Source organism: Molossus molossus, unplaced genomic scaffold, assembly GCF_014108415.1.
Source record: "Molossus molossus isolate mMolMol1 unplaced genomic scaffold, mMolMol1.p scaffold_m16_p_6, whole genome shotgun sequence".
NCBI classification, from domain to species: domain Eukaryota; kingdom Metazoa; phylum Chordata; class Mammalia; order Chiroptera; family Molossidae; genus Molossus; species Molossus molossus.
In genome coordinates, this window is record NW_023425399.1 from 750,225 (window position 1) to 856,112 (window position 105,888).

The window sequence follows — 105,888 nt, forward strand, 5'->3', positions numbered from 1 at the left end:
TGCCAAACCCCCACCGGGCTCAAGGGTCACCTCCTGTGGGAGCCCCCTGGGCACCCTGACCAGTCAGGCCCCACCTGCCCGGCTCCTTCCCAGCGCTGGTCATTTGCCAATGTGCTTCTGGTCACAGGAGGGCTCCTGCTGACCCTCGGGGCTGCCCTGAAGGCAGGGCAAACAGGGCAACAGAGGCTGGGTGGCTTGGCCTGTGAGCAGTGGCCACGCCCAGACCAGCTGGGGAGCCCCAGGGGGCATCACCTGACTCAGTCCATAGGCCCTATGCCCGAGGCTCTGCCAGGCCAAGGGCATACCCACCACAGGCCGAGGGGCAGCCACGCCAGGCAGAGGGGCAGCCACCACAGGCCAAGGGGCACCCACGCCAGGCAGAGGGGCAGCCACGCCAGGCCAAGCAGCACCCACGCCAGGCAGAAAGCCAGTGCTCAGATGCTGAGGGCTCTGCCTGTGTGACGGAGAAGCCCTTCCCGAGGGCCAGGCCCCCGACCCTGAGGATTGTGTGTTAGCAGATGCCACGCCGCTTTGGGGGGCCAGGCCCCATGGCAAATGCTGCCCCAGGCACTCACACCTCCCAGGGTTTTCCTGGCCCCCAGTCTGGATGGCAGACCAGGGACCGAAGCCCAGACTCCCGTCCAGTGCTCCCCCCTCCACCACGCAGCCCTAGACCTCCCACGGGCCACCACAAACACCTGCGTTTATGTCCTGGGCCCACATTCAGCCAGCACCCAGGATGTTCCCCACAGCCGTACGCCTGACAGTCTGAGGTTTCCCGTGAGGAAGGGTGAAGAGAGCAGGACGAGAAGGTGGGCTCACTGTCCCTTTGGTGGGAAGCCTGCACTTAACCGAGGGTGTAGCTGCTCATCTTCCCTCACGGCCGACCACGAAGTATGCATCTGTCCTCATCACGCCTCCGTGCGGAGCAGCTTCAGACCGTCCCCGCAGGGTCAGCACCCTCCAAGGAGAGAGCAGGGAGCTGCGGGGCAGGTGCGTCCAGACAGCCCACCCACAGGAGCTCAGGACACTGCCCCGGCCCTGTGAACATGTGTGGAGGACGGCATCTGCACACGTCCTGTGGCCCCGATGTCCAGCCCAGGCTGAGAAGTGGATGAGCAGGGGGAGAGGCTTGGCGGGGCAGGGCGGGTGTGCAGGTACATGTATGGGCCTGGGCCTGCGGGAGGAGACTAGAGATTCAAAAGGCTTGTGTGTGGGGGGGTGTGGGGGCGGGGGCTCTGGAGCGTTTGGAGAGTAACCAGAGACGGCAGAAATCATCACAAGCACGGGGTTCCCGCTCAGGTCTCCCTGTGAACACGGTGGAGACAGCCTCTCGTACTGGACAGGTCCCCCATCTACTGTGAGAATCAAGATTCATAAAGATGCAGAAGTCGTGTTTCAAAGGAGGGCACCTGCCCGGCTGGTGTGGCTCAGGGGTTGAGCATCGACCCCTGCACCGAGAGGTCGCTGGTTCGGTTCCCGGTCAGGGCACATGCCAGGTTGTCTGATCCCCAGTGGGGGGCATGCAGGAGGCAGCCAATTGATGTTCTCTCTCTTCGATGTTGCCATCTCTCTCTCCCTCTCCCTTCCTCTCTCTCTAAAATAATAAAGAAAAGAACTTAAAAGGAGGGCATCCCACCCCCAGGAATTGAACACAGAGCGGGTTGGGGAGCATGGTGTGTTTTCTGGTTGAGCAGGGCAGGTGACCATCGCGCCTCCCTCAGGGCCAGGGCCTGTCCCCCCACCCCAGGACGGTCTGGGAGAAGCCAGCTCAGGCCTGGCCCCTGAATTTGCACTGAGCTCTGCTGTCCCCACCCCGCACCTGGCAGGTGTCTGAGGCCCTTGGAAAGGGGTCCCCAGAGCACAGCCTTCATGGTGGCCTCCGCACAGGCCCAGGTCTGGTGCTCACTGGACTAGATCAGCCTGGATTCTTGTGGAAGCAGGAGGAGGTTCTGATGTCGGGGTGTCGATCCCTGGAGGGGTGGCAGTCACCAAACCACAAGGGCCAAGAGTGAAGAATGTGACTCAGGACAGAATTTCCAGGCCAAGAGAATGCAGATGCTGGGAGGGAAATGAGGTGCCTGCTTCCTCTGGGGGCACACCTCCCTGAGAGTAAATTCAGCACAGAACAAGGCAGAGCTGAGAGGTGAGAGCGAGCAAGTCGTCGTACCATCAGCCGGGCACCTAGATCCAGCTGTGCCTGAAGCCATCCTTGGTTCACAGAACAGAAAACTCTTGAGGTCCCTTTTCCTCTAAACCAGCTTGACTTAGTCAGGATTCCTTCCTTCGCAAGGGGTCCCAGCAGACAGTGGCTCGAAGGGAAGCTGGGCAGGTGCGCGGTTAGCACTGGGAAGCTGAGGTCACCACCGAGTCACCGCCCTGCACACAGATCTCTGGGCCCTGGTGCCCTCACCCTGCTCACTCTCTGCTGTTCAAACCTGCAGAAATGGAGGAGGGGCAGCGTGTCCTCTCAGAGACCCATCCCTGTGCTTGGGGGTCTGGCAGGAGAACCCCTCTGTCCGCCGGACCTCGATAAATAGCAAACACCCACTTATGGAAGAAGTGGGCCATCCGCCTCCCTGCCCCAGCAGGGGGGTCTCTCCTCCCGACTGACCCTCAAGACTCCAGCCAACAAACTGCTCCTAACCAGTGTCACTCCCGTCTTCTTAACAGGGCCACACGCCACTGTTTAGTGCCTGGGGTATCTCCTTTTTAAATTTTATGTGTATGAATATTTCACCTCAACCAAGTACAACATCATTTGTGCAAGAACGTGGGAGCCTAGGAAATAAGAACCAGTAACAGACAAGGTCCCATCAAGGCATCTCCCAGGCAGCCAGCAGGTGGCGGCATCTGACCAAAAAACGACGCGGCTCCCGCGGTTTCAGGAGCTGTGCCAGTTCCCCAACACGCCAGGTGGGCCTCACACATCCCACCCGCCGGACACTCACCCCTGCCTCCCGTCCTTCTCTGAACTGTTCTTGGTGACCTGGCCGTCCAGAGCCCCTGCTCGCTGTTGGGGAATTTAGACATTCCCATGGTAGGCCTGCCGGGCACTGACCACATGAGGATCTCTGGGCTGGGACCCAAACACTGGTTTAATTTAATCTCCCCAGATGCTGCGGACCTAGGACCACACCACGGCAGGCCAGGACTCTGCTCCAGGCTGTGTACTGAAAGCCAATCTCTTCATGCCTTTGGCTTCACCTGACCCCCACCTAACATTTCCACGTCCCCACAAATGGGGACACCTCCCTGGGTGGTTCAAATGCCCCACAATTTGTCCACAGCGTACCCTCCCCCTCAACCCTGGTCCCCCTGAGTCCCTGAGGTAGGTCATTGGTCCCCAGCTGGCCATCTGCCCCCAAGGCTCGTGTGGGCCTCAGGGTACCTGTGGAGTGGCCCCCTGGTTTCCATGTCCCCTTTCACCCCTGGAGGGACAGCCAAGAGGAAGCGCCCCCAGCCCCTGCCCACAGCATTGAAAATGCTCCCCCCAGCGACTGCAGCCCCAGCCGGCCCCTGGTACCTGGCCGTGCAGCACTGGGCGCCAAGGCTCGGGAGGTGGGCCCGCGGCTGCTCCGCACCGACTCCGCCTGGCGGCCCGGATGCCCTCGGTGTGCCGGGCGTTCCCGGCTAGACCCTTGCGCAATGCCAGAGGCGGCTCTTGCAAGAGAGGCCGAGGACCAGACGACTGAAGCGGGTGTCCACGTGGGACGACAGCACTTTGTGGTGGCGACCTCCGGGGTGGCAGGAAGCAGCAGCGGGGGACACAGCCGAGAAGCGGGGAATGCGATTGTGGGTCCCGCTGCCCCTACCCCATCTCCATTCAGACCTCCAGCCCCTCTGCCCCTGCGCTCCCCCTGCCTCTCTGCCTGTCTGAGCCGCTGGTGGAGCCGGGCTCGGTCACTAGGTGCGCTCTGATTGGACGACCGCGAAGTCCCAGCGGGCGCCTCCACACCTTAAAACCCGAGTGGGGCGAGTAGACGCTAGAGCCCGCCCCGGGCCCAGCCCTGCGCGCCACAGCGAGGAGGGGAGACGAGAGGAGGGAGAGGAGGGGGAGGAGCAGAAGGCGGGCCCGAGGCGGGCCAAAGAGGCCCCGAACGCGGAGGCTCAGGGACCGACAGCCAGCCAGACGGACGCGCGGAGCCCGGAGCATCACCGCGGCGGCGGCAGCGGCCGACTCTGGAGGGCTTCGGGGGCGGCGAGCCCTCGGGCCCCGGCGGCGCGGCCATGGCCGAGCTCAAGTCGCTGTCGGGGGACGCGTTCCTGGCGCTGAGCCACGGCTACGCAGCGGCGGCGGCTAGCCTCGCCCTCGGGGCGGTCCAGGGGTCCGAGGCCGGCCGCGGCTACAGCGCGCCGGACCTGGGCGGCGAACTCCCCGCGGCGCCCGCGCCCGGCACCCCCGCCGCAGCGGCCGAGAGCAGCGGCGAACAGAGTGGCGACGAGGACGACGCCTTCGAGCAGCGGCGGCGGCGGCGGGGTCCCGGGGTCCCGGCAGACGGGCGGCGGCGGCCCCGCGAGCAGCGCTCGCTGCGGCTCAGCATCAACGCGCGCGAGCGGCGGCGCATGCACGACCTGAACGACGCGCTGGACGGGCTGCGCGCCGTCATCCCCTACGCGCACAGCCCGTCGGTGCGCAAGCTCTCCAAGATCGCCACGCTGCTGCTCGCCAAGAACTACATCCTCATGCAGGCGCAGGCCCTGGACGAGATGCGGCGCCTCGTGGCCTACCTCAACCAGGGCCAGGGCCTGGCCGCGCCCGTGGCCGCCGCGCCCCTGGCGCCCTTCAGCCAGGCCACCGCGTACCCCTTCTCGGCGGGCGCCGCGCTGCCCTGCGCAGACAAGTGCGCCGTCTTCCCCGGGACTCCCTCGGCGCTTTGCAAACACTGTGACGAGAAGCTGTGAGGGCCCCGGGCTGCCCCCTGCTTCCGCAGACCCTCCATTTCACATTGCCCACGATGACGGCGTCACCCCCCCTTCCGGACCCCGCCCTCGCTTCCAGCCCGTGCGCGCTGAACAGCCTGGGGCCACGGGAAATGCAAAGCCCGTCGGACCCGGAGCTGAGCTTTGAGTGGGGCCCTGGAATCCACGCCGGAGAGTCTGCAGCATCCGTCGGGCACCTTCCCGACGCCCAGCCATGGAGCCCGGGGCCGCAGCGGAGGTGACCACCAGTGCTTTTCGAGGCGCCGCTGCTCACCCTCAGCCAGAAAACCAGGGCTGCAGGGGGAGCGGGAGGTGGCACCACCCGTTCTCAGCAACAGCCCGGGGCTCGCGGAGCACAGCGACCGAGGGTACCGCGCTTGGCGGGCATGGCCCTTGCCTTAGGGCGCATCCTCATTCTCCCATCGGCCCCTCTCGCCAAACTGCAGGACCGCGCTCTGGGTGGGCGTGATCGGGAAGAAGCAGGACGCCCGGCGCCTCTGCCGGCTCCACAACCCTGCGCCCCCGGCGACGCAAGAGGAGCCCGGCGTTTCGGCTTCCTCAAGTCTGAGTTTATGTTTATTTTCTTGCCAAACTAGAGGTGCTAACCTCTAGAGGTGGACGCCAAGGACCGCTGCCTCCAAGCGTAAGGAATTTGTCCCTTACACAGTCCCTGGACTCCCCAGGGTGTGGCCCTGGTGGAGTTGGATGGAGACTGCCCTTCACCCTCTGCTTCAAGGCAGCTGCGTGGAGGAGTTCGCCCCTGTGCCCCTACTTGGCCATGGGGTGTGAAGGGAGGACCCGGTCTAGCTCCAGGGCCTGGCAAAACCCCTTTCCCACTAACCCCCCTCTTCCCGCTCTTTGGGGGAAGGAGGCCTGGCCACCGGTGAGTATGCTGAGGGGGCCTTGTGAACGGTGGGGAGCGTCTGTGGGGAGCGTGTCTCCTTTCTGTCGGTGTGCAGCTCAGAATTCTGCCACCATGGGGTCCAGCTCCGCACACAGCCCTGCCGGCGCCCTGGGGGCTGAGCTGTGCGCCCAGTTTGTGCCGGAACCGCTCTGCTACAATATCTGGCTTTATTAACCCAATTTCCTCGGCTGTCGTTAATGCTATGCTAATGGGGAGAGGGCTGCCGCCCTACAAAGCGGCCTGTCTATAGCACTTATCTTTAATTAATACATTTCAAAGGCCCTTTTATATTTGCAAAATGAAATGTGTGGTTAAGTCTTACTCATAAAGACATATGCTTAATACCGGTTTCTGCTCATTTCCATTTTCATTTTTCATTGTCTTCCCCCCCCTCTCAACCGGCTAATTGATCAGTTTTGCAATGTAGAGCTGAGGGTTGGAAAGTGTTTGGAATCCCCTTCAGGTAACTGGGGACGGGACAGCTGCGAACTCAAGGTGGTTGGTGCGGGGGTGGGGTTGGGGTGGGGGTCATCTCTAAGTGATTCTGATCAACTTGGCAAGTTCCTTACAGTCTGAAACAGAGTTGCTCATTCTGATCAAGACCACCCATGTTTAGTACATAGTTCGTATTCAGAATAAAGTATTTCATGTCAACCTATTTGTTTAAATATGGTTACATTTTGATATCAAAGTAACACTGTTCATTTGTGACAGATCAGTTTCAGTTTTCAGATGTTGTGTCTGCTTGGGCCAGTGCTTTGGAATTGTCTGAGGTGTGGGCACTCATCTGTAAGCAACGGGTATGTGAAATGACCAGAAAAGGTGAAGGAAAAAAAATCTCTCTTGGGTGAAAAATAACAATTTTTAAGAGAACCATTTAACTGTTATAAACTCCTTTAGTAACTTCAGTAAGGTTAAATTAAATTAGAGCTTCTTTTTTGTTTTGTTTTTTGTTAATCCTCACCCGAGGATGTTTTTGCATTGATTTTTTTAGAGAGAGTGGAAAGGAGGGAGGGAGGGAGAGAGAGAAACACCAATGTGAGAGAGACACATCAGTTGGTAGCCTCCCACACACACCCCGACTGGGACCGGGGATCAAACCCAAAAGCCAGGTACATGCCCTTGACCAGGAATCGAACCTGAGACCCTTCGGCGTGAGAGCCAGCGCTCTAACCACTTAGCACACCAACCAGGGCTCAAATAAAAACTTTTAAAATTTCTAAGCTGTTTATCTACTGTCCCCCAATGTCAACATGCTTTTCACTGGGGTTGGGCGGGTTGTTTCTCAGTAGTGTCACTAAGCAAGCAAGCGGGTCCCTCAAAATATATATCATTTGGCATCCCCCAAATTTGTACCATAAACTCCCCATTCTAGGACGACCCAGACACCAGAGAACTTTCTCAGCACAGAAGCCTGGCCCTCCACGGTCCTTGTGCCCCAAATACAACCACCCGGAGGAGCGCGTTTCAAGCCGAGACCCTCTGGGAACATCGGCTCGGGGCTCTGTCTGCTCCAGGGCTGTGCTCCTTGCAGGGGTGGTGGCCACAGCTGTGAGTCAGCTTGAAGGGACCCGCCACTACCTGCCCACCTGAGCCCACACCTCTCCCTCCCGTCCGAGGAGTGACAGGGAGAGCTTCAGGTACGGTCCGGATTTGAAATGACCTTTGCATGACGCTCCTGCTTACATCCGACTTAGGTGGGACAGGTGCACCTGCTACAGTGAGGACACGTCCCCTGCCCTTTAAACCAGCGCTGTCCCTACAGACAGCACCTGCCACGTGTGGACTGTTACATTTTCTAGTGGTCAAGTAAATCGATGAATTAAGTAAAGTTTAAAACAATGAATTTCACCTACACATTTCAATGATACCTTGTCTTTGTCCCAACATGTCATCGGTATTATTACACTATTAATGAGATAATTTATTCTTTTCCCACGTGAGGTCTTCACAATCCAGAGTGTTTGCACATCAGAACCGGCCCATGGCAGGTGCCCCGTGGCCACAGGTGGCTCGTGGCCAGCTCAGTGGACATCGCAGCTCTAGCTTGAAAACGCAAATATATGAAGTGCCCATGTTTCCTTTGCTTTAATAAAAATTAACTGATTCAGGGACTAAATCCTAGAGCTGGGCAAACAGGAAAGGCCTATGCTTGTCACGCTTTAACCCTGGCTCACCAGGTCTAGCCGGGGCAGCCAGAGGAGCCACATCCCTTTCTGCCCAGCAGAGGTGGCCGAGTGCCCACCTGGCCCCTGGTTCCATGTGCCACCCAGCATCACAATGGCCAACCACACCCAAGCCTGGGGCCAGCGTAGGGCAACTCTGGGTCCTTCCACTCAGGCGAGGGGCTGTGTTGAAGCCAGCGAGGACTTCCTCCTTGACTAACCACCAGAACAGAGGGCCCCGCGGCTAGGCCAGCCTCACTCCAGCCCAGGCCACAAGCCCAGGAAGCCAAGACCATGGGTGCCTGGGGCAGGGGACTCCATCGGGGTCCCTTGCCAGGTCAGGAGAGGCCAGCGGCCCAGCCAGGCCCTGCACCCCATTTTCATGAACTGACAGGTGTGCCCGCTGGCCCCAGGGCACCCCCACTTGCCAGGTGGAAATAGAAGACGCATGACTGAACAAGGTAGCTATGGGAACGAGCGGCCGCCCTTCCTTCCTCCTTTAAAACAACCCCCTGCAGACGGGTTTCCCCCGTCCCCTGGGTTCGATGCCCTGTGGTCAGTGCGGCCCACAACCTGCTCCTCTGCCTGCACGAAACCAAACCGCTTGCCGAGAGTTTTCCACCTGCTGGGTGAGACTCGGTTCTCAGGTGCCCTGGATCCCGGACACTCCGAGGTCTGTTTCCCCAGGTGGGAAACATGCTCCCCTAAAACCACGCCCCTGCTTTTCTGTAATCAAATTTGGCACCAAGCTTAGGCCAGAACTCAGCCCCGATCTGCCTCTGCCCCCAGGGGCACCCCAGCATCACGTCATCCAACCAGCCCGCACGGGTTCGAGGCGGATTCACGGACCAGCCACACTGTCTCCGAGGGTTTGCTCCTGGTGACTTCTCCCCCGAGACAGGCTTGCTCTGGTCTCAGGCCGGCGTCAGCCTGCTCGGGGCGCCTGCCTTTGCTCACGAGGAAGCTGCTGAGCACCCCGTCTAGACCCCCGCTTTGCCAATCCATGTCCCCTTCCCTTGCAGGTGGGAACCTTGAAAGCAGAGGCACCTGCTGGTTCAGGACAAGCCCTGTTTTCCTAAAAGGACAGTGAGATGCCGCCTGGCCCCACCCTTGGCCGACGGAGGGGACAGCGGCCGGAGCCCAGCAGAGGCTCCTGAGCCCCGGTTAATCCGGCTGAGTGATTACAGCAATTTGTCATGTGAATTTGCTTGTGATATGTTTTTAGTCTTTAATCGCTTTTAGCATCCCATTTGAAGGGATGGAAGTAGAGGGATTTACAATGTATTAAATTATTTCTGCAACAATTACCTCTATGGACTCAGAGCTCTGGATATTATGTTACCGTTTCCCAGCGGAAGTCTGCTCAGTAAAGTCAGAAAGTTAATACACCTTTGCAGACTTAACCCCAAAGGGGCAAACCCCACGCGCCCACACATGCAGAAAGGCTCAACACGTTAGCAAAGCTAGCTTTGGTTCCAGGGTTTTTGCCTGTTTTAAAAAGTGGTTTGTGCTGGTCCCAGCCTGGGCGCCCGGGGCACGCGTCTTCATACATGTGTGTAAATGCTGCGGTGGGTGTGCTCTCTGAGTGGGAAGACGGCCAGGGTTGTTCTCAGGGTAACGAGCAGGGCAAGACGCTCTGAATGAACCGAGGCTTCTGTTCTCTCGTGGGCAGCTCTTGGTCAGGATGCACAAGTTCAGGGGCCTCCGCCTGCGTGTCCAGGGGGCACCATCATCACTGTGGGCCTGGCCGACGCCCTACGACACTCAGGGCCTCCTGGGGTGCCCCCGCCCGGCACTGCCCCGGGGACAGGAGCAGGATCCTAGCTGGAGGAGCTCACCTAGACTGCAGAACGAGCCTCCCCAGCCCGTGGTGTCTGAGCGATGAGTCCACAGTTGGCTGCTCTCTCAGGGGTCCTGATGCGGCCTGACGGGAGCCCGGTCTCCCCCATGCCACCTGGACGGCCCTCTCTAATGAGGCCGTGGCCAGTCTGGGAACTTGGCCTCAAACCCCGAGACAGCAATGGGATCGCGCCGCTCTCCGAGGGCCACAAGGCATCTGACAGGACGCATTTCTGCCGCCTGCATGCAGCCTGGCTGGCTCTCTGCGCCCCAAGCGGCATCCGCAGCCCGCCCGGCGCTCTCCTGCTATTTGACCCTAGTCAGCAGGAAATCTCAGAATCCCCGCGAGTGACGGGCCTCTGCCTCTCAAACAGGACACAGAGCCTTCCGTTCCGGCCCAGGGAACACTGGGCATGAGTCCAGGCTCTGCCCAGCCTGCCTCTGCCCAGGGGTTCCAACAGGGCCACAGCCACCAGACCAGTGGCTCAGGTGCTGGGCCTGCTGTTCGGGTGGGAGCCAGGTCTCTGCCCAGTCCCCCCGGGTCCCCAGAGGGTTTTGTGTAGAGCAAACTGGCAGGGGACCAGCTCAGGAGTGGAAACACCCACGAGTTTCAGTAGCGGGGTTGCAGGAACCCCACTATCTGTGAGTCTGCTGGTGCCACGGGGCCCGGGAACCCAAATGCCGATGGGAGAAACCAGCTGCTCAAGCATGTCGCCCACCAGCCCCGTTGGGCAGGACCAGATGCCCAGCGTCCCTCCTGGCTCTCAGCTGAGTGTGAACTCCACAAAGACAGCGCCTTCACTTCAAACATCACCAGCACGTGGGGAGATGTTCACGTTATACTCAGGAGTCCGGGTCTCCAGAGAACACGAAAAGCCGTGTGCCAACTGCCCAGACCCGAAAAGAACTGCTTGTCACTTCCCTCTGACTCGTCCCTCAGGGCGGGGTCGGCGCCCCGGTCAGAGTGAGCGGCTTCCTCCGGAGGGTTGTCAGCTCCTTCCGCCACCTCAGCAACTTCGGTGCCACATGGCCTGCACCCCGGCCCCCAGGGCACCCAGCGCACCTGTCTCCTCCTGCTCTCCGAACCTCTCTGCCTCCCACCCCGACCCGCAGCTTCTGTTGGGAAGAAAACATGTTGGCAGCCCTGCCCTCCCTGGGCGGCCCTCTCCCTGACCATCACACATGGCAGGTTGGGGTCCCCACATGGGGCTGTTGGGGTCTGGCTGAGGGCAGCCCGGCTGGTCTGCGAGGGGAGACTGATCAGGGGAGCCGCTGATGGGCACCTTCAGCCCAGCCGGAGCCAGGGGGACACCGGGCAAGAACAGGCTTGGCCACCACTCTGCCTGCCCGAGTGTCCCCTGGACACGTGTGTGAGCATGTGTGTATGTGTGCACACACGTGTGCATTTTCACACATGCATGCATGTCATGTTCTATATGCTTTCATCCCCCGAGCTGGTTCCCAGACCCTCAGCCACAGTGGGGACACGGCACAGCCCGGCACCCCCATAGCAGCCCCCAGTCTGAGCCCCCCTCTGTCCTCGGTCTGGCCTTGTCTGTTTGACCGGGGTTGGTGGGATGACTTGCCTCCATTTGGAGCCTGGACGGTCCTGGGAAAATGGCAGCCCTGGTCACCAGGGGTGAGGTCACAGACCCCTTCAGAAAACAGAAGGTGGGGTCAGAAGTATAATCACGGGTGGTGGGAGAGAGCAGAGAGGACGCAGTCCTGTCTCCCTGGGGACCCCCCCCCCCCAGTCCAAGGCCAAGCCCTGCCCATGACACAGGGCTCATTGCTGCCCGAGCGCCTGTTCAGGAGCCGGGGAGACCGCTCCAGGCAGGCACACCCCAGGGAGGGTCCCCTCTCCATCTCGGGGGTGCCTGCAGTGAGAGCCACGGGAAGCAAGGACAGCAAATGTGGCCACAGCTGGGAGTGACTGCAGAGAGGGGACATGAGTGGGACAGGAGGGGGAGGGTCTATTTTCTGAGCTGCGGTCACTTCCTGGCCCTCAATTTCCACCCCAAGATGCCTCTCCAGCCGGGCTGGCTCCGCGCCGAACCCGGAACCCACCTCTTGTTAAGGGGCAGAGAGAAGGCCCTTCCTGCAGGGGACACGTCTCCGGAAGACACGGGAGGACCGTCGGCTGCTAAGGGAGCATGTACGAACAGCGGTTCCGACGGGTCAGCACCCCTAATGAGCGCAGAGTCGGGTGATATTGCTCTCATTTTCTGCTTAATAAGGCTGGTTTAAAAGTAATTTTGAGGGCACATGCCTCCCCCACACCTGTTAGTTATCCTGACAGGTCTGTCTCCGCCACGGCAGGGGACACCGTGGTTAATTAATACTTGTTGGAAGTGCCGTGCTGACGGATGAGGGACATGGGCGGACTTTCAAGGGTACTGCCTTCATTAAGCAGCCTCATCACTGGCTGCGCAGCGCTAAGTGGGTCATTTAAAAGGGACCCTCGGCTTTCAGCCGCTCCCCCACCCACCCACCATGTAGTGAACGGAGAATGTTTCCAAAATAATCACACGTGGACAAACAAGGTCAGGGCACCCCCGGGCCCAGGGGGCCTTCCACGGAGTGCTGGGCTGGACGGGCGGTGGAGACCGCTCTGAGCAGTCCGGGGGCACCGCTTCCTCCGTCCGTGATGATGGGCACAACCGGCCTGCAGCCGCCGCCCAGATCAACGTAGACAATCTTGCCGTCACCCCCAAAGCCCTCCCCTGCTGCCTCACCCCATGACTGCAGATTTGCCCCGTATCTTTGCCTTTTCCAAAACGTCTTCTAGGGGATCGGTAGCGTGTGGAGCATCTCGGGGTGGGCCTCTCAGTTAGCGGTCCCCTGGGGACTCGGGCGAGGAACAACGGACGATGAACCCGTCATGAGAAGCCGTCCGAGAATCTTGAAGTCCAAAGGTGCCTCAGTCTTACCTTCTGTAAAGTGGGTGCTCATTTCGTCAGCACATGAGATGCGGGGGTGCCACAGGAGATGCTCCCCACCCTGAGTGGCACCCACCCCCACCGTGGGTGCCCGTGGACTTTCGAAGGTCGTTGACACCTTGACGTTTGCCGAAGTTGCCCTGCGTGGCCCTTGGGGACAACTCAAGCAATCCAAGCTTTCTCTTTCTGGAAAAACCCAATTGACAGGTATGAAAATTTCCAAAGACGGCCCTTGCCTGCAATTCCGGGCAAGGATGCCCGGAGATGCCACAGCACCGCAGCACCACACACCCTTGGACCCGTCCGACTGTCTCCTGTGTTTCTTCTGAGAACAGGGGCCTGACCGTGGATGCTGGCTTTTCTGGAAGGTGGGAGGCCGTGAGGGAGTGGGCGTGGCCAGTGGGCAAGCATGTCCTCCCTTAGGGGGCACCGGGACAGAGCTGCCGTGGGGTGTGCCCTTTAAGCGCCGAGTAAATAAAAATGACAGCAGAGCCCTGGCCGGTTTGGCTCAGCGGTTAGAGCGTCGGCCTGCGGTCCAGAGAGACCCGGGTTTGGTTCCCACTAAGGGCATGTACTTCGGTTGCAGTTTGTCCCCGGCCCTGGTTGGTCGTGCGGGTGGCAACCACTCGATGTGTCCCTTCATGTCGATGTTTCTCTCTCTCTCTCCCTTCCTCTCTCTCCCTCCCACTCTATCTGTACAAAGAATGGAAAAATATCCTTGGGTGAGGATTAAAAAAAAAAAAAAAAAATGACAGCAGAGGTCAGCGAGGGAGCCCTGGGGAGGTCCAGGTAGACAGGTGCCCCATGATGTCGCTTTTCCACCAGCTCAGAGCCCCGCGCAGCTGATCAGGGGCTTGTAGGTTGGTGTTCACCTGGGGACTTGGGCCGAGGGACTGCAGACAACAACCTTTGTGAGAAACCATCTGAGAACCTCGCAAGGAAACAGGAAATGCTCACGGCGGTCGAGAAAGGACTCGGAGCAGCGGAGCCGCCAGCCCGTAGCTGGGAGAGGAACGGCCCGGAGACGGTGTGCGGTCAGCGCTGCGTCTCCATGAACGTGAAATGCCGCAGAGCCTTTTCTCCTCGAATCTTGTCCCAACCTTTTCATCCTGTCTAGCTTCCTTTCTTTTTTTATCCTCACCTGAGGATATGCCCACTGAGTTTTAGAGAGGGGGAGGGAGAGAGAGAGAGAGGAACATTGATGCGAGAGAGAAACATTGATCCGTTGTCTCCCAGGTGTGCCCCGGCCGGGATCAAACCTGAAACCTTTCGGTATATGGGACGGCGAGCAGCCAGGCCAGGGCCTGTTCTGCTTTCTTTCTTTTTTTTTTTTTTATCCTCACCCGAGGATATTTTTCCATTTTTTGTACAGATAGAGTGGGAGGGAGAGAGAGGAAGGGAGAGAGATCGAGAAACATCGACGTGAAGGGACACATCGAGTGGCTGCCACCCGCACAACCAACCAGGGCCGGGGACAAACTGCAACCGAAGTACGTGCCCTTAGCGGGAACCGAACCCGGGTCTCTCCGGACCGCAGGCCGACGCTCTAACCGCTGAGCCAAACTGGCCAGGGCTGTTCTGCTTTCTTGATCAAAGAAGAGAACAGCGATGTCGTTAACAAGCGAAGTGAGTCTAAAAGCTGCCGTTGGGGAAGCCACCAATGCCACGGGCGCACGGCCAACGCATTTGCAACCTGAGTGCCCAGTGGGATCCCGGCCACGGCCTCCGCAGAGCCGGCTCCGTGACTGGGAGGTGTCCCTAATCCCCCAGGGGCAGCGCAGTGATCTGTCCGGTGCTGAGGGGACGTCATGGATGAGACTGTGATTACATTTTCCTTTGTGGAACGGCCCTGAGTAAATCTTTGCAATTTTCATTTTGCAGAGATTTAATAGAGATCGGTGTCCCATCGTTGGCTCCCACTTTAATCCCAAATCGCTCATTACGGGGAGACCAGCAGACGTCGGTGGGTGAGGCCTGTGGGCTGGACTGCAGACTGCCACCCCAGAGCTCGGTCCAGATGGACGGTGCTGGCCTCGTTCTCCGATGGGCGCTAATCTGAAACCTGACCTGCTTCTCTGCACATCACACATATTAAAGCCACCAAAATTGTGGGGATGGCAAGGCCCATGAACACTCTCCCCAGATGTTTCGGGACCTAGAACCTGCCTGGGGTGGACAAGGTGACCCCGACCCCTCATGTCTACTCCACACGGAGGCAGCCACTCCCGGGTCCTGGGGCCAACCTGGCAGTGCCCACGGACAAATCCTGCCTGGAAACCACTGGGCCTCCCCACCCGTCTGGCAGACACCCCCAGCTGATGTTGCCAGATTTTAAAAAATCAGCAAGTAATCTTTAGTATGGCTCTGCCCCAACTATTGCAAAGGACATACTTACACTGCAAATGTGTTTGTGGTTCGTCTGAAATTCAAATTTAACTCGGCATCCCGTGTGGCCATTGGCCGGCCACCATCCCCAATCCCTGAGCACTTAGCCCTCAGCCTCCTCGGGTCACGTTGACCAGGTCAGTCAGGGTGACCAGATCTCACCCTGGCAACCTTTCCTCTAAAGACCCAGTGGGTTTCCGGGGTACAGGGCTGACTATAGGACTTGCAGTCCCAACGCAAAATGAAAATATGGGTCCAAGTTCAAAATGACTAAGAATTGCAGGATGGTGACGGCACAGCATTAAACCGAGTGCAGGTCCCTGGGCACCGGCTTAGGTCACAGCCTGCGCAGCAGGGTAGGAGGGATGGGGCATAGCCTGTACCCCAACCAGGCTGCCCACCACAGGGGCTGGGGCAGATGGGAAACCACTGCAAATGTACCAGGGAACCTAAACTCGGTGGATACAAAGTGTCAAAGTGTAGCACCTGTCCTCTAAAAGTTCTCAACTTGGTGGACACAAAGTATCAAGGGCACCCACCCTCCTGTCCTGGCAGGTTCCCTTTCCCCTGTGGGCCTGTCTAGTCTTCTCTGTGAGTGCATTTTCCCAGAGGGACACAGGAGAGGGTCCCCTCGCAGACACCGAGCACAGGCCTGCAGGGAATGGCTTTCAGCGTCAGGCCCACCCAGGGGTCCTGGTTCCAGCTTCCTGGCACTGTGCTCAGGTGCTCTTGGCCCTGCATCGGAGAAATGCGGCCGCCTACGCATCCTCCCTGGCGACAGCAAGGCTACTTGGTCAGTGCAGAGAGCCTGGGGTCTAGCGACCAGTGAGGGTCCCATGCACCCGGGAGCTGGTCCGTGCAGGAGAGAGACTGTCCTGACCTCAGAGCAGCCCAAGCTTGGGATAGCAGTTCACACACTGGTTTCTGGGGACCTGACCCTGCACACACGGTCAAGGGACCCCCAAGGGGGTCATTTGTTGGAGGTGCCACCCCTTCCTGGGTATCTGCCCAGCCTAAAGGTGGCAGATGTTTGCATCTCTCGGAAGCAGAGACATAACACCCATTCCACAGACCAGGACACTGAGGCTTGGGCGGGTGGTGACTTGTCCAGGTCAGGGGCTGCCCCAATCTCCCAATCGGCCCTCCTCCTGTGAGCCAAGCGGAGGCCAGGCTCCAGGTCCAGGGTCCAAGTGTCTTTCCAGTTCCCAAGAGCCGATTGGGTGTGAGGCCCCAGCACCCCATAGAATGTTCTAGCACGACCTCTGCTTCATTTCAGAACGATGCAAACTTAACTACCTCAGAGGACATTTTATTATTGCAGTTTTTATATGGGACCCAGAATGGCCCCTCCTGTGATACAAAGTCTTACGGCTGTTAAACCCGCTCCGTTAATCTGCACGAAGATGGATTAGAGGTAATATCAGGGGACTGATAGTGCCCGAGGACCTCCACGTTCCCCTCGAGTCCTTGGGCAGGGCGTCGAGGATGGGGGCTCAGCGGGGATGACCAGGACCCTGTTGGGGACCCAGTGAGGTGCCCTGCTGAACACTGGGAAGGGCAGTCACATGCCTCTGACCTCCAGGCACGGCCCCAGCACTGAAGATGGAGCTAAGGGGATAGACGCAGCCCAGAGGGCAGAGCTCCCCGTCTTCGACGTCAGCCAGCAAGGCCCCGAGGCGGGGCCGATCTGCTCCTGGGAAGGAGGTTCCTGATACGGGCCCTTGTGCAGACACGATGGCTGATGGTCGAGACTGGAGGCTCGATGTCATGCGCAGAGACGAGCCTCTGAGGTTGGATTCAGCCCCTGTGATTGTGTGTGGGGACACTGTTACTGGTAGGAGGGGTATCTCCAGGTGGCTGTCTTTCTGGCCCTGCGAGCAAACCACCTAGAGTGGAGGTTTTGAATGTCACCGGGGCCAGCTCTCTGCTGGCGCTGACAGGTGTTCTGCCTGGCTGTTCTCGGCCCAGACCCCCACTCTCCAGCCCCACCCCGACTCCCTACCCCGTGGGGTAGGGGCGACCTCCCCTCTGCCCAGGAGAGGACTGTGGCCTCTGTGGGTCCCCGTCTGTCTCTCAGATGCGTCCGCAGCCTCAGGAGGCAGAGTTTGCCAGGAAGCAGATTCCAGCAACCGAAGCAAAGAGCCGAGGCGGCCGTCCGCTCTGAGAGCGGCCCACCGTGAATGTCCATGGCACTAGCTTTGTGAGGAGCCTCTGCCCAGCGCCCGCTGCAGAGCCGGCGGCTTTGTCGACTGAGGACGCAGGGCGGCGACAGATGGACGCTCGCCTTCAAACCTCCGCACCGCTGCCGCCCGCGCAGAGGAGCCAGGCTGGGTTCAGAGCTCACACTTGCCTCGGGGCGTCTGCTAAACCCGGTCCCCCCAGCGCTCTGGCTTGTTATCACTCAGTGCCGTGAGCACTTTGTCAACGTGGACATCTGGCCACACGTTTTCAGATGTTTTATTTGCTAAAATATTTAATAGCGTGGCGGGGTTTCGCTGGAGACTCGGGCACCCGCGGCACCGGCGGATGCCTGCCGCTCCCACCGAGCCCACCCTGGGCACTCACGGAGGCGGGAGCCCCCGCAGCCAGGAGCTGTCCCAGGAGGGCAGGTCTCCCCTGGTGAGGATCTAGAATCCCTCCGCTCCAGCCGGGTGAGCACTGCAGTCACCTCCCTGCACCGTGAGCCACCAAAGGCGGAGGGAGGGTCGGGTGGCTCCGAAGGCAGCACAGCTGGAAATGGGGACCCACAGTCTCAAGCGTGCTCTCCCAGTGACTCGGTACCACCCACTCTAAAAAACAGCCGAGCCCTGGCTGGTTTGGCTCAGCGGTTAGAGCGTCAGCCTGCAGACCAAAGAGTCGCAGATTCCATTCCGACCAAGGGCACGTACCTCGGTTGTGGTCGTCCCCTGCCCTGGTCGGGTCGTGTAGGAGGCAACCAATCGATGTGTCTCTCTCACGTTGATGTCCCCCCCCCCATCTGAGGATAAGTAGAAAAATATCCTCGGGTGAGGAGTAAAAAAGTATAAAACAAACAAACAAATGACTACATAAAAAGTAGCCAAAAGGTAGAATGGACCCCAAAGTCATCAGCTGATGATGGATCGGCAACTGGGGTCCATCCACACACTGAAATATTACTCGGCCATGAAAAGGAGTGAGGCACTGACCTTCTCCATGCTGTGGAGGAACCTTGAAAACATGATCAGAGAGCGTGTTCCCTGGTGTAGCTTCCCAGGTGACCCCACGGCAGGTTGGCTAGGGCACCTCTGCATCCCTGGGTCCATCCCCCACCCTCGTGCTGGGACATCCTGGGGAGCTGAAGGAGCGAGGGTAGGAGATTCTGGGCCGTTCACGCAGCCGACATACCCCAACAGTCGCCCCGAGCAGGTCCCCGGAGCCCGGACGCGAGACTCTCATCTGCAGCTCTGCACGCGCGGGCCTCACGCAGCTGGTCCCAGAGCCCCAAGTGCCCTTTGCCCATCTCTTCCTGTGTCGCCTGCCAGATCCCAGTCAGATGCCACCTCCTCCAGGAAGCCACCCTGACTCCCCCCGGCCCAGGCCAGCCCCATTGCTCCGTCCCACCGGCGATCAGGTCTGTTTCCAGAGCTGGACAGGACCAAGTCAGGGTGATGCCTAGAGTCAGCCCTCAGCAGGGTCCAGTGCCAGGACGCCCAGCACGGACATCAGAGGGGGTCCTGCAGTCATCACACCAACTCCTAGTGGAGAGGACGGCCAGACCTGACTTACCCGCCCCTGGAGAGGGTGGCCCCACTGGCCAGGCCAGAGGGAGAGGCAGGGAGGCCAGCCGGGAGTGCGGGCATCACAGCCAGGCCAGCCCAGGCCACCGGGCAAGACGCCACCTCGCCAGCTCTTCAAAGGGAACGGCTGTTTCCTCCCAAGGAGACCACGTTCCTTCCCCATCCTCGGCACGAGCCTCCGTGTCCCTACAGAGGCAGAGTCGACATGAAACACGCCACCTTCCCGCTCTCCTGTGGCTGTGTCTCAGGCTGACCCCGGTCACCTGCACCCCCCACCTGCCCTCCTGCCTCCGTGCCTGTGCCCCACCCCAGGGGACCCCCGGTGGTCTGGGCCCCAAGGCCCCCACCGCAGCCACGCCGGGACCCAAGCCGGCCGGTCTGGATTCTGCTGCTGTTCTAACCTTTAGATGTTCGGCAGCATGAATATTCTTCTTTTTTATTTAAAACTAATTTGAAGTTCTCGCTCTCTAAGGGGCTTCTAATCACCAAAAAGCGCCTACGGCAAGAGCTGATTGACAGGCCGACGTGGCCACTTCTGAAGAACAGATCGGCCATTGGCAGTGCCACAGACAAAGGGAAATGCCACGGCTGGTTGTTTATGAGCTATTAGGGAGATGCTGTTAGCATCTGCTTCCCACGTGGGCCCAAACACCTGTCACACATCAGGAGACGGCGGCACACACAGGTTCAATCGCTACTTTGTTTAAAAAGTCATTAAAATGGAACGTCAGCTCAAACTTAGGAAAACATTGATTCTTCAAACACCTTTTGAGTCTTGCTAGCGAGCATGAGACACGGCCGCTGTGCCCGGGACAAAGACGCGACTTTGGAAACAGGTTGGGGACGCCCCTGACAGTGAGGTGCAAGGGAGAGAGGGCACCGTCGGGGCTGGGGGGACCTGGCTGGCCTCGCCTGGGGGCAGCTGGGCTGGACAGGGCTTCACCGGGGCCCTCTCTCCACGCTCCATTTTTCTGCAAATAAACAGGATGCTCCCACTGAAACCCGGAGAGAAGCTGTCCTGGAGATTTGGTTGGGCTGGGCCAGCCGCACGCCGGCGGCGCACGAGGCCGCCCTCCGCCCAGGGCTGGACTTGCCGGAACCGCTGGGAAGCCGCCAATTAGAGCCCATTCTGGAGGCAGGTCCGTGATGGGAACCCACAGGCCAGATGGGGCCAGAGCAGGGTGCTCATTAGGGAGTCAGAGCGGGAACGGCCCCTCCGAGGGGTCACCTGCTGCCCAAGTCCCTCTGTTCGCAAACAATAGGCAGTCCCAGGGACAGAAATTAGCCCGAGGCCATGTGCTGCCCAATTTCCCGGCTCAGCGGGGACGGCATGCTGACGAGGAGGAGGATTCGCACTGGGTGGCGGCAGGAAGCCTCACTTTGGGCAGAAACATCACTCACCCCATGGATGGGGGGAGTATCGAGCTGTCCAGAGACACCCTCCCCCCAACCACCACCGGACGAAGGGGAAGGACAGGGCCAGGGTTTCACACTCAGGTCAGGCGCAGGTGGAAATCGGGGAGTCACATGGCTGTGTCCCTCTCAAACTGGTATGTGGACGCCCCAACCCCAGGACCTCAGAATGTATTGTACTTGGAAATAGGGCCTTTGCAGGGGCGACTGAGGTAAATGCGGCCAGTAGGGGGGGCCCTGATCCACTAGGACTGTGTCGTAGGAGAGGAGGTGAGGACATGGACAGGCACAGGGAGATGGCCACGCGAGGACACAGGGCGGACGTCCACGAGACCAGGAGAGCGGCCTCAGGAGGAACCGACTTGCCGACACCGTGACCTCAGGCTTCCAGTTGCCAGCCCGGGGAGAGAATCTCGTGCTGGTGTTTAAGCTGCCTGTGCCCAGCCGTCCGCCCGGCAACCGGGGGGCTGAGATGCCACCATTGGACCCCTCCTGACAGGGGTCCACCAGGTGCCTGATTCTGTTTAAAAGGCTCATGCGGCCGGCGAGAGAAAAGATGGGGAAGAGGGGACCAAAAACGACGCCGTGTCCCCACTGGGTGTGGCAGGCGTTGGGGGACAGCGTGCAGGCTCACACGTGGGGACCCCGCCCCAGGCCCCTGCTCCCGGTCTGGATGCTGACGGGGGTCCTCCCAGCCAGAGGAAGGGGGAGCCGCACCAGTTGCAGGCTGGGAGTTCATGCCGACACGTGGATGTTGGACGGGACAGATTGTGTTGCCTGCCGCGCGGCCCTGGCACGTCTGGTGGTGTCTCCGCTGGTGTGTCCTTGACGCTGTCCTGGCTCATTCCTAAAGGAGCTCCCAGTCCGGAGCACAGCTGGGCAAAGCACTGCATTTGGAGCGGGTAGGGAGTTGGTTTCAGAGAAATTCTCTCTGAGCTACAAGTGTGAGCCGGGAATGGACAGCAGGTGCAGAGTGATCAGGGACCCTCTGGAGGTGGCACTGACCGGAGGCGGGTGCTCAGGCTGGCGTGGGCGTCCCCGCTGCCCACACTCCATGCCAAGCGCCCTGCCACTGAGGGGCCCTGGCTGGAACATGCGCCCCAGCACCCACCCGGTCGGGACGCCCCTCTCGTTAAGCCCCTGTCTTTTCTCTCCGGTCCCTGTGTCCTCTCCACTGGTCTCTGCGGGCTGAGGGTGTGGGGAGCACGCCTCCGGTGGTTCTGTCTGGGGCCTCTCCCTGGCTTCGTGCACCCGGGCTCCCCGTGTCTCCCGTGGCTGGGCTCCCTCACAGCCTGGCATTGGGATGCCAAGAGCCAGTGTCCAGGACAGCCAGGTGGTCGCAGGCAGGGTCCAGGAGCAGGACAAGCATCCTCCCCACCGCTGGGCAAAGTTCTGGAGGAGAACCTGCCCGCTGAGGACAGGGAGGAGACTCGGGGTCCACGGGGTGGCGGGCTCAGGGACAACACCACCCTGTGGGGACTTCTGCCCTGCTCCCGCCTCCCACGCAGGACTCCACAGGCTGGGCTCCTAGGCCTCATGGGGCTCTGTGACCACGACCCCTCCTGTCTGCCTGTGACCCCACAGGACTCCCCCAGGCCTCTGGGCTCAGCCGACCATCAGCTAGACTCCAAGGAGGACCAGCAGGGCCCTTGGCCCCGGGAGGCCAGAGGGTCCCAAGGCGGAGGACATGGTGCCACCAGCTCCTTTGAAAGTGGGGAGCGTCTTCTGAATTCCAAAGGCCAGGGGCTGAGCCCGCCGGTAATGAAAATGCACGTCCTTTAATTAAAGGACGTCCCCTGAAATACGATGTATGACACACTCATTTTCCCACTGTTAATTACTAATTAATGAAGCTATTTCAATTAGCAGCCCTCCCCACCTGCCTGTGCGGCCCAGCGCTGGGTGGATCTGGGCCGCTGGCAGCCACCGCACTGAATATTCATGCCGCGACTTCGGCGCTTTTCAATTAAACACAATGAAGTGAGTCCTGGTCACAAGTACCCGGTGCACCGCCTGCGTCTCCCTGCACGGGAGCCAGAGGGGGACGGGGTGGACTCTGCTGCAGACCGTGGAGACGGACCATGTCCATGGTCCCGGGAGGAGCCCCAACCAAGGGCCTCTGCACCCCTAGATGGCCCCTGCGTGTCCTACTAGCTCTGGGGGATGGCTGCCCAAGGGGACAGATAAGTGGGAGTCCCCACGGGGCAGGTGGGGACCCCCAGGGCACTGCAGTCCCACAGCCAAAGGACAAAGCCAGAAATGGGGGCAGGGAGGGCAGCCCAGAGAGGTGGAGGGGCCATTAACATGCTAATTGCAAACATTAAGTGGTCATTAAAAATCCTGCTTTAAGGTGAGGATGGAAGTGTCACTTACAGCGACTAGGAGGGGACAGCCCTGCATGTGAGCAGGGGGTGGGGGCGGCCACCCCTGGAGGTCTGCCTGGGGCTGTGGGACTTGGGGACAGGACATCAGGGGAGCCTGGAAGGGGCACGGTCTGGTGCTGGAGGGGCAGCTCTGAGCACAGTCATGGCTTTCTGGCTGCCCACCTGCCCGGGTGGGGGCAGCCCCTCCCCTGAGGACCCACCCTGGGGAGGGGACAGAGGGGGCGACCCCAGGCCCCGCCCTTCCCCTGTCTCTCCTTACCTGGGTGTTCAGCCTCAAGCCCTCCCGCCTCCCAGGCCCTGGCAGTGACCCACCCCCCCATGGCCAGCATGGTGCCCTGAGCCCGAAATGCCTCCCACCTGCTCCCTTCCTGAGGGACATCAGCACCCACTGATACGGCAGCCCCCTTGGGTCCTGGGAGGAGTCTGGGGACAGGGGATAGGGCGAGAGTGGGCACAGCCCTGTTGGACGGCACCCTCTACCCACCAGCTGCAGGGCGACAGCCACCTTGCCCTCCTGGACACACACGCCCCTCCTTTGGGAGCCAAAGGACCGTCGCGGTTTGGGGTGGGACCCTGCTGCTCCATCCGATGTCGCCACCTACACTCAGGGTTCCTGTTGGCTGCTGGATCCCGCCAGGGCTGCCCGGAGGTGGGGACATGTCTGAGCCTGACTGCGCCAGCTAACACGTGGGCAGGCCGGGCGCCCCGCGCCCTCAGGGGCACCCCTGTTTCCAGGGCCTCACTGTTGGCAAACACCCCCCCACACACACACCACGGGGGCCCTGGCCCAGGTCCAACATCCGCCTGGGAACGCTAGGGAGACCACGCCCACCTCCAGGGGGCATTCTGGACCACAGCCAGCCTTGGGGGGAGGAGGCTGGGCCCTGCACCCCTCCAGGGCTCTGGGTTCAGGAGGGGGGGACGCTCTCCAACAGTTCACAGTTGTGGATTAAAACAAAGGTGCTAAGAGCACACCCAGGTCCACAGCTGCATTACCCGCAGCAGCCTAGAGGGGGCGCAGCCCTCGCGTCCACAGACGATGGATGAGCGCCCCGCGGTTCGCCCCACCGTGGGCTCGCAGCCTCGAAAGGAAGGACGTGTTGACTCGTGTGACAGCGTGGATGGGCCTCGAGGACACTATGCTCGGGGAATACGCCAGTCGCAAAGACAAATACCGTGCGGTTCCACACGTGAGGTGCTTGAGGTGTCAGTCAGAGGGTGGAATGGTGGGTGCGGGTCTGGGGGTGCTTCCTGGGGCCGGCTGTCAGTTTGGGGAGGCGGGGAGCACCAGGGGACGGTGATGACGGCCGCGCAGCGTGCGGATGCGCTGGGATTGCTGTGCTGCACCCCGTGTGGTCGCCTTGGTGGCCCCCATTCCTGTGTCCCAGGGAGTTCCCCGGGCTGGGCTCCCGCCAGGGCAGCAGGTCACAGAAGTCCTTTCTGGGAAGTTTCCGTCCTCAGTGCCCCTCCTCCAACAGGCCAGGCCCACCCGGGGCCAGACTCACCAAGAAAGTCTTTTTTTTCAGATTCTTTCTGATCAAAAGTGGGGAGACCGCAGGGGGAAGCCCCCGCACGCTGGGCCTGGGCAGTGACGGCCGGGTGGGGCCCGGGGCCTGTGGGAGCTACAGCAGTGCCCACTCCCACCCGCAGGCAGGCCCCCCTCGACGCCCCGCTGTCTGTCCGTCCCGGGGATTCTCCTTGGACCTGTCTGTGACACTTCACTGTTTCCTCGCGAGTGAGTTCAAGAAATCTTTAACAAGCATTTATTCTTTACAAATTGTGTTAGTAAAGTAACAGTCTTCTTTTTAAATAGATTAACAGTCATTATTTAAATAAGGCTTTGGCGTGGTTTTCCATATTTTTGTATTTCTTTTCTCTCCATAGACATCTGGCAACATTACTATTACTATTATTATTAATTCATGAGACGGCTCCTCTGTCCTGAATGGGAAGGGGGGTCGCCTGGCTCTGGGGAACGTGGTGGGCTGGGGGTGCCCAGGCTCCCCTCGCAGAGGTCACCAGGCGCTGGGAAGCAGAGTGCATTTCTGGTCTCCAGGGATCCATGCGAGGGGGATGCCAGGGGCTGGGTCCCCAAAACAACCCAAGGGCTGGAGCTCACTGCCCCCCCCGCCCCCCGCCCCCCAGCTTTCCTCTAGAGCTGTGGTCCTCACGGGGGCAGCTGCCCTGGGGACACTTGGTGATATCGGGAGACAGTGTTGGGGGCCAGGGACAGTGATGAACACCCCGCAGTGCATAGGACGGCCCACCACAGAGAACAGTCCCCACCCTGAGTGCTGAGAAATAAAGCAAAGCAGGTTTGGGGGGAACTGCAGTCCAGACTCACGTGACAGGCACGGCGCACGGGCAGGCGGGCGGCCGGGACACGTCTGACTCTACACTAACTCAGCTCACCCCTGACAGTTCCACCACTGGCCGAGGCCTGACCAGGGCCGGGCACCGGCGCCAGCCCCAACCCCCCACCCCACTGAGGCCTCCCTCCTCCGCCGCACATCTGGGGTCCAGAGCGAGAGGCCCTCAGACTGAGCCGCTCGCCCGCCCGGGGGCTGACGGAGTGGGTCCTCGGGGCTGTGGGCTGGGCAGCTAGAGGTCCTCACGGCCGGGACTCAGGTCCACCCGCTGGGCCTTGCCGAACATCAGGAAGGCGCACAGCCCCAGGCTGCTGATGGCGGCCACCAGGTTGAACACGGACGTCCAGGAGCCCGTGGTCTCGATCAGGTAGCCACCCAGGCCCACGCCCACAACACCTGCACTGGAGGAGAGGGACAGGCAGGCTGAGTGACAGGCAGTCCCCAGGGCAGGTGGGGGGGACTGGAAGAGAGGTCGGCGGGGGCCTGAGAGGGGAGCCGAATTTGGGGGTCCAAGGGCCAGCCTCAGTCTCAGAGGAGCAGAGACCTCACAGGCTGTGCAGGGACCCCCCCATGTCCCTCTGCGTCCCCCACAGGGGACAGGGCAGCAGGAGGGCCGGGTGGGGGGGTGAGGCCTGTCCTTGTCATCCAGGCACTGAAGCGTGGGGACCCTGGACCGTGGGGCTTGCACTCACATTTGTGGGTGGGGCTGGGGGGGAGGTGAGCATGCCGAAGGCAGCTCTGTTCTCTCCCTGGGCCAGAGTGGGTCTGTGTGCCCACCACACACACTCACTGGCCTGACACTGAGGATCCCTGAAGGGTCCCCCCCTCGGGAGCCAGGGGCGGTGGGCGGACACAGGGGTGGGAAGCCAGGAGGCACCTCAGCACCTCAGGCCGGGGACCCCAGCCCACCTCTCACCTGCCAAGGCCCCCGCTGTGTTGGCCACACCTGTGAACAGGGCAGAAAGGAGGATCAGTCAGAGGAGGCGCCCTGTGACCCTCCCTCGACAATCCACCTGGGAGCAGCCCCTGAGAGCTTGGGGAGGGGACGAGGTGGGCTGAGCATGCCCTGGTGGGGGGGGGGGCAGCGCTTCCTAGTCATACAGGGGCTGCAGTCCTCACCGAAGAGCACGCCAGCGCAGGACGGGGCCAGGTCCTGGATGTTAACAGAAATGCCACTGTGGGAAAGAGGGAAGGACATGGGCGAGTGACCCCAGGGCCGTTGGCCCCCCAAAACCAGTGTAGGTCCTCTGAGCAGCTGGAGCCAAAGAACATCAAGGGGGTGCTCGGGACCCTGCCCAGCTGGGATGCTCAGCCATGCTGGGATACTCAGCCATGCTGGGGTGCTCGGGACCCTGTCAAGCTGGGGTGCTCAGCCATGCCGGGGTACCAGACCATGCAAGGGTGCTCAGCCATGCCAGGGTGCTTGGGACCCAGCCCAGCCGAGGTGCTCAGCCATGCTGGGGTACCAGGTCATGCCAGGGTGCTCAGCCATGACGGGGTGCCCGGGACCCAGCCCAGCCGAGGTGCTCGCTCGGCCAGGCCAAGGTGCTCGGCCATCCCTGGGCCATCTGAGTCTCCCCACCCTGGCTCTCCCGTCTCAGTAGTGACACAGAGCAGGGACCCAGCCCCCGGATGCACAAACAGGAAGGCAAGCTTGCTCAAATGCACACTCCTTTGCTGTCCACGAATTTGAAAAATGACCTTTAATGGCCAGTTCCCAAAACAACTCCGCAGGAAGTTCCTCTGATTAGGCGGGGTTGACGCTGGGCACTGGGGAGGGCGGGGGCCGAGGACAGGAGCTGGCCCCTCACAGTAGAGGCACAAGCAGCAGCCTGGAGACTGGGGCTTCCTCGCCCAGCCCCCTCCGCACGGCATTCGTTCCTCCAGATGGCCCAGGTCCAGGCCGGCTGACAGCCAGACAGCCCTCTGCCTCCGTGGCTCACACGTGGAGATCTGCCACGTGCCGCCCTCCACATGGCCCTGAGCCAGATGGCTGCTCCCGAGCGCCCAGGACGGGTGGTGCCGGAGGTCCCCGAGGGCAGACGGGCGGCGCTGGTGGGCAGGGGGCGGCGCCCTCACCTGTGGTTGAAGGTCTGCAGGCCGATGGAGGCTGACGCAAAGAATACGGACTTGCAAAAGCTCGAGGTGTGACCCAAACACAGGGCGAAAACGCTGGACAGGCCCAGTCCCATCACCTGCGGACGAACCCTGGTGTCAGGCGGGGCTGGGGCACCCCCAGGGGACGTGTGGGACAAGCTCCATAGTAAGCCATCCCCACTGGGCAAAGCTAAAGTGGACACCCCACGGATGTGAGCAAACCCAGGCCCAGAAGCGGGCGCCGGGGCTCAGAGGGGCAGAGAGTGCCCACAGCCCTGAGAAGGGTGACCGAGCCGGCTCCCTACACTGCCCAGGGTGCCCTCCGACCGCCCTGTTACACCAGTTGCCTCTGGATCAGGTGGGTTGGGGATACGACCCTCAGGTCCCAGGACCACACAGGTGTCCATTCAGCCTCCCACAGCCTCCCTACCTGCATGAACTTCCGCACGGCGATGGTTCTGTAACCTGGACAGAGGGGAGACCAGGACACGTTCTCACTGGCCTGTTGGCATTGACAGCCCCCCACTCACACCCACAGGGCAACCCGGGCAGGGCTGCAGGAGGGAGCAGGGGGAGGCGAGCCGGGCTCAAGCCGCGGCATTGTCGCGGAGGGTGTGCCCGCATCCACTCTGGTTGGTCTGCACCCACCGGGGGCAGAGGTTGGGCAGGCACACAGGAGGGAGGCCACGCAGACACTTACAGATGTGCACTTGGGTCCTGGGCTCACACCTGACTGACCTCTGACCCCACCAGGTGCCCTTTCCACCTCGGAAGAGGATTGGGGGTGGCACCCAGCCCTTGGGAGGTGACTCCACAGTCACAGGGGGACTCGGATCCTCTCAGGGCATCCCAAGCCCACCCTTAATGGGGAAACTGAGGCCAGGGGAGTCACCTGCTGAGTCAGCCCGGGAGCCAGGCTCCCACGGGCCCACCCTGCGCTGGCTCTGAAGGGCCAGGGGTCTCGTCTCCCAGCTTGGTCCTCAGGGGCCATGGCCGTAGCTGCCTCCCAGGAGGGCGCCTCCCCGTCTCCCAAGGTGAGGCGGGGCCCTGGCTTGTGGCGCATCCGGTCCCCAGGGCTCACCCTGACTGATGAGATGGTCAGAGAGAAACCCGCTGAACAGACTGGCAGGAATGGCCACCAGCCAGGGCACCACATTGAAGACCCAGCCCTGCAAGGAGGGAAGAGGATCTCAGAGGCGGCCAGGATGGCAGCAGCCCCCACCCCCACCCCCACTCCCGGGGGCGGCCTCCCTAATGTAACCGTCCCCCAGTGCTGGGCCTCCAGCTGTCTCCCCTGCAGCTCAGTCTCCCAGGGCAAGAGGGGTGGAGGGCACACACTCCCGGCCCGGGAACGCACAGCTCGGGGTGTCCTGGCCGCTAGGCCCAGGAGGGTGGCCAGATGGCTGGGTGGAGCGAGCCGAGCTGACCGGCAGGTGACAGCCCTGTTCACATCGGGCCCCTGCCTGGCCCCTCCTCAGGAAGGACCATCCACAGATGGCCAGCCAGGCCCGGCCAGGGCTCCATTCAGGGTCACGGCCCTGGAGGTGAGGGCACCAGGGTGGGGTGGAGGCGCTGTGCCTTCCTGAGAGGCCAGGCCAGGTGCCGGCCCGGTGGGGGGTCGTCTCCGGGCCACAGGCCCTCGGGCATCAGGGCCGCAGGGGCCATCTGTACACCAGGGGTGGAGCCAGCCATGCGGTGCAGCCCCACCCTGTGGGACCCGGGCAGACCCACCTTGGAGCTGGGGAAAGTCTCCTTGAAGAAGGTCGGCAGCCAGGACAGCAGGATGAAGAAGGAGCAGGCCGCTGAGAGCTGAGAGAAGATGGCCGCCCTGCAGGGACAGTGCACTCGGGTCCACCAGTGCTGGGCGGCCGGAGGCCCTGGGAGACCCTGCTTGTGACCAGTCGGGGCTGGGACCGCAGTGTGCCCACCTCCGCCCCGCCCCACAAGGTGACCCGGCGGCCGGCTCACCAGACAGAAGGCTTCCGGAAGAGCTGTCTCCAGGGCACCCTGGGTTTCTTGGCCATCGGCAGGCCTTGCGCCAGAATGCCCAAGGCCAGGAAGAGATCTGGGGGAGCAAGGGGTGCCCGTGTGACATCTATTCAGGACCAGGAGCGAGAGCTGCCCTGAGCGCTGTGACTGGGGGCAGCTCCCTGAGACCCCCTCCCCGTGTCCAGGGCCTTGGAGGGTCCATGTTTGTGTTGGGTTTGAACAAACTTTTCTGGTCCTCCCTCTGCCCCCCAGCTCCGAGTCCTCCTGCTCCCTTTCCGCGGTCTGACTCTCGGCTCAGCGGACCACTCAGCGCTGAACGTGGGGGTAACTGTGACCCAGGGCCCAGAACGGGCATGTTTTCTGAGGACCCTGTCTGGGACGGAGCCGCAGCCCCTGGTCCCCTGAGTGGCTGTCCTGTGATTATCATGTTTGGTGGCAGCCTGAGAGGCCCGGCTCCAGGCCCTGGCCCCTCCTGGGTGGCCACATTCGCGGGCTGCGCCTACCTGGCCACAGTTACCTTGTTCGCTCAGCAGGTACCTGTACACGTAACACACCCACAGCAGGGTGAGGCCACCCGAGAGGTAGAAGACGCTCTGCCAGCCGTACCAGTCCAGGAGCAAGGAGCCCACCGCCCCTGTCACCAGCGTCCTGGAACAACGGAGGACCATGGCCATGACCTTGGCTTCACCCAGGAAAGGAGGCACCTGGACAAGCCCACCCCGTACGAGTTGAGTGCCTGGGCGTGTTCAGGAGACCCTGGCTGCCACATGGCCACAGTGCACTCAGGCACAGCTGCGTGGCCAAGACGTGGCACAGGGGCCCTGTCTTGCTCCCTGGCCTTCCAGGGGGCCTGCAATTGCAGTGTGGGTCCTTCTAAACGAAATCCCAAGTACCCCGGGGCCCTCGCCTCCTGCACATCACTGGACGGTCTGTTCGGGGGCTGCTTCTCCACTGTGCCCGTCTGCCAACGCTTGGCCAGGAGACATTAAAGGAGAAAACAACTGGGCCCTGGATTGAGGTCACTGGGTCTGTGGGGGTCGCTGCCTCTCTGAGCCCCCATTTCCCTGCCCCCGCCACGGGCCCAGGCCACCCGGGTGACGTGGAAATAAATCGGGAATGTTTCCTGGGCTCCGGTATTGCTTCTCCGAAAGTCACCTTGCCCTGCGTGCCCTGGGTTCTGATTTGGGCTGCTCCAGTCCACCCACGAGCACCCCTTGCCCCTCTGGATTCTTGCTTAGGTCTTGGAGCAGCGAAGTGAGGGCTCTGAGCCTGGGGTCACGCAGCCCCGTCAGGAAGGGAGACATCCAGACCGTGACACGCCCTGCAGGCTCAGTGCAGGCCCCGCCCCGTCGGACGCGCCCCGCCCCGTCGGAACGCCCCCGCCAATCCAGGGGCTCCACACTGATCGGAAGCGCGGCGGTCCTGGCCCACACGCTGGAGCCCAAGGCCCAGGGCACCTGCCCCCAGAACCTCTGCACAGTGATGGGAGCAGCCAGCGCCTCCCCAGAGCACAGAGCCAGCCAGACCCACATCACCCTGGGCTAAGATGTGCCCAGGTGGCCTGTCCCACCGCCTGTGGGGCTCTGCGGAGGCTTTGCCTCTCCTGGTCCCCGAGGCTGGGGCTTACCCGAACTGGGAGCCGGCCCCCACGGTGCTGTAGGTGAAGGCTCGCTCGCTCTCCCGGACCTTCTGGGACAGCAGGCTGGTCAGCGCAGGGAAGTACACCCCTGGAAGGAGCAGAGAATGCAGACTCGCGGGCGCGGGGTCCCAGGGAAGACTGCTCCCACTGTCGCCCGGCTTGCATAGCCACCAGCTCTACAGTCCTGGAACACGCGTGACGTGTCCACGTGCACACACACACACGCACAGTGCACATACTCGGTGAGACCCAAACGGCCCGTGCTGGGTCCTGATGTGATGCTGCCCTGTAGCTACTTGATGTCACCACAAGGAGGCAGGAGAGAGCACAGAACCTCCCGTAGATTTCTCTACAACTTCCTGTGAATCTGTAATTTTGTCATAATCTAATTTTTAAAAAACGGCACTGGGGACTTCAGCTCTTGCTGTGGCACCTCGGTTTTCTCCAAAAGCAGCCAGGTGGGGGATAAGAGGCTGGGGAATGGAACAGGACTTGGTCCCTGCCCACACAGAGTGCCAGTCACCCAGAGTGACAGCTGCCCCTGGAGGCCAGTCTGTCCCCCATAATGGGCCACAGACCAGCACACAGAGCAGTCCTTTGGTCTCTCAAGAGGGTGAGGAGAAACAGGCTGAGCTGCGGGTCACCCAGAGGGCGCCTCACAGCCCAGCCCTGGGACCTCCGTCAGCCGCAGAGAGCACCAGCCACGAGCCACATGGGGACCACGTGGGGTGGCTCACAGGAGCACAGGGACTGGTCCACCAGGACCACCCAGGGGCCTGACCTGGGAGGCTGGTCAGAAAATAGGCACAAGCCAATTCCAGGACAACTGGGCTCCCCAGGGCCCATGCCCTGTCCCAAGATGTGAGGGGGTCACCAGGGGCCGGCAGAGTTATGTGCTGAGGAAGGGCCCAGAATCCACGCACTGGGGTGGTACCCAGGAGACTGACGCTGTCAGATGCCTGGCTGGGGCAGGCGGGAGCTCAGAGGCATTGGGTCCCGGGAGTGGGGGCTGGGCACCACCTGTTCCCCTGGGCTAAGGGGGTCTTTGGGGCTGTCTCCAGGAGTCGGATGCGACCAGAGCCCGGGTGCCCCCACCATGTCCGTCAGCCTCTCAGCGTGGACAGTAGTCACACAGCAGTCCGGCTGCCACCGGGGTCCCTGAGTGGCCTTGCTGGCCTGGAGGATGTGTGATGTTCTAAACGGACACTGCTCAGATGCCCCGGCGTCATGAGGCCAGGCTGCCCACCTGCCCCACGCAGGCACACGCCGGAGCACACGTGCACGCTCTCCCCGTGACAGGGTCGAATGCCAGCAGCACGAGGGGAGCCCCTGCGGGGTGCCTACCTTGGAGCAAGCCCGTGAGGATGCGCGAGAAGGTCATGAAGACCAGGTGGGCGCTGCCCAGGTGCGCGAGCAGCGGGGTGGCGGCAGTGATGAGGCCCCAGGCAGAGGCTGACAGCAGGATGACCTTCTCACCCCCGACGCTGGAAGGGACAAGAGGGTGGTGACCAAGGGGCTGAGAGGCCGGGCTGAGCTGCAGGACCCGAGATCCTGCTGGGGAGACACCAGGGGTGGGAGCCCGGGCCACCCCTCCTCAGAGCTGCCCTCTGGGTCACGCTGTGCCACACCCCTCTGCGGAGGCGGCCGAGGGTGACAGCACCCGGTCCAGTCAGTCTGTCCATCCCCATCGCCCCCAGAGCTCTCACTAGGATGCACCCTCAAACCCCTGGACCTCGGGTCTCCCAGCTCCAGCCTCCTCTGGGGGCCTCTCCCCACAGGAATTCCTAGGAGGCCCTCCCCCAAGAGCTCTCCAGCCCAGTGAGGGGGGTGGGGCGGCAGTTACCGGTCCCCCAGGTGGCCGCCCACGATCTGAGTCAGGCAGTAGCCCCAGAAGAAGCTGCTGAGCACGATGCCAGCTTCCTTCTTGTTCCAGCCGAAGTCCTGGCTCATGGAGACGGTGCAGACGGGCATGGAGACACGGGCACAGTACAGCAGGCACGTGCCCAGCAGCAGCGTCCCCGTCCATGCCTGGCACTCGGGCCTGGGGGAGGGGAGGAGCGGTCAGGCCCAGAGGGGCAGAGTCCGATAGAAGCACATGGCACCTCCCAGACGTCTAAATGCTACCCGTCGACTCCCGGGAGAAGAGACAGACTCAAGGAATGTCGCTAACAGCAGAGGTTTGGAGCCGCCCACAGGGCTGGCTGTGGGGTGGCTTAAATAAACCACGGTTGGGGAGCTGCTGTCCAGGACCAAGGCAACCCGACCCAGGAAGGCAGCCAGGCGGGAGCTTATGGCTGGAGCCCACCAGGGGGCGGCATGCTGGGCAAGAGGACCCCAGTAGAGGCAGAGAGGGAGAGTCCCACAGCTGGGGTGGGACCAACCACAGGTTGGGGGCAGGACAGTGGGTCCTACAGGGTCCCCAGAAAAGCTGGGTCTGCCCAGCAGAGGACCTTGGGCAGGCGGTGCTAGGCGACTAGCGGGGGGACACGGTGCTGTGGGGCCTCTTGGAAGAACCTGGGCAGGGGTGCGGTAGCTGGCTGCTAGAAGGCCGCCTGACAAATGTCCACAGAGGGCGTGTCCACAGAGCTCCTGGCTGGCGTCCTCGACTGTCCGTCGCCAAAACCAAGGGCGGTCAGAGAGGGAGGCAGGAGGCGCCCAGGAGACCTGCCATGAGGACCTAGCGCCTGCGGGGGCCCATGAGCCCTGGGCCATGGGGCAGAGGCCTGGCACGCTGTGGACTTCGGTCTGCGACTGTGTGTCAACACCAGCTTACTGCCTGTGACAAACTGGGACTCTGACCTCAGGGGAGACCACGCTGCCTTCGTGGTTTCGTGACCCCCTCCACGAGACACAGCCTACTTTGCACAGGCGGGAGATGGCGGCGGGGAGTAGGCACCCCGCTGACTTTCCTGTCTTTGTGACATCCCTGAGAGTGGGGGTGGCTGGTCAGGACAGTGGCGAGGCCTTGAGCAGCCTGTGGGGGACTCAGGGTCCTGCCTGCACTTGGTCTTGCCCACAGGCATGAGCTTACTAAGGACACAGAGCCGGGCAGCCTGAGCTGCCATCCAAGTCAGGCTGGCCAGCCAGGCTGAGCCCACCTGTGGGAGCTGGCAAAGGACCCCGTGGATGGGCCTGCTCCTCGGCAGTGCCGTGACCCCCAATGCTCGTCTTGGGGGCCCCCCGGCCCTCGGTTTCCCTGTGCCCCTGCACACAGCCTCTGCAAGCCCATGCGTGGCGGTTTGGTCTTTCGCCACCCGGGTAGACCGGACAGCGGAGGGCGTAGGATCACGACCATCACTCCCCACAGACGGCCCGGCCCAGAGGTGCGTCTGAAAGGGGGCACTGGCCCTGGCCGGGTGGCTCAGTTCATTGCAGCAGCATCCCGTACACCAAAAGGTAGCAGGTTCGATTCTCAGTGAGGACACCTACGTTTCTCTCTCTCTCCCTTCCTTCCTCTCTCTAAAATTCAATGAAAACATATCCTTGGGTGAGCATGGAAAAAAAGAAAAATAAATAAAATGGGACTTTATTCCTTTAGGTGGTCAAAACAGTGAAGGGTCCCCTGCGTCCAGAGGGGACGGTGCCCCCAACTCGCCCTCCCTCAGGCACACCTTGAGAACGACCCTGAGAGCCTGGCTCTGTTTGCTCTCTGGGTGGAACTTCCAGTTAGAAACAGCAGAGACGAACTCTCTCTGGGAGGTCAGATCCAAGCTGCCCCCGGCCTCCTTCGGGCTACAGAGGTCAAGAAAGGCCCATCAGCTTCCAAACGAGTGGGCTCTGGGGTGAGGCGCTTGTACGGGCACTGCCCTGGGAGCCGCGTGGGGCAAGGTACTGCCTGCTTTCTCTCTGGGCCCTGGAGGCCCCCACAGGCCTGTTCCTAAGCTGGGGGGCTGTGTCAGCGAGGGGGGCAGAGGGACGCCCTTCACAGCTGCTGGGGACACAGTGAGGAAGTCTGGCGGCAGGAGGCGACGCGGACCCAGAAGGCCCAATCTTGCAGCAGGGCCGGGCAGGAGAGGCTGCCAGCTTCCTCTCGCCACGTGGCCTGGCCCTGGGCCTCAGGCCTGTGCCCCCAACTCTTGTGAAGCCACTGGAACGTCTGCTTCCTGAAACGGCCCGTGTGCAAGCCCGTCCACGGCCAAGCAAACAGGTGGTCACGTGGCCCCTTGATTCAGAAAAGGGAACTGTGTGGGCACCATGGGACTGGAGGACTGCGGACAAGAGGACAAGGCTGCCGGCCGCCCCCACACCTGGGAGGTGGCTGCACAGTGGCCCTGACTCCTGGGTTGCTGAGCACAGACGTGGCAGTCCAATGGCAGTCCCGGCAGAGGGCATGCAGAGCCGGGGGCAGTAGCTTTTACTATTATTATCATTATTATCACTCAGGGGTGTAAACAGCCTTCACCCCCCGCTGAGCACGACTCCCCGGGGGCCCCACAGACCCCTGCAGACGTCCTGGGACTCAGGTGCCGTTTTACAGTCACCAGAGGGAAGTAGTAACGGCAGAGCCAGCCCAGGCTATTAAACCATCACCTGGTTGAGAAGTTTGCAGAATATTCCATAGCCCTGAGCAATAACCTCTGCCCAGGGGGCCAGCTGCCTATCCAGCCTGCCACCTGGCTCAAGCTGAGAGCGTGGCCCCACCCTGATAACCAGCAGGGTGCAGGGGAAGGAAGTGAGGGAGAGGCTGGCCAAAAGCACCCCTGGTCCAGGCACACCCCTAACCGTCCCTAATCTAGCCTGGGAGAGGCCGGGGCTGTGGCTCGGGCTGTGTGGTCACCCTCTCGTTGAGCCGGCCTCCTCCCTGCTCCGTGCCCTGTCCACAGGGAGTCTCCTGGCTCTGGAAAGCTCCTTATGTGTTTTTGTTTTGAGTCCTCACCCAAGGATATTTTTCTATTTATCATCAGATAGAGTGGGAGGAAGGAAGAGAGAGGGAGAGGGAGAGAGAAACATCGATGTGAGAGGGACACATCGACTGGTTGCCTCCCATACGACCCCGACCAGAGCTGGGGACGAACCGCAACCCAGGTAGGTGCCCTTGACTGGAATCGAACCCGGGACTCATTGGTCTGCAGGCTGATGCTCTAACCGGAGTCAAACCAGGCAGGGCTGGAAGGCTTCTTATGAATGTCAGCCTCTCCACTCTCCCCAGTAGCTTTGCCTTTATCTGGGTCCCAACGCTGGGGGACTGTCCCATAGGGCCTCCCTGCAACCCCGTGCTGGGGGCACAGGGGCAGGAAGGTGCCAGTGTCCTGCCGCCAAATGCAACAGGGAGGCCCGAGAGCAGGTTCCCAGGGACTCAACGCTGGAGGTGGACAAGCCTTGGAATTTCAGAGCCTGACTCTGGGCCCAGGTCCCGCTGGCCTGTCCTCAGTCCACAGCTGAGCCTTGGTGGCCGGGGCTCCCGCCTCGTTCTCTGTCTACACACTGTAGTAGAAACGGATTCGAAAAGGAGCCGGCGACCTGCTTGGGCCCGTCCTCCCCCATTGCCGACTTCTCCCCCAGGGACCTCGTCCACATCACCTGGCCGGTGGTGGGGGCACTCAGCCGCCCAGCCTCGGGCTCCAGCGTGTGCCCGTGACCAGCCCCTGCCTGCCCCATGTGGTGACCGAACTGCTCCTCTGTGCTCTCAGGTGTGGTCCTACTGTGTGGCCGGACCGGCAAGGTCAGTAGCAGAATGTGAGACCAGGCGGGACACAGCCAGGAGGAGGCTCCCTACCCCAGGCAGGCCTCCCAGAGGGCCCCCTGCCTGTATGATCTGCAGGCCCCAGGAGCCCGGAGAGGGCCCGGGACTGGGTGAAAAGGAGGGACCCGACTGTGCACTCCTGCCCCCCAGGAGGAGCAGCGGGACGTCTCCGCACAGGGCCCTCCCCTGGCCACCCCCTGCGCAGGGCCCCTACCTGGACCACTGGGTGTCCTCCGCCGGGTCCCTGCGGGCTTCGTCCGGGGGCGGCTGCATCGGGCACTGATGGCCACAGCGCAGGGCGTCCGAGCCCGTCCCGCCGGCAGCGCCGCCCAAGTCCACGTGTCAGTCTTAGCAGCGCTTCCGTCCGGCCCTCCCAGGACGTGTCGCCCCGGAGGGCCACCGCGGTGCGGGGGAGGGGGCAGCAGGCGGAGCGCCCCTCTGGGTCCCGCCCTGCGGATGTCTGTCCCGGAGGCCGCGCCCGGTGCCTCTGCGGGTCAGGCGCTCCATCCACCCGGCTCCTGGGGCGCCCGCATCCGCTCCCCCACACCCCGCCCCTCCCCCCACCGGCGGCCGCTCGGGACTCCCCTGCAGCGCCCGGGGCAGATGGGGCTTTGGAGGCGCTGGGCCCGGGTGAGCGTGGGGAGGGGGCGGGGCTGCTGCCCCATTTGTAAATGGGGGTGGCTGGTCCCCACCTCGCCGGGCTGTGTGCCCATCAAATGGAACCCGGGGTGGTCTTATCCAGGTGAGGGGACAGTGAGACGCAGGTGTAAGCAACTTTCCAAATAGATCTTTGAGGGCCAGAGCTGGGGCCCCAGGGCCCTCATCTGCGAAGCCTCCGCAGCGGGTCTCATGCCCACTGGGGGGCTCCGCCAGAACGGAGAGGCCTGAAGGCTGGGGTGACCGGCAGGGACCAGCCTTCTGGCTGCTTCTCCCGGAGCTGCTACCTGCTCAGACACTCCACCCACCTCCATCTGCCCTCCACACAGGGCCCAGAGACTGGGCCCGGTCCTGCCACACCAGGCCCTCTAGAGGCATCTCCTGCACTTAGGAAGAGCCTAAAGCATCCCTGCACCGCAGAGTGGCCCTCCCTCCGTGTTTCTGGGCCTTGAACAGCGTGCCCACCGGCGGTCGTGCACCCTCTGCCCCAGGGCTTCACCGGCCTGGCTCCTTTCACACGTGCTGACCAGGGGGCTACTTTTCTGTCCAAAGGATCGTAGTGGAGAGAGGTTGATTTCCCCCAGGAGCCCGAGCCCACCGCTGAGAAGTTTGAGTGCTGCTGACCCATTCTTTGCCTGGGAGTTCACCTTCACCTGTTGCACCGGGCTCTCCGGTGGTCCTTTTCTTTTTCTTTTCTTTTTTTTATCATCCTTGCCCGAGGACATCTTTCCATTCTTTGTTCAGGTAGAGTGGGAGGGAGAGAGAGGAAGAGAGAGAGAAACATCGACGTGAAAGGGACACATCAAGTGGCTGCCACCCGCACGACCAACCAGGGCCGGGGACAAACTGCAACCGAGGTACGTGCCCTTAGCGGGAACCGAATTCGGTCTCTGTGGACCGCAGGCCGACGCTCTAACTGCTGAGCCAAACGGGCCAGGGCTGTGGTCGTTTTCTATGAAGAACCACACTGTCATGGACACTTGTTTTTTGTTTTATTTATTTTTTTCCCTTATTGATTTTAGAGAGAGAGAAAGTGAGAAGGGGAGCGAGACAGAAACAGCGATGAGAAAGAACATCGACTGGCCGCCTCCTGCATGCCCCATACTGGGGATCAGGCCCACAACCTGGGCCTGTGTCCTGACTGGGAATCGAACTGGCCACCTCTTGGTGCTGGGTCATGCTCAACCACTGCGCCACACGGCCAGACTGTCATGGACACTTGTTATTTGACTACACAAAGTCCCTTTCCTCCTGGAGCTAATGATCTGGGCGGGGAGAAACAACACAGGGAAGAATAAATAGAGAACGGCTATTTCTGCAAAAGGGCTGGGCTGGGCTGGGCGGCGTCCCTGAATAGATGTGCGAGAAGGCTGTCCGAGGGAAGGAGGGGGGGGGGCAACCCACTCAGGTGTGCAGGCCTGAAGGCGAGCTCCAGAGTCGCAGGGGCTGGTGGAGGCAAGAGCGGTGGGGGCAGCGCAGGCCCCAGGCTGGGAGGCCGCAGAGCTCACAAGGGGGTGAGGGTGGGAGCTGTCAGAGAGCACAGTTCACCTGGATAGCTCAGGGCGGCCAGGGTGGAGGCAGGGAGGACAAGGCCACTAGAGTACTGGGGGCTCTGGCCAGGGTGGAACAGGGGGCTGACAGGAGCTGTGGGTGCGCGAGGGTGGGCGAGGTGTGACCGAAAGTGGGCTCCCAAGCAAGCATCTGGCCCCTCCCTGTCCTGAGGCGGAAGGTTTGGGTGGCAGCCAGCATTGCTAGACAAACTGTCACATTCCAAAGGGAGCCTGGAAACACTTGGTGCTGGCAGTGACCAGGCTGGACACACACCGTTCAGGCTCCCAGCTGATCCTGGGAGCTGCCTCTGCCCAACCGTCCTGGAGGTTCAGGTGGGGAATGCCTGGGGGACATGTATGGAGAGAATTACAGTAGCCGGTTTGACACCTGGTGTGCAGGAGAAAGGCGGTCAGGGACTGAGCCTCCTCGCAGGGTGTTGGTTCCACCTCCGTTTTGGGGGCTCTTCCTTTACTTCCCGTGCTGCGGAGCCCAACCGTAAAGGTTTATGGTTAACTCACACCTTCTGCTCATGTCGCAGGTTTTGCAGGCTCCAGGGCCACACCCAGCACAGCTTTCTGTGAAATGCAGACCTCACACCCCTCCCACATGTCACCTCTGTCCCCTTTGCAGCCCGGCAGGCACAGTTCTTCCTGAAGATAACGACAGGTAAGAGTAAACAGTAAACAGTAAGGGCCCTGGCCGGTGTGGCTCAGCAGTTAGAGCTCCGGCCTGCGGACCAGAGTCCCAGGTTTGGTTCCTGCTAGGGGCACGTACCTCGGTTGCAGTTTGTCCTGGCCCTGGTTGGGTCGCGTGGGTGGCAGCCAGTCGATGTGTCTCTCTCACATCAATGTTTTTCTCTCACCTCCTCCCGCTGTATCTGAAGACAAATGCAAAAAAACATCTCCTCGGGTGAGGATTAAAAAAAAGGTAAACAGTAAGGAATCAACTCTGGACACAATTCACGTGAACCCATGCAGGGGGCACCCGCCTTTCAAGCCGAGACAATCAAGGACAGAACTGTGTACAACTGCCCGACCAGTGTGGCTCAGCTGGTTGGTCATCATCCTGTGCACCAAGAGGTCCCAATTCTATTCCCAGTCAGGGCACAAGCCCGGGTTTCAGCTCAATCCCCGGTAGGGGGCGTGCAGGAGGCAGCGGATCGATGTTTCTCTCTCATTGTTTCCATCTCTCTCTCTCCCTCTCCCTTCCTCTCTCTCTAAAAAAATAAATAAAACATAACTTGAAAAAAAAGAACGTACAACTTCCCGGGATGAAGTGCAACGCGGGTGCTGCAGGTGGGACCCCTGAAGGTCTGCAGCAGCTCGTGCTGAGCGCTGGTGAGTTGCTGCCTGCCTTCCGAGCGCTACTCGACATGTCTGTCTCGTTCCAAGAATACGACTGCAGTGGGAGACTGAAGACACGTGACTCCACGAACCTGTGGCTACCCGAGGACCTGCACCGTCCCTCACACTGCCTCCCTCCAGGCCCTCCCGCCCGGCAGGGGCATCCTCGCTGGCTCCCTTCACTTTCAAAAGCCAGTTGGGAAAACACGGTCAGGTGCCGTGGTCTGTGGGACAGAAAACCTGGCTTGCCTGAGCAAAGCCCGCCGATGTGTCTGTGGAGTGAGGCGTCACAGCCAGGCAGAGAACACTGTCACCTCTCGCTGGTGACTCGGCTCGCACACTCCCCCCCGGACCCCGGGGTACCCTGCACCTGGCAGCCATGGCAGGCCAGTGCACAGTGGCATCCTCGATGTCTTGCTGCGATGCGAGCTGTCCGTCCCCCACCCCGCAGCAGGGAGCCTGCACTCGGGGTCCACAGCTGGCAGGGGGCTCCGGCATGACCTGCCCCACACACTGCAGGCCTCAGCAAGGTCCACGCGGACAGGATGCACTCGTCCCCAGTTGGGAGCTCTTTGCTTGTCCTTCGGTTAGAGCTGGGTACAAACGAGCCTGGCAGACCTTCTTCCGAACCTGGTCAGACTGGGCCTGTGAGCCTGGCTGTCCGAACCCAGCAGGCAAAGTCACCCCCAGTGAACGTGTGCCTTTTCCAGAGCCTGGGAACCTTCATTCAAATGGCAAAACAAGTGAGTTCTCATTTGCGTTGCAATAACCCCTGTGCTTTGGAAAGGTTCCAGACTGGGGGTGGGTGGGGGGGATTCCTCGCACGACTTCTTGCCAGGGACACGGAGAACCACAACATTCTCCAACTCTACTTGTTTCAAGGCACCTCCCACAAGGAAGCGTGGAAGGAAGAACTAAACCACCTCCGGAAAGCACACCTTCATGAACACAACAGTGAGATCCCAGGAGACACAGCAGAAAGTCGCATGATGGACCCTTCCTCGTCATCACTCCAGATGGTCTAGCTGGGCGTGGAGACCACCAGAGGTGGCCAGCAGCAGTGACGGCACACTCTGGGACACGCTCCTGAAGGACGTCCCGTTCTGGGAGGTCATGGGAATAGACCTCTTAAAGGTGGAGAAAGCAAGACCACCTGAGTACGGAGTCTCCCCGCTGTCTGGCCCATGCGGGTCGGCAGCACTGGCCGATTAAGCTCCGTGCTTGATGAAATGGCAGCCTGCTGTCTTACGGCCACTCAATGGGATGTCATGCTCGTGACAACCCCACTCGGCCCAGGACGTCTCTGGGCGACTCCTGCGTTCAGGACTCCCAGCACCACCCACCTCAGACCCTCACACACGAAGTCCGTGCCAGATTCGCTTGTGCAGTCATCATGCAGGTGAACCGCCCACACACGCTGAGGAAAGGTGCTTAGGAACATGCGGAGTCACTGGTGCGTCTCTGGAAATGTGGCCTCATCTCCACCTCTCTCCTAACACCTGTCCTCTGGCTCTTGCTGCACTGATGTGTCAATGGCCTGAACGTGCAAGTCTGCCCCTCCAGCCTCAGAGGAAATGACCCTAAGGTCACATCTGAGCGGAAACCGTCACAGGTGGCATGAGGGCTGGGCAGAGGCTAGGACATCCACAGCCTACACGTCTGACCTCTGCATCTGTAAAGGACAGAATCCCCATCCACACTGCCCACTGCTCTACCCACTGGGGACCTTGGCCTCCCAGGGTGGCTGTTTGCTCCGAGTCGCAGTCACTCAGGTGTCACCAAGTGCACCGGCCGCCACTTCCGGGCTCCCCACCCCGGGCAGCAGGCAAACGTGAGCACAGATCAGGATGCTGGGTAAGGTGAGACCCTGAGGCGGAAGCGCACCCCCCGCCGAGGCCTCCACCACATCAGGGCACGGCACCCCAGCACAGCCCCGGACACGTGGTCCTCCAGCTGCGGGACCCAACGGTGGCACTGCCATCACCATGGGGACCTAAGCCCCGAAAACAAAAGGTTTGTTTGAGATGACAATTGAAACTTTTTAGAGGCCATTTCGATCATTCTTGAAATCAAAGTGAAACCTTTATTTTCAAAAGAACTGCCCAGAGAGAGGGCTCGCCGATTCACCAGGAAGGTCTCTGACCACACACAGCACCAAAATATATATTTGAAAAATTAAAAACACAGCCCACCACTCACACACGTCCCCCAAAGCCACACAGCTCAGACCGAAGGAAAACAAACCGAAGTCGATGCCCTCACACAAGAAGTCTCTGAGTTAGGATTTACAAATTTATAGTCTTTGCTATGAAAAACGAGCGGAAACCGGGGAAGGGCAGCCTGCACGCGGAGACGGGAGAAGGAAGGACGCGTGCCGTCTGCCCACAAGCTCTCAGCAAGCGGGACAATGACCAGTGCTTCTCGTAGACTGGGGGGCCGGGAGGGTCACTGGTGCCCCTCACAGGACAGCGCAGAGGCCAGGGAGCCCTTCAGGAGCAGGACACTGTGAGTGCCAGGCGCCACCACCACCTTCAGGACGCGCCGCGTGCGGCCAGCACCAGGCTTCCGGACAAGGTCTTTCACCGCAGGCTGTCCAGCACTTACAAGGGCCATTTTCCCTTTAAAAGAGGTGCCAGGTCCAAAAAAAAGTAAAGGGGGAAAAAGAGTCTCTACTGTAGTAAAAATTTCCCAGTCACAGCCGGACATTCCGGCGAGCCCTGTGCAGTGACATGCAGGGTCCCCGCACAGGTCTACTTGGGCTCCTCGATGACACCTTTGCTGAGGTCTGTCATTTTGGGGTACTTTACTTTCTTCTGGTCCAGCTCATTCTGAGCCCAAAGGAGTAGTTTCAGTAATTTTGCCAGCTTGGGTGTTGACTCACGATTCTCGTAATCTAGGACAGCCTGGTTCACTTCGCTCCATACCTAGAAGAACACACACCCAGTCAGGACAGCCCACAGGGGAGGGGAGGGGCGGGGCGCGGCAGGGCGGGGCTGTTGTGACTGCGCATCTCATCCTCCCAGAGCCCACCTGTGACACGTGAGGCCCCCACGGGATGCACACACACCTCTGCCACAGGGAGCGCAAAGTCTGGTTGGCAAATGGCACACCTGGCCGGGATGGCAGGTCAGTGCCATGAGCCAGGCTGGAGGGGACTACGAGAGAGGAAGGGGGAAGGCAAGCTCCATCCACGAAGCCTGAGGGGAACCTGCCATGGCCTGAAGGGCTGTGGAGGGACCGGAGGACAGGCTGCTTTGCCTGGGGAAGGGACCAGCGTCACGTTGGCTGGACCGCAGAACCAGCAGTGAGGACAGGAAGCTTCGGAACCAAGTCTGGTTCTGAATAAAAACCACTGAGGACACCTATTTCTCAGAGGTTCCAAGTACACAGGACTAAGGTTAAGAGAAATGAGAAAAACTGACAGAGGCTTGGGTACAGCTCACCCTTGACCACCCCCATACGTGGTTTTCACCTCCACCTTGGGATCTGTGGGTGTGGGGGCGGCTGCGTGCACCATCGCACCCCTTTACCTGGGGGACCTGAGGCTCTGTGGATTCTGGTTCCCACCGTGGGGGTCCTGAAGTGGGTACCAAGGATGGCTGTGCGGTAGTTAGGTTCTCGGGGAGTCAGCCATACATGGTGCCCAGACACTCCAAGTGGTAAAAGGGCCGCTGTACTGTTAGATGAAGCCGCAGGACCCGGAGCCCAGGCCCACACGATGGCGGGCGAGACAGCAGGAAGAGCTGGTGCTGCACACCAGGGTCTCATGCCGGACGCAGTCCACATTACGCTGCAGAGCCACCCCAGGCTGGTTCCTTACCTTCTGCCTCTGCATCATATTCAGAAGGTCTCCAAAGGGCGAGTCCTCGGGGTTGTCGAAGGCCAGCAGGGCCAGTGTGCGCTCCAACTCCGTCAGGCACTCCCTGCTCTCCTCCCCCTGCTCCGCCAGCTGCGTCTGCGCAAACTCCAGCGCCGCCTCCGTCTCCCGCTGGCGGATCAGCTCGATCAGGTGCTGTTGCTAGTCAGGGGCCAAGCGCACAGGCTGACACACGACCGGCCAGTGCCCCGGCGGCTGTGCTGCTCTCCAGTCAAAGGAGAGCCTACAGGATGCTTTTCGAGCATCTCTGAGTTACTCAATTTGCATTTTTAAAGCAAGAAATGACTTCTGAAATATAAGACACCAGCTAACTCAAATCCCTTCCCCACATAAATTACACGACGTCCCATCAACAGATTCAAAGGCCCTTCTGAACCACCCCGCCACCTAGTAAGGCCCCGGGGCAGATGCTCTCCCCTGAAACTCACCTGGAGGTGGAAGTACAGGTAGCGGTTGGTGTCCAGCAGCTCCGGGTGCAGGCTGTTGATCAAGGCGATCGCCTCCTGAATCTGCCCCTTCAGGATCATCTCACGGATTTTGATCCGCTCGTCGAGGGTTTCTAGGTCCACACTCGGCTCGATCCCAGACTCCATTCGAAACTTCTCTGCGGCTTCCTTAAAGCCCTCTGGAGAGGAGAACTGGCCTCACTGCTCGGAAAGTCAGCAGGACATGGACACAAAGCCCCAGCGCTCTAAGCCGTGTGCCTTAGTGATCCCATGTGAACCGACTTCCTTAGGGGCTGGGCATTAATCTTTGTGAATTCCTAGTCATGCCCTTGCAGTGCCGCAAATGAAGCCCGCAGGTTGGGTGGGCTCCACGAGGAGGCTGCAACCCCAGGTCTGGCTGCAGGGCAGCTGGAGGTCTGGGCCAGGTGAGGCACCACTCACAGCCTTAAGGACCTGGCCACACCCTCATCTCCGTGAGTCCACACACAGCCTGTTTGCCCTTCTACACACACACACACAGCCACAGGCTCACATTTCCTCCTACCTATTGAAAGAATCTCAACAGAGCCTCGTGGGGAGGGGGTACTCAGAACTAACATGAAGGGGACATAACTTTGGAACCCTCTGGGCTTCCTACCATGTGCAGAATCCCCTTTTCCTCTCCACTGTCACAGAGGACGGAGTCAGCTACAGACCACTTGTTTCCCTGTATGCTCTGCACTCGCCCTCCCGCTGTGAGCTCAGCACCTTCTAGAAAAAGTCCAGTGTGATTTACCAAACTGGCCAGGTCACCAACTCAGGGTTTAAGTGCATTTCAGAACATTCCTAATGATCCTAATTAATTGCAGAAATATCAAAAGCCAAGAAACCAATTTTTGCCTTAGGTAGGTCTCAGGGACGGGAACAATGACCTCGTCTCCAGGAGAGAACATCTTTGCCGTGGTGACCCACAGGTTTGGTAGGCTGGTGCTGCATTTACAATGCCAGGATAAATCGCCTGCACAGGGAAGCTCAGCGGTGAACTCTGAGTGTATTCACAGAAAGGGAGCACCTCTCGCATCCTGACTGCAGGCTGTTACCTGTGACCAGGTAGTTCATGATGAGGCGATTCATGTCTGCTCGCTGCACATGTAAGTTATTGAGTTTTTCCATCCACTCATCTTTCGTGATTTCATCGGGTTTTTCTGTGTAACTCATTCTGATTTTATTTCTACAAGACAAAAAATATTTTAGAGATTGGTGAAGGATTCTCTAACAATTGTGATCATTTCAGAAGTAAACACAGTGATGTGGTAAAAAGTAACGGAGAGTGGGAAGATACTTCAAATCTGGAGAACAGCATGTGCAAAAGGCATGTGACCCGAGTGAAGGGTTAGGGACCAGGCAGAAGACTTGGTGTTAGAAGGTAGGATGAATGCAAGAAAGAGCCAGGGGTCAAAGAAATAAGAGGTCAAGAGGTCATCTGAGGTCAGCAAGGCTGAGGATGGAGTTTAGATAGAATTACATGCTGTGACATTCGTGTTGAAAAGAAGCTTGCGATCAGCCACCAGACCAACAGAGACTGAGAAGTGACATCACCAGTGTCACAAAGACCCGAGAGGTCATGAGCTCTCACTGCCCGCAGAGCAGGCTGCACTGTGAAACACTCGGACCCCAGTGAGGCCGACCTCACAGGCACAGCCCCGCAACTCCACTCCCACCAGACCAGACCTCGGAAACGCACCACGTCACCAGACAAGCCTGTTCCCAGAAACGCTGTTCAGGACAACAGGAACACGGAAGCCACCCATCAGACGTCCACCCAGCAGCAGCGAGGACCAGGCCCACAGCCCTAAGCCCCAGACCCTTGGGCGGGTGTGTGTCAGGATCCAGAACCTTCCAGACCACACAAAGCCTAACACTGTGTGACCTGGCGTCCTCACGGGCCCGGGGCAGCACCCCACAATCAAACACTAATTCTTCTGTGAAATGGGTGAGACCATTCAACAGCCTCTGCCAGGTCAGGTTTCACCATCAAATAGGTTAAAAACAAAAACACTTGGTTTTCAGGGCTATTTGGATTTAGGTTGCTCAAACGGGACTGTGACCCGGTGTTCACATGGCAGAATTCACTGAAGCAGCTGAAATAAATGAGGACAGCCCTGTGGCCGCCTCTCAGGAACCAGCTGATGAACACGGGCTGCAGCAGAGGCCCACATGTGGCAGACAGTTTAGCAAAGAACAAAAACCAGTCCTGGCCGGTTTGGCTCAGCGGTTAGCGCGTCAGCCCGCAAACCAATGAGTCGCAGGTTCAATTCCGGTCAAGGGGACATACTTTGGTTGTAGTTCGTCCCTGGCCCTGGTGGGGTCATTTGGGAAGCAACCAGTGGAAGTGGCTCTATCACATCGACGTGTGTCTCTCTCTTTTTCTCCCTCTCACTCTATCTGATAATAAGTAGAAAAATATCCTCGGGTGAGGAATAAAAAAAGAAAGAAAGAAAACCAGGCAGACTACAAAATGTATTGCTTTAGCAGTAAGCACAGGTGAAACAGGAAACTGAGGAGGTGCTACCAAGGAAGGAGGGGCAGACAGGGGGCGACCCTGGGAGCACCCTGGGCTTCTGAGATGGGGCAAGCCCACCACCGACCACTTTGTTTTTACCCTTTGTCACTGACATATATGTAAGGGACACTACTTTACATATAACAAAGCACTCGTTCAATGCTTCAATACATTTTAAATAAAATTAAAAGACAGCAGCGAATGTGGGGTGGCGAGAGTTGAGCAGGAAGGCCAGTAAGGAGCCACCCAAACAAGAGGGACAGAGCGCGGACAGCTGGGGACACCATGGGCCTTGCTGCTGGACGGAAGGTGGAGGGATAAGGGGACAACTGGAGGGTTCAAGCGAGCCCTGGAAGGACGGGGCCCCAGACGAGGAGGCAGGACTGGGACAGGAACAGGTTTGGGGAGCAGGGCCAGTCTGGGCTGCCCGTCCGACTTGCAGTGGGGAGCTCCAGCAGGCCCCTGGATGACAGGTCCCAGCTCGGCGCTGGGAACACTAATTAGGGGAACATCCGCCAGAAAACGTGGACGGCCGACAGTCTGGCGCAGGTCACGCAGGGAGGCAGTGTGGGGAGAAACGCCAAGGGACGCAAGACAAAGTCCCGGCCCGTGGGAGACACCGACACCCAGCGGGCCGCCGAGACAAAACCGAGAGACGCTGCTCCTCGCACACACCCGTCCCTCCTGGCCGCTGCCCACCGCGTAACTGCGACCGCACAGGTCCCCGGACGGGACAGAAAGGCAGCTGCGCCGACCGCCACCGGCAGCCGCAGCGGCTGCACCCGGCAGTCAGCGCTCAGCGCCGCGCAGACCGGACCGGGGCACCCGCGTCCCCGGCGGCGGGGGCCGTCCCGCCAGGTCGGGGTCTGCAGGAAGCAGGTGCTGAGAGAAGCGAGCTCTCGGCAGACACGCGAGCCGCCTGTCCGGGCCCGGTTCCGGACGCCGGGCCGCCTCCGGCCGTGTCCTCCCGGGAGGGATGACGGCGCCCGGGCAGCTTCGGCCGGAGCAACGGGCAGCTCCACTTGCAAACTCAGGGGCGCCGCCGCCGCTGAGGACGAGCCCCGGCCTGACACCTGCTGGGACCGGCGACACCCTAAGACCCCGCGCGGGCCCGACCCCATCCCCGCCCCGCCGAGCTCCCGCTCCCGCTCCCGCGGGGACGCTCGGCCCGACCGCCTGGGCCCGCCGCGGCCATCTTACCGTGCGATCCCGCCTCCCGCGCTGCGCAGTCTCCGCGGCCGCTCGGAGGGCCGGGCCGGGCCGGGCGGCGAGGGGGCGGCGGCGCCGGGCAGGGGGAGGCGGAGGCGGGGGCCGCGACGGAGGCGGGGGCGGGGAACGGGAGGGCAGACGCACCGGCGGCCGCCCACTCAGCCTCTTCCCGCGAGATCGCGAGCCCGGGAGCCGGCAGCCAATCCAGGCCGGCTGCGGCGGGGCGGGGCGCGGCGGCCGCCCGGAAGCGCCGAACTACAACTTCCGTCCTTGCGCGCGACGCTCTTGGCGGCGCCCTCGCTCTACGGGTTGGCGCGAGAGTCAAAAGGCGTCGTCAGGCTCCGGGCAAGATGGCCGCAGTGGAGGCGTCGCGGCGGGGGAACTTCGCGCGGGGAATGCGGCAGCTGGACTGAGCCCGAGGCGAAGGTCCCAGGGGCCCTTCCGTCGTGCGTGTGAGCCCGGAGGGCACGGGGCGGGGGCGGGGAACAGGCGCCGGGGCTCCGCGCCGCCCGGGGCCGGGCTTCCTCCCAGGCCCGGGCGGAGCCGCCCCAGCGCGGCCGGCGGGAGCTCCCCGTTCCGTGGGGGGGGCGGCTCGGGTTCCCGCCGTGTCGGCGAGCGCGCACTAGCTCGCTCCCGACGTCAGCTCCGCCGAGCCCGGGCCGGGGCGGGCGCTGCGGGGCCCGAGCGGCGCGGTCTCCTCGGCCGGGGTCGCCCGTCGCAGGGCGTCTGCTCGAGGACCCGGCGGGCCCGAGCGCGGCCCGGTTCCGCGTCGCCGCAGAGGGCGGTGGAGGGAAGCCGACGCCCCTGGAGTTTGCAGGCAGGGGCTCCACGGCCTCGTGGGGTTGCTCCAAGGTGAGCTGGACGCAAGAGCGGTGTCGGACTCCTGGCGGCAAGAAAGTCCGACCCGGCAGATGGGCTCGACGAGGACGACGGGTCCCATTGGTCGAGTGAGCGAGTGTGCGGGTCCCAGGTTTTGACACGAATCCGTTTGAAACGCAGATGCAGTCACCCCTTCGTCCTTAATCCTTTGCAACCGCTTAACCTTATAAACAGTTTTAGGGGTCGACGTGGTGGTGCGTGGCGGGGGCGCAGGATGGTAAAACTGTTTTCAGGCGGACACAGGCAAAAAGCTCGAAGGCCGGTGCCCGAAGGACACAGCGTATTCCGGTCCAAAGAGGCTTCAGCTGGGGTCATGGGCGAACCGCCTGTCCCCGCAGCAGCGAACTGGTCGCTGAGCCCGCAGGTTCTGTCCGCAGACTGGTTGCTCTTCTTTGGTCCCAGCGTTTGTGCTCCTGGGTCGCCCTGAGGGGTCCTGCCAGCTCGTGTTAGAAGCCCACGCAGCAGGCCGGCTGGTCTCTCCTTCCCTCGTCCTCTTCTCACCCTTTGGAGACTCCACAACGGCCTCTGCAGAGCGAGCAGAGCTGAACGCCTCACCACTCCTGCCCTTTCTCTCCACTCCGGCCATCCCGGCCTGTGGGAGGCTCCCTGGCGCTCAGGCGCTGGGCCTTTATGTAGCGAGCTCCGGGGGGCGGGAGGGGGCCCACCCCTCTGAACAAAGCTGGACGCAGTGTCTCCTTTATGCTCACGTGGTGCCCTAAAGTATCCCTTGGTTGGCTCTAGCACACTGTTGTCACTGTCACCCGATAGCACTCTCTAGAGCTAAAGCGTCCATTTCGTGGTGGGAGTTCCATAGCAGCTTGCTGGGCATGGGAAGGAATGAGTGACGCCGAGGACCTTAACTAGAAGCGCTCTCAGCAGAAAGGGACAACGGGAGGCCTCCACCGAGGAGGGAGATGAGCAGTTCTTGGTGATTGACAGTTTGTAGGGCTCTGGAGAGAAAGTCAAGAATGACACCGAGGTGTGTAGCCTGCCTGGTTGCTGGTGTCGGTGGTGGCGGCACCAACTGAACAAGAACCATCGTAATGAGCAAGAGAGGGGACGCAGTAGGTGTGGGCCTCATTGACTTTGAGTTGCTTAACGCTATGGAGAAAGATGGGGACTGAGAGTTGACTTTCAGAGAAAGTCCATAGAGAGGGGGAGAGGGTGAAGTCCAGAATCCAGGAGGACAGCAACATGTAGCTGTTAGCCAAGGCTGCCCAACGGGTGAACAGAGAAGGAACAGCCAGAGAGGTTTGACAAGTCCAGTGGTGGAGGGTAGCAGCTCTGCTGGAGCCTTGGGGCATAGAGTTTCTAGAAGGTGTGATTAACCATGTCAAGTGCAGCAGGGCAGTCCAGTGTGAAATTCACCTAGAACTACCCACTGGGCAGTTACTGGTGACGGAGCTTGTCCAGTGACACAGTGGGAGTGGAAAACCGTAGGCTGCATTGAGCTGAGGGGAGTGGGGTGAGGTGGAGACAGCTAACGCGTGCAGCAGCAGTGCAAGCTATGCGACAGGTGTGTGTCCAGTGGGGTGGGTGAGTGGTGTTAGGGAAGAGGACAGAGGTAAAGGTAAGCACAGCCAGGTGTGCCTGAGGTCCCCTGTGGAGAGTGCATGGAGTGAAGTACAGGCCTGGCCAGAGCCCTGAGGACACCAGCATGTAGCAGAGTGTGGGGACCAGCAAGGAGGTGGGTGGGTGTAGGGTCACACTGGTCACCATCTGGGGTAGTGACCAGGTGACCCAGATTTCAGCTTTGTGGGCTCACTAACTGCTGAGCTTCTTGATAAGAAAGAGGTGGGCTGTGGAAGGAGAACAGCCAGGTGCCCTCCGAGTCTAGGCGGAGTCTCCGTTGGACAGGAGGAAAGTATTTTGAGAATAAAATGCACAGTGCTTCCTTTCTCAAGTCCTAGGCAGTTTTGAACAGCTAGGACATCAGCCAGGTTTTACAGATGTTTTTGTATTACTCTCAAAACCCAAAAGCATAACTCGAATCCCTACATGCTGGCTGGCGCCCCTTATCAAAGAGACTTGACAAAGACAAAACCTGGTTCTTCAGATCAGGTGTAAACGGAAACTGTGGGTTGCTGCTGCTCCGCATAGTGACCACCAGTCGGCAGCAAACACCCAGAAGTCAGTTTCCATGGCCTTGGCTGCCACAGGCTGAGGGGAGTGAAGGAGCGTTTTATTACTAGGTGGTTCTGCACGTGCTTAGTTGCCATGTGGCTTAGCTGAACCAGGACCCTGGGAGGCATGTTGAATGGGGGGAGGGATTGTTTGATCTGATCACCCTTCCTCTGTAAATTCACCTGATGGGTGGTGCCGCTAAGTCCAAAGGCACTTGCTTTGTCATAAGTTTCTTTGTGGGGTAAAAACAACTAATATTTTAACGTTTAACTCCTGCTGAGGTTGTAACATAAACTGTGTCCAGCATAGTGCCACCTGAAACAAATGGGGTGGCCTGGGGTGGTCAGGCAGGTTTGCTGCAGACCTGCATGGCACTTGAGTTGACTGTGTCCTTCAGACCTGGCTGGTCCAGGGTTCGAGATACACAGAGTGGTTTGGGAGTTATCCTCTTTTTCTACTTGAGTTTTATACACACACACGCATACATACACATAAGTATATCGCACATAACATATATGTTCATGGGCACATCTGTATGTGCTTTGAGGGTTTGTTTTGTTTTGGTTTGGTTTTGTTTGCATGACCTAGATGTTGTAATTGGATGTCTGGTCAGAGATAGAAATGCTGAATGAAGATGAGACATTTTTCTTTTCTTTTTTTTTGTTAACCCTCATGGGAGGACTTTTATCCCCATTGATTTAGGGGGGCGTTAATCCTCATTTTCATCTGAGGGTGTTTTTCCATTGATTTTTAGAGAGAGTGGAAGGGAGGAAACGGGGAGAGAAAGAGAAATACTGATTGGGCTGGGGATCAAACCTGCAGCCCAGGTACGTGCCCTTGACGGTGAATCCAACCCAGGACTCTCCCGTGCAAGGGCTGATGCTCTAACCACTGAGCCATGCCGGCCAGGGCAAAATGAGATATTTTTCAGTTAATGTTCATGTTTTTCTCTTTCAAAACACTTGCAAAATTTTGTTTTTTGTTTTTGTTTCTTGACTTTAAACTGCTCTTGCCATTGTGCTTTAACTGCTTGCTGAGTGCCGGAGTAAGGAACTGTGTTTGACGACGGTCCCAGGATTCCTCGGTGCCACCAGTCATGCAGCGGCTGGCCTCCCTCCGCACGGACAGAGCTGGCACTGTTCCTCCTGGGCCGTCTATATTTTGGAAGCAGTTGGTTCATTTGGAACTCAGAAATATCTCGCTGTGAAAGGGTGACTTACGGGTGTTGATTTTGTTACAATGCAAGAGAAGGACCTTTTGGGCACCCTTTTGAAATCCTTTAGCTCGTCTCTGCTGTTCTTGGTGTTTCCACCAGATACATCTTCCTCCTCCTCACCAATCTGTCCCAGTGAGCGGCTAGAGCAGGGACGAATTCACACAGCATTTCTACTTGGGCCAATCCGTGAGGCCACTGTTAGACCTGCCTTTAGATCATCTCACTTTGACACACTTTCATTGTGGGAGGCAGGGGCAGCCCCGAGGCACTGCTGCGCTCGCACTGTCTCCGTTGGCACCCATGCCTGGCCCTGGTTTTCCTGGCTTTTTTATTTGCTGTTCCTCTGGCCAATGGTTCTCAACCTTCTTAATGCCGACCCTTTTAATACAGTTCTTCATGTGGTGACCCCCAACCACAAAATTATTTTCACTGCTACTTCGTAACTGTAATTTTGCTACTGTTATGAATCACCATTGGAAATATGTGTTTTCCGATGGTCTTAGGCGACCCCCCCCCCCAAGGGGTCGCGACCCACAGGTTGAGAACCACTGCTCTAGAGCCTGTCGAACTAAAACCAGCCAGATAGGGATGCAGTTTCCATTGCCTTGTACTTACTAAAATGCCGGTTTCTCCTGAAGTTGACTATGTACTTTCACTGAACTCAGGGAAACAGACATCTCAGTCACAGGACCCGTCCGAAAGGCAGTGACCAGCACTGCTCTGTGCACGCGAGCTCCTGTCGGCTCAGGAGCAGAGCTAGGACTGGACTGTGCAGGGAGGCAGAGCACGCGCTTCGGCTCTGTCTGAGCTCCCCGTGCAGTGCGCTGGCTCCAGGGCAGTCTTTGCACCTTGTTTAGATGCTGGACCCACGCAGGGGCCGCGTCCTGTTGCTTTTGTGATTAAGTCAGTCATCCCAGTGTCTCCAGGGTGGTTCAGGTGACACCACCCTGATGGATGCAGCTAGTCAGTGCAGAAAAGTTCTGGGTGTGAACACGGTGCTCCCCTCCTCCCGCCCTCCTTCCCTTTCCTCGTCTTTTAGGGTTGTTTCTTCTTTGGCCTGAAAGACAGAACATGTAGCTCTGTCACACCCCCAGCTCACTCTCTGTAGGCCATCAGTGTTGGACACACAGTTTGACTCCCGCCTTTTCCTTGCATTACTTGTTTTTCCTGACTTACTCGCCACCCTGGGCTCTTGAGCACTCTGCTTCTGAGACCACTGGTGGCCTGGGGACAGCACCCAGCACCCGCCCTGCCTAGTGTGGGGCTGTAGCGGTGGGACTCACCCTGCTGTGGACAGAGGTCTGGGCAGCAGAGGCAGCCACAGCCCCGAGCTTCGCACCCTTTCACTCTTGACTGAAACCTTACAGCAGTGAAACAAAAACTTAACTTCTGCAGCTGGAAGCCTTTTATAAACCAAAGGGCTTATCAGGCTATTGGTAGCGAAAGAAAGACGACCAGTCTTGGGACCTGGAGTCTAAACCACCCGCAGCCTGGCGTAGAGGAAGACAGCAGGCCCGCGGGTCCAGAGGCTTTGCTAGCATCTGTACACGTTAGGTGGGGTAGAGAGACGTGAGCCTCTGAAGGGTGTGCGTCAGCTTCCAACCGGGGTGGCTCTGGGCGGTCCTGGAACTGGGGGCTGCCGTCAGGAAATCCAGGTGCGAACCCAGTGCACGCTCCTGAGGCGGGTGGAGGCGGCTCTCCTGTCTGGTAATTGTGGAAGTAGCCACCTGGAAATAAGTTCTACGTCCTGACAGGACTGTAAGGAGACTTTTGTCCGAGCAGTTCCACAGCTATAAGTTCGCTGGTTTCATACAATGTAAAATTGGGGAAAATCAATTTGCTTGTTTTTAAATACAGTGGTTGAAACTCGTTAGCTATACAAAAATGACTAGATTTATCTCTCCCTAGAAACTTATATTCTTTTTTTATTTACGTTTTTGGTGGTACGTACCCCTAGCAGGAACCGAAGCCGGGACTCTCGTCCGCAGGCCGACGCTCAGCTGCTGAGCCAAACTGGCCAGGGCTAGAAATTTATATTCTAGCCCAATGGTTCTCAACCTTCCTAATGCCATGACCCTTTAATACAGTTCCTCATGTTGTATGTGGGCAGATCTGCATGTGGGCGGACCCACTTGGAGACGGATAGAGGAGTGGTGTCTCCGTTCCTAAGACCATCGGAAATAGGTGTTTTCCGATGGTCTTAGGCGACCCCTGTGAAAGGGTCATTTGACCCCCAAAGGCGTCGCCACCCACAGGTTGAGAACCACTGTTCTAGCCCCAGGGAATGGTGGGATGTGTCTTATAATAACCTTTTCATTCATGTATTTAATCCCACCAATGGTTAAGAGCACAGCCTTTGGGTATCAGGCACCCTGGAGCCCTGGAATAGGCTTGGTAGCAAAAGAGGGAGATGTCTGTGATGGAAAGGGGTGGGCCAGCCTGTGCCCTTCCCGCAGCCCGGAGGACTGGGAACAGGCACTGCTCGCTGTCGCCCAGGCCTCGGGCCAGGTGAGTGAGGTCTGAGCCTGCAGCCCATGACCCCTGCTTCAAAGGGCACTGGCGGCCGAGGCCATTCTGGAAAAATGCTGAAGGTTTTCCCAAAATGCTGAGGGAGGTCAGGGAGGCAGAGGGAAGAGTTCCGACCTGGGCCTTTCCCACCCCCTCCACCTGGGCCCAGCCTCGGGGAGATTGCTGGCCTGCTCATCTCTGAATTACAAATGAGAGTAACAATAAAGCTACTTGTTGCTGCCTGGCTTGGTTTTAAATTGTCCTTGAAAAGGGGTGGAACTCAGAGGGAGGGTCCAGACTGGAGCCCCTGGCCTCTCAAGGTTGTACTTGACCTGGAGGGTGTTCTGCTTTAGAGTTTTCATTTGAGATCAGAGTATTCTGCCCAGAACCCTGCTTTCCAGCAGGCTCTACTCAGGGCAAGAAGAGGCTGGACACCAGCAAGCAGCTTTCTAACGGACTGATGAGTCCCCTTCGATATGCTTCGGGGGTCGGGGGGGACACCTGGTGTGTCTGATGCACTATCTTTCCCACTGACTTGAACCCCATTGAGGCCTGGAAGCCTGTTAAGTGTCCGTCCCCTCTGACCCTCTGGTCACTCCTGGGTGTCACCCCCCAGGACTTGGGGGTTTGGGTTTTTTGTGCATGGGAGTATTTAGGGAAGAATTTGAGACAACTAGAGACACCTTTTTTTATTTGGGTTAGTTATTAAAATAAGTTTGTTAGGAGGAAATACTCCTTAATTGGCAGATTTCAACTAAAAAATACCTTAAGTTCCAGAAATGCTTCTTTCCACCAGTGAGGAGTAGCTCCCATGAGGAATTGGAACAAGTGGGCTGTACTTACCTGAGGAGGGAGAGAGCTTGGCTCCTACCACGGGAGGGGTGCCCCTCAGCCTGCAGGACCCCAGTCAGCCAGTTCTTCTGGGAGAGATCTAAAGTGGGGGCACAGCCCCGGAGCTGTGAGGGTCATCCCACATGATCCGGCAACCAGTGGGGCTTCCTAATGCCTCCACCTTTCCCTCTGTGCCTTGTTTCCCACTCGGAGCTTCCTCAGATTCCTCCTCCTCGTCCACCATTGGCCCTGTCCTCGGTGCCTGTCACCCCACTAAGCACCGGCCTGAAACTGCACCCCAGAGTTAAAATCTCAACTTGCAGAAAGACATTGCTGCTGTTTTACTGCATTTAAGGATCAGCTAAAGAGGCTGGGCAGTAGGGTTTCCCCATTCCAACTCCCATTTTTGGGGACCCTTTGTAGGGAACGTGTCATGTGATCTTCCCCAGTGCCCCAGCATGCCAGCCCCATTTTACAGACAACTTGCCCCAAGATCAATCACCATGCAAACTCGGTCTGTCTCGTCTGTAACTTTCCCACTACCCCTATCTGGGGGCAAACCTGAAGACACAAGAAGAGCGTAGAGCCCATCCCTGCAAGATTCCTAGAAGGTGGTCCTAACGAAACTAGCTGCGCTGTCTTCCTTTGAAGAAAAGGGACAGGCCTTGCGCTCTTTCAGAGAGTCTATGAAAAGCACTCGTGGGCAGGGGCGCAGTTTCCCGGCGCTCAGCACCTTTCCACTTTTTGCCAAGGGTTCCTGATTCCAAGGAACGCGGAAGCGGGCTGTTGGGGCAAGTGATCGGGACAGAGGGCAAGGAGCTAATGTTCTCCGGGCAAATGTCCAGTGTCCAGAGTGCCCCAAGGCAGCAGGAGTTTCCCTCTGAGGTTGGCTGAGTATTTGGAGACAGGCAGATGCTGGGGCATCACTAGTCAGCACTACGTGAAGAAAATCCGCGAGGAGGATTGCGCGTCTGCCAGAGCCCTTTCCCCTTCTGCACAGTAACTTCCACCTTTGCCCCAAACCGTGTGGGCAAGAGTGCCCAGGGTGCGCGCGTGCGCGCGGGCGGGCAGCTCACTGTGCTCCTTGGCCCCGTGGGCTGCGGACTGCAGTCCAGGAGAAACTGAAAATGCAGGCTGGCCCTGCGCCTTGTTGCTTTACCCACAGGAGCCTGCCGACCGGAACCGGGCCACGGTGCGCTCCACAAGGGTGGCGGGTCCATCGGAGGCTCGCAGTCTGGGATCGCCGCTGGCTACTTCCGCCCCCAGCTTTGGCCCTTGGGCGCGGCGCGCAGAGCGCATGCGCACGGGGTGGAGCCTGGGCCGGCCCTCCTCCTATTCGCCGCACGGGGGCGCCGATCAGGGCTCAGGCATCCTCTCTAGCCCTACGGCGTCTCGTTGGCCAGCGTCCGGCCTGCGCTGGGAGCGGCGAGCGGGCCCTCTAGCCCTCGCATCTTGGTGGCCGACACCGCCCGCCCGCCTATTTCCACAGCGCTCGGAGGAAATGGCTGCGAGACCCTAGAGGCCTGGGAGCGGAGGTGAGTGGCGTTCTGGCGCCGGGCGGAGGGGCTGGCCACCCTGGTGCTGCGCTCGGGGGCAGCCAGGAGGGCAGGGGCGGCGGCGGCGGCGGCGGCGCCCGGGCCCGGCCCGCCCAGAGCGGCGGCGTCCGCGCCGGGCGGCGCTCCCGCCGGAGAGAAGATGGCGGCGCGGGGGAGGGGCGGGAGCACGCTGAGGGGGGAGCGCGGCGCTGCCCCGGGTCGCCTGCTGACACGCGCCGCGGCTGTCCCGCGGCTGCGGAGCTGGTGGGGCCGGGTCGCGGCGGTTTCGGCGGCTGGTGCCCGAGGCGTCTTCCGGGCGGGGAGGTCCGCGCGCGGGCCTGTTCCGGGCGCGTGCGGGGGCGGCCTGGCGGGCGTGGCCCCTGCGAGGCCGAGGGCGACCCGACGCCGGGCAGGCCTGGCCCCGGCTGCGGTGCGGCCTGCCCGCGGGTGTCTGGCCACGCTCGCGTCGCGGGTGCCGTCGGGCTGTCGCCACGGACGCAGGTCCGTCTGCTCTGCGCTCCGCCCGGAGTCGGCGGCCGGCCTGGGGCCTGAGCCTCGTGTGCTCGCGGCGTTCGTGGGAGCGAGGGAGGGTGTCGGGGCGTCCTCGGGGTCCGCACGGCTTGCCCTGCGCTGGGCAGCAGTGCGGCTGGTTCGGTCCCTCTGCCGCCCGGACCGCGGGGCTGGGTCCGGCAAACGTGGGTTCCGTGGTTCCCGGAGCCACGTAGGCCCCGGCGGAACGGGCTCGCGAGGAGGGCCCTCAGCTGCGCGCTTTCAGAAGCGGGGTTTCTGACCTTTACTCGTCGCATGTTCACTGCGGCCCGTGAGCCAGGCGCCAGGGCGGACGCAGTGACCCCGCCTCCTCGTGGGCTCCGGGCGCCCGGAGTCTGGAGCCGGCCCGCGCCCCGAAACGGCCCCGGGAAGCCCCGCCCCGCCCCCTGCGAAGTGTCTGCCTAGTGCGTGTCCTCCGCACCGGTTCCTGCTAACCTGCGTTCACCGGGAGTTTGGGGGCGATAGGTGTTCTTGTTACTTCTGATGCCCGAGAGCCTTTCCTTGTTACTATTTGAATTCAGGTTATTTCAAGCAAAGCGATTTCTGTTCTCATAAGGAGGGGAAAAAGGCACAAATGAAAGGTGTGTCATCGGCTGCTCCCCTCTCTTCCTTATTTGCTAGTACCCATGGTTACCAGTTTCTTTCCGGGCGAAGGGCGGCATCAGTGTGCATGCCTGCGAGCATCACGGTGGCTTGTTGCAGACACAGGTCACAGGCCGGGAGGTGGGCTTGCCCTCAGGTGGGGAGAGGGGTTTTGAGTGGCAGCGTGGTTCCCAAGTTCTGTGGTGGACGGGTTTCTGTAAGTCCGCTTCCTGCTACCACAGGGTGCCTAATTTACCAGGAGTCCCATCCCAGCATTCCAGGGACGAGTTCTTTCTAGTCGGAGTTGGCAGGATATTTCAGGTCCTTAACTTTTATACATCTGTCCCACAATACCAGGTGACTTCATCTGGCTCTTGCAGAGCAAAGATTGTGCTCACAGGCCAGCTTTCTGCTGTCTTTGGGTCCCTGCAGTGCGGCGCTGCTTCCCGGAGAGGCCTGGTTTCTCACAGGCCTGGCCGACTCAGCAAGTCCCCTGAGAAAGAGCTTTTCCTAGCAGACACACGCTTCGTTCTTCTTATTTAAATGGTGGGATCCCTCGCAGTGGAAAACTAATATTATTCTTTTTACGGCCAGCATTAAGTGACTTATGCTGATTCCATTACAAAGGTCTGAATAACAGCTAGTGGAAATGCACCTGTCAGAAAGGAGGAGGCTAGAAACCACGTGAATCAAGCTCACTTGGTCCCACTGCCCACATTGACCTGGAGAGTAGTCTCTTGCTTAGGCCTCTTTATTTTTCAGTGTAATCGGGAAGGTAAGTTGTTAGACGAAGTCGTACTTCATCAGCAGGTAGTGATGACCTTGTGTGTAAATTGTGAGGCAGTTACTTCTCTCTTTGGGCATCAAACTTAGATGCTGAGGTTTTGTTTTGTGTATGTTGATACAGACACTTAGGTGGTACTTAACATACCTTTGTAGGACAGTAAATGGGGGCTCTTTTCCAGTGTAAAGATAGCTTTACTGTGGTTTGGGTTGTAAAGATAAATACACATAAAGAAATTTAACACTACATAAAAAATTAAGAAGAAAGCAAAAACCAGAAGTGGCACCATGCCGAAGCTCACGCCACAGCTGCTCCATGTGTTGGCGAATGCGGATGTGTGCATGTGGCCAGGTATATTTAGGGAGTGTGGCCCCTGAGGGCTAACTCGTAACCTGCTCTCCTCACTCCGCATGAGGGGTCCTTTCTAGGGCAGAGGCTGGAGGCTGGTCATCTTCTCATTGAGCCTTAAAGAATCCCATTCTGTGAGTGTTTCTTGACATTTCAAACCAGTCTCCTGTTGGTGGACACCCAAAAGCTTCCCATTACCTGACAGGTCAGAATGAAGCAGCCTACTTGGCCAGTGGGTGAGGGATGTCGCCTGTGCCCAGCACTGAGGGGCTTTTGATAAGTACTTGTCAGACAGGCTCTCCTAAGAGAGCCGTTCCCCTGCGGCTCCCAACGCCCTCGCCCACCACTCGTGGCAGCTCCCCCGTTGTGAGCGCTGCCTGGTCTCCGCACGGTGAGGCTTCAAATTCCCTGTAGGAAACTGAGGTCACAATTGTCCACATTTCCCAGACAGAGAAGTGCAGCCCACAAAGAAGTGACTTGCTGTTAGGCTTGCGGCCGGAATTGAAGCCAGGGACATTCTGATGTAAAAGCCATTGAGCCCCCAGACCCCAACCTGCTTATTGGAGGACTTGGCCCACTTGTCAGTGAGGGAGGGCACTGCTGCCCACCTTGGTCAGGACTGCGGATGCTGAGTGATCCCCCTGAGATGTCCCCGTGCCCCGTGGAGAGACAGGGCTAGGTAGATGCTAGCCTTGGATTCCTTGGGTTTGTTGATTATAATTTGAAGTTTTCCCTCTAGTTTTAAGAGAATGCCAGGCAGGCATCACCACTCATGCACACTGGGATGAGTGTGAAATCGCCTTACACAGGTTCAGCTCTGCGTGGGTCCATGAAAGGTGGCACAGAAAATCCTGAAATCCTGCTATCTATTTCTTGACCGTTTTATTTAAGCTTATATCTGTCCCACTACCCCAAAACCAAAACCAGACATTGACCTCTACTAATCTGGGGAAAGAAAGGAAGATTCCAGCTGAAATACACAGTTAATTCTTAACTTGTTTCCAAGGTCCCTAAGCATTATGTCTGCCTGTAGGCCTGTGCATGAGACCCTAAGACCGGTAGGGGATGTAGCTCTGCTCAGGAGACGCAGGCCTGAGTGTAGGCTTTCGTTCCTTCAACCATGTTCTCTGACGTCGGGGCAGCAGTGTGGGCGCTGCAGTCTCCTAGCAGAAGTCAGCCCCTTTTCTGCAGTCACGGAGCTGGGGCAGGAAAGTCAGGAGCATCTAGAGAAGTCCAGCGCTGAAGCACTGCGGTCTTCCTGGCTGGAGGGTTACAAGTGCTTGTCGTCTGTCAGGCAGCAACCTTTAAGGTTCCCCCAGTGTCAGGTCTGTGTTGTCAACCATTCCCAAAGGATCTGAAGTCAGGACCTGACACCTAAAATTACTGGGACCCCCAGAGAGCTTTGTTAATTTAAGTCATATCTGTTGATATTTCGTGTGTTTGGCATTTACAATAGAGACATTTTTGTTTCTTTATTGCAAAATACAAACCCTTATGTATTAATATGAACAACATTTTACAGAAACTATTTTCCAAAACAGAACCAACTTAATGAGAAAGGTGGCATTGTTTTACCTTTTTGCAACTCTCTTTTATGTCTGCTTAACTGGCAACAGCTGAACTCTCACATCTGCTTCTAGGATACTACCATATATACTTCTGGAGTGACCCATGAAAAAAGCATCGATGTCTTAGTGTTGTGTAAATAGTTTGACCTTGGGGACCTTGAAAGGGCCTGTGGGCCACACTGAGAACCTCTACTCTAGATGATGGTTAGAAGTGCTTACTATTGAGAAGTGCAAATTTTAAGAAATAGTTGACACCAGAATGAATCACTTTTAGGAAGACAAGGCAGTGTCTTTGCATTTCTGTAAATTGGCTCAACCACATACCTTGCTTTTTGGTAAAAGGCTGGTTTGTAATCACCAGTGAAAGTGTTTCTGGGCAACAATCCCCCACCCCCACCCCCACCACCTGAAGTGAGGGGCGGGGGGAGCCAAGACTGCTTTTAGCTTTAGGGCGCTCTGCCTCACAGGTGAGGTGCCTGAATGGTAGACACTGGTTTTGTGTGTTAGGTGATACATTCCATTTGTTGTACACAGCCTCTAACCAACAGCACCTGCTGCAGTGTGAGTGCTGTGTGAGGGGCTGCGGAATAATGCGAGTCTCTCTAGATGTGGCCCCCGGAGGTGCCAGAAGGGAGTCCAGTGCAGATGTACTTGGGGCCCATACAGACGATATGGACATCAGAGCAGTAGGGTGGCCAGTTGTGGGGGTCCTGGATTCTTAACAGCTTGCAGGGCCTGGAGACTCAGGGAAAGCAGTCCCTAAAGTGCTGGGCAGGGACAGCTGGCACTTTATGTCCTATCCTGGGAAGTGATTTCTGTGCCTGGGTCTCCTCTGTGAGCCCACACCTAAAAGTGTGCACTGTGTGTGTGTCTGGGAAGGAGGGGGCTCGGTCCAGGAACCTGTCCCAGTGCTGTCCTCGGACATTTACAGAAACCGTTTTCTTGTTTGCTGAGAGGGAAGAGGCAGCTAGCTTAGGCTGCTTGGGCTGCTGTGACGACACTGCAGACTGGGGCCTGCACGCCACACAGGTTTGTTTCTCGTGGCTCTGGAGGCCCTAGATGAGAGTGTCGGGGTGGACGGGTCCTGGTGAGACCTCTTCCTGTGGCAGATGGCGATCTCGCTGTGTCCTTCACAGGGCAGTGAGCTCTCGGGGCTCCATTTACCAGGCGCTGATCCCATTCATGGGGCTCCAACCCTTGCGACCTAAGCACCTCCTGAAGACCCCGTCTCCTTGTCCCATTGCCTTGGACACGGGGTTTCCATGTGAATTTGGGGAAAGGGCACAAACATGCAGACCAAAGCAGGAGCTGTTCGAGGTAGCAGTTAGGAGACCGTCTGTCTGCGTTGTTAGAGAGCAAGGAGATCTCAGTTCTTTCCCTCAGCTCTTGTTAACCCACGTGGTGTCCTGGTTCTTGTCACGTGCATAGTTGCCCGCCAAGGTCACAAGCCTGTGCTTTGCACAGAACCGAGCAGAGAGAAGCTAGAGCGCCCACTGTTCCCAGAGCTGGCTGGCCCATCCTGCGGAGGGTTCTGAGTGACAAGGTGGCTTTTGTGTCCGCATATCTACGAAGCAAAAGTACCTGCGACAGCAGGCTTGTTTCTGGATCTGTCTGTACACCTCTGAGAAAGTGACTGGGTTGTAGACACCTGGGCTTCATCAAAATAGTTTTAATAATGATAGTGTTATTTGGTAAGTTGCAGAACTTGGAGTGAGCTCTCTGAAGAGTCAGATGTAATTTATACAGTTGAGTCTGGTGCTGGGTAGGTAGATAGATGAAAATAGGATTTCTTAGTTACTTTGTGGCCCAAACTGGTACACTAGTGTTCTGTGCACGAGGGAGTGTTTTCATCTGCAGACCTGTGGGGCTGATGAGGGCAGAGCTGCCTGGGACTCAGGGCCCACCCCAGTGCTTGGAGAAGGGCTGTCTCTCCAAACATGCTTCATGGTTGGCATTTCTGGGCATATTCTCATTTATAGTGACTCCCCCAATACTAGAAACTGAATTGTGAGAGTCTTTAATTGGGAGATCTTTGTCCTTTCTTTTTGTTTAAGGAACTTTAGCTGGTGTCTTCCCCATTCCTCCTCACTCACAGCATAGGGTCACTTAATGTAAATATAGTAACTGTGAAATTAAGTCTGGCCTATCAGAGTTAAAAATTCAGCAGAGTTCAAAACAACAAGGTTATGTTGTAGCTTTTGAATGTAATTTCTGACTAGCAGGTCAGAGTCGTTTCAAAATTTAAATGGTTAGTTTTGAATATTGTCCCCATGGGATATGAGGTTTTGGACAAACATGGTTCTGCCATGGGTGGGACAGATCCACCCTCTTTGAGAAGAAATGGTTGTCGTGTTGTGCGAATAGGACCCATGTTGTGGCCGGATAGCATATTGTAAAGGGACTTAGGGACAGGCATCTCTTAACTGTAGAACTGCACCTCTCCAAACCGGCCGCAAGCATGCTGTGTGGCTGTGGGCCCTTCAGCTCCACCATGGTCATAGTTGCACCACTGACATTTATAGTTTGTTTTACAAGTAACACGTAACATTTTGGAAAGGTACTTCTGGTTTTGTTTTTAAGAAATTTCCAGCCCTGGCCGGTTTGGCTCAGCAGTTAGAGCATCGGCCTGAAGACCAGAGTTGAGGGTTTGATTCCAGCCAAAGGCATGTACCTCGGTTGCGGTTCATCCCCGCCCTGGTTGGGGTCATGCAGGAGCAGCCAGTTGATGTGTATGTCCCCCCCTCATCTGAAGATAAATGGAAAAATATCCTCAGGTGATGATTTAAAAAAAAGAAATTTACTTCTGGCAGCTTAGCATTCTGGAGAGGTGGAGAATGAAGGGTGGAGTGAGGTTGCTGCGGAGCAGTTCTGTGGAAGGCTCGTCTCTTCTGGCACAGAAGCACCCAGGGCTGGGTCTGTGCCTGTGCGTGCGCGAATGTGGTGTGTTCTTACACTGATAGAAATGCCTTGTTACAGGGGTCTGTCCTCGGCGTGTCCCTGGATCCCGGAGGTCCCCAAACCCTTCTAGGGACTGGGAGGTCACAGTTGGCCTCATCGGCCTTCTCCGCCGAATTGACACTTGCACCCGTGGTGGTGCAGAAGCAGATTGGGTTGGTGACATCATACCCTGTGGCGTGCTCTCCACCTCTGTGCACTGGTCCCTTAAAATGTCCCAGTTTCCTTAATGTCTTTGAAGTGTGGTGAAGACTATTTTATTAAACTTCCGCCCTTAGTGTACATCTTTCTAACACTCCCTGTGATGAAGTGGCAAGCACACTCCAGCGCCTCTGCTGCACCCCTGGACCATCTGACAGGCTGCAGTTTTCAGACTGGTGTTTGGCAGGCATTTTCTTGAAGAAGTATGTGAGTCTCAAGGAAAGAACTGGCAGTATTTGTTGCTAAGGATAAAATTCCAGCTTTTATCTGCTACTGTGAACTTGATGGCTTCCCAGTAATTAAAGGCATTTGAGGAGACAGGTGCCCACATTAGCACATGTGTGTCCTTCATGTCATCTGATAGAGTGTGCTGCACTTGGGCTTAGGTGAGTTGGTGATGCACATGACAACACGGTTTCTGTTTCTGTGTTGCGACTAATGTTTATGACTCTACTACTCATCAAGGCTCAGTGTGGGGTAGCAAGAACACCCACAATTACCTGGGAAGTCTCTTGTTTTAGTTTTGGAAACATGATGTATTCCACATAAAGAAAAGCTCTTTGGGATCTTTGGTTTTTAAGAGTGTAAAGAGACCTTGGGACCAAAGAGTTGGTGAGTTGCTTTTCCAGAGCTTCGAAGGTGGTGAGTCGTGTTCCTGGATCCCTTTCAGCCATGGGGGTTGCCCCACAGGTGCACAGTCCATTGTTACAGCAGTGAGATTTTCAAACTTGAGATTTCATAGCATTATTCCTACCTCAGCTTAGCAGGGCATGGAGCGGTTTTCAGCTGAGAAAAAGTTTGCACTTAGAAATGTAGAAAGACAGTTTGAAATTCTTTCAATACATTTGAGGTGCACCTACGCTGTTCTTGGTTTTGGTTTTCTTTTCTTTTCCCACTTTTCCTGTTTCAGGGATGCCCACCTTTTTTCCCTGGGGAAAATTGTTGTGAGTGCAGGTGTGTGTCCGTTTCCTTGAAGTGTGAGGATCACACACTTAAACCCAAGTTTGTTAGGAACCTAGCATTTGATTACAGATGGTTTTTCTCTTGTCCTATGTGCATGGGTTTGTATCATGAGCTGAAATTTCATACTAGAATTTGTGTGTTCAGGAAATGATGAAACAAAATCAATTTTGCAAATATAATGAAGTCCAGATTGTCTAAAATGTGGTGTTTCCGAATGTGGGCTTTATCTAATTACGCTCATTAGAAATAACTAGATTGTTCTTTTCCAATGAATTATTCAGGACTTCAATTCAGACAGGTATTTATCTTTAGAGTAACATAAAATTTTTTTCATTCCTGAGAACAACCTTAAATTTTGTTCTTGAGATTGTGAAATATACCAGTAAGGTTTATTTCCAGTTTTTGTTTTGTTTGTCCACTGAGAAGTAACGTTTCTGAATCATAGAAGCCTCATTTTGAGATTGTTTGGGGACATGCAAGAGATTGTGATGGTGGTTGTGATGACAGATTTGACTAATGGGGTTGAAACGGTCACTGTTGCTTTAAAAGGAGGGACCTCAGAATGTTTGTCTTTGTTCTGCGGTCACTAAGGAGACCACAGTTACAGAGGCAGTTGGAGTGAGGCTAGGAAGGAAGGTGAGGTGGGTTTGCTGAGCTCCAGGCTAGGCTGTGAAATGTGTTCAAAGATCAGTACTTAGGGCCCCTTGAGCAATAAAGGCTAGAAAGGGTATAGGAGGAGAGATTTTTGTTGTTGTTAATCCTCACCCGAGGATATTTTTTCCATAGATTTTGAGAGAGAGAGGAAGGGAAGAGGGAGGCAGAAAGAGACACATCGATTGGTTGCCTGCCTCACCCTTCGGTTCTTGGGCTGAGGCTGACTGCTGAGCCAAATTACAGGACAAGGAGAGATGTTTTTAATACACATAGGTGTGTGTCCTGTACCTCGATGATGCTCAATCATAGTCTTTAAAAATCTTTCTCGGGCCCTGGCCGGTTTGTCTCAGTGGTTAGAGCGTCAGCCCTCAGACCAGTGAGTCGCAGGTTTGATTCTGGTCAAGGGCACGTACCTCGCTTGTGGTTTGTCCCCAGCCCTGGTCAGGTGGGAGGTAGCCCATTAATGTGGCTCTATCACGTTGGTGTTTCTCTCTCTCTCCCTCCCCCTCCCCCCTTCCTCTCTCCCGCTCTGTCTGATGATAAATAGAAAAATATCCTTGGGTGAGGAATGATAAAATAAAAATCTCGTATTTTTTAACTAAAAGAATGGCATAGGAGCAGCATTAAGAATTTAAAAATAATTACATATATTTAATTGTGTTTAGCCTTTTCGCATTTTGTTTCTCTGTTGGGTTTTTTTGAGCGGGGTCCATCTCAGAAATAGAATCATGATTGGGAAGCAGCTGACGCCCGATCGCTGGAACCTCCCTGTCCCATCCCTGCAGGACCTGTTCTATTATCACCAGCTTCCTTCCCACCATTGCTGGTCCCCGTGTGGTCACAGTATTTTCTCTCAAAATCCTTGAAGGAAGGGGACTGTTGTTGTTTTTTAAATTTTCTTCGTTTGCTTGTTTTTTAAATGTGGTTTTAGTAGATCTAAAAACCACTTTCTTACTTTCTTCTAGGAGCTCGCTCATGCGAGTGGTCTCACAATAATCTGCGTAGTTGGCAGCGACCTGCGACCGGCGGCAGCAGTGTTTGAGGCCCGACTGTTTGCTTGGACCAAGCGCTTACAACGCCGGGCTTTGTTTGTATTCAAGACTACGGGGAAGTGTCCAATTCCAGTGTTGGGCAGGTAATGGATCAAAAGTATTGAATGTCAACAGCAAAACCTTAAAGTTTGAAGTTTTATTTTCTGTTTTTAAAGTGTAAAGACAGTGATACAATGTAACACTCATATGTGTTTGAAACATTCTAAACTTGTGCCAAAATGTTTAGGTGGGTATGGGATGATGTGCCCTGGCTCACCGGTTAGAGAAAAAAGTTACTTTTAAAATTATTTTTTTGTACCTTTTCCAAATCTCTCTTTGTGTGCATTCAATTGAAAAAGATAACTTTTACAGGTTTTTTTGGTGCCCATATCCAGCATACAAAAAATACAAAAGACTCTTCACCAATGAAACACATTAGCTCAAACTGCAAAAAATAACAGTTTGATTCAGAGCATTTATTTATTTTCCCGTTGGTTATTTTATTAGTGCATAGACCTTGACACAGTACATTTCTTCTGTGGTGACATAGTATGTTCCCTCTGCAGAAAACGGTCTCCACTGCCCTGGGGAACGGGCTCCTTTCCCAGCCCTGCGGGAGCTTCATGAGGCCCAATCACAGACCTGAGATTGAGGGACTGCGGCTCCCTGCATGTCTTGTTGGCAGAGGCTGGTTTGGGCCCCTCTCAGCACGTCTTCAGTAGACATTGAGAATGTTGTATGCCATGAGAGCAGCCATCGGCTGTGCTGTGACCTGATTGCAAGAGTAGAACTTGTACCCTAGACGCCAGATTTCTACCCTTATGGGCAAACAGTTGTAACCAGTGGTTAGTAACACATGCATGTGGAAGGAGCACGGCCCTGGTCTCGGGATGTCAGTGCTGTTCCTCACCTTTAAGCTCACGACATGCGAGGTCGGCACTGCCTCCTGGGTGCAAGCAGTCCGTGTGACTTGCTCATGGGCACCAGCCAGAGCGCTCTGTGTTGGATGCACCATCGCGCCCAGTTCAGTTCAGCTGCGGCCAGAGAAGTGATATGCTTCTTCATGGCACACGTGTTAATGTCCCAGCTATTCCAGCAAGTGTCTGAGTAGTTGGGAGTGTGAGGCGAAGTTCCACAGTGAAGGATGTGCAGAGCTGGACAGGAAGTAAGTGGGGTGACATCACTTACTGGGAAGCAAAAAGGAGGCAGGTTGTGTGTGGTTCTGAATTTTGTGTATTTTTGTTTTGAAGGTCTCCGTTCTGTGCCTCTGATGTTCCTCTAGGATGGGACCTGGTGTAAAGTCCAAGTCATCACTGGTGTTCACGTGTGATTGAAGCCTGGGCCGCTCGGGAAAGAGTTCTCAAGGTGCGTGCTGAGTTCTTCAGGTTTTGTTGTTCTAGATGAGTCAGGTTTTCATAAACCTGACCCTTTAGTTATCTATTAGAAGGGAAGGGGGAAAGGAAGAATGGGGAGAATACACATTAACGCTCTTGCCAAAGTCAGTATTTCCTGTGTCCCCGTTAGCTGCTGCTGCATAGCAACTACCCCCCCCCCCCCTTGCTTTCGACCTTTTATGCCTGTCAAGTTGGGGCTCAGGAACCTGGGCAGACCACACTGGGCTCTGGTGCAGGCAGCACACATCCTCTCCATGTGGTCTCTTTAGCCAGGTGGTCAGACTTCTTACGTGGCACTTCAGGGCTCCAGAGCCCTGGACAGGAGCGGCAGTGTTCTTCCTACTGTGCCCAGGACTGGCTCAGTGTTCTGTCCATTGCCCTGCAGGCAGAGTTGGCCTGACGGAGGGAGGATGGGAGACAGCAGCCACCTCCCCCCATCCACTGCAGCAAACAGTTATGGTCATATCCTTGCCGCCCAGGACTGTGATATTTCCCCACTACCTGTTTTATAAGACCTTGTCCTAAGTAGTTAAACAGCAGAGTTACAGATTTGCTAGCTGTTTTCTTCTTTCTAATATTATATAACAATTAGAATTTTATTCAAGAATCACCTCGAATTATGTCATGTATCACTTTAGGAAACACTGGCCAAAATGACTCGCTTTAATGGCCACCTTCACTGTTGGTGGGTAGGAAGTTGTTCCTTCCTGCGTGGCCCTGTGGGTGTCTCCTGTGGGATGAAGGCCGTGCTCCTCTAGCTCAGTGCTCACTGCTCACTCGCCAGGGAATGTGGCCTCGTTAACACTGGTCATGGTTTGGTTGCATTTCCCCATTAGGTATGGATGAGAAAGGTGACCCAAGCAATGAGGAAGCCCCCAAGGTCATCAAACCCACCAGTAAAGAGTTTAGGAAAACGTGGGGGTTCCGAAGGACCACCATTGCTAAACGAGAGGGCGCTGGGGACGCGGAGTTAGACTCTGTGGATCAGCAGCCCCAACAGCAGCAGCAGAGCCTGTCCTTGCGACGCAGTGGGAGGCAGCCGAAGCGGACCGAGAGGGTGGAAGAGTTTCTCACGACAGTCCGGCGCAGAGGGAGGAAGACTGTGTCTGTCTCCCCTGAGGACCCCAGTGAGCCAACCTCCTGCCCAGTCACAGATGTCGAAACCGCTTCTGAGGGGAGCGTCGAGAGCACCTCTGACAGTAAAAGTGGGCCCAAGGTCGGCCCCACGGGCAGTAAGGAACGACCAGCCTCATCTGCAAAAGGCAAAGGAGGTGATGGTGAAGATGATACCTCCGATAGTGACAGCGATGGGTTGACGTTGAAAGAACTTCAGAATCGCCTACGAAGAAAGCGAGAGCAAGAGCCAGCTGATCGGCCCCAGAAAGGTGTCCAGAGTCGCCTGAGAAAGAGGCGTCGGGAGGAGGAACTGACAGAAACTGTGGACATGGAGATGGCCAATGCTGTGGAGAACTCCCTGCCCAGCCAGCAGGAGCCCACAGCTGAGCAGGCAGCGAGTGATGACAGAGAGAGGAAGTCGGAAGGGCGGGCGGCCCAGGGGGTCAATGAGGAGGACCCTGGAAGCTCGGTCAAGCATAAGCCCGAGTGTGAGGTGTACGACCCCAACGCTCTGTATTGCATATGTCGACAACCTCATAATAACAGGTAGGTCATGGGCAAGGAGGATGCTGGCTGCCCCGGGTTTCAGGGAAATCCGAGAAAAGCAGTGGGAGAGTTTTCCATCCGATTTGATTCAGGGTTACAGAGCTGGTCTGAAGGAGCAGCTTGTGACATTGAAAAAGATGAGCGAGCCATTGTCAAGAGAGACTCTGGAGCCACGTGCTGCATACACGTGGTCAGCATTGCCTTGTCACGCTGGTCATGTGCAGCTAGGGGCCAGTGTGCAGGGTGGCGCAGGCTAAACTCTCACTGTCGTCCCGGAGGTCTCTCTCGGGTAGCGCTGCTCTGGTGGCGTTAGGGAACCTTGGTGTGGTTTGTCGGGTGGGAGGATGGCGGTGTTGCTCTTCTGTGGAGAAGGTGCTGAAGTAGTGGGGCGGGCAGGGGCCTGTAGCTCATTCGTAATGCTCCACTCTAAACAGTGTGAGAAGGGTACATTGTGATCTTGCCCTGACTCTACTTTTCTGTATGTTTGCATTTTTTTAAGTGTTGAAACCAGCTTGACTCCCTAATATGTCTAAAATTGAGTGTTTATATCTTTGTTTTCCAATTCTGGTTATTTTCTCATTTCAGGTTTATGATTTGCTGTGATCGGTGTGAAGAATGGTTCCATGGCGATTGTGTGGGCATTTCTGAGGCTCGGGGGCGGCTCCTGGAGCGGAACGGGGAGGACTACATCTGCCCCAACTGCACCATTCTGCAGGGGCAGGACGAGCCTGCCTCAGAGACCGCCGGCCAGCAGGAAGCAAGGCTGCGGCCTGCAGACGCGGACGGCATGGGCTGGACAAGCATTGGGACCATAGAACAGAAATCCAGCGAAGACCAAGGAATAAAGGGAAGAATTGAGAAGGCTGCAAACCCGAGTGGCAAGAAAAAGCTCAAGATATTCCAGCCTGTAAGTATTGCCTCCTGAGGTCAGTGATGGAGGGCAACCTTACAGATCTGACTTCTCCCGACAAACATCAAGACTCAAGGAGTTTCTTTCTTTTGGAAAATTTAGGCTTCCTCAGAAGCAGCGTCGCATCTGGTGAGGGCCAGCTTGTAGGAAAGCAGTCCAGCTCTGTGGAACTCCGTGTCTAGCTCCTGGGCTCTTGCTTTACTCAACGTTGCCCTTAAATGGACTTGCTTGTTAAAAGTTAGTCTTTCCACCCTGGCCAGTATAGCTCAGCAGTTAAGAGCATTGGCCATGGACTGAGGGGTCATAGGTTTAATTCCCGATCAAGGGCATGTACCTGGGTTACAGGTTCAATCCCTGGTTGGGGTCATGCTGGGGGCAACCAGTTGATGTGTCTCTCTCACATCCATGTTCCTCCCTCCCTCCTTCTCTTCCACTCCATCTAAAAATCAATGAAAAAAGATCAAGTGAGGATTAACCACAAAAATCTTTCCCTGAGTGTTCTGGGTATGAAGCCATGTGTGACATACTCACAGTCATCTTGGAGTTGAAGTGAGTGCCTCGCCCATGTGACACCATCTTGGTAGAACTTGGGGTCTTTTCTTTTTTTCTCTCCCAAAAGCACTTGTGAGAATTTACTGAAATCCCTTCCCTATGGCTTCAAACTGCTAGGACATGGTACCCCCCACCCCAATACCCTTACTCTTCTCCTCGGCTCTTCTGCTGAAGAACTTGGCCTTCACTATGACAGGCTGCTGTGGGAGCCTTCCCTGCCCCAGCACTCAGTAGCCGGATCGTACCACGTTGGTGACAGGAGTCACTCTAGTCTTGTATTTGGCAACATTTACCTATGTCTGCTCCCTGACCAAGGCCCACAGTTTCCAAGGTTGGCAGTTGGGCAGAAGCTTTGGGTCCTCTTTAAGTGCCAGTGCCTCAGACCAGCTCTCCCAGAGGACCCTGGGAAATATTTATCAGTGTTGATCCTACGATGGTGCCAGCACCAGCCTTACCTTGGCCTCTTGGGTGCTTCCTGTGCTTGCCAGTGCAGCCGTGGCCTGTGTGGCCCAAAGGTTCAGGTCTCCTGCAGTTGGGATGGTACACTGGCAGCCAAGATGTGAGAGGGCAAGAGCCATGGCCTTGAACCTGCATTGCTGGGGATGCCAGGGGGTGGTGGTGGCAGCACTCATGTTACCTGGGAGATGAATGCCCTCCACCAGGGACGGCCCAAGCCCGGTATCTGCGGCTCCTGTCTCTTCTACCTACGCCAGCTGCTTACTCCATTCCCCTTCCCAGCTGGTTTTTAAGCCCCTTCAGAGCTGTGATTATTTGTCGTATTTTCCATGGATCATCATCTTCCACCGTGGAGAGCCATCTCGGGCTCTTCTGATGGCCCTGCTCAGGGCATGTTTTTACTCCCAGTCTTCCTGAGTCCTGGCCACTGTTGAATGGACACCCCTGGCTGGTCACCTGGGCTGATGGAGAGGACGACTCCACTGGGTCTGCCCCACCCCACAGCCTGTGCAGGTGTCTGGTGGGCGGTGGCTGTGTCAAAAGGCGTTTCTGCCTTGACACCTGCATTGTGTTAGCAGGGGCTGCAGGATTCGGACGGTGGTTCTGAGATGTTTGCAGGTACTCAGTGGAAATAGGAGATTTAACACCTTTAGTCATTAGAAAGAGTTAATAGAAATGGAAATTAGTGGGAAAAGTCATCTTCATGTGTCAATGTATCTGAAATTACATGCTTAATTTTTATCTTGAGTAAAATTTGTGTTCTATGGAGGAAAAACAATTATCTCAAATTTAATGTGAGACCCAAGATTTTGCTCAAGTCCTGGCCTGTTTGGCTCAGCAGTTAGAGCGCTGACATGCGGACCAAAGAGTTGCGGGTTTGATTCCAGTCAAGGGCACGTACCTTGGTTGAGATTCAGTCCCTGGCCTTGGCCGGGGTGTTGCAGGAGGCAACCAATAGATGTGTCTCTTTCACATTGATGTTTCTCACCCCCCCCCCCCCCATTCTGAAGATAAATGGAAAAATATCCTCGGGTGAGGATTTAAAAGATTTTGTTCAGGTCCATTTGAGGACTGTCTGTGTGGTCTTGACCATCGGACGTACTCTGCGGTGACGAGCGGAAGCTCTGGCGCATGTGGTGTGTCAGGTTCCTAGCTCGTGACAGCTGTGAGCTTGGTGGGAAAGACACACTTCTCAGTTCAGTCTCCGTGGGTCAGAAAGGGGCCTGGCTTAGCTGGGCCCTCCACTCAGGGCCATCTGAGGCTGCTCTCCAGGGGCCAGTGGGGGTCTGGGTCTCAGGCTGTATAGGGAAGATCCACTTCAGAGGTTCTCACGTGGTTAGTTTATGAAGGTGTCCTGTGTGATTTTGTGGCATGCTTATACTAAAAGGTATTTGTTATTTATCTGACATTAAAACCTAATCAGGGTCTGACCCTCAGAGCTCAGCCACAGTGCCCCGCACAACCGGGCTGCTTTCTTCAAAGTCAGCAGAGGTGTCCTCTCTCCTTGGACAAGCCCATCTTCTTTGTCAAGGGTTCTCATCTGACTTAAGTCAGACCTTTTCGATTAATTCAAAAGCATCTCATTTGGGACCTTAGCTACATCTACAAAAATCCTTGTTTGTTTGCCTTATAAGGAAACGTAATTGTGTGAAAGCACATCTCCTATGGCGGGACCCAGAGCTTGTGTCCCCACAAAGGGCGTGGTGACGGTTGGGGTGTGCATGCCTTACAGGGGGAGTCACCTCTTGAGCTTTGAGTAAACAGAAGGTAGTCTTTTTTCATGTTAAAAATATTGTGTCTCTTGATTAAAAGCAGTACCCTTAGCACCAGCAACAGTGATTTTACAAAGCATCTTAGCTACTGGAATGGTAAGTCCGAGGTCACGTGTTCTATTCTGCAGGTCGCAGAGGCCCCTGCTGCTGCGAAGTGCATTGGGCCCGGGTGCTCGAGAGTGGCACAGCCGGACTCTGTCTACTGCAGCAGCGACTGCATTCTGAAACACGCCGCCGCCGCCATGAAGTTTCTGAGCGCAGGGAAGGAGCCCAAACAAAGACCTAAAGAAAAGGCCAAGACAAAGCCAGAAAAGCTCATTCTTCCCAAATGTAGTGTTCAGGTAAGTTGACCAAGACCCAACCATCATTTGAGCAGTCGAAACAAAAGCACATACGTGTTCCAGACCCACTGGCTTGTGTGTAGAGTGTAGAGACAGTGGTGTAGATGGAAGTCAGGTACTGACTGTCCCTCTCCCGTCGTCCACCTTTTTCACCAGTCCTGTTGCCAGAATTACCAGTGACCATACATATATATTCTCATGTTTTCTTTTCTCTGCCCTCTAGCCGAGGGATTGACTAATGTGGACGCAGTAAAGTAAACCCAGGCAGCTGGCTGCTGCCTAAACAAGCAGCCTCCCGAGAAGCAGTGGTGACTGTTAGAGCCGTGTGGAAAGTGCAGTCCCAGGCAGCCAGCGGCGGTGGGGAGTGGGCTCTGAGGCAAGGCTGTCTCACTGAGACCTGGCTCTCCGGTGGTCTGGTTTGAGACACGTGTGGTTTGGGAAGGGTCGGGTGCTTCAAGAATCAGGCCCTCGCCTCCTACTGGAGGGCCTCCTGGGTTAGCTCAGGTTGCATGGCTGGGGGTGGGGGGGGCATTGCACTTGTGACAAACAAGCTTTTGATGGAGAGTTTTCTTGACATATTTAAATGCTTATTTGGCCTTTAGATTGTCCAATTTTTAAGGCTGGTAATTTTGAATCAGAACTGTGTATCTGGTAAGAGTGATTGTGCAGGTTGCCTGGCGGAGAGTTGTGGGAGTGTAGGGACCCTGGCCTTGTCGCCCGGTACCCTCTCTCACCCCGCAGTGCTGTGGGCACATTCTCATGGAAGCCCTTCCCACCTGACTCTCGCCTCCCTTCACTGCTGCTCAAGGACTTGCTTTGTGTTCCCCTGGTCTCACGTCACTCAGAGATTGAAATTTGTCCTGGCCAATGCAGTGGGATGCTGAGGGGTCAGCTGGTGGCGAGTGCTGTTGACCCTGGTGTTGAACAAGCACAGTTTGGGGAGGGGGCTTGACGTGACCCTGAGCATGCCCTTGCCTTCATTGAGGAGGGAAGTAAGCGAAGATTGGCTTCTGACCTCCTAATGGTTGGGGTTTCACTGATTATCCAGGCAGGTGTTAAAGTCTCTTCTGTGCACAAGAGACCCGTTCCAGACAAGAAGGAAAACGCTGTGAAGAAGGCGGTGGTGGCCCCTGTTCGGAATGAGGTCCTCGTGAAGGAAGCGACTTGTGAGAGCAGCACGCCGTCCTGGGCGAGCGACCACAATTACAATGCAGTAAAGCCAGAACAGACTGCTGCCCTGTGGCCGTCACTGTTGTGTAAATGTATGTATCACCTAGGGGTGGCCTCTGGACCCTTCCCCATCTTTCTGGATGGCCGTCCACTTGGGACTGTCCAGAGCTAGGAGTGTAGCCAATGCAGCTCGTCCTTAGACCGTTTCCCATAGTCCTACAAACCTCAGTGTTGAGCGTAGCACCTGGTGGTTGAAGCTTAATCTGTTTTCGTTATCAGGCACTGGTAAGTATGTGTATCGTTGCCAACAAAATCCAACTGAGCAGGTACACTTGCCCAGAACTCTGGGTTTATCACCATCCGACAGGTGCATTATTACCACCGCCCTGGTAGCTGTACGGGTTTTCCACACTGTCCTTCAGCATGTGTGGTCATCACTCCCTTGTATGGTGTGGGTGCTCTTTCTGCAAATTAGTGTTGCACTGGGAGTCGACTGAAGTACGATTTCTGAGCGGAGAGAAAATTTTCATGTTTAGTGCACATACTACACACCCACATAAACACACACTCCAGGTCTGAAGCCCACTTGAGCTCTGTGTGTCCCAGGTAAGTGGGTGAGGTGTCTCCTGAAGCAGCCTGCCACGAGCGGCCGGCCTCCACACTTCTCCGGATGCTGGGCTGGGAGGTCACGCCCCCGCCCCCCACCTCACAGGAGGGAGTCGAGGTATTGCCCATCAGTCTTTGAAACCCCAAATTCTGTTACGCAGCAGTCTTGTGTTTCTTGTTTTTCAGCTTAACTCTCCAAAATTAAATTGATCTACGGGGCACATCTTACTCTATTACTGAGATGATTTCTGTTCCGCTTTTATTTGTGCTGTCTTTTATACTGTGTTAACGTACAGAACGGTTAAAAGCCTGGATTCCAGGATTATGGAGGTGTGCTGCCTTCTCCTTTCAGTCCCTCCAACAGTAGCCGAGGGAGGGTGCGTGGAGGTAGGTGCTGAGCCAGTGCAGTCAGAAAACATGTAACTGAAGACTCGCTCTGAGAATGTAAATGGCCTGAGACCTAAGTAAATTGCAAAATAATACTAGATTTTAATTTTTATTCTAGGAATAAGTAGTTAAACACAGTTAACCACTTGTGTTGAAATGAGTTTGATACATTTTAGGTGTTTAAGAATTTCATGCTAACAACATGTCTCACATTTTATCAAGTTGTAGACCTCTACAAAGTATCACTTTACAGAGGCCATAAACATGCCTAAAACACATGTCACTTAGATGTGAGCAGGTGGGTGGTCACCCTGGCGTCCCTGTGCAACGTGCTCCAAGGACGTGCTTGGACGCAGGCACACGGCAGAACCCGGAAACCAAGCACAGTCGCCAGAGCCCTGGCAGCTGGTTTCCATCTTTGACTAGAGCTGGAAAGCTGCCCCGCGGCACCGTGTGGAGGGTGGGGCAGCCGGCTCTCCCTGGACTCTTCCCTCTGTGGTCTTGAGGGAAGAGGAATGGGGGTCCACCGAGGCCAATGTCTCTGCTCACAGACCCGGTTTTCTTCTCTCCACCTCCTCCCTCCCTCCTCATCAGCTCCGCCCTGAAGCCTGACTGGCTTCAGGTGACAGAAAGTTGAAACAAAGTAATAACGGACCCTTCCTAGCACACTGATACCTCAGAACACAAGCTGATGGATATCCAGAGATGAGTGAATGCATTGGGGACATATCGGAGCTAGTTGCTTTTGATCTTTTTGTGGTGGTGGTATCCAGGAAATGTCATCTTCCCAGAAGGTGATTGGGAAGACAGTAAAAGGGTGTCATTGGTCAAGTGTCAACTCCAGCCCTGGTGAGCAGCAGCTGTGTCTCCACTTCTGACCCAGACGTCCTTCTCGTCAGATAGTGGGTGGTGGCAGAGCGCAGCACACACACGGCCTGCGTCCCCACGAGGACCCCACGTGCCTCCCTGGCCAGCTGCACAGTGTGCTTTTCTGGGTGGGGTGGTGAGAGCTGGGGTGCAGCTGGTGCTGAGACACTGACCTGGGTTTAGGGGTACGTGGACCCTTACTCAGCCCAGAGAGCCAGCATGCTGCTTCTGGCAGCGCTCTGGGCTTCCCCCCTTTTCTAGTTCCTGATGCTGACCTTGGATTGTGGATGCAGGGACATTTGTCAGTGAACATGATGGGGGACCCTCCATCAAACCAGCATGACGTTCTCTCCTCCTCCTCATGAAAATATCAGTAGGTCCTTCATGTTCTCAGAGTAATGCAATTAACATAAAATCATTCCTGATTGATTTTTTACGTTGCTTTTGAGGTTTTCTGTACTTTAATTTGTGGAAACAATTGTTTTTTTAATTTCTACCCCCAAATCAATCATGTTTATGCTCTTCTAGTTTTTTTTTCCTCTTCATTTCCACTATTGGTTCACCTCCCATTACTGTTAAGGCATGGAGAGAGCTTACTTTTTTTCCTAAACCGCCCCGGGTTCATTAGAAAGAATGTGAAAGTGGGATTCTGCTGTTCATATTCAGGGGCACAGTTTCTAGTATTTTGGACTCCTAATGACTCATTAGGTGACTAAAACACTGAGGATCTGAACAAATTTTGACAGAAATATGAGGTTTCTACAGTTCCATCTAGCTTTGAGAATTAAAACGGAGAACCCTAGGAGAACCAGAACACCCGTATCCGGACGGTGTGTTAACATGTCCAGATGCAGCAATTCCCCCGTCCCTGTGCGGGCCACACAGATCGTCCCCGAGCCGTGGAGAAGTGGATGGAGAACACGGACTCTCGCAAGGGTGACTAATGGCGCGGGCTCCAGGAGCACGTTACAAATCATCCGAGGAAACGAGTTTCCTGTAATAAATATGTGGGGGATCCTAGAACCCAGGCGGGTTTGTAGACATTTGCCGCGGGGTGGGGTCCTGTGTTCTGTTGGCTGCGTAAGCCATGTGACCTCTCTTCCAGGGCTGGGGACAATAAAAGGTGGCTGGGGACAAACCAGACTTGTACATATGAACCAATTTCTTCTCCCCAGTTAGGAAAAACCAACGCTTGTACTGATGAAGGATTTAGTTGGACAACTGTTTTTAATGTTCTCCATACAGCTGCCGTTTCTGAAGTGTACTTTTTCAGCATTGCAATAGCAACTGCTTAGCAAATTTGGTCAGGGAAAGGTTTCACATGTACATAAACTGAAAAGTTTGAGATGAAACCCCTCAGAAGTACCCTGTGCTGCAGCCCATGGGGGAAGGGGGGAGGGCTAGGAGTTGCCAGCTCAGGATAGGTCCTGCTCCCTCCACCTGTTCTTCAGTGACCTTCCTGTGACCTTGTGGATCTCTGGGTCCACTCTGATACTGTTTGAAGATTAATGCTCTGGAAAGTCCCTCTGGTGGCATCAGTGTCAGAGTCCAAGGTCCCCTCTGAAGATGCTGCAGGTCTGCTGTGCTGCCCAGTTTCACGTGTACGTGTCTGAAGTTGTAAAATACTTAACATTCTTAATCTTGTGCATGGCCCAGCACCGTGCGCACAGTCCTCTTCTCAGCCCTGGGAATCACAGACGTAGACCTGAGTCAGAGGTTTGGCCACTTTCATTTGTTAAATGAAGTTTAGCGCCACTGTCATTGCGCAGGTGGACCGGAGGAGCTCGGCTGGAAGAGCGCCAAGGTAACTGCTGCCTCCTGCGGGTCTGCACAGCCACCCGCCCACCCTGGGCGCCTGCCCGTGTGGCCCTTGGTGACCAGGATCTCACAGGGAGGGTCTGAGGCCCTTGGCCCCATCACGTTGGGTGAAGTAAACCATTTGGGCACAGATGATGTTGGTTAAACTGGGACCGTATTAAAGTGAGGAGCCTGCCTGAGGGCCGACATGCGGCAGAGCAGCTGCTGTGCGCGGCTGGGCTGTCTGCCTGCCCCTTTAAGTGACAGCCCTGAGCACATTACTCTAGTGTTTCTACTGGAGAAAAATGGGGCCATTTCTTTCATATGCTGCCAATTCAACATGGATTTTCAAAACACAGACTTAAAATGAAGGGCATTGACCTCCAGATACATACTTGGGTTTTGGCAGGTTTCTTATGGAGAGTTTTATGCACCTCTCCGTTAAGGTGTAAATCACCCAAATACGACATCAAACAAGTCAATTAGGGAAGATTTGCATGGCCCAGACCACAGCCTTTCAGACCTCTAGACGCACCAGTGACGGCCTCCAGTCTGAGCGGTATTTGGGAGGTGGCAACAGGGCACTCGTGTTTTCTAATAAAAGCAAATCTACCTTATTGAACAGAATAATGCAAAATATTTAAGCAAACGCACAAAAGCAAAATTATTTGCTACTATTGATTTTTCACACTAGGAAGAATTTTTATCAGGAAGTAAAAGTTGCAGTGAGAAACTTCATTGTGCACGGGGCCCACTGAGCTGCAAACAACTGAAGTCACAGGGAGTAGGATTCACGTTCACTCCTCCACTGTACCCTCCAAGCCCTCGTTTGGGCCCCTGCAGAGACCGTCTGTAGCGGTGGCCGCCCTGCAGGCTGGAGCGAGACGCCGATCCCCAAGTCACTGGGCAGCTCCAGGGAGGGCGCGTGCCTGCAAGAGCCTCCAGTTACTTCCCTGCACCTGCCCTGCGGTCTGACTCAGCTGTCACACCACATGCCCGCTCGACTTCTTTGGCTTTATAGCCATTTTTGAGAAGCAGGCCTTCCCCAGGTGTAAGAATGGCTCTAATTGGGATTTTTTTTTTTTTAGGGTAAATTGGCACGTGGGTAGGGTAGGGTGGGGTATAGAGCAATATGCAGATATTCAGGGCTTCTCACCAGGTGTTGTTCCTGTGCAGGGTTGTCCCGTGACGCCTGCCCCTAGATGTAGGTATTAGGGGCTGTGTTGAGTGCGTGCACCCCCATATTTACTCCTAGTTCTGCTATAACTTCATTTGGGCGTCTGCACAGCCTCCACGCAGGGATCACAGCAAGACTGCTAGTGGAGATTCTTGTCCTCCGGTCTTTGCTGAGGCCCGCCAGTGCCACCCAGTGGCCAGCAACGCTGCAGCGCTGTAGCACCACAGCCTGCCTTGCAGTGTGACAAGGCCCCTCGCTTCATGCTTGCTGGGAAAGGAGCCAATTAGAGAGTTGCTGATTGCAGGTTCCTGGGAAGACCAGCCTGCTTAGCTCTGCACTAGGCCTCGTCCCAACCTTCCGTTCCCATTGCAAGCGTGGCCAGGTGGCAGAAACAGTCTGGAGCAGTGGTCAGGCCCACGGGGCAGCGTTGTCTCCTACAGCTGCTAAGGTGTCAGCTGGCTCCCCAAGTCAGTCTGGCCTGGAGCTCGGCAACAAGCAGGCCCCAGGTGTGAGAGCTTAAAGTGCCTTAGCTGCCGGGATGGCCCAGACTCACACTCCCGGGGCCGCCTCTGCCCACACTGCAGTCTACTGATGATGCCAGCCATGCCCTGCAGATCAGAGGGCATTGAGCAGCACATGGGGGCATCTGCCATCCCTGAGGCCACCGGCCTGGGGTTGTGTTCTGCTTTTCTAGTCTGGGTTATTTTTCGTTAGTGAATTTATATTCCCTGCCCTTCTGAAAAGGTTTACACAACAGTAGTTAGAAGTGAATTTGGACAAAAGATTTGCACATTTGATTTTTGGTACCCAAAACAACAGTGTTTCACTGTCAGAGCATTCCAGCACTGAGCTGGGGTCACTGTCGTTTCAGAGGGCCCTGAGTCCAGCTCTCAGGGGCCACGTGCCAACATACGGAACACATTCGAAACACGTCCCTGCAAAGTAGAAAAGCGTGGCCAACTTGCTGTGGTGGTCCACTGGTTTCAGCCATTTTACCAACGACTAGCTTGATTGTGCCCATTTATACCGGTGGAGGCAGATGAGGGATGAAGGTGACTTCAGGCAAAAGCAACTAGTTTTATAAAATAGCATGATGGCTAAGGAGTCATCCCCTGCTTTCTAAATAGACTGTGTGTTTACTGTCAATAATACTCTTGGGTAACACGTCATTTTAATCATATGTTGGGAATGTCCTGAAAATAATCTCACTAGGTTTTCCCTGAATGAGTGAAGAAAAACACCAATTAGACCAGAAGTATTGATCTTAAGTTCCGATCTGGAGACCCAGAGCAGATGCTTTGGAAGTGAACATAAATTTGTCACTTGAAGGAGTGAGAATGTCCAACGAGATTTGTTCAAGGCCCCGTCACACGGGTGTCCTGGATGTTATAGTCAGGCATCTCCAGAGATTTTTGGAAGCACCTTAGGCCGGCTCGTTAGTTATTTAAAAGTATACCTACTAAAATACTCAACAAAGTCTGTGCTTGTAAAAGGCAGCGCCTATACTGGTTTCAGGTCCTAATTTTAGTCAGCAGTTCATTCCTCCATGACAGCAACTGCCTTCCTGACGGGTGCTCGGTCACCTCCCTCTGCCTGTCGGTGCCTTGGACACCGGCTCCAGCCCGTTTCCCTATATTATTGCACCTGAGCTCTGCACCCCTGCAGGCTGGGTGCTGCAGCCCTTAGCCACATTCGAGCTGGTGCGAGTGAGTTCCCTACAGTAGCTCCTCAGGTGCGTGGACTCAGTCTGATGAGGTAACATGTAGAAACAGTACTCTTGTCTTTGTTCCTGCTGTCCAGTTCTTCCTCTGTCGGACTCGGTTGTGTGCTTTATTTAGAAGTCCAGCTCCCAGAGGAATGGAACTCCTGAGAGGTGTGACTTGGTGATGATGGACATGGGTAATGACAAGCAGGGCAGGTGGGGAAGCCGTCTAGCTTAGGCCTGGAGCCCTGCACACTTGGGGTTCCAGTGCCCAGGCCACTTTAGGCAGGGGTGGGCAGAGGACGTGGGGGCTTTGAGAAGAAAATGGAGGATTCAGAGTCAGAATTGATGGAAACGTAGGACTTCTAACACTCCCAGCTTTTTGGGCCCAGGTGCTGCTGCTGCTGCTGCTGCTGCACAACCTGAATTTGGGTGATTACATTCACACTACAGAGTAGGAAAAACCTGAGGTCCCATAGGCGTTAGGAAAGCCCATTGCTGAGCTGCTCACCTACTGCTACAGGAAGGAAGTAGTCCAGTGTAGTGGCCCTGGCCCTGGCCCTCTGCCAAGATAGCCATGGACACACAGGGCCCTGGAGCTGTGAACACCCCAGAAGGACCACCTCTGTAGATAGGGTCTAACCTCTCTCCATCTTTCAGACTTTCTCCCCCTGGTTTACTGGGAGTTAGAAGGAGCCCTCGTAGCGGGCTGGTGATTGACTGGTTTCTAATCCCTGGGTGAATCGACAGGTTGCTGGAGCATCTATTCAAGGCCCATCTGGGTGTCCGGGGGTCTTAGAGCTTCACCACTGCACAGACAGTTTGAGGAAAGCCCACACCTCCAGAGGCGCCGCCCTGTGTGTCACCTGGTCAGTGTCCTGGCTCTTTCACTGGCCCCCCTGTTCCCACCACTCTGAGAGGGGTGTGGAGCAAGGGCGATCTGTAAATGTGCCAGCCTGGCCCTGGTCAGCCACACGCCCCTGGGACCCAGCGGCCAAGCACAGCACCTGTCTTAGAATTGTCTTCCTTATTTACCTAAGATTTCATTTAAGTTCTGGGGGTCTGACGGGGCTCATGCAGCCGGTCCTTTAGCGCACTCTCTTTTTAAAGAAGTGCGGGTGTCAAGACTTGTACAGGTTGAAGTTCTGATAATGTTTTCAGCTTTTGTCAACAATTGTTGTTTGAGTTAAAAGTGCTAATTTATGGTCTTAACCAGTAATCGAATGTGAGTCTCAGTTGTAGGTGGGTGTTTGTCTACAAGACAGCAGTGTAGGAGTGCTCCGTCTCCCCACCTCCCTGGCTTCTGCCAGCTCGTCTGTGTTCTTGATGTGTCATGTGGACTTTTGTCCAGAAAAAGGCTGAACACCTGTGGTGACACCCTTCCGCAAAGGACTCTTATTTTGTTAATTCTCACCCGAGGATGTTTCTTTTTCATTGATTTTTAGAGTGGAAGGGAGGGAGGAAAGGGAGAGAGACAGACAATGGGCTGCCTCCCACACAACCCCAACCAGGTCCCAGGTTTTAACCTGCAACTCAGGTACATGCCCTTGATCAGGAATCTAACCTGAGACAAGACTCTTTGGTCCATGGGCTGGCGCTCTAGCCACTGAGCCAAACCTGCCAGGTGCCCTAAAGGGCTCTTGTTAGTCCTTCCAAAGCCTCAAGGTCGGGAGGGTGTCTGCCTGACCTATCCTGAAAGGTTTTTCAAAGTCATGTTTATAAAGAAATTGCACTCGAATTCATGATAAGAGTGCTCTTCTAAATCTACGTTTTTTTATTATTATTATTATTCCTCACCTGAGAATACTTTTCTATTTATCATCAGATTTGGGTGGGGGGGACATTGACATGATAGAGCCTTATCGACTGGATGCCTCCCGCATGGCCCAATCAGGGCCGGGAACTAACCATAACTGAGGTGCATGCCCTTGACCAGAATCGAACCCGAGACTCATTGGTCCGCAGGCCGACGCTCTAACCGCTGAGCCAAACTGGCCAGGGCGCTACTTATTGTATATATTTTTTTATCCTCACCCGAGGACATTTTTCGATATTTTGTTCAGATAGAGTGGGAGGGGGGGAGAGAGAGAGAAACATCAACATGAAAGGGACACATTGAGCCCTGGCCGGTTTGGCTTGGCTGTTGGAGCGTCGGCCTGCGGTCCAGAGAGACCCAGGTTCGGTTCCCGCTGAGGGCACGTATCTCGGTTGCAGTTTGTCCGTGGCCCTGGTTGGGTCGTGCGGGTGGCGGCTGCTCGACGTGTCCCTTTCACGTTGATGTTTCTCTCTTCCTCTCCCTCCCTCTCACTCTATCTGAACAAGAACAAAAAATGTCCTCGGATGAGGATAAAAAAAAAAAAAAAAAGAAAGAAAGAAAGGGACACATTGAGTGGTCACCACCCACATGATCCAACTAGGGCCAGGGACAAACTGCAACCGAAGTATGTGCCCTTAGCGGGAACCGAACCGGGGTCTCTCCAGACCACAGGCCGACGCTCTAACCGCTGAGCCAAACCAGCCAGGGCTCTACTTATTTTTGATGTGAGATTTGCCCTTCTGTTTACAAGCTTAGCTAATGATTTAAGTCAAACTTTTTATTAGAGTTTATTGGTTGAAGTAACAGATTTCATGCAATAATACAGTAAGGCATATCTTCCTGAAATAAAGTGCTCGCAGTCATAAATATTGCCAGAGTCTTAATTACACTTTATTTTTGAATTTGATCATCACCTTTAAAACCCTGTCACTCAACCATCGCCTCATACGGTAAGGCCTGGTCAGCTTCTGCAGGCTGGAGGCTGCGTGCCCGGCCTCACCAACGTGTGTGTCCTTTTTTATTTTTTAATTCTTTATTTGATTTTATTTTGCAATTTTTGCTAATTTATTTTTGTTACAGATGTTTCTCCTTTTTCCCCTCAGACATCCTCCTCCTGATCCCGCCCTCCCTCCCCATTTCACAGTATTATCTTATATGTCCATTGGTCACTCATACATGCATATACGTTCTTTAGTCTATCTCATCCACCCCCACCCCTGCCCCCCTCTTCTGAGGTCTGTCAGTCTGAACCATACTCCTTTCTATGTGTCTATGGGTCTGTTTTGTTCATTATATTCCACAGATAAGTGAGATCATATGGTATTTGTCTTTCTCTGTTTGGCTTATTTCGCTTAGCATAATGCTCTCCAGGTCCCTCCATGTTGTCTCAAAGGATAAGAGATCTTTCTTTCTTACAGCTGCACAGTATTCCATTGTGTACATGTACCACAGCTTTTTTATCCACTCATCTATTGATGGACACTAGGGCTGTTTCCAGATCTTAACTATTGTAAATAGTACTGCTATGAACATAGGGCTACATATATTCTTTCTGATTGGTGTTTCAGGCTTCTTAGGATATATTCCTAGAAGTGGGATCACTGGGTCAAATGGCAGATGAATTTTTAAATTTTTAAGGAAACACCATACTGTTTTCCATAGTGGCTGCACCAGTCTGCATTCCCACCAGCAGTGCACTAGAGTCCCCTTTTCTCCACACCCTCGCCAGCACTTGTTGGTTGATGACTTGTTGATGGCGGCCATTCTGACAGGTGTGAGGTGATACCTCGTTGTTTTATTTGCCTCTCTCTGATGATTAGTGATGTTGAGCATTTCTTCATATGTCTATTGGCCATTTGTCCTTTTTAGAGAGGTGTCTATTTAGTTCCTCTGCCCATTTTTTAATTGGGTTCTTTGTTTTCCTTTTGTTGAGCTATATGAGCACTCTGTATATTTTGGAAATTAACCCTTATCTGATGTATCGATGTCGGTTACGCTCTCCCATAGTGGGTTCTCCATTTTGATGGTAACGTGTGTCCTTCACAGCCATGAAGGAGGACCGACAACTGGAAAACACCGCGGCCGCGATGCCAAAGAAAGTGGTTGCTCCAGGCCCTGCTGCGGGCAGCAGACAGCCTGCAGGGCGGGGTATCCTTCCAAAGAAGTCCCCTCCTTTCTCCAGCGTGGCCAAGCCAGTCATCAGGAAGTTGCCCTCGGGCTTCAAGGGCACCATACCCAAGAGGACGTGGCCCTCGGCTGCCCCCTCGGGCAGTGCTCCTGCCGCCAAGCAGGCCGGGCTGGTGCCTGGGGCTGCCGCGTCTGCTTCCAAAAAGCTGCCAGGCTCTGCTGCCTTGGTGGGAGCCACCAGGAAGCCCATAGTGACCTCTGTCCCCTTGGCCTCTCCAGCCCCGGGGCGCCTGGGGACTCCGAGCACCGCCCCATCACAGCCAAATTCACAGATTCGTCAAAATATAAGGCGCTCATTGAAGGAGATCTTGTGGAAAAGGTAGGCTGCTCTGCTTGAGGACCTGTTCAAGGGGAGGGCCTCCTGTTGGAGAACCAGGCGCAGTGCCGGGCTCACCTGGTTTCCTGTTCTTGTAGAGCCAGCGACAGTGACGACCTTGTAGTGACAGAGAGTGAAGTCGGAAAGGTGGCTCTCCACATCGAGAAGGAGATGTTCAACCTGTTCCACGTCACCGACAACCGCTACAAGAGCAAATACCGCAGCATCATGTTCAACCTCAAGGACCCCAAGAACCAGGTATGTGCCTCATGGTCTAGGGCCACCTTCCTGTGGCACAGGCGTGCTCTGGGCGCTAGCTGGGGTCACAGGTAGCCCACACACAGCATCTCGAAGCCTTCACACCCTCTCGGCGGACACCCACCGGCACTTCTGTTCCCTTGGCACTGACCATGGGTGTGGGGAGTGTCCGCGCACCCCTCCTCGGCGCGGCTGTAGTCCTGGCCTCCCTGCTCCCTGAAGCCTGTCCTTGCTTCACCAAGCTCGTCTCTCCTGAGCCTGCTGTGGATTGCTCATTTCATCGGCTCCAGAACAGAGTTCAGATTTGCTACGGCAGCGTGTGGCCATCTCAGCCCTCTCTGTGGCCTTGCTGTCATTTCCCATCAGCTGAGCGAGGCTGTGCGAGTCTCCTCAGAGAGATTCCTGGAGTGTGCTGTTTGGACAGATGCTGTGCACCCCGGGTGGGCGCTCAGTTCTCACAGCCAGGGGACGGCAGTGTCGTTACACAGCTCAGAGCGGGCTGGCTGCCTGCTGGCCTGGCTGCCGGGCTCGTGGGGTCCTTCCTCAGCCCCTTGAGCTCACCTGCGCTCAGAAGCAGGGTCGGAGGGGGAGCTCTGGCTGTCCATCGTGCCTGTTAGCGCCCCGCAGGAGAGGTCTCTTCTCGCCTGTGTTCCCAACACCACCTTCTGGGGTTGACCTGGTTTTCTCTGAGGCCTCCAGCAGCTGGGGAAGCGGGGTCCGAGGTCAGCTGTGCGGCCCGTGCCGCTGTTGTGGCACGTTTGCTCTCGCGAGCTGCACGGGCGCACGCATTGAGGCCCCTGCTGCGCTGGCTCCGGTGCTTCGGCCTGTGCCACTGGCCTGGGCAGGGGCTTCGCCTGGTGCTCTTCCTTCCATGCCCTTCTCAGCTCTTGGAGACAGTTCCTCGACCCTTTGAGCCAGTGAATGACAGGTGTTTGTTCACAGGGCCTCTTCCATCGCGTTCTGCGTGAAGAAATCCCTTTGGCCAAACTTGTGAGAATGAAGCCAGAAGAACTTGTGTCTAAGGAGCTTTCCACGTGGAAAGAGAGGCCGGCCAAACCCGTGAGTGCCAGGGGATGGCCGTGGAGGCCGGGCTTCTTCGGAAGCCCTGCTGCGCTGGGGGGAGCCCTCCCAGAAGGGGTGTAAGGCTGTGTCTCCCCCTCAGGCGATGGAGCCCAGAGCAAAGCTGCAGCAGGAGGGCAGGAGGAGCGCCGCCCGGCAGGAGGCCGTCCCCGACCTGGGAGACTCCCCGCCCGTGTCGGACTCCGATGTAAGCTCGGGTGCCCGGGCCACACAGGCCCTTGTCTCAAGGGTTCGCTGGGGTTTCCGTCCCAGGCCAGACTGGGAGGCAGTGACCACACGGTGCCCCCCCTTCCCTCTCAGGAGCAGGAGTCGGTCCGTGCCGTCCCGGAGAAGAGCGCTGCGCCCCCTCTGGACGTCTTCAGCAGCATGCTGAAGGACACGACCAGCCAGCACCGCGCCCACCTCTTCGACCTCAACTGCAGGGTTTGCACAGGTGAGCGTGTGGGGAGGCTTTTGTTTCAAGTTACCACCCTTCTGTGGCCATTGTGTTCAGCTCAAGTTTAAGAAGTGACACAGCTGGGATGGTCTTTGGGAACTTGGGACGTTGCTGCTTTGTCCTTGCAGAAGTGGCCATCTGCTCGTGAGCAGGTTGCGCCCTCGAAGGCATCAGACTCTCACCACGGCCTTTCTTCCTGTGCTTCAGGTCAGGTTTCATCATCAGAAGATGAACCAGCTCCGAAAAGACAGAAAGTGTCGGCTCCTGCTAAGAAAGAAGAGTCAAAATCCAAGTTTGACAGCTCTCCCTCTGAGCCAGCTCTCAGCTCTGTGGGCGAGGTGGCACCGGAAACTCTGCCCGAAAGCACCTCCGAGCCGGACCCTGGGGGCACACCCCAGGCCCCATCGGAGAGGAGGTGCTTCCCCGGGGCTCCCGGAGACGGCCGCCCTGAGCCCTCGGCCCAGGAAGGGCCTTCCTGCCCAGCGTCCTGTGGGGGCGCGGTGCTCACCACTGTCACCATGTCTGGCCGAGACCCCAGGACTGCCCAGAGCACCGTGAGCACAGCCCTGACCCCCGCAGCCGCCCTCCCGGACAGCACCCGCCTGGCAGAGCCACAGCAAGAGGCTGCGAAGCCTGCTGCGCCCCCTGTGCTGGTGCCCAAGTCCATTCTGGCCAAGCCGTCCTCGTCCCCCGAGCCCAGATACCTGCTGTCAGTCCCGCCATCCCCGAGCATCAGGTGCGGTCTCCACGGACAGCGAACTTCTTGTCGATTGGGTGGGCGGGGAGAGCGAGTCAGTACTCAGCTCTGCATGGACCGAGCAGCACACTGTCCCTTGGGGGGCGGGGGGACGTGTAAAGCATTGTAAATGTCCCACAGTTGGGGTGCCTAACACCCTTTAGAAGAACAAGTCTTAAAAACAGAAACTTGACTTTATGGCCGTTTGATTATCTATTCAGTTTATTTTTCTTTGGCCAGAATATCTGTTTATATCTTAATGGTTAAAGTTGTTAATTTGAAAAAGTAAGCTGCCAAAACTTGCCGGAGTGCACTTCCCTTCTGTAAATACGTAACCCTTCGCACCCGGACACTCGTGCACAGAGCCTCACTACTTCTCTCCGCTTCGTTCACAGCGCCGCGGAGTCCCGGTCCCCTCCGGAAGGAGACACGGCCCTCTTCCTCTCTCGCGTCAGCACCATTTGGAAAGGATTTATTAACATGCAGAGTGTAGCAAAGTTTGTCACTAAGGCTTACCCCGTCTCTGGATGTTTTGATTATCTCAGTGAGGTTAGAGCTGTGTGCACATGTGTGTGCGTGCGTGCGTGTGTGTGTGTGCGCGTGCGCAAACACGCCTCTCACAGGAGTTCGGATCCTGTTGGACAGTCCACCATCCGAGTGGACACGTGAGCACCTCTGAAGGTGCAGCGGGGACTGGTGAGTGTGACGGACGTTCACAGGCTGGGCAGTGTGGACAGAAATGCCCATGAGAAACGGGCCTCTCACCTTCCATGAAGAAGCTGAGGTCCGTCTCCCTCCTCCCTCTGTTCCACTCGGGCCTTTGCCCAGAGTGTGCGGGCGTACAGGACAGGACACTCACGGGGGGCCGCTTGCAGGGCAGTCGGCGTTTCTGGAGACGCTGAGTCAGGACTCTGTCCACAGAGATGACAGTGTGTTTGGCACAAGGCCCCCCACCCCTAATCACGTGGGTTTGGTGCTGTTGTAATCCCGCAGCATTTTGTGCAGTTATTGCTGTGTTCTTTGCGACTTTGGTTCCCTGATTTGTGAGCTGGTGCCCTGAAATGACTGCGTCATTCTCTGAGTCCTGGTCCCACCTGTCACTCACGCAAAGTGCATTCTGTCTAGGACCTGCCCGACACGATTCACATTGGTGGACGGATCGCACCGAGGACTGTGTGGGATTATGTCGGCAAACTCAAGTCTTCCGTGTCCAAGGTACTGCTCACTGTCTGCACCATGAAGGAAGGTGCTTGTTTGAGCACAGCTCTGCCCTCACATCTGCCCTGATGGGTCGATCCTGGGAATGTCAGCCCATAGCTTAGACGTTTCCAAGTGAACACGGACAGTTAGTTTTGGAGCTGGTTAAACCTGAGTATGTGAGGGCTGCCTTCCGCGGCTTCGATTCCGACTGGCCCTGACATGCGTGCAGGTCGTGTTCATCAGTGAGCACCCGCTCCGGTTGTCCTTTTTGAGGGAGGAGCAGGCCAGGCAGTCTTTGCTTGCTGAGCCCTGGGCAGCTGCAGATGTGCGTGGGCTGCTCTGGGGCCAAGTTGTTCTTGGTTCACGGGTCAGACCTCGGGCCTAGCTCAGCCCTCCTGTTGCAGAGGCAGCTTCTGCCGTGGACAGTGACTCTGCACGTGGATCTCGTGGGTACGAAGCTCCACGGGTGGGAGCTGAGTCCAGAAGCCTGGCCCTGCAGCCTGTGCTCTTGTGCCACTCCATCACGGACAGCGGGGCAGCGGGCTGCAGCCACTGCTCGTCCGTCCTTCAGGCCGATGCAGTTCCCAAGCACCGCGGGCCAATGCCTGTCCTGTTTGTTTGTGTTGTAGGAGCTGTGTCTGATCCGGTTCCATCCCGCCACGGAGGAGGAGGAAGTGGCCTATATCTCTCTCTACTCCTATTTTAGCAGCCGCGGCCGCTTTGGCGTTGTCGCTAATAACAGCAGGCACATCAAGGACCTCTACCTGATCCCCCTGAGTGCCGAGGACCCTGTTCCATCCAAGCTCCTGCCCTTCGAGGGACCAGGTGAGCACTGGCTGTCTGGGTGGTGGTCAGGCACCTCTGCTCACACATGTCCCCTTCCCCCACATCGAGTCCTGCTGAGCTGTCCCAAGTGGTCACGCCTCCTCCCTGCACAGAGTGTCTAGGAACAGGAACTAAGTCATGCGAAGCAACGTTTAGCTAGAGGGCACAGCTCTAGGCTCTTGGGGGCAGTACTAGAAGTACCCTTACCACTGGCAGGGAAAAGCCCACAGCGTCCTACGAGCCTTGCACAGCCTTGGTCAGTGGACGGTTCAGGTGCCCAGCAGCCTAGACGGGAGCTGGGAGAGGCAGCACTTCCCAGCACTGGCCGCTCCTGCCGCACGGGCTCTCTGTGGACACGCAGCGCAGAGGTGAGCAGGTGCACTCAGGTGCTGTCCTCGGTCAGGCTGTGTCCAGGACATGCAGGGATGGCAGCGAAGGAGGAAGACATTGGAAGTAGTCACTTTCAGTCTACTACTCAGATTTTAACGAGGTCTTTTTTTTTTTGCAAAACCCTTTGTGTTTTCTCCTTATAAAGTGCTGCTTTTAAACGGTTACTCACAAGTTAACTTTTAAGAAGTTCAGATTTATCAAGAGGTTAAGGGTGATTCCAAGGGGACATGGTCTGTGAGGGTGCAGCTCTTTGTACCCTGAGAAGAAGCTGGTGAAAGATGCCAAATGGACGCATCTCCTTGGCTGTGAAGTGCCAAGGTGATGATGAGACTAACATATGGCGAATGCTCTTTGAAGGGCTTTGTTCAGGAGGCGGGGGCTGAACCCCTGACCATTGCGGTGCTGCCGAGCCTCTGGCAGCTCCAGGCCCATGGCCCCATCGCCAAGTCCTGGCGGTGCTCCCACTGTGGCCGCACGCTGCCCTCCTGCACCTGCACGCGGTGGGCCAGGGCTCCCCCACCCACGGCACGCCCAGTCCTGGCTGAGCACACGCTTAGCACCAGATGTCCCGGTGCCTGATCGGAGCCGCCCACAGTGGACTCTCGTGCAGCGCCCTGGTGAGGTAGTCGCTGCGCAGCACCTCAGAGCTGCCTTAGTGCCCGATGCTCTAGGAGCCGGTGCCTCGGGTCCTCTCATACTCCCTGGGGTAAAGATAAGCCACCTGGTGGTGGCAGAAAGGACATAGGTGGAGCCTCCTGGTGAGCAGCTCTGAAGCAGCTGGGGCGCTCCCTTGGTGACCGTGCAGGGAAGCGTCCTGTGTCCCTGAAGGTGAGGGAGAAGCTGACTCCTCAGAACGTGAGGAGCCTCCGGTCAGTCACGGGCATGATACTGTGTGGGGTCCCGTGAGTCTGTGCTAGGGTGACAGGGACAGTGGGTCCTTTCTGTTAACAGAGATGTGGGTTAGCAAGTCCCGGGCCTCAGTCCCTTTGAACAGTAGCATCCTCTGCGCTGTCTGCCTGCTTCAGGTGCACTGCCCACCCGCAGACTCGTCAGAGCGGCCTGGGGGCACCCGGCTGGCAGAGGGAGAGGAGCAAGTCGCATGGGGCGGTAGCCAGACGCTGCACTTGTCGAGCAGACCGCACACTTCTGGGCTCTGGCCACTGGCTCCCATCACAGTGAAGAACACACAGTGACAGGGTGTTGAAACTGACCCATCGTTTTTTGCCCATAAGCTCTTAAAGATTTTTTAAGGGCTTCTAAATGGAAGCCTGTTCAGTTTAGAGCGTTACTTTTTATTCTGACATCATTGTCTGAGCTGTACGTTTTCATGTATCTTTTATACACTTGACACCACCTAAAACCTGGACCCCAGGCGGGATCTCTGCCTGCCTGTTTCACGTGTTTATAGCATGACTTGGTGTGCTCCGGATGCAGCATGTCGTGTGTCCTGGGTTCATGGTGTGTGTGTGTGTGTGTGTGTGTGTGCATGCGCGCGCGCGCGCACCTGGGGTTGGAAGGCTGGGTGGGGGTGTTTTCTTCGTCTCACTGGTTCCTGTCCGCACCGAGCCAGCCTCTGCACAGCAGAGGAGACACAGGCCCAGCTCGGGGTGGTGGTGATGTCCCTCAGCTGAGCAGCCAGCAGGTGTGATCATGTGCCACCCGGCAGGCACAGGCCCCGTGGCCTGATGGGAGCACCCTTGACCCCATTGCAGCCCTGTGTTGTCACAGTGAGGTCACACCCAGTAAGTGCAAGCCAGGATGGCTGTCCCGTGACCTCGCACTCTCCCTTTGGCTCTCTGAAGGGCCGAAGCACAGGCCTCGGTGTGCCCGCCCGCATGTGGGCGGAGAGGTCATCACAGAGGGTCGGGGGACAACGCGCACACACCACAGAGGGTGCAGGTCATTGACGACGGGTCCTCGAGCTCTTGCTGTCCACGCTTGAGAAGCAACTGAAGACACCGATGGCGATGACACCAAGTTCTGACCCGCGAGCCCGTGCTGGCCACCCTGTGTGGCCAGGGCTCACAGCAGACACGGGAGCTGTTTCCACAGCCCCTCAGTCGCCTGCCCAGCCCGTGAGAGTTCAGAACACAGCCTGCTCAGGGTACAGGATACCTTCGTCCTTGCCTGCTTTTGACTTGTCCACAGAAATGCCAGGTGGTCTCGTGTGACACCGTGGCGTTTTCATACGCGGCAGCAGTTTCAGAGGACAGCTGGACAGCCTGGGTCCCTCTGATCCGCTGAGCATCGTCCACTGCGGACGCTAGCTCAGCTTGGCCGCTAGTCCTGATGGCTTCACCCCTGGGACAAGGGTCAGTTAGTCTGGGGCTTATTCGTGGAAGGAAGACCAATCAGAGAGGACACTTGTCTTGTAGGGTTCCCTGTGCGGCCCCAGCAGGACTGGACCTAGGCTGGGACTCCTACCCCTCTCAAGTCTCAGGCAGGGCTCAGGTTCTTCATCCGCAATAGCTGTCGCGGAGCCTGGGGTTTCTGAGGCGTAGGCAGAGGGCCGACTCCTTCCCAGGGCCCGCAGAGAGGGCCTGTCCTCATGTCCTGGGGTTTCTGAGGCATAGGCAGAGGGCCGACTCCTTCCCAGGGCCCGCAGAGAGGGCCTGTCCTCATGTCCCATCCACAGTGTCTTTCTAACTCAGCTGGGACATTCTGTGATCTCGACATCAGGTAAGCGTTTCTCTGTGTGTCTAGCTGTGCACTGGGCCGACCTAAATGTGGGATTGAATGTACTTGTTTCTCCTTCAACTTCAATAAAAATATTTCATGGAAACCGGTCATTGTTTGTTGAATCTGAACCGTGTAGCCGGTCTGCACCTCTTATGGGCGCACTGAGGGAGGGTGCAGCCCCCACTTGGCACGACGTGCCCGTCACGCAGCCCAGCCCAGGGCCTGCGGCCCATGCTGCTCAGGCCACCTGGATGGAGATGGACCACGCTGGCCTGAGGCTGCTGAGCCCAGCGGCTTTGTACACACGTATGAATTTTGCGTGTGTGCGTGTGTGTGCGCGTGCGTGCGTGCGGAGGGTGGGCTGGTGCCTCGCCACCCGTGTGCCTAGTTTCTTCTGTCCAGTCACACTCAGGACTGTCACCTTGTGACTCCCACACCTTTCTGTCCAGTGAGTGGGGAAGTGGTGGGGGGACACTCAGGCCATAACAAGTCTCCATGTTCACTCCTGGGTGGAGGGTACGTGCTGGGCATATTCAGGGTGAAAATATTTTGGTAGTTTGGGGGTTAAGGAGTCAGTCACGAAAACTAAGCTTCACGCACGATGCGTCAGGTTGCAGGTGCGGGTCCCAGGGCTGCTTCCTTCCCAGCCGCTTCTCCCCGGAGCCCTGTGCTGGCTCCTGGACACGGATTCCGGCTTGGTCCGGTCTCAGAGAGTCTGGTGCACCCACCTCTCCAGATGTCCTTGTCCCTGGGCTCGGTCTCCTCTGTGTGAGTGTGTGGTTTAATGGTGACACCAAGTTGACGTTGCCCCTCCTGTGACCACTTAGGGCCAGATCCATGCGGCTAAACAGGCTTATTTCCATCCACGCAGTGCAGCCAGAAGGTCAGCATTTGCTTGGGCCCTGCAGAGGGGTCCATGAGGCCCAGGACTCCTTGTCTGGAAGTGCAGGAGGCCTGGTTAGCTAGCTCCCTCCCCCATCCCCAATTTAAGCCTGGACAGCCCTCAAAAGGGGTGGGTGAGAGCATCCTGCTTCTAACAGTGGAAATGGGGGTGGAGCAGGGCATTCGGCAAACTTGGAGACAGGTCCCTGTGCCCTGGGCTGGAGCCCTCAGTCCCTCACTGCAGCCATTGTGGCCCCTGCTCTGCACCTTCTCAGCACCCATTCTTTCCCGGGTGATGCCCCAGCAATGGGGTGCTCGGGGGAGGCTGGCCTGCTGCTACCTCCCCTTACAGACAGCTGCTGTCTCAGTCACTGTTGCCCCTCAGGCCCAGTGTAGGTCAGTGAGCTTTGTTTTTTGTTCCATGAATGTAAGTTCTTTCCAAGGTGCTAGTTATATTTCAAACATTCGTGCAGCTAGAACGTGAACAGGATTTGATGGCTTCAGAATGAGGGCACACATTTTGAGAGCCTAGTTTAACATCTTGAGGAAGATGAGTGGAGAGATTCAAAACACCCCGCTCTGGAGCTGCTAGAGGCTTGCAGGTGAGGGCGCTGAGCGCTGGGCGCAGTGTAAAGCCTGCGCTGCCCAGATGCCCGTCTCCAGGCAGCTTCCTGTCTCCAAATGTGAATATTAGTCATATAGCCATAGCCTTGCTTTGAATGTGACAACAGGTTCACATCGAAAGGGCTGTGCTGGGGCTGGCTTACTAGTTTCTTTAGGGAGCATATTAAGCCCTTAGATGTTTTAGTCAGTGTGCACATAGCCCAGGGCTGGACACCACGTCTTTCTGAGTGGAGCACAGTGACTTCCCACCACACGGCTGATTTGCCTGGAGCTTCACAGGTGCCCCCAGCCTGCTGTTTGCCCCTTAGATGCTGAGCTGTGCCCAGTGAGGTGGCAGAGCCCCTCTGGGCTCTGGACTGCTGAGGGCACGTCTCCACATGGGCTCCAGCCCTTGCCCACACCCCCACCCACAGGGCCGAGTGTAGTCCTTGGCTCCTGGTGTCCAGTTCTTTAGTGACAAGATGTGTAGGGCATCCCCTAGTGGGTTCCATGAGTGCCCCCCCACACGAACCTGCTTGACAAGCTCTGGGTCCATTGTTGACAGGCTGGTCCATAGGCCAAAATAGCCATGTAGCAGTGACCACACCCCAAGCTGGGTCTGAGCAAGCTGGGAGACACTCGGTGTACAGCTACCATAGCAAGAGAAGCACCGTTTACATTAAACTAACCTTAATTCATGTCCATTATGAAACAGACGTGCTAGATTACCTGCACATCTGCTCTGGTCTGCCCGGCCGTCCCGCCGTTCCCCCTGCCCAGCCCGTCCTTTCCCTGACACGCGGCTGTGCTCAGGGCCAGGGAGAGGGTGTTCTGGGCACCCTCTCTCACCAAGGTGCTAGGGTGCAGGCCTCCAGTGGGCTCCTCAGCTCGAAGGGCAGCCCGAGAAGCAGGGGGACCTTAGGACTGGGAGGGCGGGCAGCAGCCTGCTCCTTGGGCCAGAGGCCCCAGCACCCTGCTGTGCGCAGCCCATCTCTGTCGGGATGCAGGGCGACGGGCGGACTGCGGAATGATGTGGTCTGTGATCATCTGAAATCACACAATGGGGAAAACCACGCTTAATTTATCTTTTAGTAAGGAAACATGCAACACGAATGTCTATATACCACAGTAGTGTTAAGTTATCTATAAACTGAATTTATACATTTTGATTAATTTTAATATCTTCTGCCGTCATGGAACTTTCTGTGTGGCGTTTCTCCCTAAGTTACTGCTTTGTGACTTGGGGCTTTTTGTTTGTTTTTCTTTGGGTAGTCTGGATTTATTCTGACTAGGGTGGGGGGTTCACTACTAAAATGTCAGCATTCCTGAAATAGCGTGTGCCAGTCTGGAACACTGAGAATAACCCTTTCTCCAGAAGCGAAGACAGGACTGCCGTGCCTGAGCTCGGCGGGGTTCCTCGCGCCCGTCTGCTGCGCCCGGCTTTCTCTCCAGCACCGTGCCCTGTGCGCACAGACTGAGCATGGACGGCACTTGATCAGTTCGTGCTTAGGGAGGCCTCTCCAGACCTCAACAGATGTTTATTTTAGCCACTTCAGTCGGCGTTTTCCCCACTCATTCTAATTTTCACACCAGCCACCCATGAACTTACCTCGTGGAGTGGGCTGCATTGACCACTGTGACTTTATTGATCATCGGTCCGCAATCGAACGTTTAATATGAGTACGCATATATAGCTTCGCGGAGGCATTGCAGCTTCTAAGTTAAAGGGCAGAAGGGCTGGTGCCTTCCTGGTGTGCAGCAAGAACCCGGGTTTGTCCAGCAGCCACCCTCGCTCACTCGCGCCGAGTTCCCTGCGCTCAGCCAGCTAGGGCGGCCTCTGCACAGCGGTGCTGATGTACATCTGTACCATAAACTCTGGCAGTTAGGGTGCATTTACTTGTGAGTTGGGCCATTGGTTTGGGGTTTGGGACCCAGGGGGAAATTGCTCCCCGACAGACAGTTCACCCGTGTGTTCTCTGCCTTTTGCAGTAAGTTCTTCAAACACGCGATTGTGTCTTGCACAGAATTTCTGCCTTCTGCCTATGAAAACATTCCCCACTACCACCCTTAATAAAGTTCACTCTGGAGGACAGGGCGGGACTTAGATTCTGACATTTGCACAATCACTGTGTTTTTCAGGTCTGGAGTCACCACGTCCAAACATCATCCTTGGGTTAGTGATCTGTCAAAAAGTCAAGCGCCCTTCGAGTGCTGGGGAACTGGACAAGACGGAGGAGAAGCGGGCCCGGCTGCAGACGCCAGAGGAAGCCGACGTGCCGGCGCACCCCAAGACGCCTCCGGCCTCACAGTCTGAGAAGAAACCCCCCAAGTATCAGCTCAGCTCTGGGGACACTGCCGGCAGCACCACGCCACCAGGGTCCCCCCCACCCCCGCCTCCTCTGCCAGAACCTCCAGCTCCATCTGCAGCACTGAGATCCCTGGCGGCCCTCAAGCCAGGAGCCGCCCACCCCGTCCCAGCAGCAAGCGCACCAGCAGCTGCCCCCGCAGCCGCTTCCTCCACCTCTAAAGCAGCTTCGCCCCTGGAACACATCTTGCAGACTCTGTTCGGAAAGAAGAAGGCGCTTGACCCCCCAGCCGCGGAGCCCGGGGGCCCTGCCTGCACCTCCCGCCCCGACACCGAGGCCAAGGCTGAGGGCGGGCTGCCGGCAGCGCCTCTGCTGGACCCCATCGTTCAGCAGTTTGGTCAGCTCTCCAAAGAGAAGGCTCTCGAGGACGAGGAAGACGACAGGCCCTATGACCCTGAGGAGGAGTACGGGCCAGACCGGGCCTTCGAGACACAGCCCGGGGGCCGAGGGAGCCGGCAGGACGTGGCCTCGGAGACCACCGAGAGGGAGGAGGTGGCCTATGACCCAGAGGATGAGACGATCTTGGAAGAAGCCGCAGTGACCATCGAAGACCTGCCCCGCAGGATGTGCGCAGCTGCCGGGGAGGCCTCCGCGGAGAGGCCGGCCGGGCTCAGCGCCTCTGCCCCCTCCCTGGCCGAGCAGCAGCAGATGATCGAGGAGCTCAACAGGCAGATCGAGGAGCAGAGGCGGCAAGTGGAGCAGCAGGAGGAAGCCCTCAGACAGCAGCGGGCCGCCGTCGGGGTCTCCATGGCGCACTTCTCCGTGTCCGACGCGCTCATGTCGCCGCCGCCCAAGGCCTCGCTGCCCAAGGCCGCGCTGTTCCCGCAAGACCAGCAGGCTGCCGGCAGGCCAGTTGTGCCCCCCACCAGCCAGGGGCCAGGCCCTGGCGCCGACCCCCGGCAGAGCCGGGACCCCCGACAGGCCCGGCGGCTGGCTGCGGAGAGCAGCGAGAGCGAGGGCTCCAAGGCCCCCGCCAGCAGCACGCCCGGCGCCCCGCCCGCCCGAGAAGCCCCCAGTGGGGCTGCTGCTGCTCAGGGGCCTGCACCCACCCCGGAGGAAAAGGAGCCCACCCCTCCGTCCTGGGCTGCAAGTGACGAGGCTGCCCTGCCAGCCAAGCAGGAGGGCCCCCCAGGGGAGCCCTCGGAAAGCCAGGGCCCGCCGCCCACAGAGAGCGGCCCTCCTGGGGCAGGTGGCCTCGGCCCCGCCCGGCCTGCCCGAAAGGTCCTGCTGCCCACACCGCCCAGCACCGCCTTCCAGCCCAACTTCCCGGTGCCCGGCGAAGGGCAGAGCTTCGGCTCTCCCGCAGGGAGGGACCCTTTCTCCAGCCAGGCCTGTACATCTCAGGACAGCTCCTTCGGCTCCTCCCCTTATGAGGCCCCAAGAAATGCCCTCTTTGCTGAGAAAGGTGACCGTTTGGCTGTTGAAACTGAAGGAGACAGAGATCCACAGTGCAGACCTGGCGAGGGGCCCGCTCCATTCCCCCCACCTGGACAGAAAGGGGCCCCCCAGTTCCAGGGCCAGCGTGAGCCCACACCCCGCACTTTCGGAACATCGGGACTTCATGGCCCCAGCTTCCCGGGACCACGGGGGCCGGTGCCTCCATTTTCAGAAGAGAGTATGATTTCTAACAACGACGGGCCCAGAGGGCCTCCGCCAGCCAGATTCGGGGCCCAGAAGGGGCCCATCCCTTCCTTATTCTCAGGGCCGCATGGGCCACCTCCCTATGGGGACAGCAGGGGCCCCTCCCCCTCTCACCCTGGTGGGCCCAGAGGAGCAGCGCCCCCCCAGTTCGAAGAACGCAAGGATCCGCACGGGGAGAAAAGAGAATTCCAGGATGCCCCCTACAATGACATGGCTGGGCCTCCTGCCCAGTTTGAAGGACCAGAACAAGGCCTGCCAGTGGGGAACAGAGGTGCAGCCCCTTTCCAGTTTGGAGGCCCACGGAGGCCTCTGCTGGCACAGTTTAAAGGACCCCGAGGAGGCCCTCCCTCTCAGTTTGGGGGTCAGAGAGGACCACCGCCTGGCCATTTTGTGGGCCCAAGAGGGCCACATCCTAGTCAGTTTGAAAGCGTGCGCGGTCCCCATCCCAATCAGTTTGATGGACCCAGAGGCCAAGCACCCAATTTCATGCCAGGACCCCGGGGAATGCAGCCTCAACCATTCGAAGAGCAGAGGGTGAACTCCCCTCCCAGATTTTCAAATCAGAGGGCCCCAGCACCCCTTCAGTTTGGTGGACCAAGGGGGTCTGTGCCTTTTCCTGACAAAAGTGAGCCCGCCCCTCCCCGGTTCCACTTTCAGGGACAGTCCCCACAAGTGATGAAGCCAGCGCCCAGGCCCCTGCTGGAGCTGCCCAGCCACCCACCACAGCACCGCAAGGACCGGTGGGATGAGGCCGGCCCCGCGCCCAACCTGCCCCCTGGAGCTCCGGGCCCAGCCCCTGAGGCAGAGGCCCAGTGGGCCCCGTCCAAGGGCCCAGAGTACAGAAACCAGGCCGGGCCCAAAGAGAAGCCGCTGGAGGAGCCCGAGGCGCAGCCTGAGAGCCGGCAGGGCCGTGCCTTCGAGGACCGGCGGCGGGAGCGGGAGCACGGGAAGCCCTGGGAGCGGGAGCGCGGCAGGAACTGGAGCCGGGAGCGCGACTGGGACCGGGGCCGCGAGTGGGACCGACACCGCGAGAAGGACTCCTGCCGGGAGCGCAGCGCAAACAGGGACCACGAGTGGGACCGGAGCCGGGAGCGGAGCCGGAACAGGGACCGGGACCGGGACCGGAGGCGGGACCGGGACAGGTCTCGAAGCAGGGACCGGGAGCGCGACAAGACCCGGGAGCGCGAGCGAGGCCGCGACCGCAAGGACCGCAGCAAAAGCAAGGAGAGCACGCGGGACCCGAAGGCCGAGGCCGCAGACGCCCCTGCCCACACCTAGGTGGGCCTCAGCCCGGCACCGTCCTTTCAAAAGCCAAGTTCATAAAATGTGTTGAACAAATTGTTTTTGAAGTAGCTATGAACTTAGGTGAAGAATAGAGTATTCTGGACTTCAAAAATTACTGTAATTTTGTGTATAATGGTTTCTTACAAAATTTCACATCTTTACAATTCTGATGCTTTTTTTAAAAAATAACTCTTTAATATTTTCCATTTAGAATTACTGAGATGGGAAAGTGTCCACAAAAGCATATTGCTTCCTCAGATTATAAAGTTGTCTTTCCAGCAGCCTGACTGGTGAGCTCCAGGGGCCTGTGCACCCGAGGGCCACGCGCACCCCGGCTGGCGCCTCAGCTGCTCCAGGCTCCCGGCGCCCACGCGTCCCTGGCTCCGGGGGTGTCGAGGGCTGTGTCCTCGTGGGCTCCTCCCCAGGATGTGGAGAAACACAGAACTTACTCATGTGTGTCCCTTTTTTCCTAAAGAAATTTGAATTACAAACTTCAACCACGAAACAACACTAGTTTTGCTCAGTTTTTTATATGTCACATTATACATTTTTTTGAAAACATGATGAAAAGCAACATCTGTCAGAGTACAAATTGTTGAATTTTAAATAACAATTTATTGAAAAAGGTTTCAGTTTTATCAGCCTAAAAGTAAGGAAATGAACAATGAAGTGCACCGCAAGGGGGTCTTCGATGTCGGTAATCAGGGACACTGCTGAATGGCACCTCCGTTCCTGGGGGGTGCGCTCATCTGAGCCATCGTGTCGGGCACGGTTCACAGTTTGTCTTCGGAAACAGACAGTGTCGTGTCAGGCTGTGTTGGGAGACACGCTCTTAGGCCCAGAGCCGCGCGCTGGCGACGTCCACCCCGGCACCAGGCGCTGCTTCTGCGCGCGCCGAGCTCTGACGTGTGAGAAAGAACCTGCTAATTTATTTGACTGTACAAATACACTTTGATAATTTTTTTATATTTTCATAAACTTACTTTTGCAAATGTAAGATGAGAGCGTCTCCTCCGGTCTGTGGAGTGAGGTTCAGCGTGCGCGGTGCGGGCTCCCTCGGACAGGCCGCCCGCCGAGCCGTCCTGCAGGGTCTGCGCGGGCCCAGTGTCCAGGGCGGCCCGCCGTGGTAAATCGGCTTCCACCGTCACATGTTATGTGAAGGTTTTTTACATATAAGACAAATTTTTCTAATTTAAATACACAAGTGTAAAAATCAAGTGTGTTTCTTTAGGTTTACTTGATAGAATTTTCTGTAAATTGTATTTTATATTTCAAAGTATTATATCACTGTCCATTCAAACATGGAGCTTGGTAGGTTTTGTTACTGGAAGTAGAATAAACATCTACAGAGGTTTTCTGCCTGTGTGATTGCATCCTCTCCACGTTGGGAAGTGGGGTCTGGACGGGGACGCCTCGGCCACCCCCTTGCCAGTTGGCACGGGCAGGGGTGCCCTTTGGCCCAGAGAGGCCTCCCGGCCTCGGGGGCGAGCCCATTTCCTGACTGGCTGGTGGCCAGGCGCACCGGCTTCAGGGGACTTGCTGCCGCCGCCGCCGCCCACATCAGACCCCGTGTTGGGTGAACGGACCGTCAGCTGAAGCCTGAGGCCGCTGGGAACGGACAGGTGCGTGGTTAGAGGCCAGGCGATGGGGCCGGGGGCAGCCGGGCGCGTGGCAGGCCCGGGATTGGCAGCACGCGGCTGGCAACCTGGTGGTACTTCACCCCAAGGCTCGGCCACCGACTGGTGGTTTGTTTATTTTTTATCTTCACCCGAGGACATTTTTTCATTTATCTTCAGATAGAGCAGGAGGGAGAGGAGGAGGAAGAGAGAGAAACATCGATGTGAGAGACACATCAAGTGGTCGCCACCCACAGGACCCCAACCGGGGCGGGGGACGAACTGCAACCGAGGCACGCGCCCTTAGCAGGAACCGAACCCGGGACTCTCTGATCCACGGGCCGACGCTCTAACCGCTGAGCCACACTGGCCGGGCTGACTGGTGGTTTAAAGGGCAGCTGACTGGGAGCCCGTGGGGAGGCACAGTGGATGGCCCGGGGGGGCGCCTCGGGTAGAGCGGTGGTGGTGGTGGCCGAGCCGTGACGGACAGTCCTCAGGCCGAGGGAGCAGCCGCTGAGCCTGTGCACAGGACAGCTGTAAGCCAGGCCCTGGGACCTCGTTAGGGGGCAGCTACATGTAGTTGGCCTTCATCTGATGACTCTGGTGCCAGAGTTTAGCTTCTCCACGAGCGTGGGGTCCACGCCCGTGAACGGGGACGCTGAGGAAACGTTCCTCAGGTAGGACCACTGCCCATCTTGCTTCCCAGCTGAGTGCTCAGCAAACCCGTGGGGGCCTGAACCCCAGTGCAGTGTTGCGGGTTCCACAAGAGGAACCCAGTGTGGGGCTTCCCCACCACCCACACCACTGTCCCAGGAAGGTGCCCGACAGCCCACCAAGGCCCATGAGGGCAGGCTGCTGGTTCGGGGAACCCCTGGTAGCTGAGGTTCTGCCAAGTGGTAAGGCCAGATTCTGCAGCCGGGCGCTCCAGATGGCTGTCGGGGCACGTTCCCGGGAACACGGAAACCCCAGCCGCCGGACCCCGACGGTCAGTCTCCTGCACTCAGCCCGAAGCCCGTCTTGTCATGGTCTGTGACAGCCTCCCACCTCTGCCACCTGGCTGTCCCCCGGTGGGACCCCACTTAGTGTCAGGCAGGTGCGAGGGCCACGCGGAGCTTGGCTCTGGGAACCCGACTAGCGAGGAGTCGGCTGGAGGACACGGCCCTGGGGTCGGCCGGTGGGACCCCACTTAGTGTCAGGCCCTGTGTGGGAGCCACCTCGGCCCCCGTGAGGGGGACTGAAGGACGCGGTTTCACCGGAGAGCTGAAGGTGCGGGGGCCTCTACGCCTCCCCCACACCAGCACTGGGACAGGCGTGCCCGGGCAGGGGCACAGCTCACAGCTCTCGAAGGGCCTGAGCCAGCGAACAGACGGCCGCAGGCTCCAGCCACGTCTGAGCGGGCTGGCCAGGCTGTCCCACGGCTCCCCTGCTGCAAGGGAAGGAACCAAGGGGTGTTCGCAAAGTCAGGACTCAGGACGCAGTGGGGGCCACCCCGGTGCCCTGCACTGCGGGTCAGAAAACCGACCGTCACCAGTGGTGGTGAGGATGGGGGTGGACTCTGTCCCACACCTGCAGGGCAGCTGCCTGTCCCATCAGGAACTTGTCAGGTGAAATGCCACACAGCCCAGCAGTCCCCATGTGTGACCCCGGGCAGCCCCAGCCACATCCTCGCGACCGCCCAGGCCGCGCCTCCGACTGGCCCGGGACTTCGGTACACGGAGCCTCTGTGACCCTGATGTCACAGGCCAGGGCAGGTAAGGAGAATCCTTGAAATAGGCTCCCGAGGGGGGAGAACTTTTTAATGGTTGAGAAACTAGACAAAGACGTTCACAAGTCTGTAAGCAAATATTTTATCACGATTTATTCAAAATCGCCCAAACGGGTAACCACCCAAATACTCTCCAACGAAACAAGAGAAGGGTGCGGTGGTCCAGGCACAGGAGGAAGCAGGTGCAGAGGGGTGGGCCTCAGACGCACACCTGCTGACGCCACCAGCCTCAGGATCCCTTCAGGCAACATCCTAGGCAAGGTCAGAACTCCACCTCTGACCTCTAAGGTGCAGCGTCCTTCCCGAGGCACTGGCTCCCCGGGACCCCAGATGCACCCCTGGCCCACAGCTGAGCGGGTCTTGCCCCGCCCAGGTGAGTCACCCTGGGTGTGACCCACCCTGCCCTCAGGGTGTAACCAGCTGAGCATCTGTGCTCCTCTGCTGACCTCAGATCCCAGGCATCAAGGCCTTGGAGATCCCTTCGCCTGAACAGGCAGGATTCTGACACCTGTGCCCCAGCTGTCACACGGCCGCCCAGCCCCAACAACCTGGCCCCCGCACCACCTGAGCCAAAATTTCCAAAGACAGTAGCAAAGCCACGGTCCCACCTCACGTGACACGCCACCCATCACCACGTGGCCAGACCCCGGGAGGCGCCGACCTCCACGAGCTGCCGTCCTGCAGACTCGGGCATAAGGCCAACGGCTCTTGACACGTCTGATGTTAGGTGACCGGACGAGAGGAAGGGGAAGCCAAAGCCAGTGGCTCCTAAACACACGAGCATGCACGTGGCAAAGTCGGAAGCGACACTTGACAGCTATGGCAGCTCTTATTTCTGCAGCTGCTCAGGTGCCCGTTGCCGGTGTTCACCACGGCCCTTGGCCCCGCCCAGTCCACGCTCCCTAGGCTGTCCCGGGCCCCAGCTCGGTGGGAGACCCAAAAGTTCCTTCCCGCTGCCTAAATGACACCATTGAGATTCTTCGCGGACTGCAATCTCAGGATGTGGGGAGCTCAGAGCCAGCTGGTTCCCTGCACCCAGACCTGCTCCTCCTGGGACGGGGCAGCACCGCCCCCATGACGGGCAGGCCGTGTCCCCAAGCCCGCACAGCCCCCCATCTTTGCCCTGGAGGAAGCCTTCCACCCCTCGGACTGAGCCTTCTAGACCCTAAATTTGCAGGAACAGAAAGCACAGGTTTTGGCCCTGGCCGGTGTGGCTCAGCGGTTAGAGTGTGAGCTCACGAACCAAAGAGTCGCGGGTTCGATTCCAGTCGAGGGCATGTGCCTGGGTTGTGGTTCGGTCCCGGCCCTGGTCGGGGTCATGTGGGAGGCAACCAGTCCATGTGTCTCTCTCATATCGATGTTTTTCTCTCTCTCTCTCCTTATCTCCCTCCTGCTGTATCTGAAGATGAATGGAAAAATAACCCTAACCCTAACCCGTACCCTAACCCTAACCGCAGAGCCGCAGGAACTGGGCCGCTGCTGGGGGGATGCAGGCGGTGCAGCCTCCACGGAAGACAGGGTGGTGGTTTCTCACAGCACCGAACTGATTCATCGGATCCAGCAACTGTGCTCCGGGGAATTTACCCAGAGGAGCCCCTCCTCTGGGGATCGAGCCCGCAACCCAGGCATATGCCCTGGCTGGGAATCGAACCAGGACCTCTCAGTCCATGGGACGCCACTCAACCCACTGAGCCACACCGGCTGGGCTTGGTGTTGTGGTTTTTGTTTTTGTTGTTTTTATCCTCACCTGAGGACATTTCTCCATTTTTTTGTTCAGACAGAGTGGGAGAAAGAGAGAGGGAGAGAGAGAAAGAAACATTGACATGAAAGGGACATATCAAGTGGGCTGCCTCCCGCACGACCCAACCAGGGCCGGGGACAAACTGCAACCGAGGTACGTGCCCTTAGCGGGAACCGAACCCGGGTCTCTCTGGACTGCAGGCCAATGCTCTAACCGCTGAGCCACACCGGCCAGGGCTTGCTGCTGTGTTTTAATTCCAGTGTACACGTGCTTTGCTGCTACGCAGGAAGACAATGGGCACCTGCATGTTGTCGTCGTATTCTGCAACCTTGCTAAACTCGTGCACTAGGTTTTGATAGATCCCATGGATTCCCTGCACAGATGGGCACAGGTGTGCACATCCCTTCCACCTCCAAGCCTGTCTCTCTGCTTTT

The 105,888-nt window shown here is 57.2% G+C and overlaps 4 protein-coding genes and 1 long non-coding RNA gene across 15 annotated transcripts; 3 read left to right on the top strand and 2 right to left on the bottom strand.

The window, feature by feature from the left end:
- Nucleotides 1-3,648: 3,648 nt before the first annotated feature.
- BHLHE23 (basic helix-loop-helix family member e23) lies at nt 3,649-6,263 on the top strand. The gene is made up of 2 exons (XM_036244640.1): nt 3,649-3,795; nt 4,024-6,263. The coding sequence occupies exons 1-2, from the start codon at nt 3,649-3,651 to the stop codon at nt 4,903-4,905; spliced, it is 1,029 nt and encodes a 342-aa protein (XP_036100533.1). The 3' UTR covers nt 4,906-6,263.
- An 18,961-nt stretch (nt 6,264-25,224) lies between these two features.
- Nucleotides 25,225-36,788, bottom strand: SLC17A9 (solute carrier family 17 member 9). Of its 9 annotated transcripts, none has more exons than XM_036245106.1 (13): nt 36,702-36,788; nt 32,648-32,845; nt 32,149-32,288; nt 30,793-30,892; nt 29,683-29,813; nt 29,145-29,241; nt 28,908-29,004; nt 28,258-28,345; nt 27,607-27,641; nt 27,159-27,274; nt 26,199-26,254; nt 25,996-26,025; nt 25,239-25,475 (listed from the first exon to the last, which is right to left on the bottom strand). In XM_036245106.1, the coding sequence occupies exons 1-13, from the start codon at nt 36,758-36,760 to the stop codon at nt 25,312-25,314; spliced, it is 1,311 nt and encodes a 436-aa protein (XP_036100999.1). In that variant the 5' UTR covers nt 36,761-36,788; the 3' UTR covers nt 25,239-25,311. The 9 variants fall into 9 exon arrangements, with proteins under 9 accessions (XP_036101003.1, XP_036101005.1, XP_036101006.1 ...); XM_036245111.1 differs by having other exon boundaries at nt 25,342-25,480; XM_036245110.1 differs by lacking the exon at nt 28,258-28,345 and having other exon boundaries at nt 25,225-25,475; nt 29,703-29,813.
- On the top strand, nt 35,779-39,824 carry LOC118618704. Its single transcript, XR_004957085.1, has 3 exons — nt 35,779-35,829; nt 39,234-39,361; nt 39,579-39,824. It is a non-coding gene; the product is annotated as an uncharacterized LOC118618704 (long non-coding RNA).
- A 2,269-nt stretch (nt 39,825-42,093) lies between these two features.
- GID8 (GID complex subunit 8 homolog) lies at nt 42,094-48,161 on the bottom strand. The gene is made up of 5 exons (XM_036245649.1): nt 48,104-48,161; nt 45,441-45,571; nt 44,344-44,540; nt 43,859-44,056; nt 42,094-42,962 (listed from the first exon to the last, which is right to left on the bottom strand). Exons 2-5 carry the CDS (start codon nt 45,556-45,558, stop codon nt 42,789-42,791), a joined length of 687 nt encoding a protein of 228 aa, XP_036101542.1. The 5' UTR covers nt 45,559-45,571; nt 48,104-48,161; the 3' UTR covers nt 42,094-42,788.
- Nucleotides 48,162-48,518: 357 nt separating this feature from the next.
- DIDO1 (death inducer-obliterator 1) lies at nt 48,519-100,507 on the top strand. 3 transcript variants are annotated; one of them, XM_036244065.1, is made up of 17 exons: nt 48,519-48,564; nt 66,775-66,944; nt 68,091-68,205; nt 69,071-69,896; nt 70,482-70,803; nt 73,715-73,927; nt 74,976-75,189; nt 85,496-85,955; nt 86,051-86,210; nt 87,153-87,269; nt 87,373-87,477; nt 87,591-87,723; nt 87,934-88,462; nt 88,858-89,011; nt 89,588-89,677; nt 90,292-90,487; nt 97,181-100,507. In XM_036244065.1, exons 4-17 carry the CDS (start codon nt 69,073-69,075, stop codon nt 100,324-100,326), a joined length of 6,663 nt encoding a protein of 2,220 aa, XP_036099958.1. In that variant the 5' UTR covers nt 48,519-48,564; nt 66,775-66,944; nt 68,091-68,205; nt 69,071-69,072; the 3' UTR covers nt 100,327-100,507. The 3 variants fall into 3 exon arrangements, with proteins under 3 accessions (XP_036099958.1, XP_036099957.1, XP_036099959.1); XM_036244064.1 differs by lacking the exon at nt 48,519-48,564 and adding an exon at nt 57,121-57,205; XM_036244066.1 differs by lacking the exons at nt 48,519-48,564; nt 85,496-85,955; nt 87,153-87,269; ... (5 more) ...; nt 90,292-90,487; nt 97,181-100,507 and adding an exon at nt 57,182-57,205 and having other exon boundaries at nt 86,051-86,067.
- Nucleotides 100,508-105,888: the final 5,381 nt, after the last annotated feature.

Coding starts and splice junctions, on each gene's coding strand:
- SLC17A9 (XM_036245105.1), bottom strand. CDS start 36,760: ATGCAGCCGCCCCCGGACGAAGCCCGCAGGGACCCGGCGGAGGACACC. Junction 29,814..30,792: donor GGGGCCGGCTCCCAGTTCGG/GTAAGCCCCAGC, acceptor CCGTTGTTCCAG/GACGCTGGTGACAGGGGCGG. Junction 27,275..27,606: donor CCGTGCGGAAGTTCATGCAG/GTAGGGAGGCTG, acceptor GTTCGTCCGCAG/GTGATGGGACTGGGCCTGTC.
- GID8 (XM_036245649.1), bottom strand. CDS start 45,558: ATGAGTTACACAGAAAAACCCGATGAAATCACGAAAGATGAGTGGATG. Junction 44,057..44,343: donor ACCTGTACTTCCACCTCCAG/GTGAGTTTCAGG, acceptor GCCCCTGACTAG/CAACAGCACCTGATCGAGCT. Junction 42,963..43,858: donor ATATGATGCAGAGGCAGAAG/GTAAGGAACCAG, acceptor GTGTTCTTCTAG/GTATGGAGCGAAGTGAACCA.
- DIDO1 (XM_036244065.1), top strand. CDS start 69,073: ATGGATGAGAAAGGTGACCCAAGCAATGAGGAAGCCCCCAAGGTCATC. Junction 75,190..85,495: donor GCCGTCACTGTTGTGTAAAT/GTATGTATCACC, acceptor TGTCCTTCACAG/CCATGAAGGAGGACCGACAA. Junction 89,678..90,291: donor TCAAGTCTTCCGTGTCCAAG/GTACTGCTCACT, acceptor TTTGTGTTGTAG/GAGCTGTGTCTGATCCGGTT.
- BHLHE23 (XM_036244640.1), top strand. CDS start 3,649: ATGCCAGAGGCGGCTCTTGCAAGAGAGGCCGAGGACCAGACGACTGAA. Junction 3,796..4,023: donor GAGAAGCGGGGAATGCGATT/GTGGGTCCCGCT, acceptor TGCGCGCCACAG/CGAGGAGGGGAGACGAGAGG.